Raw genomic sequence first — 135,516 nt, 5'->3', positions numbered from 1 at the left:
GTTTAAGAGGAAATGTAGAATAGGGAGTAAGATTTGAATATACTGCAGACAAAGAGGTAACTGATGGAATAAGGATCATGAGCCCATGAAAGGAAATGAGGTTAATAGCACAGGGACATAGAGATATACACTTTAGGATCAGAGGAAGGATACCCGGTTCTCAGCAAGTAAACAAATAGGAAATAATTGTCATGTAAATAAATACGTATATTGGGAGACATAAGGGAAGGGCATGAAAACGTTAATTTTTCCTTTGAAATAAATGGCTAGGCAGTCATCTAAGAGTGAAAGGTAGTAGTTGGTAAAGGACTTGTTTGGGTTAAGAGTTATATGAATCAGATACAGAAATGATCAAATCATAGTCAAAGGGCAGATGAAAAACACAGATAAAGCCAATGAGATTTGAAACCATGTATTTGTTGTGCTGCTTATCCATGTGATTGTGAGGGTTTCCCTACAACACTCCATACAGAGAAGGTGAAATTACAATGTGGGAAACTTGCATTTGTGAGTTCTAATAAGAAGGTAAAATAGTTGGATCTGTGGGATCCAGCCTGAATGAAAAGGATATGATGCCAGGAAAAGGCCAACAATTTTGGAAGAAACATAGGGTTCAGGGGGCCAATGATTTGAAAACATGGCTACCAATACGTAAGATGCCTTTGTGAGAATTAGAAAAAAGCACCCAGTCCAAGAGGAGAGATTGCGCAACAGTAGGACTTCTGGGTTGAATTAGAAGATGGGTCCCCCTTTGGACAGTAAAATTAGGAATTGAGGGCCCCTTTCCCTGGATGACCAATTTCAGCACAAGGGGAGCCAACTCTGCAACTGGAGCCCAGGTGGGATTTCAACCTCAATTTTTGCGCTCATTGACATGCACCCTGCTGTACAGTCTGGTCTAGAATAACACGAAGAGTAGCTCTAGGCAGAGTCATAATATATGGAAACTAGAGAATGGTTGTTTGTGATCACAGAGCAAGATATTAGAATTAGGAAACCAGAGAGAATTAGTTCCAAGTGATGAACTATTGGAGGCACTCATTCATTCATTTATCCAACACTAGTTATTGATTACCTACTGTGCATCAGACATAATTCTTGCTTCTGGGAACACAGATGTAAACAAGAGTCAAGACCCCATCCTCTTTCCTTACTAGGGAAAGGAAGACAGCAGCACTGTTTGGATCACACTCTGGTCAGCAAATCAAACATACAAAAATTTAAACAGCCACTCCTGCCCACCCTGGAGGCCTCCACAAAAGAAGGAAGAGTCACTGAGGGTGACTCATTATTCCAAAACTTCGTAACTAAAGAGACAAAATCAAGCACACATCCTGCTTTACATTTTTTTTCCACTGAGTTATCACTCACATATCATAAATTCACTTATTTAAAGTATAAACTTCAGTAGTTTTTTAATATATTCACAAAGTTGTGCAAATACTACCACCTACCTAGCATTGTACCATTTTTGTCATTCAAAAGAGGAACCCCAAACCTATTAGCAGTCATTTGAACAACTCCTGAACTACTCACCGTGCCTCTGAATAATAGTAATCTACTTTCTGTCTCTATGGGTTTGCCTCTTTGGGGTATTTCATAAGAATGTCTTTTGTGACTGACTTCTTTCACCTAGTGTAATGTTATCAAGGCTTGTCCATGTTATAGAATGAATCAGTAATTTCTTCTGTTTCACTGTCAAATAAAGCTTCATTTTATGGATATACCATAAGGAGGGAGATGAAGGCAAAAGAGCACGATTTAAGAATTAGAGAAATCAGTGACTCATTAAAAAGGAACAACATCAGAATCATAGGGGTCCCAGAGGAGGAAGAGAGAGAAATGGGGGTAGAAGGGTTATGTGAGCAAATCATAGTGGAAAACTTTCCTAACCTGGGGAAAGACACAGACCTCAAAATCCAAGAAGCACAAAGGACTCCCATTAGATTCAACAAAAACCATCCATCAATAAGGCATATCATAGTCAAATTCACAAAATACTCAAGCAAGGAGAGAATCATGAAAGCAGCAAGGGAAAACAAGTCCCTAACCTACAAGGGAAGACAGATCAGGTTTGCAGCAGACCTATCCACAGAAACTTGACAGGCCAGCAAGGAGCGGCAGGATATATTCAGTGTGCTGAATCAGAAAAATATGCAGCCAAGAATTCTTTATCCAGCAAGGCTGTCATTCAAAATAGAAGGAGAGATAAAAAGTTTCCCAGACAAACAAAAATTAAAGGAGTTTGTGACCGCTAAACCAGCCCTGCAAGAAATTCTAAGGGGGACTCTCTGAGGGGAGAAAAGATGAAAATATATACGTATAAATAAATAAATACTAAAAGCAACAAACGTTAGAAAGGACCAGAGAACACCACCAGAAACTCCAACTCTACAAGCATCATAATGACAATAAATTCACATCTTTCAGTACTCACTCTAAACGTCAATGGACTCAATGCTCCAATCAAAAGACATAGGGTAACAGAATGGATAAGAAAACAAGACCCATCAATATGCTGTTTATAAGAGACCCACTTTAATCCTAAAGACACCTACAGATTGAAAATAAGGGGATGGAGAACCATCTATCATGCTAATGGCCAACAAAAGAAAGCCGGAGTAGCCATACTTATATCAGACAATCTAGACTTTAAAATAAAGACTGTATCAAGAGATGCAGAAGGGCATTATATCATAATCAAGGGGTCTATAGACCAAGAAGACCTAACAATTGTAAACATTTATGCGCCAAATGTGGCAGCACCCAAATATATAAATCGATTAATCACAAACATAAAGAAATTCATCCATAGTAATACCATAATAGTAGGAGACTTCAACACCCCACTCACAGCAATGGACAGATCATCTAATCAAAAAACGAACAAGGAAACAATGACTTTGAATGACACACTGAACCAGATGGACTTAACAGATATATTCAGAACATTTCATCCTAAAACAGCAGAATATACATTCTTCTCCAGTGCCCATGGAACGTTCTCCACAATAGACCACATACTGGGACACAAATCAGCCCTAAGTAAGTACAAAAAGATCAAGATCATACCATGCATATTTTCAGACCACAATGCTATGAAACTCAAAATCAACCACAAGAAATAATTTGGAAAGGTAACAAATACTTGGAGACTGAAGAACATCCTACTAAAGAATGAATGGACTAACCAGGTAGCTAAAGAAGAAATTAAAAAGTATATGGAAGTCAATGAAAATGATAGCACCACAACCCAAAACCCCTGGGACGCAGGGTTGGTGGTCATAAGAGGAAAGTATATAGCAATCCAGACCTTCCTAAAGAAGGGAGAAAGATCTCAGATACACAACCTAACCTTACACTTTAAGGAGCTGGAAAAAGAACAGCAAATAAAATCCAAAGCCAGCAGAAGACAGGAAATAATAAAGATTAGAGCAGAAATTAATGCTATCAAAACCAAAAAAAACAGTAGAACAGATCAATGAAACCAGAAGCCGGTTCTTTGAAAGAATTAGCAAAACTGATAAACCACTAGCCAGTTTGATCAAGAAGAAAAAGGAAAGGACCCAAATAAGTAAAATCAAGAATGAAAGAGGAGAAATCACAACCAACACAACAGAAATAAAAACAATAATAAGAGAATATTATGAGCAATTATATGCCAATAAAATGGGCAATATGGAAGAAATGGACAAATTCCTAGAAACATATACACTACCAAAACTGAAACAGGAAGAAATAGAAAATTTGAACAGACCCACAACCAGTAAGGAAATCGAATTAGCAATCAAAAACAAGAGTCCAGGGCCAGATGGCTTTCCAGGGGAATTCTACTGAACATTTAAGGAAGAGTTAACACCTATTCTCTTGAAACTGTTCCAAAAAATAGAAATGGAAGGAAAACTTCCAAACTCTTTCTATGAAGCCAGCATTACCCTGATTCCAAAACCAGACAGAGACCCCATGAAAAAGGAGACCTATAGACCAATTTCCCTGATGAACATGGATGCAAAAATCCTCAACAAGATATTAGCCAACTGGATCCAACAATACATTAAAAAAATTATTCACCACGACCAAGTGGGATTTATACCTGGGATGCAGGGCTGGTTCAATATCCACAAAGCAATTAACATGGTTCATCACAGCAGTAAAAGAAAGGACAAGAACCATATGATCCTCTCAATAGATGCAGAGAAAGCATTTGACAAAATACAGCATCCTTTCTTGATAAAAACCCTCAAGAAAGTAGGGATAGAAGGATCATACCTGGAGATGATAAAAGCCATATATAAGCGACCCAACACTAATATCATCCTCAATGGGGAAAAACTGAGAGCTTTCCCCCTAAGGTCAGGAATCAGACAGGGATGTTCACTCTCACCTCTGTTATTCAACATAGTATTGGAAGTCTAAACCTCTGCAATCAGACAACACAAAGAAATAAAAGGCATCCAAATCAGCCAGGAGGAGGTCAAACTTTTACTCTTTACAGATGACATGATACTCTATATGGAAAACCAAAGATTCCACCAAAAAACTGCTAGAACTGATTTGTGAATTCAGCAAAGTTGCAGGATATAAAATCAACACACAGAAATAGGTTGCATTCCTATACACCAACAATGAAGCAACAGAAAGAGAAATCAAGGAATCAATCCCACGTACAGTTGCACCAAAAACCATAAAATACATAGGAATAAATATAACCAAAGAGGTGAAAAATCTATACACTGAAAACTATAGAAAGCTTATGAAGGAAATTGAAGAAGACACAAAAAAATGGAAAAAGATTCCATGCTCCTGGATAGGAAGAACAAATATTGTTAAAATGTCAATACTACCCAAAGCAATCTACATATTCAATGCAATACCTATCAAAGTAACACCAGCATTCTTCACAGAGCTAGAACAAATAATCCTAAAATTTGTATGGAATCAGAAAAGACCCCAAATAGCCAAAGCAATCTTGAAAAAGAAAACCAAAGCAGGAGGCATCACAATCCCAGACTTCAAGCTATACTACAAACCTGTAATCATCAAGACAGTATGGTACTGGCACAAGAACAGACACTCAGATCAGTGGAATAGAATAGAGAACCCAGAAATGGACCCACAAACGTATGGGCAACTAATCTTTGACAAAGCAGGAAAGAATATCCGATGGAATAAAGACAGTCTCTTCAGCAAGTGGTGCTGGGAAAACTGGACAGTGACATGCAGAAGAATGAACCTGGAACACTTTCTTAAACCATACACAAAAATAAACTCAAAGTGGATGAAAGACCTCAATGTAAGACAGGAAGCCATCAAAATCCTTGAGGAGAAAGCAGACAAAAACCTCTTTGATCTTGCCTGCAGCAATTTCTTACTCAACATGTCTCCGGAGGCAAGAGAAACAAAAGCAGATGAACTACTGGGACCTCATCAAAATAAAAAGCTTCTGCACAGCGAAGGAAACAATCAGCAAAACTAAAAGGCAACCGACAGAATGGGAGAAGATATTTGCAAATGACATATCAGATAAAGGGTTAGTATCCAAAATCTACAAAGAACTTATCAAACTCAACACCCAAAAAACAAATAATCCTGTGGAGAAATGGGCAAAAGACACGAATAGACACTTCTCCAAAGAAGACATCCAGATGGCCAACTGACACATGAAAAAACGCTCAACATCACTCATCATCAGGGAAATACAAATCAAAACCACAGTGAGATACCACCTCACACCTGTCAGAATGGCTAACATTAACAACTCAAACAACAACAGATGTTGGCGAGGATGTGGAGAAAGAGGATCTCTTTTGCATTGCTGGTGGGAATGCAAACTGGTGCAGCCACTCTGGAAAGCAGTATGGAGGTGGCTCAAAAACTAAAAATAAAACTGCCCTATAACCCAGCAATTGCACTACTAGGCATTTATCCCAGGGATACAGGTGTGCTGTTTTGAAGGGACACAAGCACCCCCATGTTTATAGCAGCACTATCAACAATAGCCAAAGTATGGAAAGAGCCCAAATGTCCATCTATGGATGAATGGATAAAGATGTGGTATATCTATACAATGGAGTATTACTCGGCAATCAAAAAGAATGAAATCTTGCCATTTGCAACTACGTGGTTGGAACTGGAAGGTATTATGCTAAGTGAAATTAGTCAGTCAGAGAAAGAGAAAAATCATATGACTTCACTCATATGAGGACTTTAAGAGACAAAACAGATGAACATAAGGGAAGGGAAACAAAAATAATATGAAAACAGAGAGGGGGACAAAACCAAAGAGACTCATAAATATGGAGAACAAACTGAGGGTTGCTGGAGGGGTTGTGGGAGGGGGGATGGGCTAAATGGGTAGGGGACAATAAGGGATCTACTCCTGAAATCACTGCTTCACTATATACTAACTAATTTGGATGTAAATTTTAAAAAATAAAAAATAAAGTTAAATTATAAAAATAAATAAATAAACAAACAAACATAAAAAATTAAAAAAAATAATACCACTAGTCCTGGAAGAAACCAGTAATACTTCAATTCTTTATTTCTCCACTCCAAGCATGCTTTGACATTCAAACTCATTCACAACTAACTGAAAGTGTGTCAACGTTTGACAGGAGAGAAGGAATAGAAATAAAAACCAAAATCAGGTGAGAAAATGAGAGAAGTTCAGGGAAACTCAGGTCGGAGGTGTGTATGGGCAATTGGAACAGAAGGCGTAAACCCAGGTTCTCACCATTTACCGAACCCCATCCAGGCTTCTGGGGTGTGAGCGATTCATATGAAAATAACCTGATATAAAAGAAAACGTCTCAAAGGAAGACAGAATTGAAAAATGTTTAGCATGTCGCATCAAAAGGATTCTCCAGTCGTTTCAATTTGAAAGTAGCTTGGCCAGAGAAATCAAGTGATGGGTGATGGTGCCCTTTTTTATTTTTTTTAATAGAAATATACTTGACATACAACATTTTGTAAATTTAGATGTACAACATGTTGGCTTAATACATTTATATACTGGAATATGATTGCCATGGGAGCAATGGTTAGTGCCTCTATCCTATCACATAATTAACATTTCTTTTTCGTGGCTGGCATCACAAAGATCTGGTCTCTACGATCATCACTCCAACAGTCAAAGGCAGAAATCATGCTCCTAGCCAAAAATGGAACAAAGAAACAACATATACACAGCAACAATGAATGCCAGCTAATTTTAGCCCGTGGGTTCCAAAGTCTTGACCCTCTGCTGGAGGGTTGGCCTTGGGGATGGAGAGGAACAACCGAGAATGTAATGTAGGAAACAAGGGAGAAGAGACGCACCAAGACAACTTTGAATGTGAAATTATGTTTTGTGTTATCACTTACGGTTATGCCATCATAGCAAATGGCACTGGATAAAATACAACTTGATGTTAACTATAATGAAGTTATATTTCACATGTTTTCTGAATTCTTTCATCACGTAGTAACCAGTAAGCATAGCATCAAATTTGATTAGTTTAAATTTTATTAGTTTCACTAGAAAACTAAACATTCATGTATGTTTATACTAGGCGTTTAGTGTTTATGAAGCGTGGTCATTAGTTTCCAACCTAAAAGGGAAAAAAGGAAAAGAAAAACACCAAGAGCAAATGGGTTGTCGATTCCTGGGGGGAGGGAGTGAGGGAGGGGAGGGTCCTGAATGGTGAGAATATTCCCATTAACATCCCTTCCAAAATGTCCACTCAAAATCCTGTGGTCTGACATAGACGGTCCTCTCTGATCAGTTTTTCAGATATGCCTTGTCTGCCCAGAGAAGAGATGACTCACGAAGAGGTGTCTCTCAGAGTCCAAGAATTAATATTCTTATTCAAGAATAACCTGAGAAAAGCAGAGAATATGCCAAAATGAGTAATGTTTATTTCAACCCGATTGCGTCCTTTCTCTGAGTCCCTGCATGCTGTGTCTCTGAATCAAACTACCGAATCAGAGTAGGTCTTTAATTGGGATGAATTTGGAAAGTCATTTAGTAGAAAAATTCAATGACACTTTTTAAAATGCACTAATTATCAATTTAACACTCTACTTATCTCAGGTTCATGATACAAGAGAGTCCTTTTATTACACATTAAGGAACAGAAGAACCATCGTGGCCTCAGGCCAGAATAAAAAAGTTTAATGGTGAATGAAGGAAGAATATCACCATTTTGTTCAAGCAGCTTTCTAGAAACACATTTTAGTAAAGTTTGTCCCAATGTGTCTTTTTCCCGGTTCTGTAAATGAAAATTAAAATGAACGACTCTGGTTCTATTTTCCGTATGGGGGATATTGAGTGCGAAGTTCTCCCAGTTTGGATCCAGTGGTCTTGAGTTACAGAATTATTTTACTCAAGAAAACCCCAGGGCCACTGTCCAAGGTGTACCTTCCCCCAACAAGGGTCCTTCCCCCAACAAGAGTCCCAAAGCAAGAAGCAGACCTATTTGGAAGAGATGTGTTTAGAAGACACCACCAGATTCTGTCCAAAAGGAGAAAGAGAAAGTAAACATCTTCCAACGATCAAAGCCCCAGGTAAGACCAGAACGGGGGATTTCTCAGCTCCTTAATAAAGCTCTTTAAAAGAAAAACGGGAATGGGGTGCCTGGGTGGCTCAGTCAGTTAAGCATCTGACTTGAGCTCAGGTCATGATCTCACAGTTCAGGGGTTCGAGCCCCATGTCGGGCTCTGTGCTGACAGCTCAGAGCCTGGAGCCTGCCTCGGATTCTGTGTCTCCCTCTCTCTCCCTGCCCCTCCCCTATTTGTGCTCTATCTCTCTCTCTCAAAAATAAATAAACATTAAAAAAAATTTTTTTAAGAAAAATGGGAATGCAACCAAAGAAGATTCCTGTGGTCCTTGTGGCGGGTGGTGACATCACTGATTTCCCATTCCCAGATTGAGGTTTAATGGGTCAGAATACAGGTTATAAAACTGATGAGAAACCTTCAATGGATCCTTCACCCTCCAGACAAGACCTCTTCAGAAATCGACTTGCTCCAAGAGATAACCTTGATCAAGGCACAGCTGTGTAAAACATACGTACAGCTGTATTGTCAAGTGGTAAGATGAGGATAAAAAAACGTGTATATCTGAGGAACACTCATATAAATACATAGGAAACTAAATCGACATAGAAGACATTGAAGAAACGAAGACGGGTCTATAGTCGAGAGCTGGCTTTTTGAATCTCAACACTTGGAAAAACGAAATGGAGACTTTTCACAACATTACAGGAAACACAATAAATTTGGAGGAAAATAAACATTTGGAAGAACAAAAACTTCTAATTGGAGTCATTCCTCCAGTACAGTATTTTTTTTTAAAGTTTATTTATTTATTTTGAGAGAGAGAGAGAGAGAGGAGCTTGAGCAGGGAAGGGGCAGAGAGAGAAAGAGAGAGAGAATCCCAAGCAGAGCTATCAGTGAGCACAGAGCCCAACAGGGGGCTCAAACCCATGAACCATGAGATCATGACCTGAAAGGAAACCAAGAGTCAATGCTTAACCAACTGAGCCACCCAGGAGGCCCTGCCTTTAAGCTTTGGAACTTCTTTTACTGGGGGTGCGTGGGTAGCTCAGGTGGTTAAGCATCTGACTTTGGCTCGGGTCATGATCTCACAGTTTGTGGGTTTGAGGCCCACGTTGGGCTCTGTGCTATCAAATCAGAGCCTGGAGCCTGCTTCGGATATTCTCTCTCTCTCTCTCTCTCTCTCTCTCTCTCTCTCTCTCCACCCCCCGCCCCTCCCCCACTTGTGCTGTGTCTCTCAAAAATAAACATTTGGGAAAAAAGTGTAAAGGCACATTGACCTCCAAATAGGAAGAGAATCTTAAGAGCAGTAATTCTCTTGCTTATAGTTTTGAAAATCAGTACAGGAAACAATGAGTTCTCTCCAAACTGGGAGGCCAAAGAAACATTTCCTTCAGGTGGGCTGTGCTGCCGATGGAAAGAGTCCAGAATCTGTTTTACTGAGTGTTCAGGATTCACAGTCCCACTGGCGGTCCCAGTTGTCGCACCCACCCATGACCAGATGGACTGGGCGGAAAAGCCCTGATGTAGCCGCATCCTCTTGAAGAGACTTTCTCCAGTCTGGAAAGAAGGTGGCAACATCAGTGTTCTCATGGCTCACACACAGTGGTTGCTATGAACACCACATCAGAATGAAAACTTAGGGCTAGCAGCCCTGTACTCTGTTTTCCAGAAATAAGCTGTAAGGGAACACAGTTCTTACAGCTCAGACGGAGGAATTATTGCAATGAGGCTTGTCTGAATATGAACATGGGCTCTAGGGAGGGAGGGAGGGAGGGAGGAAGGAAGGATGGGAGGCAGGAAGGGAATAGGGACGAGATCTCCAAAGGAGGCTTGGTCATAACAAGATGGAGGCAGGGAGGAAGCATAATGTTGATGGGGTAATATTTTAAATTTTTTAAATGTTTATTTATTTTTGAGAGAGAGAAAGAGCGCAAGCAGGGGAGGGGCAGAGAGAAAGAGGGAGACACAGGATCTGAAGCAGGCTCCGGGCTCTGAGCTGTCAGCCCAGAGCCCCATGCAGGGCTGGAACTCCTCAACTGTGAGACCATGACCTGAGCCGAAGTCCTTAACCGACTGAGTCACCCAGGCACCCCTCCTCGTTCATTCATTCTTACTCTGCGCCAGACATAGTGTTACACCCTGGGAATAGCTGGTTGCTATTCCAGTGGCGAGGGAGGAAGGACTGTGGAAGATTCTCGGCGGCAGGGAACTTCCATGACGTCCCTTCTCCAGAGGGATGTCTCTGCAGAGTTATCAGCGGGAGGGTAGAGTCAAGCTGGGCTTCCTCCCCTGGGTGTGCACAGGTCCAAGGACACAGCATGGTACAAACACGACCAGTGAAGGGTGGCATCGCTGTCCGCCCACTACCCCAAGGTCACACCGGGGGAGCTTGCGGGCTCAGGGGAACTGTGGGGTCTCATCACGCAGCAGGGGCCCGCGCTGGGCTCCTCGCGCAGCACGCCCCGCCCCGACGCCGCGCTCTTGACCGCAACCGCAGCGTTAGAACGGCGCGAGGGGGGGGATGAGGGGCACAACCGAGGAAGCAGCGCCCCACCCGGCTCCCCGGGGCTGGGAGGCCCCGAATTGAGGGTTCCACCTGCAGGATCACGCACCTCTGGCCCTGTGCTCAAGGCATGCCATCGGTGTAGGCAGCCTTGGCCGGGTTGCCTCTCGGTCACGCTGAACCGGACGGAGGTCGCCAGGCCCTGGACTGCCTCGTCCTGGGTTCTCGTGTCGCTGGGAATGTTGTACGGGTCACACTACTTGAGCGGAGAAGATCCATGCTCCCCCTACGCCCCCATTCGGACGGCTGGGGGACTTACCACGCTCTGCCTGGGAGAATCTTCGGTCCCTGGAAGTAAGTAATGGCCGGAGGGAAAGTTGACCTTGTGACTCCTGCAGTTCTCAGGCTCCACCCAGTTCGGGTTCCTGTTTGAAACCGTTTGCTTTCTCTTTTTATCCTAATGCTCCACATCTCCGTAATGAGAGATTCTTGAGTCTCGGCTTCAGCTGTTTTGTGTGGTCAGTGTTTTATCACCTTGAGGGGTGTCTGCAGGGTCCCCCAAGGGAATTGTGTATGTTCCCATAGCTTAGATGGAAGGCACTCAGCGGCAGACATGCCGTCCAGATGTGATGAAAGGCTATCTCGAGTTTGAGCTTGCTTTTTGGGGCAGTAATAATAATAATACAATCATGGCTATATTGTATACTTACTACGTGCCAAACGCCTTTCTAATTTCCTTCTCTTTTAAAAAAAATTTTTTTTAACGCTTATTTATTTTTGAGAGGGACAGACAGAGCAGGAGCAGGGGAGGGGCGGAGAGAGACAGGGAGACACAGAACCTGAAGCAGGCTCCAGGCTCTGAACTGTCAGCACAGAGCCCGTCGCGGGACTCAAACTCACGAACCATGAGATCATGACCTGAGCCGAAGTTGGATGCTTAATGGACTGAGCCTCCCAGGCGCCCCTCTTTCTCTTTAATATTGACTTCATGAATGGTATAAACCCATATACCATATACTAAGAATTATCACCTAAAATACCATGAAATGAAAGTCAATTCAGTTATGTTTGCAGAACATGCGGACATTTGTTTGTATGATGCAGTTATTCAACAATCATTGAGCTCCTAAAATGTGCCCTCTACTGTGCTTAATGCACAGGGTTACTGAGTAGTCTATATGTTAATACATGTATAGAACTTAGAAAAGTACCCGGCAGGGTGAGCACTCAGTCATTTTTAACTTCCTTTTTTCTTTATATTTCCTAGGGTAACAGCAGTTTTAACAGATACTGTTTTTATTTTTTAAGATTTAATTTTAAGCAATCCCATCGTCCAACATGGGGCTCAAGCTTACAACCGAGATCAAGAGTCACGTGCTCTACTGACTGAGCCCGCCTGGTGCCCCCAGATAGTTTCTAAACATACTGGGGGTTGCAAATAATCTTACCAGACCCAAAAGAAAAATAAAGTGTCTCAGTCCAAGCAAGGTTACAGTATATGGGTTGTCAGATCCTGGATCGCTGGTGGAGTTATAGGATCTGGTTCAGCATCCCAAAGTTACTTATATTTGAGCACCCGTCATCAAACTGAGTCTCTTCGGAAAGTGAGTCTCTGTTACAGCACAGGACATTTAGTTCCGTGCCTCTCACGTGAATAAGAAAAGCTTTCAGTTTTGTTTAGCCATCACCTCCTACCCCTCCTTTATCCCACCGTTACAGGTCACTGACCTGGCCGACTGTAATAATTGGAAATGTATGAATGCCCTCTTAAACTTTCATTGTAATATGTACAGTCATCTAGGGTTTACACTGAATAAGTGATGGCAGGCTGAGTCTGAGCGTTAATTCTCTTCTGTGGGACATTTGGCTAATGGATCGTCTTGAAATGCAGCGTGGACCTATCCTTGAACTCGCGATTGTTTGGAAATAACATTCGGTGCTAATTTCTGCCCTTTTTTTTACCTGGGAAATGAATGAAACCTGTAGTGACAAACAACTGTTTGATGCCCCTGACACTGAAAATAACCACCAGTGGACCATAGAGCTGACGCGTTATATTCGAGTACATCTTTCATACGTATTCGTGTATGCCTTCATATGTCATCTATGTCTTTATACACTAATGTGTGCTTTAAAAATGGATATCCACTAAAAGGGAAAAAGGAAATACACATATGCACATTTTCACTTTCCTACCACTTCAAATCAGTGAAAATTGAAATGCATCCTAACATGTCCACATCTCGTAGGTGTTCTAATCATCTTTAGTAACACTTTAAGTTTTCTCTTTTGTGTATCATGATGAATTTGTGGCCTTTTGTAGACAGGTCCTTTGAAATGATGATGATTTTTCTTCTTTTTTGGGGGGGGGGGGGCGCGGTATCCAAATGGCCTCAACTTAGCCCGTGAGAGCCCATGAACCTGGTTTCTTTGTCTTTTGGGCACTATTTCTAACATTCTCAACAGCATCCTTGTTTTCTTTCAAGAAGAGGATGTCCGGACGCGTGATGTTTTTCTACAGCAACAACCCTCCTGATTCCTTGTGCAAGAAAGACAACTGGAGAACCAAGCATGAGCACCAGGGTTACACGTGAGAGTACACAGTGACCAAAAGCTCTATTTCTGTTGGACACATTTTGGGAACCACGCTAGAAACGATATTTATTTCGGAAGCGGTCTGGGTTCACACTTACTCTTTTTGTTTGAGACTTTATTGACTATCAAAACTCTCTACTCTATCGATTACATCTGAATTTGTGGAATCCAGCCATATTTCCCGGAAGTGAGTCCCTCTTTTGCTGTCTTTGCCATCCGCCCTTCCCCCTCATACTAACAGTATTCTCTGCAAAACTGTAGCCCCAGTCACGTCTGTCAGCCCAGGGCCACCAGACAGATCTTTCTCCCAAAACTTTATGCCTGCAGCTGCAGCATAGAGCGTTGGCTCGGTCCCAGCCTTGTCTTTTTAAACAGTCATTTCCTCCATGTAATTTCTCTCCAGTTCTCTCTTCCTTTGTTTAACCAACACAAGGGCAAGCCACCACATCTGCTGGAAAACAGACACCAGTAGGTGCGTTAAAGCTAGTCTCACAAGCACACTCATACTCCGAGTGTGATTACTGTATCTTCCCATAGCTTTTACCACCATGTCATTTCCCAAAATTCTGTCTTCTCTCCCCTCCCCCTCCTCTTATATCGCCCAGCGGTATTGGTTGGTGCCAGGGTATCAGATACAGTAGCCACAACATTTCAGGCTTGTAAGGACAAATATTTATTTTTCACTTGTGGGAGTTTTGTCCAATGCTGCAGGCCAGTTATGGGCCTGCCTCTGTATGACTTCCTTCTGGAATCCGCACTCACGTACAGCCAATCCTGGGGAGTGATGTCCTCACAACAGAGGGAAATGATAGAAACTTCCAATACCTCGGTAGGTTTGGGCTCAGGCTTGGCTTGTGTCATGGCCTTCACCTTGGACCGGTCAAAACACGTTCCAAGGTCACATCCAATATCAGCGAGGCAGAGAGATACATTCTTTCCGTGGAGCGGACAGTGGACATTGCAAGGCATAAGGCAACATGTGAAGGTGTATAACTCTGTAACAAAGGGAAAACAACAATTGGAGACAATAATTCAATTGACCATAGCTGCGAACCTTACGCACCAAAAGCCCTTGGGGAAGGCTACTGGACAGAGCCTCTGGCAATTTTGTCAATTTAAGATGCAAAATACCGCCTTTTGTTTTAAGCTTTAATACCTAGCCATTATTCTGGAACACTATGGAAATTCTCACTTGATGTTCATCCTCTTACACTTGTTTTAACTAAAATAAAGAGGAATTTGTCTGAAAGATGCAGGTGTGTTTCATAGATAGGTCTAAGAAAGCTACTAGAATCAGAGAGGTGAGAACCATTAGAGATTTTTAGGGAGTCCTCTCACTCCATCTCTCTACTCTGGGTGTTCTCTACTCTTCTTTCCAAGCCCAGAACGGGACTATATTGCCTTGGTGCTAAACATAACTTCCTGGGAAGGGAACTCTGATTGGCTCAATCAGAATAAGATGCCCGCATCTTTTTTTTTTTTTTTAATGTTTATTTATTTTTGAGACAGAGAGAGACAGAGCATGAACGGGGGAGGGTGAGAGAGAGAGGGAGACACAGAATCTGAAGCAGGCTCCAGGCTCTGAGCTGTCAGCACAGAGCCCGACACAGGGCTCGAACTCACGGACTGCGAGATCATGACCTGAGCCAAAGTTGGATGCTTAACTGACCGAGCCATCCAGGCGCCCCAAGATGCCCACATCTTATCCAAGCAACTACGGCTAGAGTGCGAGACATTCTTGTGAAGACCAAACATGGCAGCCGGAAACCCTAACTTGGGTGACCCAAGGGATTTGTAGGAGCAGGTAATTCCTAGAAAAGGTGAAAATAATGAGAGTGGGGCACTGACACCAAAAGGTAACAACTCAGTCTCATTTAAAGACCAGGAAGGAAGCGTAACACCTGAGAAGTAGCTCTTGGTTTTTGACAGGAAGTTACTAGGTACGTAACAAAGAGTGATATAAGTGGGTTGATTCAAATCTTCTTTCAAGGAACGTAGTGTAAAAGTAGAGTCTGCACTATGAGGTGCCTTTTCTCAAAAATAATTAGTTTACCTTTTCTCTATATTTCTCTACAGAAAAAGAGTCCATTCACTCTCTACAATTTCTATACCATATCTTCATTAAAATGTCAGAAGGATACACCCTAAAATTGGAGACCAGAATACTGGGGGTAAGGACTAAGTGCTACTTAGGTTAATAAATGGTGAGTGTTCCATCTTCCTAACATAAAAGGGAAGAGACATTGGCCACATCCACCATGAACTCCCCAAAGGAAGGAAAGTTGATTAAAGCGTTCTGAGGCTATAGCTAATTGGACACAAATTACGGATCCACAAACCATTTCTGAATAGGTCAACCACGCCACGACCTATTTTAGCAAATATGCTCTGAGATGGGTTATGAATCTCATAAGCAATGAGAAGGTCCATTTTCTGCCTTTGTTTGTAAACAGGTCAAAGCAAACTTATAGATCATAAATGAGGTGGTTGGACTCAGGCAATGGACCCAAAACCAGAAGGGGCTGGAGACACTGGAGCTCTGCGGCCGGCGGCCATTTGATAACATTGGGCTCAAAACACGCTCCCCTTATATTTAGCTCTGACGTCATATTGCGTATGTGTTCTCCCTCTCACCTCTCCTAAAGCTTAGAATGCTATACCCTTTTGTATCACGCGCTAATGTCTGTGGGGGCTCGAAACACATTTCAGTATAAGCCAGCAAAATTAAAGCATGGCCTAGGAAAATTCCCAACATAACAAGTCTATGATTATCTCCAGCTGGCTGGAAGCGATTTGGCCCACTGCCAGAACGCAGGGTACAATTGAATGTAGCAGAGCCTCGTGCATGGGGGGACAGGAAGGAGGGGCTGCCGGTGTTTTCTCTACCTCATCCCCCCCTTGCCATGGTGTCTTACAGCTGGATTGCTTGCTCCTTGTCTCTGTATCTGGCCTGGACGGTAGCCATGGCAATATGTGGGAGGAGGTATAGGCCTGTCACTGGCCATCCATTGACCTACCAGTAAGATCCACCACCTGAAAGGAGATAAAGGGTTTAAGATCTTCTACTGAGTGTCTCCTACTAAACCCTCCTGAGCCTCCCACTGAGCTCAAGAGTAAGTCAGTGGATTCATGGCCCAGAAAGGAGTTGATTCAGAAGAGTGTGGCAATAGTGGGCAAGTCCGTGGGATCCCGTCCCAAACTGCCATCCCCCATGTGCCAGATCCAGGCAGGAGTCACCAGTAAATGCATGGTTTTGTGTTGTCTCAATGTAAACTTCAAGGGAGAGGAGGATCATCACCCAATAGCCACTTCTTGTCTTTCTGTGACAGTTAATTTTATGTGTCAACTTACCTGCGTCACAGGGTGCCCAGGTATTTGGTCACATTATTTTGGGTGTTTTTGTGACTGTGTTTTTATTATTTATTTATTTATTTATTTATTTATTTATTTATTATTTTCAAGTATAGTTGATGTACAGTGTCACATGAGTCTCAGGTGTACCACATGGTGATTGGACAAGTCTATACCTAATGCTCTGTTTGCTGCAAACGTAGCCGGCATCTTTCACCATGCAACATTATAATACCATTGACTATATTCCCTCTGCTGTCCCTTTTATTCCCATGACTTATTCATTCCATAACTGGAAGCCTGTGTCTCCCCCACCCTCTTACCCATTTTGCCCATCCCCACCACCTCCTGCGAAGGTGGCTTTTTTAGAGGAGATTAACATTTAAATCAATGAACTTTGAGTAAGGCAGATTGCCTTCCATACTGTGGGTGGGCCTCATCCAATCGGGGGAAGGCCTGGCTAGAATGAGAGGCTGACCTTCCCTGCCTGCTTCAGGGGTTGCAGGCGCCCTTGTCACTGCTGTGTGTGTACGTGGCCCTGCTCCATCTGGAGAATAAGGCCCGGCTCCACGCATGGCCCCTGAGAATACTTAACAGTTATAGAAAATCAGAGGTCACAGGAGAGGCTTCCTTCATGCTTTTCTGAACAGAGCCAAGGGCCGTGGTCCAGAGCGTAATTACAAAAGTCAGCACAGAGTATGAAAGTGAGCGGAGCAACAGGTAACTGAAGCTTAATTCTGCAACAAGCGAGGATGAAAGAATGAGGGCAAGGTCAAAAAGTACCTTTTTGGGTTGGTGGTGGAGGATGAGAACTCATCTGCGAGCTAGAGTTGATCTCACAGACCCAATGGTAGGAAGGAGAGGGGTGTCGAGGCAGAGCCTGAGAGATCCCCAGGGCCAACAGCCCTCCCTTTGGTCACGTGTCCTCCTGAACCAAACAGACAAATAGACTTCTGCTCTTTATTTAACAGGAACCAACTAGAAAATTAAATATCTCTGAAGATTTCTATGAAACCAAAACAAATACTCTCGGTTTAAATAAATGTGGAGAGCTCCCCCTCCATTCGTGGCTGCCCTTTTCTTCTCTGACACATAATTATTTCATTGCAACTTCAGAAATACCGGGATAAGCTGGATATTGCCATGACCTTTCAGTCATCGTATTGTAATCATCTGTGGTAGATTTGACTCGAGTAATAACAATGGCTCTCTCTTCTCACAGGCCGTGCAAATCATGAATGGCCTGTTTTACTGCGCATTGGGCTTTCTCTGTTTTGCATTATTTGTCGAAGAAGAGAACAGAGAAGCTACTGGTTATATCCCTGTCATTGTTACACTAACTTACGTATTTTGTTCATCAACATTTGTGAGTAAAACGTGGTGTTATTGATTTTAACCTATTTCTTTTTTCTAACGTATCCAGGGAATTACTCAAGAGATCAAGCAATGAGCTAAAGACTCAGTCAATGTCTGACTCTAAGGAGCTCATTTTACTATGGAAACAAAATGGTGGGCAGGAGTGGAGAGTAGATACTCAGGAAAAGTCTTTTTATGTTTGTTGCGCATTTTGAGAAGTTCCTTGTGAGGGTGAGGGTGTGCGGGCAGAAAAGATTTTGAAGGAGTATGCTTGAAGAACAATAGAGAGAGTGGCTATCTGGATAACTATAAGGCTTTTTTGGGGATGGGGGGGAGAGGCAGAGTGAAAATCCAAAGGTCTGAGCTTAATGTTTGGGGCTATAGTGATTTTTAGGGAGGTTACATACGGAAAGAAAAGGGTCATGAGAGAGCCGTCAAGAATTTGAGGAAATGAAAACAGAGATTTCTTTTTCTGTTTTTCATTCATACTTTTATTTATTTATCAGTTAGAAAGGTAGTATACCATAGAATGGGATTCCCCAATATGTGTGCCACAGAACACGAGTACCACAAGATAGTCTGCGCAGAAGGAGCTCTGAGGTCATATAGTCTATCACACCCCTGTTTGCAGATTCATAGTATCCACTTTGATATTAAAGACTTGGAGAGGTATTGCAGGAGAGGAACTTGTCTAAAGGTATTTAAATGGCCATTTACAACACTTGCGATTTGACTCACTATCTATCCCTTTGTTGACTAACATCTACTAATATCCATGAAACTTGTAGTTTGTTGTTGCTGTTGTTTTCATTTTTTTTTAATGTTTTTATTTATTTTTGAGACAGAGAGAGACAGAGCACGAGCAGGGGAGGAGCAGAGAGAGAGGGAGACACAGAATCCGAAGCAGGCTCCAGGCTCTGAGCTGTCAGCACAGAGCCCGACGCGGGGCTCGAACTCACGGACCGTGAGATCGTGACCTGAGCTGAAGTCGGACGCTCAACCGACTGAGCCACTCAGGCGCCCCCAGATCTTGTTTTTCAAAAGCAAAGCCTCCAAGTCAGACAGTTCTGCCACTTAATTTGTGAAGCTTAGTTCTCTCATCTGCTAAAGGAGGCTAATAGTCACCATCTAGATTATTGCTTTGAGGATCCAGTAGGAGAATCTATGTACAGGGCCAACACAGTATCGTTCTATTTCTGTTTCCTCACCCTCCTCATTTTTTTCAGGAATTCAATAAGTACATATTTATTTATTTTTGCATTTTTATTTTTAGTTTTTAATTGACATCCAAGTTAGTTAGCATCTACCGTAATAATGATGTCAGGAGTAGATTCCGCTGATTCATCTCGTCTGTATAACACCCAGTGCTCATCCCAACAGGTGTCTGCCTCAATGCCCCTTGCCCATGTAGCCCGTCCCCCCACCACAACCCCTCCAGTCGCCCCGTTCTCTATATTTAAGAGTCTCTTATGGAAAACAGAGATTTCTAAAGTGGGTCTTTCAGGGGTGCCTCGGTGGCTCAGTCAGTTGAGCATCCGACTTTGGCTCAAGTGAGGAACTCACGGTTTGTGAGTTGGAGCCCCGCCTCGGGCTCCGTGCTGATAGCTCAGAGTCTGGCGCCTGCTTTGGATTCTGGGTCTCCCTCTCTCTCTCTTCCTCCCCTGCTCGCGCTCTCTCTCTCTTTCAAAAATAAATAAAGATTAAAAACTTTTTTAAAGTAAACTTTAAAAAATAAATAAAATAAAATAAAATAAAATAAATACAGTGAGTATTTCGAGTAAGGCTATTGTAATATTTCCATAGGCCATGGTTGCTAAAGTGCCCACCAGAGACATGCCCAAATCTCAGGGAAGCCCAAAGCCATGGCTTCGCACAAGTTATTTTTTTGTTTACAGTTACATCTAATCCAGAAGCAAATGACCAATCGGGGTGATCGGATTCATAAGCAATGTGATCTAATAACACAACCGATATTCCAATTGTATCAAGAGCCCCACTGAGCAGAGCCAGAAAGTTAACCAAAGGCCACATTTCCCCTTAGAGGAGAAAGGGTCTTATTAGTTCCTTATCCACCCTTTTGCACTCCTCAACCAAAAACTGGGCTTCAAGGGAGAGAAGATTTGAATGTAATGACTTTTTGCAAAAAGGCCTCTGACACGTGCAACTATAACAATTTCACCTACGGGGAGGGTCAAGTAGTAAGTGGTCTGGAAGGGAGACATTTCCTTAGAGGCTTTCTTACAGTGCTAGTCCCCAAGTTGAGGGCATTTACCAACACTCAGAGATTTCTGGAAAGAATTGTATGTCATAAAGAGAAATGCTTTAAACTGAGAGAGTACCATGAATCACGTAGAAAGGATCCTAAGCCCAAGCCACAGAAGAGAAGCTGTAACAGCAGAAATTAGCCACAAATAGTAATTATTCAATTTCATACTAGTGTGTATCAGGCACCATCCAAAAGCGCTTCAGGTCTGTTTTATATAATTGCCCCAACGGCTCCGTGATCCCTACTCTTGCTCCCCATTTTACAAATTAGGAAACCAAGACTTAGAAAAAAATGTACATAAACTTCTACAGAGTGACCCAGCAGTAAAGTGTCAGAGACTTTTTAAACATCAGGTCAAGATGCCCGGGCCTCCATGACAGGATCTCATCTTCCGGGACTGCGAGATCTCCAGCCCTGAGTCAAACCTTTGTTAATGCTGTGGGCAGATTGAAGGCGGGTATAAGCTATAATACCGTTGGAGAAGATGATTAAATTCTTGATATACCAGACACAACAAATCTTTCGACGGGCGCCAGCAGGTGACGTTAGCACTCAGGACGTGATGTTTGTGGAAGACAACCTGTCACTCTTCAGATCAAATGTTTTCTGAAGCTGTTTCTGTTGATGACATCTTTCTTCCACAGCGTGATGGGGGGAGAGTTCTTGCAAGTGAGAGGCGCCCCGCTGGCTGCTAGGGATGACTTTCTAATGATGCAGGTCATAAGCTTAATAAATGGCACTCCAAACCAACTTTTACTACTTTTATGAAGTATCAACCTCATAAAGTCATCGTGAGGTGGCTAAGTCCCGTCGCCAACCCAAAATTCCCTTAATGGCCAGGGACGTTAAAATATCTTTTCGTCTCTGTGACACCTGTGACAGAGGAATGGGACGTTCATTTTTCAGAGCGTCCACTGGCGGTCATCCCAGGACTGCAGGAGCGAAAACCGCTTTCTTCTGAGAATTCAGGGATACGTTAGATCTCGAGAATGTCACTGGGATTGGGAAAGTTTGGGGGACCGTCAACAGGAGTGGGGGTTTACAAATGCCTGTTTCTATCCCCAGTTCATCACCTCGGGCTCCATCAGCGTACAAGCACAGAAGCATCCTACAAAATGCAAGGTATGTTGAAATGCTTGGAACAATGCCGAAGATAAAAAGGTCACCTGGCACGACCTGGAGAGGAGCGATTACTTCTGAGCCACGTGTTTTTTTGGTTTTGATTGTTTGTTTGCTTTTTGTTTTTGTTGTTGTTTGTGGTTTTTGCTTTTTTGTTTTTTTGTTTTGTTTTGTTTTGTTTTGCTTTTGCGGGGGATGGGGGGCTTTTCCAAACGTTTGGATAGGAAAAAAAGTCATTTGATTTTTATAAGGACGCCCTCCAGTGTGTATTTTGAGTATGGGTGTTAAGGAGGGTGTAGCGTTGAGGAACCGGTTTTATAAGGCGTCTAGTGTGAGGATTTGGATGGAATAAATCATTTCGAGCTCTCTGAAGGGGTAGATAGAACCAAACAAAACTGACCTGGGAAGGGAGGCAAGGTGGGTCGGGCAAGCTCAGGAGATCAGTGTTTCGTTAGGGAAGGACATAAGACAGAACGACGTGTGAAAAGAGAATTGCCTTCGGCGAACCCAGGTCCAGACACTATCATTGGAGTACAGATCAGGCATCATTAAAATATGCTTAAAGGAGTCACATTCGCCTTGAGAACTTCTTCCCCCCATGGCGGTTAGGATCACAGTTCTGGAGGTCGCCTGCCTGAATTCAGGCTCTGACTACCTTACCACTGACTGTGTGGGCAAGTTACTCTGTGCTCACACTCCTCATCTGAAAAAACATATGGCCACTAATACCACCTGCCTCAGAGGATTGTTTTGAGGGTTAAAAGTGAGTAAATGAGCACCAGTCCTTGGCGTGCAGCCAATGCTTATTAGCTCTGCGAATCAGAACCTAGTGAGGAAACAAGGTGCTTTCAGGGACTGGTGAAAGAAGAAACTGAAAACTCTTGTTTCATCATTCAGGGAAAGGTCTGCCTGCCCTTTTAGCGGGTTTTGCCCCAAAAAGGATAAGGCCAAAGAGACACAGGAGGCTCCTTGGCTCAGCAGCCACTTAGTGGCTATAATATGGGCATTAAGCTTTTATATCTTTTTTTTAACTTCTACCACTATTAACATAGTTTTCTATCGTAGCCCTTTTTCTAAGCTTTGCCGTGGATTTCCAGAGTGTACATGTGACCCAGGTGTTACCTGGCATTGCTTTTCCCCCGGGGATATAAGTACAGTGGACCTCAAAGCCCAGGAAGTCCCGATGAGATTTTGCAGATCCCTGAAACTGACACTCTCATGCTTCGGTTTCTCTGTTTGAGCATACAGTCCCAATTTTTTTTTTAATTTTTTAATGTTTATTTTTGAGACAGAGTTCAAACGGGGGGAGGGGCAAAGAGAGAAGGAGAGACACAGAATCTGAAGCAGGCTCCAGGCTTTGAGCTGTCGGCACAGAGCCCGATGTGGGGCTCGAACTCACGAGCCGCGAGATCATGACCTGAGCTGAAGTCAGATGCTTAACTGACTGAGCCACCCAGGCGCCCTGTATACTGCTCCAATTTTGCTTCACAACATCAAAAAACAAAATAACCCACAGAAAAAACAAACCCAGGCATGAATGAACTTGGCTAAACTTGGCCTCTTGCTCGGTTTTCACAAAAACTCACAAAAAGTTTTTTTTGTTTTGTTTTGTTTGTTTTTGCCTTGAGGGATGGTGGGGGAAGATCATGACTCTAGTTTCCCAAGGTCTAGCCATGATCCAGCTCCCCCTGTAACTCTCCCCCCAACCTCCAGCCTCGCTGTTTTCCACTCTCCCTTTCCCTCTCCTCACTCCACCTCAAGAAGCAAAAATAGACTCTTCTTCGAGACTCACGCAGAGTAACTCTATTTCCTTCTCTGGAAACACTTAACATCACTCCTCACAGAAGTGCAGACACTCTTCTACCTCAGGGACACTTGCCCAGGAGTTTCCCGGACTAATGTGGCTCAACTTCATAAGAAGAAATCAAATAATGATTTATCAGGTCATGAACAAATGCTGTGGAAAAAATTATCCTAATGGCAGCACAATATTCTGTTATACTTAGGTACCATCATGCACCTGTAGTGTGCTCAAATTCCAATATTCAATCAAAAATAGTTACTGAGTTTCAGGCCTGTTCTGTGTATGTAGCATGTATCCATGAGCAAACAAAGATTGCCTCCATGGAGCTGAGACCCTAATAGCAGAATAAAGACAATAAACATGACAAGTAAGGAAACAATACAGTGTGCTAGAAGGTGATAGCTGCCATGGAAAAAAAAGAGACATGATAGGGGTTGTCACTGGGGGCTGTTTAAGTAAGATTATCCAAGTTAAGTCTTTTTTTTTTATTTATTTAAATCCAAGTTAGTTACCATACAGTGGAGTATTGGTTTCAGGAGTAGAATTTAGTGATTCATCACTTCCATTAAACACCCAGTGCTCATCTCAACAAGTGCCCCCCTTAATGCCCATCACCCCTTTAGCCCATCCCTTCCACCCACCTCCCCTCCAGCAACCCTCAGTTTGTTCCCTGTCTTTAAAAATCTCTTACGGTTTGTCTCCCTCTCTGTTTTTATCTCATTTTTCCTTCCCTTCCCCTATGTTCATCTGTTTTGTTTCTTAAATTCCACATATGAAGGAAATCATATGATATTTGTCTTTCTCTAACTAACTTATTTCACTTAGTATAACACACTGTAGTTCCATCCATGCTGTTGCAAGTAGCAAGATTTCATTCTTTTCGATTGCCAAATAATATTCCTGTGTGTGTGCGTGCGTGTGTGTACCACATCTCCAAATTAGTCTTATTAAGTAGGTGGCAATGGGGCAGAGCTTGAAGGAGAAAGTCAGCCACACTGATGGCAGACAGGATAGCATCCCCAGCAAAGGGATCAGCCATTGGAAGAGCCACAGAGTGAAAGCATATCTGGCACCTTCTGGCAAGCAGGCCAGTGTGGCTGCAGCCAAGTAGCTTAGGTTATGGGAGCCAGATCCTGCAGGGCCTCTTTGATGAGCTCTTGCCCTGAGGAAAATAGGGAGAGACTGGAGTATTCTGAGGAGAGACTTGATGAGGGTGTGCCTTAAAAGGATCATTCTGACAGAAATTCGCTTGATGATTACATGCAAGAGGTGCCAGGTTAGAGGCAGGGAGGCCAGTTACAGGGCTACTGTCAGCCAGGGAAAAGATGGCAGTGGTTTGAACAGAATAGATGAAGCGGAGGAAATGATAAGTGTTTGGCTACTGGATATATTTGAAGGAGATGCCAACAGGATTTCCCGATGGGTATAGGGTGTGAGAAACAGAGAGAAACCAGGAACTAAAGCAAAGTTTTTGTCTTGAGCAATTAATTGAAAGGATTGAATTGGGAATCTCAAGATATGAAATAATATTGAAAGCAATGAGACTTGCCAAGACCTCCAATGGAAGGGAAAAGCAAAGAAGAAAAGAGAAGGCTGAGCCCTAGGGCACTCCAAGATGACGACTAGGAAGAAGAGGGGGAAAATAATATTTTTAGTTGAAAAGTTTCTTAATTTACTGTCATTTCCTAAAGAGTACAATGTTACTTATATTTTATTCATGTGTATCCCTTCAAATTAAAGCCGAAAATGAATGTAGGGCATATGTCTTCTGCCCTAAAATTTAAAAAATTATTTTTTAAAAATAAAACCCATTAGGCTGCCCCTTAGTTGGGTATAGATATTTGAGTTCAACAACTATTATTTTCTGAAAGCATACCAACTTATTTTCATGTTAACCTGGAAAAATCTTTAGCTGCCTAGGTAAACATACACCATCTTAATCAATTCTGGGTTTTTTTTAAGTGTACAATTCAATGATTTTTTTTTTTTTTTTTTTAGTGTATTCGCAGATGTGTGTGACTGCCGCCACAGTCAATTTTAGAACATTTTCGATGCCCCAAAAACTAACCTTGTATCATTTAGCTATTTATTGTTCCCCATACCACAACCCCCCATTTTCCCTAGCCCTAGGAAACCACTAATCTGTGTTCTGTCTCTGTAGCTGTGACTAGTCTAAACATTTCATTAAAAAAGCAATCATATGGGAATGCAAGCTGGTGCAGCCACCCTGGAAAACAGTATGGAGGTGCCTTAAAAAACTAAAAATAGAACTACCCTACAACCCAGCAATTGCACCACTAGGCATTTATCCAAGGGATATAGGTGTGCTGTTTCGAAGGGACACATGCACCCCCATGTTTATAGCAACACTATCAACAAGAGCCAAAGTGTGGAAAGAGCCCAAATGCCCATCGATGGATGAATGGATAAAGAAGATGTGGTGTATAGATACAATGGAGTATTACTCGGCAGTCAAAAAGAATGAAATCTTGCCATTTGCAACTACGTAGATGGAACTGGAGGGTATTATGCTAAGTGAAATTAGAGAAAGAAAAATCATATGACTTCACTCATAGGAGGACTTTAAGAGACAAAACAGATGAACATAACAGAAGGGAAACAAAAAGAATATAAAAACAGGGAGGGGGACAAAACAGAAGAGACTCATAAATATGGAGAACAAACTGAGGGTTACTGGAGGGGTTGTGGGAGGGGGGATGGGCTAAATGGGTAAGGGGCATTAAGGAATCTACATCTGAAATCTTTGTTTCACTATATGCTAACTAATTTGGATGTCAATTTTAAAAAATAAAAAATAAAATTAACAAATAAAATATTTCAAAAATTTTAAAAAGTAATCATAAAAAAAGCAATCATATAATATGTAATTTTTCATGAATGGCTTCTTTCACTTAGCATAATGCTTTCAAGGTTCATCCATGTTGTAGCATATATGAATTAGTACTTCATCTTTTCTATGGCTAAATAATATTCCATGGGTGCTGCTACGCTACATTTCATTTATTTTCATTTATCCATTCATCAGTTGCTGAACATCTGGGTTTATTCCACCAGGAGTAGTGCTGTTGTAAACACGTGTGTACAATATTGTATTTGAACATGTTTGTAATTCTTTTTAGTATATACCTACGAATAGAACTGCTGGGTTGTATGGTAACTCTGTTTAACCATTGAAGGAAATGACAGTCTATGGTTTCTAAATGACGACACCATTCTCTACTTCACCAGCAGGATTCGTATTTCTCTATATCCTCACCAACACTTATTATTACCTGACCTCAGACTTTAGCCATCCGAGTGGGTCTGAAGTAGCATTTCACTGTGGTATCGCTATGCATATCCCTGTTGGCTACTGATGTCATGCATCTTTTCATATGCCATTGGCCGCTTCTGTGTCTTCTTTGGAGAAAGGTCTGTTCAAATCTTGTGCCCGTTTAAAATTAGTTATTTTGCAGGGCATCTGGGTGGCTCAGTCCGTTAAGCATCTGACTTCAGCTCAGGTCATGATCTCATGGTCTGTGAGTTCGAGCCCCACATCGGGCTCTGTGCTGACAGCCCAGAGCCTGGAGCCTGCTTCGGGTTCTGTGTCTCCCTCTCTCTCTGCCCCTCCCCTCTCATTCTCTGTCTCTGTCTCAAAAATAAATAAACATTTAAAAAAATAATAACAAAAATAAAAATAAAATAAAATTAGTTATTAGCCTTTTATTATTATTCAGTTATAAGAGTTTTTATGTACTCTAGATACAAACCCTTATCAGATATATGATTTACAAATATTTTCCATTCCGTGGATTATATTTTCACTTTCTGAATAGTATTTTTTGAAGCATGGAAGTTTTAATTTTGTGGAAGCCCTAACTTATCAATTTTTCTTTTGATGTTCTTGTTTTTGGTGTCATGTTTAAGAATCCATTGCCACAACCAAAGACCCAAAGAGTTATGCCTGTTTTCTTCCAGGCATTTTATAGCTTTAGGTCTTATATTTAGGTCTTTGATCCGTTTTGAGTTAATTTTTGTTGATGATGTAACCTTAGGGCCCTATTTCATTTTTTGCATGTGAATGTCCAGTTGTCCCAGGATCATTTGTCGAGAAGACTATTTTTCCTTCATTAAATTGTCTTGGCACCTTTGTGGGTTTGTTTCTGGACTTCACATTCTATTTTATTGATCTACGTGTCTTTTCTTATGCAAGTACCACAAAGTCTTGATTACTGTAGCTTTGTAGTTCATTTTAAAATCAGAAAGTGTGAGTTCTTCCATTTTTCTCTTCTTTTTTCAAGGTTTTTATTTATCATTCCGAGGCTCTCTCAATGCCATACAAGTTTTAGGATCAGCCTACCAATTTCTGTAAGGAAAAACAGCTGGAATTCTGATAGGGATCTCACTGAATCTGCAAGTCAATTTGGGGAGTATTGATCTTAACAGTATTAAATCTTCACATCCGTGTGAACGTGGATATTTTTGCATGACTCCTTCAAAAATGTTTTTTCGTTTTCAGAATTTTGCACTTCTTTTGTTAAGGTTATTCCTAGATACTTTGTTCTTTTTGATGGTATTGTAAATGGAATTTTTTTTAAATTTTATTTTCAGATGGTTCATTTCCAGTGTATAGAAATACCATTGATTTTTATGTTAATCTTGTATCCTGTCCTTTTTGCTAAAGTTGTTTATTAGTTCTAATCATTTTTAGTGTATTCCTTAGGATATTCTGGATAGAACAGGTATCTGTGAATAGATCCTTGACAAATCTGGATGCCTTTTAGTTCTTTTTATTGCCTAACTGCCCTGGCTAGAACCTCTAATACAATGCTGAGTAGAAGCTGTGAAGGCAGACATTCTTGTCTTTTCCTGATCTTAGGAGGAAAGCATCCAGTGAGTGTGCAGGAAGTAAGCAAACCAGTAAGTTCGCTTTTTTTCCTAAATACCCTTACCACATTAAGGAACATGCCAACTACTCTAGTTTCTTAAGTGTTTTAATCACGAAAGGGTCTTGGCTTTTTGTCAAATGCTTTTTCTGCATCTATTGAGATAGTCATATGGCTGTTTTTTATCTTATTGGTCTGATGTATTACATTGATTTTTGGAAATTAAACTGACCTTGCATTCATGGAATAAATCCCATTTGGTCATGGTGTATATAATGCTTTTTATATGTTGCTGGATTAGGGGGGTGTTTTTGCATTCCTGTTCATAAGAAATATTGGTCTATAGTTTTGTTATTGTGATGGCTTGGTCTGGTTATGGTATCAGGGTAATACTGGCCCCCTAGAGCGAGTTAGGAAGTGTCCCCTCCTATTCTATTTATGGAAGAGTTTGTGAAGCAATGGTATTAATGCTTTAAATATTTGGTAGAAGTCACCATTGAAGTCATCTGGAACTGGCTTTTTCTTCATGGAAGGTTTTTATTATTATTTCAGATTTGTTATAGCTTTGTTCAGATTTCCTGTTTCTTCTTGAGTCCGTTTCAATAGTTTGTACGTTGCAAGGAATTTGTCCATTTCATACAGGTTATATAATTTCTTGCCATATAATTGTCCATACTCAATGTCATCAGCAAATCTTGCTTTACTTGCTTAATCATTTACTTTAGTTCTCTGACCGTCTTTATGACTATTTTGAAGTCTTTGGCTAATGAAGACTACATCTGGCCACTCTCACAGACAGTTTCTGTTACCTGCTTTTTTTTTTTTTTTTCTGATGTGTAGGTCAAAGTGCACAAGTGTATATATACTTCTGTTTCTTTGCCTGTCTCATAAATTTCTTGTTGGAAACTGGGCATTTTATTTTTTTATGTTTATTTATTTATTTTGAGAGAAAGCATGCACCAGGGAGGGACAGAGAGAGAGAAAAGGAGAATCCCAAGCAGGCTCCATGCTGTCAGCACAGAACCCGATACCCGGCTCAATCTCACAAACCGTTAAGATCATGACCCGAACCGAAATCAGGAGTCAGACACAACTGACTGAGCCACAGATGCTCCGGAAACTGGGCAAATACATTGTAGCAACTCTGGGCACTCAGAACTCAGAGTTCCCAGCCCAAGGGCTTATGATTGTTATTTGATGTGTTTTGTTTTGTTTGAAGGGCTGGCTGAAATAATTTCCTGCAGTCTATTTCTCCCTCTCTGTGTTAAATTGCTCCCCAGGGGTGAGTGTAGCTTTAGGTATATCCACAGTCGCCCTAGGATGCTGTTCTCTATTCTGTAACCCACTTCTCCCCCAGGCAAAAATCTCTGAGCCAAAGCTCTGCTCCTAGGATTGGGGGGTGGGGGGGGGGGGGGTTGCAGAGGGACAATGGAGTGCTTCTCTCTGAGTGACACCCCCACTGTAAGAGCTGAGGGCTTGCTGGAGGGGGACAGCTTGCCTCTCATGATGTGGAACCCCTACCCCATAAGTGAAGGCAAGAGTGATCAGGACCTGGTACCTCACTGGCACTGCCACCAAGAGAAGGCCCTCATCCCACAAGTAGGGGCTAGGCAAAAGGAGAGAGTCCACCTCTCCTGGCTACACTTGGACTTAGCCTCAGTAGCAAGTAGCTGGGAGCATGATTAGAAATGCTAAGTAGATGATCTGCCCCTGAGGGTGGGCGGGTGGGGGTGGGGGGGAGAGAGCGCTAGCTAGCACTCTGGGATTTGGGGGAAAAGGGACCTGCACCAACCCAGAGTGTTCTTGTGGAACCCGGAAGGGGGTGAGTGGGCGTGGCTCTTGGTTCAGATACCGCAGACTCCGACAGTTTTTTGACTTGTAGTAGGTTTTTTAAAAATTTTTTAAAGTTTATTTATTTATTTGAGAGAGACAGAGACCGTGTGAGTGGAGAAGGGGCAGCAAGAGAGGGAGAGAAAGAGAATCCCAAGCAGACTGCGCACTTCCAGCACAGAGCCTGATGCAGGGCTCGAGCTCATGAAAGCGTGAGATCAGGACCTGAGCTGAAACCAAGAGTCGGATGCTTAACCAACAGAGCCACCCAGGCGCCCCTAGTAGATTGTCTTGGCTGACCGTTTCGTCATTTGCTGTAGGCCCTTAGGACTCCAGAGATTTTAAATGTTGGGGTTCTTAGTAATTTTCACAAATTTGGCTGAGGAGTTGATCCGTGGGGTCCCTCACACTCTCATGCTGGGAGCGGAATGCTTCAAAAATAATAATGTTGTGTATTTAAATCAAATGTTTGATCAGGACTTGGGGGGAACATAAATATTTAATTTTTCAATTAAATTTATTTACTTTCAGAGAGACAGAGACAGCATGAGCAGGGGAGGGGTAGAGAGAGAGGGGGAAAGAGAGAGAATCCCAAGCTGGCATCTGTGCTGTGGGGCTCGAACTCACGAACCATGAGATCGTGACCTGAGCTGAAATCAAGAGTCGGGCGCTTAACCGACGGAGCCACCCAGGCGCCCCTGGAACATAAATATCTCTCTATAGGTGATCCTGGCTCATAAGCCTTTCTGACCTCCTATGTGGACACAGGGTAAGTGTGCAGAAGCATTGTAAGTGTGCATCTTCTGAAGCACACCACAACCTGGCTTCGTACCAAGGAAGGGTCTTTCTAGCTGACACGCCCTGAGTATAGGTCTACATTTCGAAAAGATGAATTGGAATCCTTAGCACAGCCTGCCAGATTCCTCATAATCCAGCCCCGCCCGCGTCACCCACGTTGTATCCAACTTCCCTTCATGCCCCACGTTCCAGCCACACCAAACGATTCATTTTCCCGAAGACCTTCTTTCCCATGCGTCTGAAATTTTGTATACACCTTCTCTCTTCCGTAAGACATTTTCTCAATTTTGTCCACCACTCAATATTGTCCACCACTGTGAACTGAAACCTGGCTATAGCAAGGAAAGACAGACTCTACTGGGAAGAAGCCAGGGTCCTAGCATCTGGGAAGTGAAGAACCAAACTTAGAAAATACACAGGATCTGAGGGGCACCTGAGTGTCTCAGGTGAGTGTCTGACTTCGGCTCAGGTCATGATCTTACGGTTCATGGGTTCAAGCCCCTCATCGGGCTCTCTGCTGTCAGTGCAGAGCCTGGAGCCTGTTTCGGATCCTCTGTCCCCCCTCTCTCTGCCCCTCCCCTGCTTGTTCTCTCTCTCTCAAAAATAAAATAAACACAGAAAGAAAGAAAGAAAGAAAGAAAGAAAGAAAGAAAGAAAGAAAAACAAAAACAAAAACATAGGATCTGAAAAAGTTCCAGAAGCCAGAAACAGAAAACCCAGAAGTGCAAGCTATCTTTTAGCAAGGAGAATCTGGCCAGGTTGTTACCATCACTAGAGATCACAGCTTCTCTCTAGCACCCAAGTGCCCCACCATCCCCACCGTATAACATCTGAGCTGCCCATTCTAGGTATGAATTCCAGTCTTCTGTTCATCTTTAAGTTACTTGCTCAAGATTCACAATCCTTGGGAAGAGGACTGCATTGGCAATGCCCTGGCTCTGCCTCCTACAGATTGAAGTCGTAGCAAAGTTTGATAAACTTCTTTCATAAAGACTTAACAAGTAAGAGCTCCCAGAATGAAAGGACGGCTGCCTGCTGAACAATCAAAATTTAATATGCCCACTTAAGTTCTTTCTTTGGTTGATCAGTATCAAATCACCTCCTTCTTCCCACTATTTAAAAAAAAAAATCCTCTTTAAAATGTTAACGATCCCTTACACATTAAAAAATAAATAAAATCCCTTCCCAAAGGGGCAGAGTTTCTCTTCACAGGTCATGCAAGGCTCACAGTGCCATTCAAAAGAGAGCAGATACTGGGGCGCCTGGTGGCTCAGTCGGTTAAGCAGTGACTTCAGCCCAGGACGTGATCTCATGGTTCGTGAGTTTGAGCCCCACGTTGCACGCTGGGCTGACAGCTCAGAGCCTGGAACCTGCTTCGGATTCTCTCTCTCTCTCTCTCTCTCTCTCTTTCTCTGCTTCTCCCCTGCTCATGCCCTATCTCTCAAAAATAAATGCTTGAATGTTCTAGAAAGGACAACAGACTGACTGACTGCTTCATCAAAACCTGTTTATGCTGCACATGACCAGTTTTCTTTGTATGTCTATTACAGCTTATTGCTAGCATGGTTATGAACATCTTAAGTGCCTGCTTTTCTGTACTTGGTATAATGATATTAAGTATTGCAAGTTTAACGTATTATCCAGACACCAATGAATACCTATGGTCACATGTAAGTACCAAGTTTAATAACAACTGGATTAAAATTTTACATATAAATGGAAAAACTATAGTAAATGATGTGTGTTGCAATGGTAAAGTATGGAAATGACAACCAAATTTGATGTCTATGTTGTAGAAATATAAAAACAAACTGTATCTCCTCCAAATTTTTGCCATGGGAACATTAAAAAATCAATTTCAGTCCAACTAAGGAAACACTAGAAACTTCAGAGAGAGATCAAAATTGTCATTATGTGAAGATAAAGTGATAGGATCCCTAGAAAACCCCAAAGACTCAACTAAAAAAAATGATTTAGTAAAGAAAAATGTAGACAATACATTGTCTTTACACTAGAAATTACCACTTAAATATTGAAGTAGAAAAAATGAATAACCCAATCAAAATAACAACAAAAATATTAAAAACATGAGGGTTGTAATATAAGAACTGAATACTTTGAGAAACTACATTCTTTTTTATTTTAACATGTATTAACTTTTGAGAGAGAGACAGAGCATGAGTGAAGGAGGGGCAGAGAGAGGGAGACATAGAATCCAAAGCAGGCTTCAGGCTCTGAGCTGTCAGCACAGAGCCAGACATGGGGCCGGAACTCACAAACTGTGAGATCATGACCTGAGCCAAAGTCAGATACGTAACCAACTGAGTCACCCAGGTGCCCCGAGAAACTACATTCTTGAATGCAAATTCACAATGTCATAGAATTACAAGATTCCATAAATTAATACATAGATGTGAGGTGATTCCATTTAGAATCCCAAAAATGTTTTGGGGAGAATGAAATAAAATTGCTCCAAAATGTGTATGGATGGAAAAAAAGATTGTGTGAAAAGTGCCAAGAAATTCTAGAAGCCACATAATGATTGGGGAGGGCCAGGCAACTTGTTACATCAAGAGATGATGCAGTATATTAAAAATGGTATAGTATTTACACACAAAAAGAAAAAGTAACCAAAGAACAGAGAGTTGAGAAATCAATCCTAATATAGGCAAAAACATTATTTTATGGGAGATCACTTTACCAGTCAAAATGGAAAAAGTGAAGTTTAATAAAATAATATTCAATCAATAAGCTCTCCATTTCCAAGAAAATAGTAATGGGCTCTACTTGGCAGTGTGTAACAAGAAATCACAGATTCAATGAATGAGCAATGAAAAAGAAATAAAAGAAAGAAATGAATGAACAAACCTAAAAGCCATTGGAAAATGGCATAAAGTATGGAATTAGTACATCTGTTACAAAAGCAAATGAGAAAACCAAGAATGGGGAAAAAGAAACACATTTCATGTCACAAATATTTACGTCTTTGATATGCTACAGGCTGAGACAGCAATAACCCAAGGAGTGGGACTCCCCACTGACCAGTAGGCTCCAGGGGTGGGGCCACCACCATGGTGAGCTAAAGAAGCAGAGCCACCTCCTCAGCAGCCATGTGGACCAAGCATGGAGCCACACAGGATTATTCTCAAGCCTCGACATCTAAAGAATTGCCCTATTGGGTTTTGGGCTTGCTTGGGGCCCATAACCCCATTTTCCTTCTTTTTTTTAATTTTTTTAACATTTATTTATTATTGAGAGACAGAGAGAGACAGAGCATGAGCATGGGAGGGGCAGAGAGAGGAGGAGACACAGAATCCGAAGCAGGTTCCAGACTCCAAGCTGTCAGCACAGAGCCCAATGCGGGGCTTGAACTCAGAAACCGCGAGATCATGACCTGAGCCAAAGTCAGATGCCTAACCCACTGAGCCACCCAGGCACCCCAGCCCTATTTTCCTTCTTATATCTCCCTTTTGGAATGGCAATATCTATCCAATGCCTGTCCCACCGTTCTGTCTTAGATAACTGGTTTTCTGATTGCACAGGTCCACAGATGGAGAGGAATTTTACCCCAATATGGACCATTCTAGGAGTCTCATCCATAACTGATTTAGATAATTTAGATGATAGGATTTGAGGCTTTTTGATCTGATGATATTTAGGTCAGATTTTGGACTTGGAGTTGATGTTAAAATGGGTCAAAACTTTTGGAGATATTGGGATCAGGCAAATAGATTTGGTACGTGGGAGGGACATGAACTTAGAGGCAGAACAGAGACAAACTATTATGGGTTGAAATGTGTCCCCCCAAAAGATGTGTCCTAACCCACAGTACCTCAGAATGTGACGTTATTTGAGAACAAAGTCTTGCGGATGTAATTAGTTGAGATGAGGTCATACACAAATAGAGTGGGCCATTAATCCAATAGAACTCGTGTCCTTATAAGAAGAAAGAAATCTGGACACAGACCTGGAAAGAAGATGGCCATGTATACGTGAAGGCAGAGGTTGTAGTTATACTGATACAAGCCAAGGAACCCTTGGGGCTACCAGAAGCTGAAAGAGGTAAGGAAGAATCCTCTCCTAAAGACTTTGGGATGAGCATTCTGTTGCCAATGCATGCTTTTTGGACTTTGACCCTCCAGAACGGTGAGACAATAAATTTCAGTTGTGTTAAGCCACCCAGCTGTGACGCTTTATTACAGGGCCCCTGGGACACTAGTATAGCAGGCCAGTAAATAGCCATCAACTTTTCTTCTCTCACATTCTGAACCAACTGAGATAAAATACGACAATCAAGCAGATGTAAATAAAAAGTATCAGCTTTATGATGATTATTATAGTTGGAGAACATTTTAAATCTTTGAACTTGAACTTAAAGTGAGAACTTGCTGCAACCTCTCTCCATTAATTAAACTTATCTACCTAGATACAGGTAGACGACAGGTCTCCTTGTGCTGGGACCAGGCAGGTATCAGAGGTTGAGGAGAACTTGGGGTCATAAAGACAAAACGATTTTGAAGAAAAAAAAAGGGAAACAACCCAGAAGGGGCTGGGTTCCTTCTTGTGAAATCATGAGTTAGATAAATCTCTGCTTCTCAAATGGGGAATTGTAAATGAGGAGCGTTAAGAAACACTAGAAGCCACTCCTAGAGCAGAAAGTCCTACTATGGGCCGTGGTAGAAATGTGGAAAGGGAGAGAGAATGGTTCCACCTACTACATGTAATAATGTTTATGGTACAGAGGTTAAAAGAAAATAGAGCATGCAAATTATATGTGCATTAAATGGAAAAGCACGAAACACAAAGCACGCAATGAGTCTCACCGAAAGAGAAAGTATGAAGAGAGAAAAGATGGGCACTCAGTGCCAAACCCTGAAGAATTTCACCCAGCCCACGGTACTAAGGTGATCTCTCTGCTTTCCAGTCTGGTCACATGTAGAAGAGAAATAAAAGTATCCAACTTGTACAGTCATTACTAGAAGTAGGACTTGACATAATGCAAGGTGCATATAAGAGTACTTGATTAATTGAAAACATATTTTGTTCTTAGGAAAAATACACAAAAATCCTCATAGTTGTGTGAGACTGATAGGATGAATGATCTTCATTCCCTGCTTGCGAAGTGTTGTTCTTGTATAATTTTTAAATGGCTAATTAATATGAGGAATGTTTCTTTTCTTTCTAATTCAGAGAGCTGGTAGTATGCTTTTACAATATGTACTCTTCACCACGATCGTGGAAGTGATCTGTGCATACGTGACGGTCAAGCGGATTGAAGCAGCAATGCGTCCTGTAGAATGCAGTGAGATAAGTGAGTAATTTTGTTTCTGGCTGGTCAGTCAGGAGAAAACAGCTTCTGTTAAGGATCTGCAGGGAAACCATCCAAATCCTAGGGGAGAACACAGGCTGTAACCTCTTTGCCATCAGCCAAAGCAACTTCTTACCAGAGGTGCCTCGGGAGGCAAGGGGAATAAAAGCAAAAATGGACTATTGGGACCTCATCAAGATAAAAAGCTTCTGCACGGCAAAGGGAACAATCAACAAAACTAAGAGGCAACCGTCAGAATGGGAGATGTTTGCAAAGGACGTATTTGATTAAGGGTTAGTATCCAAAACATCTAAAGAACTCAGCACCCAAAAAAACAAATGATCCAGTTTTTAAGAAATGGGCAGAAGACATGTGTAGACATTTTTTTTTCCAAAGAAGACATCCAGCTGGCCAACAGACACATGAAAAGATGCTCAACATCACTCATCATCGGGGAAATCAAAATCAAAATTACAGTGAGTTATCACATCACACCAGTCAGAATGGCCGAAATTAATAGCCCAGGAAACTACAGGTGTTGGTGAGGATATGAAGAAAGGGGAGCCCTCTTACGCTGTTGGCGGGAATGCAAACTGGTGCTGCCACTCTGGAAAACAGTATGGAGGTTCTTCAAGAAGCTAAAAATACAACTACCCTATGATCCAGCAATTGGACTACTAGGTATTTACCCAAAGGATACAAAAATCTGATTAGAAGGGATACATGCACCCTGAGGTCTTTTAGACTTGCATCACCTAGAAGATTACTAGAGGAAATAAATAGACTGAAAAGATTTTACATAGACTGAAAAGCAATACGGGGACACTGAATGTTCTAGACTGTGAAATTCAAATTTAGTTATAAACTTTTGTTGGCAAAGTTTGAGATCTTCCTGTCCCTTCAGAAAATTTAGAGGATTTTAGAGGACGCTGAAGAGACTGCTTCTGGAATAGAAGAATGAGGCTCTCTAAAAATCGATTCCTCCATAAAATAAATGAGAACACTGGGAAAAGTTGTCAGAATTAACATTTCTTACCTCTGGGAATTAATCAAAGACTTGTGACAATCCAGGGAACACTTATGCAAGAAACCATGGCTAAACCTTAGTAAGAACAGCGAGTTTTGTGGTTATCATTTGCCCGGTGCCCGTCCCCCTTGTCCCATCTCCACAGTAACCTTTAAATGAAATAACCTTGCGACCACACTACCTGTAAAAAAAACACCAGCCTAACAACCACAAGCAGAGGAAAACTGAGATTGGAGTTGCCCAAAAATAAAAAACAACACAAAACAAAACAAAACACAAAAAAAAACATTCCCAGAGCATTGTTTCTGATTTGTCAGGCAGGTCCCTGGAAATCCCCACTGGCAAGGGTCTTTATTCACCTCTGAGCTCAATCACGGTGAAAAGTTTTCTGGGATGTTTGTCAGAACAATTAGTGGCCTTTAACACTGTGTTTGCCTGGAGCAGGGATAAAAGTTGGGGAAAACAAAAGGCTTACCAAAAAAAAAACATTATAGAAAAAAACTATGGCACAAGATGTCCTCTGGGGACCTTGAAACGGTGGTAATACTTGGAAATTAAGACCTTGTGCATATGTGGAGATGTGTGTGTGCCCAGGGAAGACCTGTCAATATGCTAACCTCCCATCTCTGGCTGACCTGAAGCTGTCTGCAAACAGGAAGTGATAGCTAATATAGAGTTGCAACCTGTCTTCCAAACCTTTAAAGTCTTACCCCAACACACACACACACACACACACGCACACGCACACACACACACACACGCACACACACACACACAGCTTCTCAACAAAGCCTGGGCAATTTCTTGGTTCAAAGCAGTTAAGGAAATCAATGCCCAATCATCTAATGACACTAAGCTAACACAGACATCAGTGCCCATACAGGACATGAATACTCTACACAATTAGTTCAGGAAAGCCACCCCTAGAATAACAAAAACAACAACAAAAACCAGTCCCTGGGAGAATCTGCTTTCCAACATTGCTACATTATATTATTTTAAATATGCAATTTTTAACAAAAGAAATTATAAGATATGCAAAGAAACAGAAAACTATGACCTAAACACTGGGGAAAAGCAATAGAAGTTGTATCAGAGGAAGCCTAGATATTGGACTTACTAGGGGAAAAAAAACTCTTTAAATCAGCTATTGTAAGTATGCTCTAAGAACTGAAAAACCATGTCTAAAAAGTCTAAAGGAAAGTAAGAAAGCAATGTTTCATGATAAAGAATATCGATAAAGACAGAAACTATTGAAAAGAATCGAGTAGAAATTCTAGAGCAGAAAAATATGTAACTAAAATGAAAACATCATTCAAGGGGCTCAACAGAATATTTGATCTGACAGAAGAAATAATCCACCAACTTAAAGATAGATCAATTAAGGGGCACCTGGATGGCTCAGTTGGTTGAGCATCCGACTTTAACTCAGGTCATGATCTCACAGTTTTTGAGTTTGAGTCCTGCAACAGGCTCTGTGCTGAGAGCCCAGAGCCTGGAGCCTGCTTTGGATTCTGTGTCTCCTTCTCTCTCTGCCCCTCCCTCTCTCATACCCTGTCTCTGTCTCTATATCTCAAAAATATATAAACATTTAAAAAAAAATTTAAAAAGGTCAATTAAAATCGTCTACTCTGTGGAACAAAATGATAACAAATGAAGAAAAATGAACAGAGCTTCAGACACCTTTGAAACGCCATCAGTCATACCAAAATGTGCATAATGGAAGTTGGCATAATGGGAGGAGATAGTGAAAGAGAAAGCTACACAAAGAAGTCTTGAAAATATATTGGATGAAAACTTAAAAATTTGATGAAAAACATTACTCTACATATCCAAGGAGCTCAACAAACTCCAAAAAGGAGAAATTACAAAAGATCCAAACCTGGACACGTCACAACCAAGATGCTAATAGACAAAACCAAGAGAAAATCTTGAAATCAGCAGAAGACAAGAATTCATCCTGTAAAGGGGATCTTTAATAAAATTCCTCATCAGAAACTATGGAAGCCAAAAGACAGTGAGTGGTATGACATCTTCAGAACACTGAAAGAAAAATACTGTCAATCAAGAATTAGATGTAATAAATATTACAACATTATTAATACAAAATAATATTGATAACAAACTAAAAATAATTCAAAAATAATAAAAGAAATAAAAATGTAATAAAGTGGTATAGAAGAATAAATAAAATGGTATGAAAGAAAACATTTATTTAACGTAAAAGAGAGCAGTCAGATAGAAGGACAGACAGAAGAACAAAGACATACAATATAGAAAACTGACCATGAAATAGCAGACATAAACCCTATCTTATCTGTAACTACATTAAATGTAAATGTATTGAACACTCTAATCACAAGGCAGAGACTGGCAAAATGGATTTTTAAAATGAACTCCAATTAAATGCTATATACAAGAGACACACCTTAGATTCAAAGACACATATTGGGAAATATGATTGAGAAAGACATTAATTATCCGACCTTGACCTAAAGAGATACTGGCATTGGGCAAGACGCTCAATTTCACTGAACTCTAGTTTCTAAACCTCTATGGTCAGAATAGATGGGAGGATGCCAAGAATTCTACAAAGGAAAAAAGAAAAGACACAAATATGTCCAATATTAGTATGGAAAATATATGCCATATAAACAGAAACCAAAAGAGAGCTAGAGCAGCTATAAAAATAATGTCAGATAAAATAGACATTAAGACAAAAAATTGTTAGTAGACATGAAGAAGGACATATTTATAATTATTTTTTTAAGTTAAATCTGTCAGGAACTCATAGCAATCGTAAGCATATATGCACCAACAACAGAGTCCCGAAAACACATGAAGCAAAAAGTGGCAGATTGGGCAGGAAAAATACAAAGTTTAAAAAACAACAGTTGGAAACTTCAATACCCCATATTCAACAATGTATAGGAAAACTCTGCAGAAGAGAAAAGGCAATAGGAGAATTGAACAGCACTATTAACCAACTGCCTAGACCTAATAGACATCTATACGACACTCCATCCAACAACTCAAAGTACACGTTCTTTTCAGGTGCGTGTAGAATATTCTCTGGGACAGACCATATTTTAGGCTATAAAACAAGTTTCAATAAGTTAGAAGGATGGAATTCATACAAAGTATTTTCTCTGATTATAATGGAATTAAATTAGAAATCAGTAAAAGAAGCGGGTGCCTGGGTGGCTCAGTCAGTTAAGTGTCTGACTCTGGCTCAGGTCATGATCTCACAGTTCATGAGTTCGAGTCCCACGTCAGGCTCTGTGCTGAGAGCTCAGAGCCTGGAACCTGCTTCAGATTCTGTGTCTCGCTCTCTCTCTTCCTCTCCTCTGCTTGCGTGCTTGTGTGCTCACTTGCTCGCTCTCTCTCTCAAAAATAAACAAACATTTAAAAAAAAAGAAACTGGTAAAAGAAGGACATTTGAACCTATCACCAATATGTGCAAATTAAACAATACATTCCTAAATTACCAAAAAGTCAAAGAAGAAATCAAAAAGAATAGAACACATTTTGAGATGAATAAAACAAACCACACACCACGGTTTATTTGATGCAGCTAAAGTAGTGCTTAGAGGGAAATTCATAGCTATAAATACTATATTTTTAAAAAGAGAAAAAAGTCTCAAATCAGAAACCTAACTTTCCACCTTTAGAAACTAGAATGGGAACGGGGGCTGGGAGAAACAGGTGAAGGGGATTAAGAGCACACCTATCATGATGAGCACCGAGTAATGTACTGAATTGTCGAATCACGATATTGCACACCTGAAACTGCTACAACACTGTATGTTCTGTAGGTTAACTCTACTGGAATTAAAGTTAAAAACTTAATAAATATTAAGAACATAAACTAGAAGAGAAAACTAAACCCCAAAGTCAGAAGAAGAATGTAGATAATCAAGACTACAGTGGAAAAAATGAAATAGAGAATAGAAAAACAGACATAAAAGAGTAGGGGACACCTGGGTGGCTCAGTCAGTTAAGCATCTGACTCTTAATCTCAACTCAGGTACTGACCTCAGGGTTTAAGCCTTGCTTTGGGCTCCGTGTGGGTATGAAGCCTACTAAAATAAAAAGAGAGAGAGAGAGAGAGACTAAAAGGGGATACTATGAATAATGATATGCCAACAATTTAGTTCACCTACATAAAATGGACAAATTCTTAGAAATATACAAACTATTGAAACTGTGTCAAGGAGTAATAAAAATCTAAATAGATCCATCATGTTAAGAGACTGAAATAGTAATCGAAAATTTTTTGTAAAGAAACCCCAGTCCCAGGTGGTTACACTGCAAATACTCCTAAACATTTAAAGAATTAACACGAGTCTTTAACAAATTGTTCTAAAAATGAAGAGGAGAAAATACTTCCTGACTCATTCTATGAAGTTAGTATTACCCTGATACCAAAACCAGACAAATATATCAAACAAAAGGAAACTATAGACCATTATCCATTATTAATATAAATTTTTAAACCTCAAAGGAAAAAATGTTTCAAATACAATCCAGCAACATACCAAAAGTATCAAACATCATGACCAATTAAGATTTATCGTGGGAATTCAGAGCTGGTTTAACATTAAAATCAATCAGGGTAATAACCATGCTGATAACATAAAAACAAAAAATACATGACCATCTCAATAGACAGAGGAAAAACAATTTAATAAAATCTAACACCCTTTCATGATTAAAAAAAAAAAAACCATTCAACAAACTAGGAATAGAAAGGAATTTCCTCAACCTGAAAAGCGGCAGTTAGGTGTGGGGAAAAAATCTGCAATTAACATTATACTTGATGGAGAGATACTGAATCCTTTTGCTCTAAGATCTGGAACAAGACAAGGATGTCTGCTTTTGCCACTTATTTTCCACATTGTACTGGAGGTTCTAGCCAGGAAAATTAGACAATAAAAAGAAATAAAAATATTCAGTTTGGTTGGTCAAGGAAGAAGTAACACGAACTCTCTTTGTAGCTGATAAGATCTTGTGGCTATAAAATTCCAAAAAATCCACACACAAAAATCTAGTACAAGTAAGTTCAACAAGTTGGAAGGGTATAAGATCAACATATTTTTCAAAAAATCAGTTGTTATTTCTATACGTGAGAACACAATTACAATAACATCAAAAAATAAAATGTTTATGTAATTTATATTCAGGAAAAAAATTAACAAGATTAGTGTAAGACTTGTCTACCACAAATTAGAAAGCATTATTGAAAGAAATTAAAGAAGATTTAAATAAATGGAAAAACTTCATGTCCGTGGATCAGAAGATTTAATATTAAGATGGTAATAGTCGCCAAATTAATCTATAATTCAACCCAAAGCCTACCAAAATCTCCACTGATTTTTATACAAGCTTATCCTACTATTCATATGAAAATGGAATGGACCCAAAATAGCCAAACCGATCTTTAAAAAAGAAAACAAACCATTACACACATATTACAAAGGCCAAAATCTGAACACTGATTTCACCAAATGCTGGTGAGAATAGAGAGCAACGTTGCATTGGTGGGAAAGCAAAATGGTACAATCACTTGGGAAAGCAGTGGCTTTGAGGATTTCTTACAACACTAAACATACTACCATACAATCTAGCCATCAGTCCCTTGGTGTTTACCCAAAGGAGCTGCAACCTTATGCTCTCACAGAAACCAGCACACGGGCTTTGATAGCAACTTTATTCATAGTTGCCAAAACTTGGAAGCAGCCTAGATGCCTATCAGTGAGTGAATGAACAAATAAACTGTGGTCCACCCATCCAATGAAATATCATTCAGTGCTAAAAATAAATCAGCTATCAAGCCAGGAAAAAGACATGGAGAAACCTCAAATGCGTATTACTAACTGAAAGAAGCCAATCTGAAAAGTACACACACTGTATGATTCCAACTATATGACATCTGGAAAAGGCAAAACTATGGGTACGTTTACTTTTTATGGAGTAAAAAATCAGTGGTTGCCAAGGCGGGGGGGGAGGGGGGGGTGGGCGGCATAAATAGGCAGAGCACAAAAGATTTTTAGCGCAGTGAAAATATTCTGTATGATATTATCTAATGATGGATGTTATACATGGATGTATACATATATAATGATGGATGTCATTATACATTTTCCCAAGCCCTGCAGAATATACAACACCAAGAGTTAACTCTAAGGTAAAAAACTATGGACTTCGGGTGATTATGGTATGTCAGTAGTGGTTAATCCTTGGTAACAAATGTACCATTCTGGGGAGTGATGTCAATGATGAGGAGGCTATGTATGTGTGGGGACAAGGGATATATGGGAACTCTCTGTGCCTGTTTCTCAATTTTGTTGCAAACGTAAAACTGCTCTAAAAAATAAATAAACAAAGGGAGGTGGGGGAGAGGGGAAAATGTGTGATGGGCACGGAGGAGGGCACTTATTGGGATGAACACTGGGTGTTGTATGTAAACAATGAACCACAGGAATCTATCCCAAAAACCAAGAGCACAGTTTACACACTGTATGTTAGCCAACTTGACAATAAATTATATTTTTAAAAATTTAAAAATTATATTTAATAAATATATATTATCTTTAATAATATTTATTTTAATAATAATATTTATTTAATGATAATAAATACATAAAGTCTTTTTAAAAAAAAAGAAAGAAAAACAAAGTTGGAGGGCTCACGCTTCCCAATTTCAAAAGGAAGTACAAAACTATAGTTAACCAAGACATTGTGCTACTGGCATAAGGATAAATCGTAATTTTTACTGCACGTAAAAATTAGTGCAGTAGAATCAAGAGTCCAGAAATAAATCCTGAATAAATCTGAAAAGGAAATCACAAACACAATTCCATTTATAATAGCGTCAAAAATAATAAAATATTTAGGAATTAACCAAGTAGCTGAAAGACTTACACACTGAAAACTACAAAACACTACTGAAAAAAGTTAAAGAAGATGTAAGTAAATGGAAACACATCCCAAGTTCACGATAAGAAGAATCAATGTTGTTAAGATGTCCATACTGCTCGAAGCAGTCTACAGATTCAATGCAATCCCTATCAAAATCTAAATGCCATTTATGCAGAAACAGAAACACCCATCCTGAAATTTATATGGAATCTCAAGGGATCCCAAATAGCAAAAACAACTTTGAAAAAGAAGAACAAAGCTGAAAGACTCACACTTCCTGATTTCAAAACTTACTACAGAGATACAATCATCAAAACCGCGTTAAGCACAGTCTTTTCAACAAACAGTACTGGGGAAACTGGTTACCCACCTGCAAAAGAATGAATTTGGACTTACCTAACACCATGTACAAAAATTAACACAAAATGGATCAAAGACTTAAATGTAAGACCAAAAATAAAACTCTTAGAAGAAAACATGAGTCCAAAGCTTCATGACATTTGATTTGGCAGTGATGTTTTTGGATGTGACACCAAAAGCATAGGCAATGAAAGAAAAAACAGATAAATTGGACTTCATGAAAATTAAAAATGCTGTGCCTCAAAAGACAGAGTAAAAGGGGCGCCTGGGTGGCGCCTGGGTTAAGCACCGACTTCCGCTCGGGTCATGATCTCGCAGTTCATAAGTTTGAGCCCCGCATCAGGCTCTGTGCTGACAGCTCAGGGCCTGGAGCCTGCTTCAGATTCTGTGTCTCCCTCTCTCTCTGTTCCTCTCCTGCTTGATCGTTCGCGTGCACTCTCTCTCTCAAAAATAAATAAACATTTAAAAAAAAGAGAGTAAAAAAGCAACACAATGAATAAGATAAACATTTTCAAATCACATATATAATGAGGGGTTAATATCAAGAATATATAGAGAACACTCAAACTCAACAACAAAAATAAACAATTCAAAAATGGGCAAAGGACTCGAATCGAGATTTCTTCAGATAAAGTCTACAAATGGCCAATAAGCACATGGAAAAATGCTCAACATCACTGACCATTAGGGAAATACAAATCAAAACCACAATGAGGTATTACGGTATACCCATAAAGATGGCTATTATCAAAAAAATAAAAAACAGAAAAAACAGAAAATAGTGTTGGCTAGAATGTGAAAAAAAAAAACAGAACACTTGTGCACTTTTGGTGGGAACATAAAACGGTACAGCTGCTGTGGAAAACAATATGATTGTTCCTTGAAAATTTAAAAATAGGATTATCATAGGATCCAGCAATTCTATTTCTGCATACATACCCCGAAGAATTGAAAGCAGGGTCTCAGAGAGGTATTTATGTGTTCACCCATGTTTAGAGAAGCATTATTCACAATGGCTACAATGTGGCAACCCAAGTTTCCATCAACAGGTGAGTGGATAAGCAAAATGTGGTATACAACTGTAACAATACTATTCAGCCTTCAAAAGAAAGAAAATTCTGATGTGTGCTACATCGTGGATAAGCCTTGAGGACATTATGCGGAGTGAAATAAAGCAGTCACAAAAAGGCAGATGCTGTGTGATTCTACTCCATAGGAGATAGAGTGGTCAAAATTGTAGAGACAGAAAGGAGAATGAGGGTTGCCAAGGGCTGGGAGTGAGGAATTACTGTTTAATGGATGTAGAGTTTCAGTTTTACAGGAAGTAAAGAACTATGAAGACGGATGGTGGTGATGTTTGCAACAACATCATATATGTATTTAATGCCACTGAACTGTGCATTTAAAAATGGTTATGATAATAACTGTTATGTGTATTTTAACATAATTTATTTTAAATTGGAAAGAGTCAATATAATACACGCCATTAATAGAATAAAGGATAGAAACAATCACTAAATTGTGATAGAAGGAAATAGGTTGTAATGGCTGATAATCTTATCTCCTTACCTACAGAGTTTGTCTAAATTCTTTCAAGATAGGTCATTAAATCCCTCCCACCAAAACCTACATATTGGTAAATCAGCCTAAAACTCTGCCTGGAGCCAGCATGGCACATTCGAGGGATTCCTGTAGGCTAGTATTTAGAGGAAAGTGATAGAAAATGAAGCTGGAGAGGCAAATTGAGGCCAGATCCTAATAGAATCCAGCCACCCCTAGAAAAGAATTTGGAATTTAGCCTGTAAGTACCAGGATGCTATTGAAGCCTTTCTAGCAGCAGGGAGGGTTTCTCGATCAAACTTTGCGGTTATATACAGTAGTCCCTCCTTATCGGTGGTTTCACTTTCCAGGGTTTCAATTACCCTCAGTCCACCACTGCCAGAAGTGGGCGATCCTCCTGACAGATGGTCAGAAGCCTAAGGCTACCTCACCAGCCCACATCGCTCATCCCATCACCATCTCGTGGGCTCTCCCCATCAGAATGCCTTCTGCGGTGATCCCACCCCCCCAAATCCTTGAGTCTAAGCCAGACAGCTCCCCCCTCCGTTGGTCGTTTCTCCTTCTGACCTAGAATATGAAGTAGAGCACCCCAGAGGATTCTTAGCACCCACCACAGGCCAGCCGAAGGTTAAAGTCATTTTCTGAAGACTTAATGTTTTAGTTGAATGTGATGGTTGTAATTCAATGAAACCTCTGGTTTCTGACAGGCCACAGGTCTGTTGCATTTTTACCTCTCCCCCCAGACAGAGTGGGTGTTATCTTCTCAGTGTGGTTTCAACTGGTCACATTTTAGGTTTGCATATGTGTTTGTTTGTCATTGCTGGGGTTTTTGTTTTGTTTTGTTTTTGTTTTGTTGTTTTTTGTCTTGTTTTGATTCAGTGGCTCGGGACTAAGCTCGTATCTTCTGGTGTCACAATGATCAATCTGCTATCACCCACTCCCCCAGGTCCATAGCTGTCTCAGTGCAGTGTCTCTACATAACTCACAAAGAACCAGTGTGACTCCCATCAAGAACGAAAGATTAATCGTGAACTGGGGAAGAACTCCGCGATTGTTCTCAAGAGGCCTCATGGAAAATACAGGCTACTGAAGTCCTTCCCAGTGCGCCTTCTCCCTACTTCTTCAATAAAGGATGCAATCCGATCACAAGTCGACTCTACCCTTTTTAAAAACGATCTGAGTGAGCATAGACAGATACAGCCGGTCCAGGGGCTATAGGAAAGTAAAGGTGAATGGCTACTTTACCTTAGGCTGGAGGAGATCGGTCTGAGCGAAGGGACGCCATCATCTGAGAACGGGAACTACTCTGACTTTGAAGGCAGGCATAATGTCAAGGTAGTGATGGCAAGACTTTTGATGTTACTGTGCTTTCATTTCGTCACCTGTAACACAGAAATCATAGCTCCTAGCCCACGGAGTAGATGCAAATATTAAATTATAATACATCATTAAAGGACTTAGAAGAGCTTCCGGTTTATTCTAATCCCTCAGTAAATGATTATTGATTATCATTTATGAGCTCTTCTCATTATAGCTGTAGGACGAGGATATAGGAGGCTAGGTGGAATTGTTATTTTCCAAGAATTAGTGACCAGAGTCCCCCTCTGAAAGCAGATGTGCTCAACATTCTAAGTCCATAAAAACCACTGGAGAGCTTGCTGGGGCTGGGGGGGGGGTGCTGTTGTGGTCAAGTTGTGTCCCCCCAAAAAGATATGTTGGGGTCCCAGTCCCCCAGTACCTCAGAATGTGACCTTTTTGGGAATAGGGTCTTTATAGAGGTAATTACAATAAAGATGAGACCATTAGGATGGGCCCCCATATTAATGACCGGTGTCCTCATGGAAAGGGGAAAGTGGACACAGAGGCACACACACACACACACACACACACACACACACATGAAAGAGTATGTAAAGACTCAGAGAAAACATGAAGACAGAGGATGGGAGGGATACATCCATCTACCACCCAAGAAACACCAGATTGCTGGGAAATCACCAGAAACGAGGGAGAAGCAAGGAAGGATCTTTTCCTAAAGGTTTCAGAGGGGGCATGACCCTGTCAACACCCTGATCTTGGATTTTGGACGTCAGGCCTCCGGAACAGTGAGACAATAAATTTCTATCGTTCTAAACCACCCCGTTTGTGATACTTTGTTGCGGTAGCCTAGAAAACAACCACAGGTGGCTTTTCACTGTAATGAGCACTGCATCCCCCCTCCTTAGAGAGTGTTAGGTTTATAGAGGGGGTGATCCTCACACCCCCACGTCCCACAGCATGGGGGATACGTATTTGATAGAACACGCAACAAGGCACCTCTGCAAAATGCTGCTGCTGATGTCAGCCGGAAGATGGCGCCAGGTTACAAAAGAGGCCACCGCCACCCGAAAAAACTGCTCAGAACTGTCTACTTGATACTGTAGACAGTGGAAGCCTCCACGTACCCACCTAGAATGAAGGTAGAATCTACAGAAAGAGGACCGTATCCTGACATGGGGTTATATGCACAGGGAATAAGGCATGTAGTGAGCGAGGAAGACGGTCACCTCTCCACGAGCAGTCACGGCTCAGGTATCTCCTGGGTGCCCGCATTGCAAGTAAAGGAATCGGGTGGGGGTGGGAGCGGTCCCCAGCCCTCCCACGAACCATCCTACAAGCTACTGGAGCCAAAAGACCGGCCCACCCTTCTTTGTTAGGGGGCGGGGGGCAAAACTTGGACTCAGATGTGAAATGGAAGGCTTAAGATCGTCAACTCTGAGCCTTGAGAGCTTAAACGAGGATGTTTCAATCATCAGGACTGGAAGGACCATCCACTCACCTGCACTCACTAGGAGAAAACAGCGTCAGTTCATTGCAGGAACCTGTGCGCCCCCAGGGCGGACACGCTACCCCGCACGGTCACGACCGTCAGCCCTTTTGTGAGTTCTCTCCCATGAACACGTATTCCTAAAATGTGGAATCCACTGGCACACGTAACTAATACTCTGTGATCTCTAACACAACATCTGCTAGCACATGAATTCCTGCCAGTGGCAGCTGCCAGAGGGGCATCAGCAGTCCCACGGGCGGGCTCATGAACATTTCAGGTGGCCAGAGTTCAAGTGTCGTGTTTACCACAGATCTCAAGTTCTTAAGAGAGTGGGGGGCAGAGCCTCTAGGCGGTTTAGCTCACATGCTGCTCAAACTCTGCCTAGTTAATTTTTTTTAACTCCGTTTGCATGCTTTACCGCCCCCATTGCTCTCAGAGGATGTGCACAAAGGCATTCATGAGTCTGTGGTTTTACAAGCTTCCTTTAGCATCTTCCCATAAAACGTGTGCCCCGCTCTCTGTTCAAACCTAGCCCAAACCTAGGACAGACTTTCAGAAGTACTCCGCGGCCTGTCATGATGTCGGTTCTTGCACGTGGGCGTGCTTCCACTCATCCTGAAAAAGCACACCGCAGCAACTCTCGGGCAAAGGAAGGACCACCCCATCGTGGGATTTCTGGGGAAATTATGAGCACGTTCTTGTTTGTGGCGGTGAGCGAAGCAGGTGACACGCCAATAGAAGCCTTTAGAGAAAGAGAGCCAGGAATGCTAGAACTTTCTGCAATGCTCAGGACAGTCCCAGACGATGATGAATTGTCTCTTGGGACTTTTGAGTGTCCCACCAGCCATTCATGAGGAAGATGAACTTATTTATGATTACCTAAGATCAGAACTTAATAACTTTCGGGAATTATCCTATATCCAAGTTCCCAGGAAGGTAGCCCCCGTGTACTTTGTTTTTCACTTGGGACTTCCCCAAGAGGGATTAACCACATAAAATAATAGGGGAAAAGGTCATGCTACCTGTGGGATGTAAGTTACCCGTACAACACACTGTATCAGCCTGCATTTGTAACTGTCTCATGCAAACATGTAACAGAAGAGATCTAAGACAGCTTTAAGGTAAAATGAATTACCAAATTGGAAAAAAAAAAAAAAAACAAAAAAAACGAGAAATACAGGGAGCTCATTTGATTCTTATTATCTTTTTAATGCTTATTTTTGAGGAGTGGGGAGGGCACAGAAAGAGGCAGGAGGACAGATATCTGAAGCAGGCTCTGTGCTGAGAGCAGAGAGCTCAACGCGAGGCTCGAACTCATAAAACTGTGAGATCATGACCTGAGCCAAAGTCTGACTCTTAACCCACTGAGCCACCCAGGTGGCTGTTCTAAACATGGTGCATATTATTGCCATCTGTGGTGGTTGATTTTGTGTGTCAGCTCGAGGGGCCGGCAGGATGCCAAACGATGTTTACCTGGTTAAGCATCATGGCTGTGTAAGGGTTAAATTGTAGTGTAGGGCTAATGCTCAGCTTGAAAAATAACAGCTTTGTGTTGACACTGAAGGTTAAGAGATAACAGCCTTGCTTTGCTCTGGTAAACTACGCCTCATACCCTTGTAAATTAGGCTTCACCAATTAAGGAAACGAAAGTTCAAAGAAAAGAGCATCAGAGGCAGGGTCAAGGAGATCCATTGGTTGCAACTTAGAGGCAGAAAGTCTAAAGTAAACACCTCATTAGGCAACTGTTTCTAACTCATCTGGAACCTGTTTCTTTGTTCTGTTCCCAGGTGATGATAAAACGATGTGATCGGTTATAAAAACTCTGTCCCCCGGCTGTTCGGGGCCGCACTCTTATCAAGAGTGTTGGTCCCGGTCTCGGCCTTGCCTCTCATTGTAATAAACTTTGTTGTGACTGTCACTGGTGCCCGTAGCATTCTGTTTCAGGAGTCGTGTGGATGCAACAGCTGGGTGTTTCCAGAAGAGAATGGCATTGGAGTTGATGTACTGAGTAAGCGGACCAGTGTGGGTGGGCACCGTCCGATCCACTGAGGGCTTGCATAAAATGAGAAGGCAGAGGAAGATTGAATTTGCTCTCTGCCTGACCGATTGAGCTGGGACATCATACTTCTGCCTTTCTCAGGCCTTCAGACTGGCATCTACACCATCTGCCTCTGACTCTGAGGCTTTCAAACCACACCGCCAGCTTCCCTGGGGCTCCAGCTGGCAGAGGGCAGGTGACAGGACTTCTGGGCCTCCACAGTCATGTGAGCCAATACCTTATAATAAATCTCTTTATATAGATGTCTGAAATATAAAGAAAGATATACATATGTTCTATTTTTCTGGAGAACCCTAATACGTCACTCTACATGCATATTTTAATATTTTATAACACATGGTAAAAACTCTCTCCTCAACATCCCATACCGAAGTTACGCATCTGGGTTTTTCCCCGTTGTTTTTTTTAAACGTTTATTTATTTTTGAGACAGAGAGAGACAGAGCATGAACAGGGGAGGGGCGGAGAGAGAGGGAGACACAGAATCTGAAACAGGCTCCAGGCTCTGAGCTGTCAGCACAGAGCCCGACGCGGGGCTCGAACTCACGGGCCGTGAGATCATGGCCTGAGCCGAAGTCGGACGCTTAACCCACCAAGCCACCCAGGCGCCCCTCCCCATTGTTTTTCAGTCATACTCGGATGCTAGCTTCAGCACTCTGAAATTGGCCTCAGCCCGGTCTGCCCACGTGGGTTAACATTTATTCTTCTTTCTGCTATCTTACTAAGAATTCTGTTCTTTTTTTTTTTTAATTCTGTTCTTTATCGCTTACTGCAATAATTTTGCTCCCACCTCTGCTCCTTTTGTTTTTTTCGTTTTTGGGTTTGTTTGTTTGTTTGTTTGTTTTGCATTTCTTATACAGATGGCTTCTGATTTTCTTACCTCTCTTAAATATAAACTTATGATTATAAAAATGTTCAGGCACCTATTACGTCTTCTAATATATTCAGCCTTGAAATTTTATACAATGAAATAGATATTTTATTATAATTTAAAAAAAATTTTTTTTAACTTTTATTTTTTATTTTTGAGACAGAGAGAGACAGCATGAACGGGGGAGGGCCAGAGAGAGAGGGAGACACAGAATCTGAAACAGGCTCCAGGCTCTGAGCTGTCAGCACAGAGCCCGATGCGGGGCTTGAACTCACGAACCGTGAGATCATGACCTGAGCCGAAGTCGGACGCTTAACCGACTGAGCCACCCAGGCGCCCCCATTATAATTTTTTTGTACCTTATATTACAGTGAAGGTCTTACACTGGGCTGGAAGATAGGACAAGCCTGGTTTTGCCACTAACTGGTTGTGTCCTGGTAAGCAAGTGACTGCCTTTCTCTGCGTGTCAGTTACATCAGGTGTGAAATAAGAAAGCCAGACCAGAGACTTTCTAGGTTTTCTCCCAAATGTATCACTCAAAATTTCATATAAGAGAACATGGTGGATAAAGGACTTTACTTCTAAACCCATGCTATTCTTTTGCTTTTGACCTTTTTAGGAATTATTTTTATAAGTTTTGTCTGCAGTACTTGCTTTTCTATAGCCTTGTCTTTTTTTTTTTTTTTTTTTTTTTGAGAGAGAGAGAGAAACGAGTGGGGGAGGGGTAGAGAGAGAGGGGAACACAGAATACCAAGCAGGCTCCAGGCTCTGGGCTGTCAGCACAGAGCCCGATGTGGGCCTTGAACCCACGAACCACGAGATCATGACCTGAGCCAAAGTCAGATACCCAACTGACTCAGCCACCCAGGCACCTCTTCTGTGGCCTCATCTAAGCCTGTTTGCTAATACAGTGTTCTTAATAGCGTGTTCTTAATACACGGTACTGGTGAGCAGTCCCTGACCTTCAAAGAAGGGTTGTTTGTCATATTGGTTATGCCGTAATTTCCCTCTCCTTAATACAAACACTCTGTTTCCTGGCTGTGGGTGAATCATTCCAGAAATGTTTGCTTATGAAGAATTCAATATAGATTGAGGTATTAGAAGCCACAGGAACACCTGGACTCCCCAGAGACCATGGAGCATCTAATAGTCGACATTCCTTGTACATATATACGAAGAAGGAATTGACCTACGGGAAGGGAAACACTCTAAATTAAGCACATCTTTGGGAATTAACAGGGCAAGAGAAAACCCATCCTTGTGTTCTAGAACATGAAAAATTGACTTAGCTTTATATCTCAATATTTGAGATTGAATTCATGCAATAAACCCATATTTAATAACTAAAAAAAAAAGAATATGCTGCAGTCACCTGTATAAGAATAGTTATATCTAATTAAATTAAGTATAATTAAATATAATTATTTTTATGAGTACAGAGTGTCAGCCTGTTGTCAATTAGGCAGAGAACATGAGGCCTTCATGTACTAGATTGTCTCTTTTTCTCATTAAAAAACAAAATTGGGGGGGGGGGGGCGGTGCCCAGTGGCTCAGTCGGTTAAGCGTCCAACTTCAGCTCAGGTCATGAGCTCTTGGTTCATGAGGTCCAGCTCCACGTCAGGCTCTGTGCTGACAGCTCGGAGCCTGGCACTTGCTTCAGATTCTATGTCTCCCTCTCTCTCTCTCTCTCTGTCCCTCCCCAACTAGCACCCCGTCTCCCTCTCTCAAAAATAAATAAACATTAAAAAAAAATTAATGGGTTATTTTTAGGCAAAGAAAGGTTAATGCTTTAAAAAACTGAATCCTATTTAAACTTTTATTCCATGCGATATTTGTACATTATTTTGTTTTACAGTTTCCAAGTGTAATCTTTACTTTCAAACCACAGCTTTATTATTAGTTTTTCATTTAGGAAGTTTTTTTTTCTAATTAGAAAATCATTATAAGACTCCGCTGTCTGACAACAATATTTAGTGTATTTGTGCAAATTATGGATTGTAATTCACTATTTGGCTCTCTTTGTATACAATGACTACAAAGTATATAATTTAATTTTGTCACAGCCTGGAGAGATTTTCTTAACTATTTTTTTCTTTTACTTCTTAGACTTTTTTAGTATAGGTGCTGCCGAAGCAAGCACTTCTTAGAGTGTTTTTTTAAATCCTTTACCCTCTTTTGCATAGAAGGGCTAACCAATTTCTTGAAACCAATTGAAATGGAGCTCCAGTGTCTTGAGAGACTTTACAACCTGTATCCCATAATGCCCTCCAAGGATGGTCCATCAACCCAATTCAAAGGAAACCTAAAGGAGACGTTTCCTTCATTATCCTTCATAAATCTAACTTAATCTTGAAGAACAGGGAGCTTTTACAACTATATGGCTTCAGCATTTGAAACTCTTACATTTACTGGGGGGGGGGGGGGATTGGGCAGTAGAATCTAAGCCTTTCTTTAAATTTGAGAATTCTAGAAATCTACAAACCAATTCACCTCTGTACACTTTGACTCTCTCCAATGTTCTTTTTTTGGAAAATACATAGGTCCTGCAGATACGATGTCTTTGAACCAAAAAGACTGAAGCCCCCACTGGTATTCTAGCATCTTCCTGGATTTCCCTACTCCCAGCTCTCAATTCATAAGGGCTTTCACTAGAGGGAAAAGAATTTGCTCAAATGACGAGAAAACAATTTTTAATTCTTGGATGAGTGAGAAATCCATATGCATGAATTTTTATCCAAAGAGAACGTTGAAAAAATGTGTCCATTAAATTATTTTAAAAGTCATATTCACATAGTTGCCCTGAGCTTTCCATGACCCAGGCCTTCTCCAAGAGGAGACAAGGGGTAAGATTTGAGGGACATTTAATACAGCGGTTTTCTACAAAATGTGGACTAGGTGTAGAGAAACCACAAGTAACAGAATAATGTCCCAAAGCTGTTAAATTGTAACCCTGGAAGCCTGCATAGGCAAGTGAAAAGATCGGCGCCCCAGACCCAGAAGAAGAGAGTTGCATGGAGAGGGCCACTTGGACAGTTGTGACCCATGGTCAAGGGACCCACCAGCCCTTGGCGAAAGCACAGGGAGGAAACAGGCAATAAACCATTTGCCCTTTTTCCCCCTCCAGTTTCCTAACAGGGTGTCCTGTTGTTGGAGACCAATCAGAAGCCAGAGAGCTAGGGAGCCTGTTGATGAAATCCATAAAAAGACTAGTCTCCAGGGACACAAGAGAAGAGAGAAGGCTGGAGAGGAGATCTGGAGGGGCAGGTGAGACATAGTCAGCAGGACCTCTGCACTGCTCTGTACCCCGGGAAGGTGACCAGTGTGGACTGCGTCATCTGTACTCCCTATTCTTGTCCTTCTGGTGGTGTTCAGCCAATGAAATTGGAAGTCAGGAGGTAGGAGATGTCCAAGTTCACTCTCCCCTTTTCTGCTCAGTTTCGGCAGTAGCTGTGCGGAATAGGCAGCTGAATTGGCTACAACTCTTGTTACTACAGTGACACAGTTATTGCCTCTTGCCCCTTAAGGGCTTAGGAGAAGTAACAGCTTCCCTGTAACAGCTTCCCAGTGTGTGCCAAGGTGGTTCTCATGACCCCGCCCACACTTCTGTAAATAGTTCCTTCATTAATCTACAATGAAACACTTTTTTAAATGTTTATTTGTTTGAGAGAGAGAGACAGAGACAGAATGTGAGCAGAGGAGGGGCAGAGAGAGAGAGGGAAAGAGAGAATCCCAGGAAGGCTCTGCACTGACAATGCAGGGCTTAAACTCACAAACTGTGAGATCGTGATCGGGAGCCGAAATCAAGAGTCGGTCGCTCAACCAGCTGAGCCACCCAGGTGCCCTTACAATGAAACACTTAAGACTGCATTCTTGGGGTGCCTTGGGTGTCTCATTTGATTGAGCGTCCGTCTCTTGATTTTGGCTCAGGTCATGATCTCACGGGTTCATGAGTTCGGGCCCCACATCCAGCTGACAGTGTGGAGACTGCTGGGGATTCTCTCTCTCTCTCTCTCTCTCTCTCTCTCTCTCTCCCTCTCTTTTTCTCTGCCCCTCTTCTGCTCACACTGTCTCTCTCAAATAAAATAAACTTTAAAAAAAGCTGTATTCTGTTTTCTTTTGGGGCCCCATATAATACAACAATGCACAGAAATATGCACAAAGATATGCAAAAGCCATCAGCATACCTGGAATGGATGGGATCAATGTAAAAAGACTAAAACTTATTCTTTTTAATTTTTTATGTTTATTTATTATTTTTGAGAGCGAGAGAGACAGAGCACGAGTGGGGGAGGGGCAGAGAGCAAGGGAGATACAGAATCCCAAGCAGGCTCCAGGCTCTGAGCTGTCAGCCCAGAGCCCGACGCGGGGCTCCAACTCACGGAACGTGAGATCATGACCTGAGCCGAAATGGGCCGCTTAACCCACTTACCCTCTGCCTATTTCACCCATCCCCACCTTCAGGCCACCTCCCTACTGGCAACCATAAGTTTGTTGTCTATATTTAAGAGTCTGTTTGTTTGTTTGTCTCATTTCTTTGTTCATTTGTTTTGTTTCTTAAATTCCACATATAAGTGAAATCATATGGTAGTTGTCTTCCTCTGACTGACTGATTTCACTTAGCATTATACCCTCTAGTTCCATCCATATTGTTACAAATGGCGAGATTCCATTCTTTTCTATGGCTGGATAATATTCCATTGTGTGTGTGTGTGTGTGTGTGTGTGTGTGTGTGTGTGTATCTTCTTTACCCATTCATCTATGGATGGATACTTGGGTCGTTTCCATATTTTGGCTATTATTAATAATGCTACGATATACATAGGGTGCACATATCTTTTTGAATTAACATTTTTATATTCTTTTTTTTTAAAGTTTATTTATTTAAGTAATCTCTACACTCAACCTGAGGCTTGAACTCACGTTCCTGAGACCAGGAATTGTATACTCTTCTAACTGAGCCAGCCAGGCTCCCCAGTGTTTGCATATTCTTTTTTTTTTTTTTTTTTTTTTTTTTTTTTTTTTTTTTTTTTGAGACAGAGACAGAGCACAAGCAGGGGAGAGGCAGAGAGACAGAGACAGAATCTGAAGCACAGGTTGTCAGCACAGAGCCCAACACAGGGCTCGAACTCACCAACCATGAGATCATGACCTGAGCCGAAGTTGGATGCTTAACCAACTGAGCCACCCAGGCGCCCTTCATATTCTTTAGGTAAATACCCAGTAGAGGAATTACGGCATGATATGCTAATCGTATTTTTAATTTTTTGAGGAACTCCCACCCCCCAGTGGCTGCACCAGTTTGCATGTCCACCAACAGTGTACAAGGGGTCCTTTTTGTCCACATCCTCACCCACACTTAATGTTTCTTGTGTTTTTTATTTTAGTCATTTTGACAGGTGTGAGCTGATATCTCATTGTGATTTTGATTTGTCTTTCCCTAATGATTAGTGATGTTGAACACCTTTTCCTATGTCTGGTGGCTATCTGGATGTCATCTTTGGAGAAACGCCTATGTCTTCTGCCCATTTTTTAATTGGATTATTTGTGGTTTGGGTGTTGAGTTGTGCAAGTTCTTTATATATTTTGGATACTAACCCATTATTAGATATGTCATTGCAAATATCTTCTCCCATTCAGTAGGTTGTCTTTTAGTTTTGTTGATGGTTTCCTTTGTTGTGCAGAAGCTTTTTGTTTTGATGTCATCCCAATAGTTTATCTTTGCTTTTATTTCCCTTGCCTTAAGAGATATATATTTAGAAAGATGTCACTACAAACGATGTCAGAGAAGTTACTGTGTTCTCTCCTAGGATTTTTATGGTTTCAGGTCTCACATTTAGGTCTCTAATCCATTGTAAATTTATTTTTGTATATGGTGTTAAGAGATAGTCTAGATTTATTCTTTTGCATGTAGCCGTCCAGTTTTCCCAATACTATTTGTTGAACAAACTGTCCTTTTCCCATTGCATGTTCTTGCCTTCTTTGTCGAAGATTTATTAACTATATAAACTTGGGTTTATTTCTGGGCTGTCTATTCTCTTCCAATGATCTATGTGTCTGTTTTTGTGCCAATACCATACTGAGTTGATTACTACAGCTTTGCAGTATATCTAGAAATCTTGGATTGTGATACCTCCAGTTTTCAGATTATTTGTTCTAGTTCCATGAAAAATACTGTTGATTTTTTGACAGGGATTGAATTAAATCTGCAGATCGCTTTGGGTAGTGTAGACATTTTAACAATATTTGTTTTCCCAATCCATGAACATGGGATATGTTTCCATCTGTTTGGGTTTTCTTCCATTTCTTTCATAAGTATGTCATAGTTTTCAGAGCACAGGTCTTTCACCTCCTTGGTTAAGTTCATTCCTAGATTTGTTATTATTTTTGGTGCAATTGTAAATGGAATTGCTTTCTTAATTTCTATTTCTGTTACATCATTATTAGTATATAGAGATACAACAGATTTTTGTATATTGATTTTGTATCCTGTGAATTTACTGAATTCATCGATCAGTTCTAGGGTTTTCTATATATAGTTTTCTGCAAATAGTGGAAGTTTTACTTCTTCTTTACCAATTTAGATGTCTTTCATTCTTTTTTTTTTTTCTGATTGCTGTGGCTAGGACTTGCAGCACTATGTTGAATAAAAGTGGTGAGAATAGACATCCTTGTCTTGTTCCTGGCCTTAGGGGGAAAGCTCTCAGTTTTTCACCATCGAATGTGATGTTAGCTATGAGTTTTTCCTATATGGCTCTTATTATGCTGAGGTATATTCCCTCTGAACCTACTTCATTGAGGATTTTTATCATGAGTGGACATTGTACTTTGTCAAATGCTTTTTCTGCTCCATTGAAATAATCATACAGACCTTATCCTTTATTTTGATGTGATGTGTCACACTGATTGATTTGCACATGTTGAACTACCTTGCATCCTAGGAATAAATCCCATTTGATGGCGGGAATGACTTTTTTTAATGTATTGTTGGATTCAGTTTGCTAATATTTTGTTAGGGATTTTTGAATCTACATTCATCAGAGATATTGGCCTGCTGTTCTCTTGTTTTGTTTGTTGTTGTTGTTTTGTTTTGTTTTTGTTTATCAGTTTTTTTGTTTGTTTTTTTTTACTTATTTTCTGTAGTATCTTTATCTGGTTTTGGTGTCAGGGTAATGCTGGCCTAAAGGGACAATCTTTTAAGGATATGCTGTTCTCTCTAGGTCAATAGGGGAAGGTAATTCATTCACTACCTTTCCTTACCCACTGCCTTCAGGTGAGCATCATTTGGGGGATGAGGGGGATTAAACTAGACATACAGCCTCCATAATCAATGTTAGTCTCTTTAGAGTCTCATATTCTCTTATTCTTGCAGTTATTTCAAAACTCAAGGCAGGGGGTGTCTTATTTTGGTTTCCCCCAAAGCAGACTCTGACATAAGGATTTGGGTGTTAGCAGTTTATTCAGGAGGTGATCTCAGGACTTACTGTGAGATAACAGAAAAATGATATGGGAAGATAGAGAAGTCAGGGAAGTATGCATTCATAAGTGCGTTACTGGTACAGGGAAGTAGGGGTCAGTCTTTCTGAGGACTCTCTAAAAGACAAATGAAATACATTTCAGGATTTTCCCTCTGGGGGTCAAAAAGCCAGAGTAATTATCCATCAATACCCACCTTTCCTTTGTTAAGAAAAAGTCCTGGATTATTAACTTCCCAGCACCTTCAGCCTTCCCTCTCAAGCATCCTCAGGAAGAGACGCAGGAATTACCTGTTGGTATGGGAACAGTCTGAAGATGACTTCCAGAATGGGCCATATCCAGAATGGGATGTGGATGGGACATCAGTAGCATTTGCTGCCATAGGTTTGAACAACAATCCTCTCTCCTGTATGTCTCCAGTTCCTTCCAGGAAGTTGGTGCTATTTCTACAAACTCAATAAAAACGTGGGCAATTCTGTCTTCTCCAGTGCCTGGTTAAGCCTGGTCCCCAAAAACTGAGGCTTAGTCACTGACATGTTCCTATTCAGATGCCTCTTAGTACTTCGTTCAATATGGATTGGTTCGTGTCATACCTCTTTACAAAAAGCTGTCGAGCTATTTTATGGAAGTACACAAATTAGTACTAAAGTTCACATGAAAAAAAAAGAAAAAACAAACCATAGAAAATAGCCAGAAAAATAATGAGAAAGAAAATACTATGGGGGGAAACTAGCCTGGTCAGATATTAAAACCTACTATGAAGCTTATAATTAAAACAATGCTTGAACTAACACATGTATAGATAAACGGACCAGTGGAATAGAAGAGAAAGGCCAGAATTAGGTCCAAATACACACAGAAATTTAACATGTGACAAGGCTGGCATTTCACATCCCCAGAGTAAAGATATACTGTCTAATAAATGGTATTGGGACAACAAGGTAGCCTTTGGGGAAAATATAAAATCACATCCATACCTCACACTACACAGAAGCAAAACTTTACATGTATTAGGAATGAAAATGTAAAAAGCTAAATCACATACTGCATTATTCATAAAAAAAAAACTAACAGTTTGGGGGAAGGAAGCACTATGGTAGGAAAAAGGCACATTGACACCAAATACTAAACTGTCTGAGGGGAAAATAAAGCCTATTTGGATTATTTATGAATTGTTGTTGTTGTTGTTGTTGTTTTCAATTAAACCATACCAGTTCTAGAAGAAAATACAAGTGGATTCCTATTTAATCTTAGTCTTGGGAAGGCTTTCTTTCTTTTTTTTTTTTTAAGTTTATCCATTTTGAGAGAGAGTGTGTGATTGCAAGCGGGGGAGGGGCAGAGGGAGAGAGAGAGAAAGAGAGAGAATCCCAAGTAGGCTCCTCACTGTTAACACAGAGCCCAACGCGGGGCTCGAACCCAGAAAAAGTGAGATCATGACAAGAACCAAAACCAAGAGTCAGATGCCTAGCCAACTGAGCCACCCAGGAGCCCCAAGAAAGGCTTTCTAACAAAGACTTAAACTCCATAGGTAGTTGTCTTGTTCTGTTTGGGATGCTGTAACAAAAATACCATAGACTGGGTGGCTTAAACAGTAAACATTTATTTCTCATGGTTCTGGAGCCTGGAAAGTCCAAGATTAAGGCATCTGTAGATTTAGTGTTTGGGAGACCCACTTCCTGGTTCACAGATGGTCATCTCACTATGTCTTCACATGGCAGAAAGGGCTAGTGATTTCTCTGAGATTATAAAGGTACTAATCCCATACATGACAAGGACAGGAAGTACTAATCCCATTCATGAGGGCTCCTCCCCAATCATCCTCAAAGGCCCCATCTCCAAACACCATTGCATGAGGAATTATATTTCAACATACGAATTGCAGGGCTGAGTGGGGATACAGTCTATAGCAGTAGCAAAAGATTGATAAATTTTACTACAGAAATTTTTTAAGTTGTTTTTAATGTTTATTTATTTTGAAAGAGGGAGAGAGAGTGTCAGCTGGGGAGGGGCAGAGACTGGGAGACAGAGGACCTGAAGCAGGCTCTGCCCTTTCAACCCACAGCCCGATGCGGGGCCCAAACTCAAGAACCATGAGATCGTGACCTGAGCCAAAGTCGGATGCTTAACCAACTGAGCCACCCAGGTGTGCCACTACAGAATTTTTTTTTATTTAATATGAAATTTATTGTCAAATTGATTTCCATACAACACCCAGTGCTCATCCCAACAGGTGCCCTCCTCAGTACCCATCACCCACACCCCCTCCCTCCCACTCCCCATCAACCCTCAGTTTATTTTCAGTTTTTAAGAGTCTCTTATGGTTTAGCTCCCTCCCTCTCTTAAGTTTTTTTTTTTTTCCTTCCCCTCTCCCATGGTCTTCTGTTAAGTTTCTCAGGATCCACATAAGAGTGAAACCATATGGTCTCTGTCTTTCTCTGTATGACTTATTTCACTTAGCATCACACTCTCCAGTTCCATCCACGTTGCTACAAAGGACCAGATTTCATTCTTTCTCATTGCCGTGTAGTATTCCATTGTGTATATAAACCACAATTTCTTTATCCATTCGTCAGTTGATGGACATTGAGGCTCTTTCCATAATTTGGCTCTTGTTGAAAGTGCTGCTATAATCATTGGGGTACAAGTGCCCCTATGCATCAGTACTCCTGTATCCCTTGGGTAAATTCCTAGCAGTGCTATTGCTGGGTCATAGGGTAGATCTCTTACGTTTTTGAGGAACCTCCACACTGTTTTCCAGCGTGGCTGCACCAGTTTGCATTCCCACCAACAGTGCGAGAGGGTTCCCATTTCTCCACATCTTCGCCAGCATCTATAGTCTCCCGATTTGTTCATTTTAGCCACTCTGACTGGCGTGAGGTGATATTTCAGTGTGGTTTTGATTTGTATTTCCCTGAGGAGGAGTGACATTGAGCATTTTTTCATGTGCCGCTACGGAAATTTTTTAAGTGTACATAATTAAAAGCCACCGTAAAAATCAAAAGATAGTAGTCAAATTTGGAGTAAAGATATCCCAGATGAAGTGCTAATATCCTGAAATATATAAAGGACTCTTTTTTTTAATGTTTTATTTATTTTTGAACAAAGCTCAAGCAGGGGAGGGGCAGTGAGAGGGGGACAGAGGATCCGAAGCAGGCTTTGCAATGACAGCAGCAGGCCCGATATGGGGCTCGAGCTCACGACCCGTGAGATCACGACCCACGCCGAAGTCAGGTGCTCAACCGACTGAGCCACCCAGGTACCCCTTAAACACAGAAGGACAAGGATCCAGAAATCTGATAGAAAAATGGGTAAAGACATGAAGTTTCGCTCTGTCTACCTTTTCATCCGCACGACTTTCAATGTCCTTTCTCCCACAAAATGTTTCTGCCACTCTCAGCCACCCCCAGAATCTGTCCTCCACCCCTCTCTTCCACGCCTTTGCCCTCCATGCTCCCTGTCTGCAATAGCGGCCTTTCTGTTGACCATTTTACAAAGTTCCAGCCATCTCATCGACCTCATTTGTTCATTTGTTCATTCAATAAGCATTTGCTGAGTCCCAATTATACGCCAGTAGGAAGACAAAGGTGAACGTGATGAACTAACTATTCCATCAAGATACTCATTGCCTAGTACAGCAATTCTTGTACATTTACATTTCATGCAAGTCACACGATGTGCATCATGGATATACCCCAGGTGTTTTCTGATTTCCTGTAGGCTCTGGCTTAGATGAAAATAGACTGAAGTTCATTGCCATCCTCATTTCACATGCTGTGACTCCCCTTCTCTCATGCCATTTATCGATTTCAAAATTCCACCTTCTGTTTGGAGTCTTCCCTGTTTTCAAGTCCAGTAAATGAGTTTCTCCTCTGTTCTCCTTTGGGGACTCTTGTTTCTCCAACTGTAATTAACTGTAGCATCTATGTCATTCTGTCTTGTGGTACAGCCATGTACATGATCCCTGAGTGCCCAGCTCGCTCTGTGTTTCCCACAGCACCAAAAACAACCCTTTCTTCTCCGCACAGATACCATGTAAACACTTGGCCAGTTGAATTGCATTTAATTGGCTCCTTGACCGAAACCGGAAGCAAACACCGGGGGCGGGGGGGCTGAGCTCTAAGCAGCTGGTGACCTGGCCAGCGCCTGGGAGAAAATTGAAAGGGACTTTCGATCTTTCTAAACATTATCACCCAACCGAGCCTCGTGTGTTCATTCTCTCGGGAAATCAGGTTGCCTACAGCAAAGAGTTGGGAACAGGAGCAAGAGAGACTTAGCCGACAGCAGAGCAAAGTGAGTATGTGTCGTCCAATGGTTTTTATGGCTAATGGAGGGATGGTGATAAGATCTTTCTGCCAAACAAGACACGATGAATCTGGGTGTGGGGTGGAACATGCAGCAGGGTTTATTGCACAAACATTTGGGGAGGGGGTGTCTGCTCCGAAAAAATTAAAGGAATTTTAAAAACCAGACCAGAATTTGTAAGTGGCCCAGAAAACTGAGCAGCATGGGACATGCAATGAATAGACACTGCACTAACAACAGGGCTTCCTCTGAGGAGGATGCTCTCCATTTAACCAATATTTATGTGACTGGGACCTTGGGGGACTCATGTCCACTCTCCCAGCCTCAGTATCCTTTTCCAGAAATTGAGAGAATTGGACTCAGTGTTCTCCAAGAGACTTTCCACCTCTAAAGTTTTGTAATCAGACGGTATTACTCCATGCTAAGCTTTATAAGAGATTCGAAAACGAGAAAAACACAGCTCTCGCCTTCTGGCAGCATTTAGCTCCTTCGAGCCTTAGTTTTCTCACCTATAAAGCTGGTCTGGTGTTTTAAGGATTAAAGGAAATGTGTTTGGAAAGTGCTGACTGCCTGGCCATTTATATAAGAGCCCCGTAACTGGTACCTGATATTATCTTTAAAGCAGGATTAATACATTCATCAGTGATTAAGATGTTCAAATGAGCTACTGGAGGCAAAAGTCCTTTTTTAATGCAAACATTAGTGCTTATGTGAAAGATGAGTCTAGGGGCGCCAGGGTGGCCCAGTCGGGTAAGCCTCCGACTTCGGCTCAGGTCATGATCTCATGGTTCGGGGGTTTGAGCCCCCACACCCCGCAACAGGCTCTGTGCTGACAGCTCAGAGCCTGGAGCCTGCTTCGGCTTCTGTGTGTCTCCCTCTTTCTCTGCCTCTCCTCCACTTGCACTCTGTCTCTCTCTCTCTCTCTCGCTCAAAAATAAATAAACATCTTTTTTAATTTTTTAAAAAGACGAGTCTATCACATGTATTCTTTTTAAGTTTATTATTTTGAGAGAGAGAGAGCACATGCATGCACAAATGGGGGAGGAGCAGAGGGGGGGGGAGAGAGAGAGAATCCCAACGCAGGGGTAGATGTGGAGCTCAAATTCACAGACCACGAGATCATGACCTGAGCCGAAGTCGGACGCTTAACCGACTGAGCCACCCGGGCGCCCCTATCACATTTATATTTATCACATTTCTTTAGCAGCAGGAACCTGATGGCTTCAGCAGGACCCATGGCCAATTCCATGTTTGTGGTGGCACCCCCCAACGGGTATCCTGAGATCCAAGGAGGCATGTGTCAGGTGCCCCCGTATCCCAGCAACCAGCCCCAAGTCCACCTCATTCCTGTGAACCCCCCTGGTTTGAAGTCATCTGTAACTGAGCAACCTGCCCAGAGAGCCTGGAAAGAGGGCAAAGTCTTAGGGGTAAGTGACATTTCACTCTGCAGGCCGGGGGTCCCTGGCTGGAGTCGGACAAAGTGGGAGGCTTGGAAATACGGAAACTTCAAATCCAGGAGGAGGGGTAGGAGCTGATCCGGCCTTGCCAAACCCAGATCTACTAGAAATCTCAGCTGTGCGACATCACCAGGGTCTCAGTGTGGGGCCTTGTAATTTCTGCTCTAGGCATTTTAAGAAAGAGGAAGCAAAGCATCAAAAAAGTGGTAAACTGGAATGTTGGTCCTGTTGCAAGAGTACATGTCGATCCACGTGGCCTCTGGAAGAAAGTGGGTGTATCAAGCCACTAGGTGTAGCCTAAACCCAGCTTTCTCGAATGGAATCTTTGGCCGTTAGGGGAGGAAAAATCAGGTTAGACAGCCAACAAAACAGCACTTCACAACGATTTTCCCCCTGCAAGGCCATCCTGGGCAGCACCAGCAGGGGCACATTTCATTGCACAGCTGAAAGATGACAACCACGGATTCCGACCCAGGCAGCCTGAGCTCAGGGCCTAATGCGAGGGTCAGTCGATTCAGCCTGTGTGGAGGGCAATTTGTAGCCTCCAAATTTACCAAATACCCGATAATTCCATTTCTGAGACTGTCCTGCAGATGCGCCCGTGCACGCAAGAACTGCGATGTGGATGAGCTTATTAACTGCAGCACGGTTTGTGTGGACAACAGAATGGGAAGAGCCAAAATATCCATCAATATATACCGGTTAAATCGATGTATTATTCAAAGAATGGAACGTACTACAGCTATAAAAAAGAACGAGGAAGGCTTTTGCATAATGAGATGGACCTAGCCCAGGATACATCCTTGAAGGAAAGAAAAAATAGTCTGTGTATAGTCTGTTACCATGTGTACAAATTTGAGGAAATAATATATTTGTGTGTGCCGCCATATTTGTAGTGTATACACAGAGACATATACATACCTAATATATCTATGTATATGTCCAAATACCACTTGTGTAGGAATATATCTATATTAGTTTCCTAGGGCTCCCATAACAGAGTACCACAAACTGGGCAGCTTTGAACAACAGAAGTTGTCTCACGGTTGCGGAAGCCAAAAGTTCACGATCAAGTGGTCCCCAGGGCCATGCTCCCTGTGAAGGCACCAGGGGAAGGTCTCTCCCAGCTTCTCTCCCAGCTCCTGGTAGTTCCTTGGCTTGTGGAAGCACAGTGCCGATCTTGGCACACATGGAATTCTCCTGTGTGCTTGTGTGTCTCTTCGTATCTGTCTTTCGAAAAGGACCCCAGTCACGTAGGATCAGGCGCCCACCCTACTCCAATATACATCGGATTACCTAATTACATCCACAACCACCCTAATTCCAGATGAGGTCACATTCTCGGGTCCTGGGGGTTAGAATTCTAATATATTAATTTGGTGAGGGAGAGACGGACACAATTCAATCCCTAAAAACATCCTAAAGAAATAAGAGATGAACACAAAGACTTATCTACAAGGATGTTCATGATAGTATTATTTATAACAGGGAAAAAGGAGGAACAATCTTACCTGTTCAGTATCTCTGTTCCAACTACTCCCCAAAACATCCCAAGATGGAATCAGGCAGCCTTTTAAAAAATAGTTTGAAGAACGCTTACTGCCATGGGGATGTGTCCACGATAAGATGTTAAATGTACAGAGCCATTTTGTGTTCTCGGAATATATATTTGAAACGAATCACGGGAGGCTAGATACCAAAACGTAAGTGGGGTGTTTCCCCTGAGCGGAGGGTAATTGTGGGAAGTTTTCATTTCATTTTTATATTGTTTATATTACTTGTTAGACCAGGAAAACAAACGATTTATGAAAATAAAAAGGAGGCACAAAGGGAAGGCAGGATCCAGCCTCAGAAACGAGGGCTCCAGCTTGTGGCTCTCCTGACAGGCCATCCAGATCCTGCTTGGCCTGATCCACGTGGGCCTTGGCTCCATCATGGCCACCGTCCTCTCAGGGCACTACACAGCGATCTCGTTCTACGGAGGCTTTCCCTTCTGGGGAGGCGCCTGGGTAAGTAACATGAGGTCACCCTGCAAATGAGCTCCCGGAAAGTGCCAGCACACCCGGGGCCACCTTGTCAAGCTGTGTGGCTTACACTGTGCAGCAGCTTCCCAGCCAAGGGAGCCAGCAGGGTGCAAATCTGGCTCAGGCCTCGCCGACCAAGCATGTCGGTTGGTCGGGTTGCTGTGACCAATGGGCACAGACCAGGTGGCTTCCACAACAGAAATGCGTTACCTCACAGTTCTGGAGGCTGGAAGGCCAAGATTGAGACGTCTGCAGGGTTGTTCTGAGGCCTCTCTCCTTGGCGTGCAGATGGCCGCCTTCTCCCCGTGTCTTCACGCGGCCTCAGTGTGTCTGTGCCCTAATCCCCTCCTCACATAAGAACACCAGTCACATTGGATTAGGGCCACCCTAGTGATCTCACTGAAACTTAGTCACCTCTTTAAAGGTCCCCTCTCCAAAGATAGTCACATTCTGCGGTACTGGGGGGGTTAGGACTTCAATAGGTGAATTTTGAGGGGACACGATTCAGCCATAACACCAAGTGACAGCCCTACAGGACGCCGTTCACCTGAAGTGGGCACCTTTTCTAATTGGCTCATGCCATGGGTCAGCGAATTTTCTTCTTATTCATCAACCCAGGGCTGGCACCTTTTTCCAACTCACACAACAATGCCCATGTGTAAAAAATGTATTGGTAATAGCCCTCGAGTGTTGCTCAACTTAGGCCCCCAGCCCTGAGCTCCAGGAGAAAAGACATTTCCACCCATGTTTGAGAGTGGCTACCCAGCCACAGAACGGTCATTAAGCAATGGGGACGCAACCTAGGTGCACGGATGGGCTTCAGAGTCCCCGTTGTGGCAAAATATTTGATATGCGAGTGTGTACTTTTTTTTTCCTGGAAAGGTCTATAGCTTTCATCAGATTCTCAGGGTGATCTATGACTCCATAAAAGTTAAGAACTACAAGCCCTTTATCTTCTCCACTTTACTGCCTTTTTGATTCTTTTGCATTCTCTCTAGTGTCCTCTTAGCTACACACACACACACACACACATACACACACACACACACACACCTCCCTTCTCCCCGTCCTCCCTCCCACCTCCTTTTTCTCTCTGCTGTTACACAGCCTGCCGTCTCTGGACTCACACACCTATCTATGATTCAGACGCAACTTTTCTCATAAACAGCAGAATTCCCAAGTAACCTTAGATAATTAACCAAAGTCCTTCTTATCCCATGAGATTTAAATCAAATAGCCTAGTGTTATCATCCACCATAATCCCCCTACAACGCCTGAAACATGGTAGGGCTTATGTTCTCGGGAGCATCTTTCTGTGAGCACCTGCTCTCTTTTGTTTCCATCTGGGTCTCATTTCTTGAGGCTGAAGTCCTCTCTCTGCTTTGCATGGGCCCAGACTTGGAACTCAGCCCCTGTTCCTCCCCACCAAGCCCTGTGTCTGTACAACCAATTTTAATGGAGTTTGGGGCAATGGAGAGGCTGACATCACAGCCAAAGAATGGCTTGCTCTTAAGCATTGGATGTTATTGAATAATCTTTTTTTTTATATATGAAATTTATTGTCAAACTGGTTTCCATACAACACCCAGTGTTCATCCCAACAGGTGCCCTCCTCAATGCCCATCACCCACCCGCCCCTCCCTCCCACCCCCCATCAACCCCCAGTTTATTCTCAGTTTTTAAGAGTCTCTTATGGTTTGGCTCTCTCCCTCTCTAACTTTAGCCAAGGGATACAGGAGTGCTGATGCATAGGGGCACTTGTACCCCAATGTTTATAGCAGCACTTTCAACAGTAGCCAAATTGTGGAAAGAGCCTCAATGTCCATCAACTGATGAATGGATAAAGAAATTGTGGTTTATATACACAATGGAATACTACTTGGCAATGAGAAAGAATGAAATCTGGCCCTTTGTAGCAATGTGGATGGAACTGGAGTGTTATGCTAAGTGAAGTCATACAGAGAAAGACAGATACCATATGTTTTCACTCTCATGTGGATCTTGAGAAACTTAACAGAAGACCATGGGGGAGGGGAGGAGAAAAAAAAAAAGCTATTGAATAATCTTAAGTGCCTGGCAATTGCCCTGGCATCTCCCCTTCTGCCAGGTTGCTAAACTCTCTTGACTGCCCCCCTCCTTTTATCTGCAAAACAGTTTTGTTCTTGGTTACCTTGTCCAGGACTATGTATTTCCTAAAGATCACTAATGTCCTCTCCCATAACAAAGGCCCATTTCCTCTGGCACCTTAAAAGGACCAGCAAGGCCCGCAGAAGGCCAGCCTCTTGTTCTCTTCCCTTCCCATCAAGTCTCCATAACAGAAGGTTGTAAGACTGAGATTTATTTTTCCACGTATAGGAAAAATCACACTCCGTTTAAAAGGCGTAGGAAGCTAGAGTAACTTTTCATTGTAAAACCATTTCCACCCCAAGGTACACGCATCTACCCTGAGTGGTGGGAGGGTCTGTGTGGTAAAGGCGAAGGACATGGGGTCTGGATTCAACTATTTGGACCAGCCATCTGCTGGATGGTCTCGGGTCAGTTATTTAAACTCCACAAGCCTCAGCCTGCCCATCTGTAACAGGAGAATAATAATAGTTCTGGATGGGCCACCTTGCAGTTAAATAAGGCAAGGTTTGAAGAGCACCCCACGCAGTGAGTGCTCGGCGAAGCTATTGTTCAACCACAGCCGATGCCCTCTCAGACCACCGTTGCCACCACACTGGGCTCATGACAGTGAGTAAGCCCACCGTCTACCGTGCCTGCAGAATACCAGTGTCAAAATAAAGGCACACAACCCACCTCCCTGTCTTCATATTTGAGGTGGAGCATCTTGGAGGTGCGACGCTACCTTTCGAGTCCTCACCCAGGTGACGTTGGGCTTCTAGCTCAAAGCAGTGAAGATGCTGGTGACCTTCCTCCTTCCCTCCAAAGCCCCCGTGCCTAATGAATCCCAAGGGAAGGATGGCAAACCAACAAGATGTGCCTGTGGGCAAATAAAAGACAAGGAAAGGAATGATACTTGCTGCACATCTCCTATGTGCAAGCTCCACTGCGTGGAAGATAATGAACGCCAGATGACCCACGCAAGGCATGGATCAGCTCCTGGCGGTCACCCTTAGGGGGACGGGTAGTTTTTCCCGCTGTTCGTGTGAGGAAACAAAGACCTCAAGAAATTAATCACTTACCCACATCACATGAGTTTCAAGCCAGAACTGAAAAACCAGGGCAGCTCAGTCCTAGAATCTGTATTTATCTCACTTTGCTGCCTTGTCATATGGTACAAGAGAGCTTGCTCTTCCTTCCTTTTACCCTCCCTGTCTCTCTCCCTCCCTCCCCTCTTTCTCTTCTTTCCTTTCCCTTCCCTTCCCTTCCCTTCCCTTCCCTTCCCTTCCTTTCCTTTCCTTTTCTGTTTCCTTTTCTTTCTTTCTTTCTCTTTCTTTCTTTCTTTCTTTCTTTCTTTCTTCCTCTTCCTCCCTCCCTCCCTCTTTCTTCCCTACCTTCCTCCCTCCCTCCCTCCCTCCCTCTTTCTTCCCTTCCTTCTACTTCCTTTCTTTCCTTCCCTCCTTCTTCCCTTCCTTCCTTCCTTCCGCCCTTCCTTCACATCCTTCCTTCCTTCCCCCATGTTGAGTTGGAGGTCCCAGCAGAGGAACCTAGTGTGCATGAGAGAATACGTGTGACCAGAATCATGGAAACCTGGAGATGGGGCCCTAACCTCTGACCTCTTTCTAAACCCCCACTCTTCTGTGCCAGTTCATCATTTCAGGATCCCTCTCAGTGTCAGCCGAAAATCAGCCAAAATCCTCTTATCTGGTAAGTCACCTCCTGACCCGGGCTCTCCCAGCGGGACCTATGGGAGACACACACGGTGGGGAAAGGTTAGCGCACAATCCCCCCTCATCCTTGCACTTACTTCCTTTTATAAGGCTTTTTATTTTTAAGTTTATTTACATAGTTTGAGAGAGAGAGTGTGGGGGGGGGAGGAGGGGCAGAGAGAGAGGGAGAGAGAGAGAGGCCCAAGCAGGCTCCACACTGCCAGCACAGAGCCCGATGTGAGGCTCCATCTGTGAGGTCATGACCTGAGCCGAAACCAAACGTCAGACACTCAACCGCCTGAGCCACCCAGACACCCCTCCTTGTGCTTACTTCTAACCAGACACAGACGCTGTCACATGTGCTCACTCATACTCACAGGCAGGACCACGTGAACCTGGCCAGAGTCATGGCAGGAAGGAGTCCAGAGGGTTCAAGGGAAGGAAGGACAACACAGCCCTGAGTGAAGGCATCAGGGTGTGGAGGCAGAGACAGAACAGCATCCGTCCCTCAGAGGCTCGTGCCGGAGGGGGCACAAAAGTCCCGGGGGCCCATGCTCCCCTGCAACAGAGCGGGCACTGCCAGTGGCCGTGGCACACAGAGCGGGCCTCTGGCCATTTCTGCAGGGAAGCCAGGGGAGGCCGAACCACCTGCTTCCCTCAGGAATCCCGCCAAGCGGTCTCTGCCAATCCCATGAACAAGACTCTGAGGTCCCCTAACAATGGGCCGAGAAAGCGCCTTCGTTCCCCTCGCGGCAGGTTGTCTAGGGTGAGGGGCCTCAGGATGGCCAGGTCCCTGTGCCTCATGAGATCTGGGCATGTCTTTCTGCACATGGCCCAGAATCATGGGACATCAGAGCCTGTCGCATCCCAAGACACCGGGTGGAGCTTCCTTCCTATCCCCAGTGGGAAAAGCAAGTCGAAGATGGGTAGGTAAACTCGGGGAAACCGCGATTGAGTAGTCCCCTCCCCGCAAGATCCGTGATCCTCGTTAAAGGCTCTGAGAAGTCCTACAGCAAAGGCCTGTTTCACTTTGTTCAGCCCAGCTTTTCTCAAATCTAACTTACGCACACACTTTTTTGCACAGAACATCACTTTACTTGCTACAGAACTGAGGTTCCAGGGATTCACATTAAGAAGCTCGAGTCTCTGTTCATCCCAGCTACAATGATTTTCCTCTCCCACCCTGACCCTCTGTGTCTTCTTCAGCTGAATGGCAGTTTGGCCTTGAACATTGTCAGCGCAATCTGTTCTGTGGTTGGAATCACACTCTTCATCATGGATATGAGTCTCTCTCCCATCTATGCCCGCCCTGACTCTTATCCCTACTATGACACCTGGGGTGTGGTGAGTACCTTTCTGAGCCAACATCCCCCCACAGGCTCAGAATCGGCTACATTTAGAAAATTGTTAGAAGGCCCGAACACCAAGCTTCTTCACACAGCACTACAGCAGAAGGAAGTACCATCAAGAATCAGAAGAATGTTTAAAGTCCCCGACATGTCGCTTTACTGTTGTGTTACTTTAAGCACGTGACTTTTCTCAGTCTTAGTTTCTGCCTTTACAACAGAGTAATCTACCTTATGACATTGTGAGGAGAATTAAATGTGACAAGAACACACATGTGCCTCTACCTGAATCCTTGCTCACGTTCTCACCTTGCTGCCCATGACTATGGACAAGGGGTCAGCAAAGGTTTTCTGTGAAGGGCCAGAGAATAAATACTTAAGGCTTTGCAAGCCATCTGGTTTCTTTTTTTTTTTTTTCTTTTTTTTTTTTTTTTTAATGTTTGTTTGCTTGTTGAGAGAGGGAGACCCAAGCAGGCTCCAGCTGTCAGCACAGGGCCCAACGTGGGGCTCGATCTCACGACCATGAGATCATGACCTGAGCCAAAATCGAGAGTCAGATGCTTAAAACCGACTGAGCCACCCAGGCGTCCCAGCCATTTGGTTTCCATGGCAGGTACTCAGCCCTGCCCTGCAGTGGGAAAGCAGCCACAGAAAATCCATAAGCAATGAGCATGGCTGTGTTCCGATAAAACTTTACTTACAAAAGTAGGCAGCTTCCAGGAGTTGGCCCATGGATCGTAATTTGGCCCATGGACCAACCTGTGCTATGGAACAGGGCTGCCCAGTAGAAATATAATGTGAGCTGTGTGTGTGATTTTAAATTTTCTAGCTGCCGCCTTAAGAAAAAAGAAGGTGGCGCCTGGGTGGCTTGGTCGGTTAAGCATCCGACTTTGGCTCAGGTCATGATCTCACGGTCCGTGAGTTCGAGCCCCACGTCGGGCTCTGTGCTGACAGCGCAGAGCCTGGAGCCTGTTACAGATTCTGTGTCTCCCTCTCTCTCTGCTCCTCCCCTGTTCATGCTCTGTCTCTGTCTGTCTCAAAAATAAATAAACGTTAAAAAAATTTAAAAAAAAAACAAAAAAGAAAAAAGAAGAAGAAAACGAAAGAAATGAAAATATCTTAATAATATGTTTTATTTAACCCAATATATCCCAAATGTCATTTCAACATGTAATCCGTGCAAAATGAATATATATATATATATATATATATATATATATATATATATTAATTTGCTATTTTACATTTGGGCTACTCGGTCTTTGAAATCCTGGGTGTATTCTGCACTTAGAGCACCTGTCACTTTGGGACCAGCCACATCCCAAGTGCTCAGCAGCCACACGGGACTCGTGGCTACAGGGCTCGTGGCTGCCGGATTGGTGAGTGAGTGCAGTTACAGAGGGGCCCGCGTAGACACTGTCTCTGCGTCTGCGCAGCGGCCCCTCCTCTCCCTCCCCGCTCACGTGATCCAGGTTTTTTCCTGAAGGCTGACCACCCTTCCCTCTAGAGGAGCCCTGGCAGTGAGTGTCAAAGGACCAGGTCTCGTCCACACACCCTTGACCCTCACACGAGCCTGGTGAGACGTTGTCCCCACAAGGCTGAGACGAGGTTAGGGGCCTTCCTCCAAGCCACAGGGACAGTCCACGGCAGAGCCACATTTGGAACGCCCCGGCCAGCACTCCTGACCTCCACCCACTCTGGTTCCAGACCCCCGGAGTGGCGATTTCGGGCGTGCTGCTCATTTTCTGTCTCCTCGAGTTCGGCGTTGCCTGCGCATCTTCCCACCTGGGCTGCCAACTGGTCTGCTGTCAGCACAACGTGAGTCCCGAGGTTCCTGGGTGGGAGGGAAGACGCCCGGAAGGGGGCGGAGACCACAGGGTCGCCATGGTTCCCCTTCCGGCCCAGGAGCAGAGAAGTCTCCCGGGGCCTCAAGGCCTCCGCGCCTGCCTGGTCCCTCTTGCACCCCTCCCAGTGCCCCTCCTGTGCGCCTGTGTTTTCCAGGTGGGCGTGGTCCTCCCGAATGTCTATATGGCAAACCCAGTGGTCGTCCCAGAACCGGTGAACTTGCCACCGACTTATTCCAACGAGGCCCGGGGCTCCAGATAAGCAAAGCCACAGCTTCTAGAAGCATCTTGCGCTGAGACCAAAAGAAGACCTCCCCGTTCTGGGCTTCTGAAACCCAGGATCCTCCTTCCCTGACAATGTTAGGGAAATGTCTCTCTAATGGGCGCGCATCGTGACTTCGTTCCATTCGGCCTGGTAAATCGTGCACTCTATTAAAAAGGAGACAGAAATTGAAAGTGGATTTTAATAAAGAGATCCTTCCCGGGGGCGTCTACACCTGGCGCCTTGTGTGCTTACCTGTGTGAGCTCATGGTTGGAAAAGCAAATGTCTAGACAACCCAATCTTCATTCTTTCAATCATTCATTTGCTGATTAAATATGTCCTGAGCATTTGGTATGTTCAAGGAAGGTTAACATTGGTGAACACAGCAAAGTCCGTGACCTCAGGGAACTTCTGGCCTCACGGAGAGGACAACGTGCAAGCAATTTTCCCTAACACGGGACAGAACGTGGGGACACACAGAGATACAACAGAGGGATATGATTTATTTTATTTTATTTTATTTTATTTTATTATTTTAGAGAGAGCACACATGAACAGGGGGAGAGGGGCAGAGGGAGAAGGAGAGAGTGTCTTTTTTTTAAGTTTATTTATTTATTTTGAGAGCGAGACAGAGAGACGGGGGGGGGGGGGGGGGGGGGGGGGGCAGAGAGAGACAGGGGGAGAGAGAGAATCCCAGGCAGGCTCCACACTGATAGTGGGGCTCGAACTCACATACTGTGAGATCATGACCTGAGCTGAAACCAAGAGTCAGACACTAGACCGACTGAGTTACCCAGGCGCCCTGAGAGGGATATGATTTATTCTGGCAGTGATGGGGAAAGCAAAGAACAAGCCTGGTCGAGGAAGCAAATTTGAGGGGGGCATTAAAGGAGAGAGCAGGGGTTTTCAGCCACACCATTGGGAAGGCCTTGGAAGAAAGTGAGCCATGGGAAAAAAAGCTCACAAAAGCTTGGAAAGAAAGCTCACAAAATGATCACTCCTTTTATATGCTGTTACCCCAGATGCAACAGTACTCACGAATAAACATTGTCTTCAGGCAATGTTAAGGTATCTTCCAAAGTTATGAGGCTCACACACCTTTATTTATAAAGGGAAAGAGAATAATCCAAAGAGAAATGGCTACATCTAGAACTTCTAGGTTTACACACGTTAATTTAAATATTTATTTAACTATACATGATGGCAGTTGGCTTCGAAAAGGTAAGAACATGATTTTACTCTTGTAAATATATTTAGCCTCTGGCTTTATCTAAAAAGTTTCTTCTCAGTGGCTTGTTCAGAATTCTTCTGCATCTTCTCTGACAGGGATCCTTGGGATGCCCATCGGCTAGTCAGGTTCCAAGGCCGGGGTGGGTTGTCATTTGCTAGAACTGACCAGGTCTCAGGAAATCATGGACAATCAAAATGTAATACGGGGCATGTAATATCCTGCTTCTAGACCAGCCCTTCACTCATCTGTTCTGTAAGCTGAGATGTTAGTACATTGGGCTCCCCAAAAGGGACTGGCCCAGTGAGACTACTCTTCGAGGTCTGGGTGAGCAGAGCAAGTCTGGCCTTCTTTCTGCCCTCTTCCTTACTGCTGCCTCTCACTGCCCTATCTCATCCCACACCTGCTCCCTCCACAGACCTCAAACCCTCAACCTTGATCTCCCACTCGGTCCTCAGAGTCTCTTTCCTGACTTGTCCGACCTGTGAGTTAACTTAGTCACTCCTGACAAGCCTCACCTCCTACAGTGTGGGTCATCTTGGAGATCGAATCTTCTCGAGCACCTGGTGCATCTCAGGATACGTAGCACCTGCCACCTGCCACGTGCTGAAATCATTATGGAGCTTGATGGAGCAGAGCCTTTTTCCCATCCCACCACCTGCCCTGATAATGTGCTGGGAGCTAGACCCCTCATCGCAGACGGCCTTCCACCTGAAGTGACAGCTCACAGCTTCCTGTGGGCAACAAATGTTTATCCTTGCTCTGCACCATGTCACAAGCGGTCCGTCTGCACAATGCCATTCACTCCCAGCCTCCCTAGAACAACGGAGCATAGAAAATGGAAGAGACCTTGGCCATCTAGCATCATCAGAGCAGCCAGGAGCCCAGACAGGACTGGAACCCAGACTCCAGATGGCCGGTCCAGGGCTCCCTGCAGAAACAGGGACACATCATAGGAAAACAAGGTGATGACAGTCAGAGACACCGTCTCTGCCTCCTCAGCTGGCACCTCCCCCCACTGGCTTTCTCCCCCAACTCCCCATCCAGTGACAATTTTGCTATCACCAAAGTCACCAATGCCCTCCAGTGGCTTTGTTCCTGTCCTTATCTTACTTGACCTCTGTAGGATTTGACCCAGCAAACCGCCCTCTCCTTAAAACACTAGGCTAGTTCCACTCCAGCTTCTCCAAATGCCCTCCTCATTCTCCTGCGTGAGCTCCTCTCTCTCCTCTTGGGCCTCCGGCATTGCTCTCCAATAAGGCACTGCCCTTGGCCCCTTTTCCCAGCCCAGGTACTCAAGCCTGTCTCCTGGGAACTTGAGATCCAGCTCTCGAGTGAGACCAGGATTCAAATGTGCTCATCACTGCACAAAAGCTCTATAAAGTGTTTACACTGCTTTCTAGCCAGGTCTTGAATTGAGGGCTCATCATCCCCCAAAGTGGGATTTCTTAGGGAAGAGATCATTCTGTTTCCTAGTTGATATGCCTGCCCCCATCTCCTCCACTGGTAAGTTCAAGTGCTACTTCCCCAGGGAAGCTGTCTTAGGTTCCTAAAGCCTGAAGCCTCCAAAGGAGAAGCAGGCATCTAGAGTGGGAGCAGCGGAGAGGTGTGCGATGTGACCTGTCAGTGATGACGTCCAGGGCTTAACTTTGAGGGCTGTTGGTTTGGTTTGTTTTGTTTTGTTTTTTATCTTAACTGGGAAAAAAAAAGCCTGATTTTTGTGTTGCAATTGAAAAAATATGACTGTGGCTATGTGTCACAGTAGCTAATTCACACTTGCGACATTTATAGCCCCTCTCGACCTCCCTAAGAACTTTGCGACCTTCCATTGGGAAAGCGGGCTCGCTCTTTGGAAGATGCATTACAGTGTCAGTATCTGTGTGGGTGTCTAGGAAAGGCACCTGTTTCCCAGGACCCCAGCCCCTGTGTCGTGAGACAGCCCATACTTCCCTGACGTTTCCTTCCCAGGACTTGTACTGCCCACAGTTTATAGCATTCACGTGGATGTCTTCCTGGGTGCAGACCCAACATCTTCGACAGCTCCCTGCTGTCTTGCCAGGCTCAGGATAAGACATGGGACACAGCAGCTATCACCAGACACTCCCTAGAATGAAGAGTATCCTCTTGCTTCCAGGAAAGAATCCCTTACGTACCCACTCCCTCAGTCATTCAGTGACACGAAGTACCTATTGTATGCCAAGTGCTGGAGGGAGCAGAGATAGTTCCCGCCCTCCTGGAGAGCACACCCCCCGCCCCCAGCGCTGGACTGGCAAGTCACATGATCAATTGAGTGCCGACAGTCATGGGGAAACAGAGTGCTTGTATAGGCATTACTGGAAATGGAGAAGAGGGCAGAATTTCTGCATGGAAGGCCCCTCCAAAGAGGAGATGTGAAGGCTAAGAATAACTAGCCACACAGAGAAGGCAGTAAAGACCATTCCAGGCAGGAAGAGGAAGCTGTGTGAAGCCGCTCCTGCGGAAAAGAGCTTGGAGTATCCAGGGAACTGGAAAGAAAGCCAGTGCAGCTGGAACCTAGTGAAGAAGATGGAGAATGTCTCGAGAAGGGGCTGGAAATGCTGGCAGGGGCCACAGAGGGCTTTGGATTTTATTCTAGGGCTAAAAGCCATGGGGTGGCTTTATGCAAGAGAGTGATGTAATTTGGTTTACAGTTTGAAAGACCACCCTGCCTGATTTGTAGGGAAAGGATAGGAGGAGGGTGAAGGAAGGAGGCAGGTGGACCTGAGAGGAGATTTAGTGATAGTCCAGTACAGGGGCTGGCAAAGTAAGGCCTGTGGGAAGGCCAGATCTGGCCCACCAAATGTTTTTGTAAATAAAGTTTTATTGGGACACCAGCCAGGCCCATTGGTTGACTGGCTGCTTCCGTGCTACAACAGAGACCATACAACCTGCAAAGCCTAAAATATTTACTATTGGACCCTTTGCAGAAACATGTGCCCACCCTGGAGATAGATAATGACGATGAGGAGGAGGAGGAGGAGGAGGATCATCCTTTGTGTGCCAGAATCATTATGTTCCAAGCTATTCTCATGGTGAGAAAGGATTAGCTGTGACCCACTCACCTTCTGTTGCCCTTGGTAATCAGACTGTTCTGGTGAAATCAATTCAGACAGAAGCTGTAGGCACGCAACCACAGTTCCGGGAAGTGCCTGGGGACACAGGTGCCCATTAACAATCTGCTGAATGCCTGAGCTAGGTAGTGACAGTGGAGACAAAGAGGTAGATTTGGGACATGGCTTGGAGGGGAGATCTCTAGGGTTCGTGGACTGGGGGGTGAGTGGAATCAGAGGGGGAAATTGGGAGCAATGCCAAGGTTTCTGTCTTAGGTAACTGCGTGAAGAGCCATTTACTGAAATGGGGAAGGCTGGAAAAAGTTTCAGGAAAAAACCCAAATTTCAGTAATATTCCCCTCAAAAGCTCATAGGCACATAGCATTCCAGAGGTGACCAAGAACTTAAAGATAATCTCCATTTGATGCTTGAATATCCTCTGTCATTGTCCCCATATGTATAATATCAGCATCACCTGGGAGCCTGTTGGCCCTACCCCAGACATGCTTACTTAGGAATTCTGAGGGTGGGGCCCGGCAGTCTGTGCTTCAGCAAACCTGCCAGATGATTCCAACGCTCACTCAGGTTTGAGACCCTTTGCCCAATAGCATCTTCTCAAATGACTGCTCCTTCTGATTTTGAGCCCCTTATATGGTGGCATATATCATGCTGGTGCCTCCAAAGGCAGCCCATACCATGCTTAGACAACTCCACTGAGAAGCATTGCCAAAGAATAAACTATGTCTAAAATCAAGTAAGACACTCCCCGAGTTATCACCTGGAAGATAGAAGGATAACTCTCCCCTTTGGAGTTGAGCAACCGGAGTGCTGGATAAGACTGAGTCCCAGCCCATCTATTTCCCACCAAAGTTTCCAGAACACCCAAGTCCCTCACCTTCCCTCTGGCCTCCTCTTCTCCCCACTTCCTGCCCAGGTGAGGCCACTGCCAAGTACCCTTTTTTATGTCTCATAAAGCTAAATCAGCGACCAGGGGTCAATAGGGAGAGCCTAGACAGATGGAAGGGCAACGAAGGCAGGAACAACAAGTTTAGACTTTGCCCAGGTAAGACACCAATAAAACTCCATAAAGGACTCCCCGTGGGGCCAGTCCAAAGGCTGCCGGAAGTCTTTTACCATCAAAGAGTATCCTCACCCACTACTACTGAACACGGCACAGGGATGTAGGTACCCAACAATATCTACGGATAGACTCAGTCTTCTGAAAAAGAAGGAACTGATGTCGAGTCCTTACTATCTACTAAACTGTTCTGCTCCATGCCCTTTCACCTGCATTATCTCATTTCACAAACGATACAGAGGGGCACTATGTTTTAAGAACAAGAAATCTGAAAATCTGGACCTCAGGAAGGGTCGTTTGCCCACGCCCACACCACTAGTAACTGGGGGAGGTGGATTTGAATCTATGTCCCCTGCCTACAAAGACGTTGCTCTTTGGCCACCTCATCCTGCCATGTCCGCAGTGCTGGCCCCGGAACAGAAGAGAAGCATGTGGTGATGGTGATGACAACAGTCACTGTCCTTTGTGTACTAGAATCATGATGTCCCCAGCTACCCGCTCACGGTGGGAATGAATTAGTTCTGAGGGCACCCATCCTCTTGTGCCCTTGATAATCAGAGCCCCCCCCCCCCCCCCGCCCAGGGATGGGAGGCAATAAAAAGAGTGGAGTAAATAAATGTCAGCAGGGTGCATCCGCCAATCTCTAATGGGACTCTGTGATTGGTTTCAGCAAATATTAGTCAGCAAAATACGTCCAGGCAGGAAATAAGCCAGATGGCCATAAAGAGGATTTCCTCCACCAACCATCAGCCCCACACAAATGAGGGCAAACCCAATAAGGCAGAGGAGGAGAAGAGAAATATGTCTGCAAGACTCGCCTCTCTGCAACCTCCCTTTCCACTGAGTACAAGGAAACTATGGGGTGTCCGGGAGTCCCAGTCCATTACGCATCCTACTCTTGATCTCAGCTCGGGTCTTGAGCTGGGGGTCATGAGTTCAAGCCCCACGTTGGGCTTCGCACTGGGTGCGAAGCCTACTCAGAAAAGAAATGGAAACTAGTCCTCCTTCCCCTTGATAATGGCTTCTTCCACCCTGCCTCAGTCACTCACTCTCAGGGTCACACCTGAACCCGGTCACTGCCCACCTCCACCTCCTAGCTTTCCAGCTCACCGCCAAGCCCTGTAGTTCCTGCTCCCATGGGGCCTGCAGCCCATCAGGCTCCCACCCTCTCACCATCTCCACTCCGTGCTCCCTGTGGCTCAGCTCAGACTCCCCCCATGGCTCAACCATTACAACAGCTCCCAAGTCCCTTGCCCCTCCCACCCCAGTTTGCTCTGCAAAACCCCAACCCTGGTTCAGCCCAACCGGCTGCCTCCCTGGTGCCTGAAAACCCGTCTAGCAATTCTGTTTCCTTCCCTGGTCTGTACTCTCCCCACCTCTAGACGACAACCTTGTATCTTACCTTCTCTCTGCAAACCCCAAGACCTCCTCCCCACTTCTCTCCTAAAGAGCTTGTTTCCCGTTTCCACCAAGTAACTGAATGCCTTCGGAAGAGAATTACAAGCCCTGACCAAAGCCCTCGCTGAAACCACGGCCTGCCTTCCCTCCATTTATTACAGAGAAAATGTCCCAGCCCCCCCCCCCACCCTGGCACCTGCTTCCACCTTCCCTTTCACTCTTATCCACATCATCACTTTTCACAAGCTACTCAATTACCCCCCCCCCAACAACCCCCAGACATGTCATTTCTCCCCTCTGCAAGATGAAACCCTCTCCTGATGCCAGAGCCAGCTAAAGACGCTGCCCTGTTTCTCCATTTCCCCTTACGGGGAAGATTTCAGAACAATTTCTGCAACTCTGTTGTCTGCAGAACAACATGTCTGCATGCCCTTCCCGTCCCTCACGAACTGACTCTAGTCGGGGTTTTCCGTCTCTTCACCAAAAGCCTCTCTTGTCAAAATCCCCGTGATGCCCACATGGCTAAATCTGAAGCAGGTTCTCAGCCCTCAGCCTCCCTGACTTATTAGCAGCATTTCATTCCCTCGGCCATGCCCTCCTTTCTCGAGCCTCTCTTCCCTTGGCGTTCAGGACACCACACTCGCCAAGTCTTCTGGGTTTTTCCCACATGGCCATATGCTCTTTATTAGAATCCTTTTCTTTTCCTGTTTCTAATTGTTTTAATGTTTATTTTTGAGAGAGAGAGAGAGAGCATGAGCAGGGGAGGGGCAGAGACAGAGGGAGACACAGAACCCAAAGCAGGCTCCAGGCTCGGAGCTGTCAGCACGGAGCCCGACGCGGGACTCAAACTCATGAACCGCGAGATCATGACCTGAGCCAAAGTCAGACACTTAACTGAGTAAGCCACCCGGGCGCCCCTAGACACGCCTCTCTTTAAAATCTACCCACATCAGGACACCTGGGTGGCTCAGTCAGTTTCGCACCCGACTGTGGCTCAGGTCGTGATCTCACAGCTTGTGGGTTCGAGCCCCGCGTCCGGCTCTGTGGTGACAGCTCGGAGCCTGAAGCCTGCTTGGGATTCTGTGTCTCCCTCTCTCTCTGCCCCTCCCCTGCCTGCTCTCTGTCTCTCAAAAAGAAATACATGTAAAAAAAAAAATTCTCTTTTAAAGATCTACCCACATCTGTTTGGGGACTTGGTTTTGTCAGTCCGTGCACCCAAGATTCTTAGAAGCTTCTGAGTCTAGCTGAAGGGGCCCACTGCCACTGTGCAAGTCTTCCAAAGACCCTAACGACAGCTGTATGGACCCCTCCTTGATGTGATCTTTGTTCTCAGGCCTAGTTTTACTTAGCGTATCATTTCTACATTGGGGACCCAGGAAACAAGAGATGATGTGATTTCCTGACCCACCAAATTCCAGGCCCTCTATATCCCTGTAACTGCCACTTGCAAACCGAATAATTCTCCGTCTGATCCCTTTCTTGCAGTACTTGATCATACGCCTCCGGGAGCAACCGGCTGACGTTCCCAATGTTCTGCCTGATGGTCTCCTCAGCCAAATCCAAACGCTGTCACGTGCATTTCCTGTCTTCCAAAACGGGACAGTGTTCCACCGCTGCCTACCGTGGGTAACCGTGGATCCAGCCTTCCACGGCAGGGCTCTCACTGCTTCTCCAGACCCCTCTTGCCACCTAGTCCCGAAGACAATGCGTGCATTCAATTTTTGTTACCCCACTTCCAGCTACCGACTTCTCTGTCAGTTGGCCCTTGCTACCTGCCAAACAACCCCAAAACTTATGTGGCTCATGATTCTCTGGGTCTGTTGGGCCGATCTCTGGCCTGGGCCAGCCCAGCTGATCCCTACTGTGAGCTCCATGACTAGCCGGTGGCTAGAGGATCTCAGATGGTCTTACTTGCAGGTCTGGCGGTTGGAAAGCTTGTCTGTCAACAGGGACAACTGGTCCGCTTGTCTCTCCTTGTCCAGCAGGCGAGCCCGGGGTTTCTTTACAAGGCAGCCTCAGTAGTCCAAGGAGCAACAAGACAGAATGAGCCCCAACACGCAAACGCTTTCCAGGTCTCTGCTTGCATCACACTTTCACCACTGTTCCGTTGGCCAAAGAAGGTTACGTGTCCAAGCCCAGCATCCAGGAGGGAAGGTCCACCCAAAGACACGGAAACAGGGAAGGGAAGAATTTGTGGCCATTTTTACAATTTACACCAGAGGAAGGTGATGGCCTCAGATCCTTGCCTTTCAGACAATTCCAACCATAGTCAGTGCCAACCCAGCCAACAACCCTACCACTGGCCTGGCCAACATTACAGGCCCTGCCAGCCCTTCCTTCCCCAATGACGCTCCAGTAGTAAAACACCCCGAAGGTGTAGCTCATTTTGTCCAGCAATAGATGACACAGGATGCCCATTTCAGCACCAAGGAGGAGCCATTGCGGCAGAAATCTCCCCTTCTCCCTGAAACCTCCGTGCCCATGGCCTTAACACCATTGCTGGGCCCAGACGAACAACCATTTTCTCCCTTCTTTATTCCTCAGCTTCATTTCTGTTTGTTATTGATGTCTTCCTGGTGCCACGCAAGAGGGCAGCAGGGTTCCTTACAGACTCCAGGATGATTTGCAACTGACGCATCGAGGAGAGGACCCACAACCTTTCTCTTGCTAACGTGGTATCTTCTCCTCAAAGAACTTCAATCAATAATGATGCTCAGGCATTTCTTTTCTACCAGGAGTGAAGAAGAGTGGGCAGCGCAATGCATGGAGAGCTAAACCCCATCCTATCACACCTGAGAGCCTGGAGCCCCCCAGGCCAGGACTTCTGGGTGACACACTGTTGTCACCAATCACCAGAGGACCCTGTGACCGCCATGGACCCCTTCGAGTGTGTTTCCAGACACCATTCTAATCCAAGAGCTAGAGGGCTAGGAGGGCAAGGGGGATGGGCACCTAATATGTGTGCGGCACCTACGTTTCACAGAGCTTGGGTATTTAGTCCCCGACAATAATCCAGGTAGGTATTCTCAACCCATTTCACAGGTGAGGAAACAGAGACTCAGGGAAAAATCCTTCTCTGAGCCTCAGCCACAGAGCAGTGGACACAAAACAGGCCCACACCCCAGAGCTCTTTTGAGCACCCCTGTTTTCCAGTTCCTTCTGCTTCCTTTCTTCTCTAAAGGGTTTCAGTTCCCATGTATACCCCACAGGTAGGGAAGCAGCACTGCTGGCCTGAGAGCAGTGCCCGGACATGGTGCTAGGGAGGGTGGGGGGAGGAACCCCTGGGGGAATCTATTCTCACTCCACCAGGGAGGAAAACTTGGAGGCGGGGATCCAAAATGCCAGCTCAAGGCTACACCTTCTTCGTCATCCTTACTCAAGACCTGCACCCCAAGCAGCCCCTGGGCTGCATCCCTGATTCAGACCACTGCCAGGACAGTGAAAGAGGAGGAGAGGGACACACGACCATGTGCTGGGCACCACGTAGATACTGTCATCTTGTATAGATAGGGGTTCAGTACTTGCTATATGCCAAGGGTACACCCAGGTGAAAATCCAAATATTTAACAACTGATACATCAATGGCACCAACAAATTTGGATAAGCAAAGGCCTCAGTGCTGGAACAGGGTTCTGGAGGTGCACGGCTCTGGCCAGGCATTAGTCCTTTAGTTGTTGGATCAAGAGGAAGTGAGAGGGCCTAACCACTGGACAGATGAGTCTGGAGGTCTCAGGGGCCCAGGGTGACAAGAATGAAAGCATTTCCTTATTACAGTAACCAGTATGCTGTGCATCAGTCTCCCCTGGTGCGGCATCATCCCGGGTACAAAATGGAACAGAACCAACATGGCCCCCATCCTCTTAGAGCTCACCATCCAGCAGGAAATCTTACAATAAAGGAACTCTCTACCCCTGCTGTCTTGTGGAATCCCCAAAACGTAACTTACAGATGAGGAAACGGAGGCGCAGAGAATAACTCACCCAGAGTCCCACCATGACAAAGTCAGTGGAACGAAGTACAAAGAGCTCCTGATGCTGTGTAGTTTCCTATCAATATAGCAATGTTTCAGAATATATAAAGGATTCTCCACACTCAATGGTAAGAAAACAAATACTCAATGGTAAAGAAAACAAATGGCAAGAAAACAAACCATCCACTTACAAAATGGACAAAACATTTGAACAGGCACTTAAAGAATATAGAATTGCAAATAAGCAGTTGAAGAGATGTTCAACACAGTCACCACGCCATGATGAGACACCACCACAAGCCTACTAGAATGGACGGAATAAAATATACTGATAATGCCCAGTGCTGATGAGAGTGAGGAGCAACTGGAAATCGCATGCGTTGCTGGTGGGAATATAAGTGGCATTGCCACTCTGGAAAACAGTTTGTTGGACTATTACGAAGTTCTGTATCATGCTTCCTCTGTGACTCAGCAGTCTCTGTCCTGGGTATTTATCCTAGAGAACGTGAGATTTATTTTCACACAAAATCCTGGACACACGTGCTCATAGAAGCTCTATTCAAATAACCAAAAACTGCGAGTGATGCAAATGTGCTTCACTGGATGAATGCTGGAGCTACCTTACCCGTCCAGTGGAATACCTCTCAGCAACGAAAAGGAGCAAGCTGTGGATACACGCAGCTTGGATCTCAAAGGCATATCATGAGTTTTGAAAAAGCCCATCCCAAAGGATTGCAACTTGTATGAGCCCATGTATACGACACTCTCAAAGTGGTGAAATTACAGATGGAGAACAGATTAGTGGTTGCAGGGGTTATGGTTAGAAGGAGGCTGAGTGGGGTGCCTGGGTGGCTCAGTCAGTTAAGCGTCCGACTTCAGCTCAGGTCATGATCTCATGGTTTGTGGGTTCAAGGCCTGTGTCAGGCTCTGTGCTGACAGCTCAGGGCCTGGAGCCTGCTTCCATTCTGTCTCCCTCTCTCTCTGCTCCTCCCCCACACTCATACGCACGTTCTCTCTCTCTCTCTCTCTCTCTCTCTCTCTCAAAAATAAATAAAATTAAAACATTAAAAAAATTTTAGAAGGAGGCTGTAATAATGGCCCAAAAGAGGGAGCATCTTGGTGGCAATGGGACAGTTCTGCATCCTGATTGTGGTGACAGGGACATGAATCCACACCTGTGACCAAATTACATAGAACTATACACCCAAAAAGTGAAGTTAAACACTGGGAAAACCTAAATATTCAAAAGTCAGGCACTTTCCTTCTAATATTAAACAAATTTTGAATTATAAATACAAAAGTAGGGACACCTGGGTGGCTCAGTTGGTTAACCGTCTGACTTCAGCTCAGGTCATGATCTCACTGCTCGTGGGTTTGAGCCCCACATCGGGCTCGGAGCCTGGAGCCTGCTTCAGATTATGTGTCTCCCTCTCTTTCTGCCCTCCCCCACTTCAGTCTGTCTCTCTCTCTCTCTCAAAAATAAACATTTAAAAGAATTTTTAAAAGAAAGCAATACAAAAGCATATTTTATTTCTCACCATGAAAAAATAGCTCTCCTCACTGAAAGCCCACTAGAAACAATAACAACTCAACTTGATAAATACCCTGATGTTCAGATTGTAGCCTCTAAATATCATTTCCTGCCAAAAAGCAGGGCTGGGGTTCCTGGGTGGCTCAGTCGGTTAAGCATCTGACTCTCGATTTCACCTCAGGTCTTGATCTCATGGTTCATGAGATCAAGCCTCACATTGGGCTCTGTGCTGACAGCGAGACACCTGCTTGGGATTCTCTCTCCCTCTCTGACCTCTCCCTCTCTCTCTGCCCCTTCCCCACTCATGCGTGTATGTGCTCTCTTTCTCTCTCTCTCTCTCAAAGTAAATAAACTTTTTAAAAATAATAAAATTAATAAGATAAAATAAAAAGAAGCAGGTCTCCTTGAAGAATGGACTAAAGTATAGGAATACGTTGAACCAGAAAGAGGAAACAGCCAGTGGCCACAGCGATCATCTCAGAAGGATGCCAGAGCCAGTTAGAAGGGGCTCCCACTGGCCAAAAAAGGAATAATCTGAAAATCAAGAATAATGACAACAGCAATAAGAATCACAAAACAATGCCTGTGATGAGCTGAAATACATGGCCTCCTAGTCGTGGTATTTTTAAAACTGGTCACCTTTATTCCTAGATATTTTTACAGGGTTTGGTGCAATTGTAAATGGGATCGATTCCTTGATTTCTCTTTCTGCTGTCTCATTAGTGGTGTATAGAAATGCAACTGATTTCTGCACATTAATTTTATATCCTGTGACTTTGCCGAGTTCATGGATCAGTTCTAGCAGGTTTTTGAGAGGAGGCTTTGGGTTTTCCACATAGAATACCATGTCATCTGCGAAGAGTGAAAGTTTGACTTCCTCCTTGCTGATTTGGATGCCTTTTATTTCTTTGTGTTGTCTGATTGCTGAGGCTAGCACATCCAACATTATGTTGGGTATCTGTGGGGAGAGTGGACATCCCTGTCATGTTTCTGACCTTAGGGGAAAAGATCTCAGTTTTTTCCTTATCGAGGATGATATTGGCAGTGGGTCTTTCGTATATGGCTTTTAGGATCATGAGTATGATCCTTCTATCCCTACTTTCTTGGGGATGCTGTATTTTCTCAAGAAAATACAAGAAAGGATGCTGTATTTTCTCAAATGCTTTCTCTGCATCTATTGAGAGGATCATGTGGTTCTTATCATTTCTTTTATTAATGTGATGTATCATGTTGATTGATTTGTGGATATTGAACCATCCCTGTAGCCCAGGAATATATCCCACTTGATCGTGATGAATAATTCTTTTAAATATTTTTGGATCCAGTTTGCTAGTATCTTGTTGAGAACTTTTGCATCCATGTTCATCAAGGAAATTGGTCTATAGTTCTCTTTTTTAGTGGGGTCTGTCTGGTTTTAGAATCAAGGTAATGCTGGCCTCGTAGAATGAGTTTGGAAGTTTTCCTTCCATTTCTATTTTTTGGAACAGATTCAAAAGAATAGGTGTTAACTCTTCTTTAAATGTGTGGTACAGCAGCACTATCGACAATAGCCAAATTATGGAAAGAGCCCAAATGTCCATGAACCAATGAATGGGTAAAGAAGATGTGATATATATATACATATATATATATATATATGTATATATATATACACATATATGTATATATATACACATATATATGTATATACATATACATATATATATATACACACATACATACATATACACACACACACACAATGGAATACTACTCAGCAGTCAAAGAGAATGAAAGCTCACCATTTGCAACAATGGGAATGGAACTAGAGTTATTATGCTAAGTGAAATAAGCCAGAGAAAAACAAATATATGATTTCACTCATATGTGGAATTTAAGATACAAAACAAATGAACATAAGGAAGGAAAGGAAAAATAACATAAAAACAGAGAGGGAGACAAACCATAAGAGACTCTTAGAGAATAAATTGAGGGTTGCTGGTGGGGTGTTGGGAGGGTGGATGGGCTAAAGGAGTGATGGACGTTAAGGAGGACACTTGTTGGGATGAGCACTGGGTGTTATATGTAAGTGATGAATCACTTAATTCTATTCCTGAAATCATTATTACACCACATGCTAACTAACTTGGGTTTAAATTTTTTTTAAAAAAGGGCACCTTTAGAGGTTTCCAAAGGCCATACCCTCTATTCTAAAAACTGGCAAATAACAGGAGAGAATGGAGCATTTCTAAAAGGAAAAGCAAGGGCAGGAATCACTCTGCTAGAGAGCAGGGCTGTCCACAGGTCATCAGCGGGGACAACAGCTCCAAGTGGTGGGTGAGGATGGGGTCGGGCTTCACACTGGGCTCAGTCTGGAGCTTCCATTTCTCTTGCTATTTCTAGTTCTTAGAGGGCCAATATAGCTTGTCTGATCCCTGGCCTATGGTCACTGATGTGGGAGATGAAAGGGCCACCATAAAGACAGGAATGGCTTCAGTTAGCTATCACCACAACAGGGCTGTGTAACAAACAACTATGAAACCTCATGGGCATACCACAAGCAGCATTTATTTTTGCTCACGGGTCTAGAGGTCAGCGCATCAGTTCTCCTGATCTGATCCGGGCTTGGCAGGATTCCCAAGTGCGTTTGCATTCACCTGAGGGTCAGCTACATGGCCCTGCTGACCTTGGCAGCACTCTCTCACACGCATGGGGCCTCGGTGTGGACAACTGGGCAGACTGGCTTTGCAGCCCGGGTCTCATCCTCCAGCAGGCCAGCCTGGACATGTTCTGTAGCAAATGTAAATTTCCAGGACAGAACAGAAGGAGCCAAGGCCTCCTGAGGCCTCAGGTCAGAACCGGCACATGGCCGTGTCTGCCTCTTTCCATTGGCAAAGGATGCCTCAAGGCAGCCCAGGTTCAAGGTTCTGGGAGAACGGACTCCAGTTCTAGCTGCAAGAGGTGTGGATACATGAAGCAGTAGAGAACTGGGGCCATTTTTTCAGTCAACTTGTCACTTCTGTCCCTGGTTTGAGTGAGAGCTGGCCCAGGCTATGCCCTTCGACCATCTCCCATGCCATCTTGATGCCATAGGTCCCGTGTGGTCCTCCTGACTTTGCAGAGGCCTCTAGGGTGATAGTGACATGAACCTGAATCCAGAAACCGATGCACAAATTCTCCGTGCCTGTGCTACTTGAAGACCACCCTGTCCGCACACACACACACACACACACACACACATGCAAACACGCTCACACAACCTCACACACATCCTTATACACTCATAACATGTTCACACACCCATACATTCCCACACTCACGTGTACCCACGTTCAAATGCACAGTCACTTATGCCGATTCATTTACACACATCACATGTGCTCACACTCACATACACTCATGCATACTATACATGCTCACAGGTACACATTCACACACACAGGTTGCAAACATACTCACACATCCATCCCCATGCCCCCACCAGCTCACATACTCGCCCCTCCACTCACACACGCTGCCCCCTGCCGCTGGAAAGCTGTGCACCTGGCCTCTCTGATCTAACGGGGGGGGGGGCAAGTTCAGGGGAAGGAAGTCCGGCAGCCTCCTGGTGAGTCTCAGAGCGTCCCTCCTCGCTGCAGGAGGGTGAAGGCCAGTGTGGATCCCGCTCACGGCTCTGGTGCTAACAGTGGGACCCCAGCAGGCCACTTGCTTCTCTGGGCCTCGGTTTCCCCTTCTGTACACGGAAGGAAGGAACTAAGCGCTCTTCTGGGCGATTCCTCAGCTTCCTCAGCCCCTGCCAGGTGGGTGGAGGGCTCAGAGCCAGGAGGGGCTTGAGAACCTCCCAGAGGCAGCAACTCCCCCAGCGGAGCGGGTTTCCAAGCCCCACGCGAATAGGAAGCCTTTCACAGGAATATGTGTGAACTCAGAAGAGGCGAGCAGAGGCAGCAGGGAGCGAGCGGCGCGGGCAGAGCGGAGGAGGCAGCTCGGTGAGTACCCGAGGCACAGCGGCCAGCTGCCTGGTCCCGGGGGGAGGGGACGTATACTGGGAAGTGGCGCAGGGGCATCGGATCCCGCAGGGATTGAGGAAGAGACCACTGGGCCAAGAATGCTGTGACCGGGGTTCTTACCCCACCTGGCAGTAAGAGGGGGCAGGACAGCTGCCTCCCGGGCCCCATCTGAACTACTGGCCTCCTGCTGACCGGCACCTGCCGGCTCAGGACCCCCAGTGGCGGGTGAAGGAGGGACATCTGTCTGCTCTCAAAGCCAGTCTGAGATGACTCAGGTATCCCCTGGAGACCCTAGGACCTTAATCATCCTTCTGGGGATATGGAGTCTTCCTCTCCACCCCAAGTGGGGCAGAAAGATGATTCTGACGCAGACATAGGCACCCTGCCCTTTTGCTTCTCCAAGGGAAAGAGAAGGACGTGCAGGGAAACTGAGCTGGAAAGGGGTTTAGAGCAAATATTGTCCGGACCCCCATTCATAGATGGGGGAAGGGAGGCCTACCCAAGGGAAGGGGCTGTCCCCGCCCACAGGTCTTCAGGGAGCGTGAGCAGCAGAGCAGAGCGGGACCCTGCTGAGGGGCCAAGGGGTGGGCGTGGGCCGGTCTTGGAGGGTGGAGGGTGTGGGGAGCGGCGAGGCCCGCCCTCCTCCATCACGTGTTACGCATCTGCTGGCATCCTTTGCAGGCCAGTGGGGCAGATCCCGGAGGGCTGGGATTGGAAGAGCCTGGTCAGGGCCCCCCCCTTCCCCCCACCCCCACCCCCCCAGCCCCACCCCGACCCCGGCAGCCCGATGCCACAGGGTCAGACTTAGAAGGCACACATTCCTGCCTGGTCGACAGTGGCGGGGTCTGGAAGCAGGGATCTAGACAGGGGAAGCGGACGGGACATCCTTGGAAGCCTAGAGCACCTCCCGTTGCCACCAACATCGTAGCCACGCATTTGACGGATGGGGAATCTGAAACCCAGGGAGGTTAAGCAACCAGGTCATGCAGCTGACTGAGCTCGTAGACTGGTCGGGTGGATTCTTCCCGGCTTAACCCTGGGCACTACGACCTTCACCACTAGGCAGAGAGGCCTCCTCCTAGTTGTGCAGCGTCCCCCCCCCCCCACCAGATGTGCTCCTGCACATTTTTACCCAAGTCTTCTTCCTCTCGAGCCTCTCTCCTCCAGCTGGTAACACCGCTCCATGCTGTTCCAACTGTGAATGAGCAAAGCTGCTTCTGGCTCCTCGTGAATAAAGATGATGTCCTGAGATGCTCACGAGACAAGTCCTGGCTGCAGGGGGGCGGGGAGGGTCAGTCTATGCCTCTGGTTGCAGCCAAAGGCAGTGAGGTCCATGAGTTAGTGCGGTCGAAGACCAAGGACATTGGATCAATGCAGGGAAGCTGGTGCAGTCAGTGCCCTGGGGCTCGCTGAGGCCTTCTGGGGCAACCCCTTGCCCCAACGGTATGACCCCTAGATCGAGGTGGGGGCTGCAGGGAGTTGGAGAAGAGCAGAGGGTAGAGTCAGAGGGCCTAGGTCTGTGCCCCCACTCGGTTCCCCTTCCAGACCAGATGACCCCGGGCAAGCCACCTGCTCATCTTCAAAGAGACAGGTAATGAGCCCCGCCTCCTGGGTGGAATGTGCTGGGCCGCTGGGCCCCTGCCTGTCCCGGAGGGTCCTGGAGAACAGTCCCCAGCCAGGGCACCGTTCACCTCACCCCAAGCTCCAGAGCCACAGAATCCGAGTGCTGGCAGGGGATTTAGGGACCCACCATCCCCTGGCCCCATTTTACAGATGGGAAAGCTGAGACTCATGAAGAAAAAGTGACTTGCCCCCGATCAGACACCTCACTTGATGTCTCTGAGCTCAGTTTCCTTACCAGCAAGATGGGAAGGAGGATAGTATCTAACTCAATAGGTCGTTAACAGCAGGAGAAGCTGGACCGGCCCTGTGCTGGGCGCCAGGTGGGGCACCCTGTCTTATAAAAACAGTGACTGTGTCGGGCGGAATCAGGGCAGCCCCGTGGCTTTTCTGGATGCTCTCAGAAGAGACGATCAGCCCCAATTTGCCCACCTGGGGGCGCCGGTCTTGTGTCACGTCATGGCTAGATTTAGGGCGCGTGGTCCTCAGCCCGGCACACCGCATGTAACAAGGGGACTTGGTGCATCTTGCTTTTCCACCGGCTTCCCCTCCTTCCCCCTCCCCCCAGCTGGGGGACGGCAGGGTCTGGGTAATGGGAAGGAGAGGAGGGGGCAGGGAGACGGGTACCTGACCGCTGCTCTAGTCAGCTGGCTTCACCCTCCCTGAGACCGATTCTCTGCAGAGGGGTCTTATGGGATCTACGGAGACACCCCCGTCTCCTGGGAACCCCCCCAGCTCCTCCCTCCGGTTCAAATTGCAAGGGATGCCTATCCGTTTCTCCAAGCCTCCCTAAAACAGGCAGTCATTCTTGTCTCCAGGTGAACACACAGTGCCCAGATCACTCTAAATGTTCCCTCCCAAATCCTCTCCCAGTCTCCACTCCCCACCCTGCAGATGCAGGTATGACATCATCTAGCAGGTCCTCGGCCCCCTGCTTTTCAAGTCCCCCACCCCGGGCCATCCGTGGCATAGCTCACCCCTAGCATGGTCCCAGCGGAGACCTCTGTTTTAACGTCCCTGGCAAATATGCCCAAGGGCGAGGTCCACAGCCTGTCCCTCTCGACCACACCACTATTTCTGACCCTCCGTGTACCGGTCTGCAAAATGGGCTGAGTAACAATTACCTCACAGGGCTATTGTAAAGGTCCATGGCTCCCATACAGATGACAGTTCTTTACAAACTGTAAAGGACAGTGCCTACGAGGGGCCAGCACTACCCCTGCTCATTCAGCCACTCATAACTTGCCTATTGGTGATGTCTAGGTGTCTTCTGCATCTGTCACAGGCAGTCATGTCCCCTGGTGGGCACCCTGTAAACTCCTGGAGGCAGGGGACCATGACTCTCCCTCTTTTCCACCTGCCTGACCTTGGCACACATGCACAGTGTTTAGGCGAGCTGGCTGATCGGTTGGCAAAGAAAGAAGAATTCTCTTTCTGGGTGTCACAGAGCTGGCAGCACGGCCCAGGTGCAGCAGAGGGGTGGCCCCCAGCCTGAGGGTGCCGAGGTGCTGGTCGAGGCTGCAAGGGTAGGTAGAGAGGAGAGATTGCAAGTCTCAGGAGCTATGTGACACATCCTGAGGGTGCCGAGGTGCTGGCCAAGGCTGCAGGGGTGGGTAGAGAGGGGAGATTGCAAGTCTCGGGAGCTATGTGATGTGTCCGTGCTCGGGCAGCCCCACCCCGCCCGCCTTAGCACCCGAGACCCTATTTCTGTAGGTGTTTTCTCTTCTCCGGAGGAGGGCGAGGTCTCACCTCCCACCCCGGGGACGTGTTGTTAATTCTGACTCGCTCCCTTCCGGGGGCTGCTCAGCACCCAGGAGGAGCCCCAGGGAAGGCTCCTACACGAGCCACAACCTGCCCTGGGTGTCCGGACGGGTGTTCACCGTCCCCGTCCCCCGTGAAGCGACAGTTCCACAGACAAAGCGGTGAGGTTTGTTCCATTGAAACCTTGTGTCCTTCTACCCTAAGATCCTGTCCTTCTCTGCTCTTGGGTGTTCCGATCCTTTCTAGATGCTGGCGAGAACACGGGTGGTTTCCAGTGAACTGCCTTGGGGAGGCAGAAGGTTGGAGGCTCGCTCGCTCGGTTGTTTTGCACGCGCTTGCTGCTCTGCAGACTCTAAACATTTTAGAAGCGTCACTCCAGGGAGTGGGGCTCCAGCGCTGGCCCCCTCCCTCTGACAAAGGCAGGGGCCAAACCCAGGAGTGAGCGAGTTCCTCAAAGTCAGAGCTCCTCCTCCAGGGAGGCAGGAGTCCAGGGCCCAGACCAGTTCTTCCACTGAGGTGCTGTGTGACCTTGGGAGACACCCTCACCCTCTCTGAACCTCCGTTTCCTCATCTCTAAAACAGCTAATAGCCCAGGACTGTCTCTCCCTTAGAGGAAGAAGAGGGTTCACTGTTCCTTGTTCACACACCACACGGCAAGGACCTGTGGGGCCGGCGGTCCCTCTCGCCCCAGACTCCCATCCTTCCGGGGCCAGATCCCTTCGACCTCCCTCCACCAACCTCTCCCGGCACTGGCCCTGCTCCCCACTGCGAGGTGCTGTGAGGGCAGGACGTCAGTCTTGACTCACCTCTGTATTCTCAGCCCCTATATTTGGTGCCCATGATAAATGCTCATTAGCCATCTGTGGGACTGAATGGCAAACTTCTCTTGCTTCTCCTCTTAGACGCTAGGCTCCTTGGAGGACGTGGGCTCTGCGTCTGACCCCCAGTTACATTCATTTCTCGAGAGTGTAACAGTCAGGAGAAGCTAGGTGATGCTGCTGTAACAAACAGCTCCATAAAGGTTTATCTCTGCCTCGTGTTCCTGTCCCCTGGGACTCTTCTCTCCGTCGTCCTCACTCAGGGACCCAGGCAGACAGAGAGCAGCCTCTGTCTGGGATATTGTTAGTCACTGTGACAAAGAGAAAAAGAGCCCTGTGGTGTCTTTCCCTGATACCTAAATGCCTCCACCCAGAAGCTGTGTGTGTGTGAATGTCCTTCCAACCACATTTATTTAGCAAAAACAAGTCATGTGGCCACACCAAATATATGGTGCCCAGATCGGAAAAGCTAGAACAACGAGCAAACGGTAACCATGGCTGCCACTGGGGCAGCAACAGGGGGACACGGGCAGGCTTTGGAGACGGGCTAACTTGGACTTGAACGCTGGCTTTGCCATTTAGCAACCTTGTCACCTGGGGCAATCCCTCTACTGCTCAGAGCCCCTGTTGTCTCATCTGTAGAATAAGCCTCCAACAATTATCAAAGCATCCTTCTGAGGATAAGAAATACCACTTATGAAGTGCCTAGAAAAGAGTAAGCCCTCAAAAAAAAAAAAAAAATCTAAGGGCACCTGAGTGGTTCAGTTGCTTAAGCATCCGACTTGTGATTTCTGCTCAGATTATGATCTCACAGTTCATGAGATTGAGTCCCACACTGGGCTCTGTGCTGACAGCATGGAGCCTGCTTGGGATTCTCTCCCTCCCTCTCTCTCTGCCTCTCCCTGCTCATTCTCTCTCTCTCTCTCTCTCTCTCTCTCTCTCTCTCAAAATAAACATAAAAAAACTTTATTAAAAAATATATCTATTATAAGCTCTTGTTAACCTTGTAGCCAGCAGCGTGAAGCAGGATAGAGCTCCATCACTGTGAATTGGTTTAGAAAGTTCCAGAGACATTCACAATGAGATGGGATCGTACCAACATTGCTTTGAAACGGGAACCCGGAAGGGGCGCCTGACACCCCCACAGCACTTTGCCAATTTCCAAGACTCTCTTATCCATCCGTGTTCACATTTCAGCCTCACCATGAAACTCTGAGGCAGGTGCACACCCATCATTATGCCTGTTTCGTAGGCTCGTAGACTGGCTCGGAGCAGTTCAACATCTTGCGCCGACGCACAGCAAATGATCAATATCAACAAGAGTTGAAGCAGTAGCCAAAATTTACTGAGCATTTCTTATGCCCGGCACCATGCCAGGCAGTGTTCTGAGAAAGGGTTGGCAACCTGGAGCCCACAGACGAGATCCGGCCCCGTTTGTCTTGGTAAATGCAGTCCGGGCATGTGTGGCCTGTGTCCGCTTGAAGCTACTGTGGAAGCCTCGAGATTGCAACAGAGGCCCTGGGGCCCCACGGAGCCCAAGATATTTACGGTCTGACTCCTTACAGACATTTGCCAGCCCCGTTCTAAGCAGTTTTCGTATCTAGTAATGATCATTTCAGCGTGAGTTTCTAGGGACGAGAGCCCCAGGAGAGTGGGCGCTTTATGGGGAAGTCACAGCATAACCGGTGTGCAGCTCGGTCCTTGCCACCGCACATTGTCACTCCTCCCAGGGTGCGGGGAGCCAAGTTCGGAAGCCCTTTCGAAATGACAGATGACTTCCGTCACCCCCTAAACACCGGCAGACGTTTGCCCTGTGTTCCCGCATCTGAGTCCTTGGCGGGGGGCCTCCAGCCGTGGAAAACTTTGCGTAACAGCCTGTGGGTGCTCGTCACTCCGTTTTCTGTGCAGCAGGCCCTACGCCGTCCACCGATGTAGGTCGGACGCATCGCAAATAAGTGGCTCAGAGGCTCCCCAGGAGACACACACGTGTTTCGAGCACGGTCACCCCAGGACAGGGAGGCTTGAGCCCTCGTCAGCTGAGCCTTTGCAGAACCACAGAGAATTTGCTGCTTGGTCTATGTGCTGGCTCTCCCCCAGAGAAAAGGGTGTGACAGCACTCAGAGCACAGGAAAATAAGGCACTACAAGTAACTTTTCAGGGCGTCTGGGTGGCTCAGTCAATTAAGCATCCAACTCTTGATATCGGCTCAGGTCATGATCTCACGCTTCGTGGGATCGAGCCCTGCATCGGGCTCTATGTTGACAGCATGCATCCTGCTTGGGATTCTCTCTCTCTCCCTCTCTCTCTGCCCCTCCCCTACTCGCTCTCTCTCTCTCTCTCTCAAAAATAAATGAATAAACATTTTTAAAACATTTTTTAAGAGGTAAAAAAAATTAACTGCTCATCGTGACCTGTTTACATCTATTTTTTTAAATGTTTTTTTTTTTGAGAGGTTGGAGGGGCAAGAAACAGAGAGAGAGGGAGACAGAGGATCCCAAGCAGGCTCTGAGCTGTCAACACAGAGCCTGACATGGGGCTCGAACCCCTGAACTGTGAGATCATGACCTGACCCAAGGTCAGATGCTTAACTAATGAAGCCACCCAGATGCCCCCATACATAATATTAAAAAAACAACATTTTATGCAAACAGCATTATAACACATCAGTCTAAAAGACGGCTTTAATCAAGTTGGTGTGCATTATCTCATCTAATTCATGCCAAATCCTATGAGATTGGTCATAGTGGTATTATCCCCACTTTATAGATAAGGAAACGAGGCAAGGGGAGGTGGCCGTCTTGTCCCAGTTCTCAAGTAACAAGAGCAGCCAGGATTCAAACGCTGACTTCTGTCTCCTCAGCCTGCACTGAACCAACTGATCCAATGAGAAGGCTGACTTTTTAATGTCACTGTGTGATCTGGCAGATTCGCTGGTCGCTCTTCTGTGCCCGAGTAAGATCATCTTCTGACAGCTGGGTGCTTCTCCCCAAAGCGTTCACTCGGGTCAACCACACACAGCGCTTCCATAAGGCATGCATTTCTCAGCTACATAAATAGCAGTTGTTTGGGTGGCCAGAGAGAAAGCGTCCATGGCCAGAAATGACCCAGGGGCATTATTTACACAAGCTCATGAGCCGAGCTGAGGGACGGGAAATGGCAGGTGGGTAGATCAGCTCTGCCTCATACTAGCTGTGTGTCCTTGGGCAAGTCACTTGCCCTCTCTGGAGAAGAGAGGCGGTTTAAGTACACGGTCCTCCTAAAGGTCCTTTCCCTGTAACACAGCACAGAGACTGAGAGCGGGGCCTCTGGGGTCAGAGACAGGAATTCAAGTCGTGGCCCTGCCTCTCCTAGAGGCCTTGATCTAGGACATCCCTTCACTTCTTGGGGGGCGAAGCTTCGCCAAGGACAGTCGGTGACTCGGGTGCCATCGTCAGGGACCGCGGTGAGCAGGCACGTTGTTTACACATGAAAAGGCTCTCCGCAAACGTGTAACCAGCAGCACCGTCATTCTCTCCCGAGCCCTCGTCGCCCAGGCCGTCCAGCACCATGTCCGCAGCTCCCACCAGCAACGGCGTGTTCGTCGTCATCCCGCCCAGCGACGCCGGCGGCCTCCGCCCGCCTCCAGCCATCCTGCCCACCCCCTTGTGCCAGCCTCCCGGGGTGATGCAGTTTGAGGAGCCACCGCTGGGGGCACAGACCCCAAGGGCCACCCAGCCGTCCGACCTGCGGCCCACGGAGACGGAGACGTTCCTGACGGGAGAGCCCAAAGCTTTAGGGGTAAGGAGACACCCCCCGCCCCCCACCCCCCTCCCAGGCCACCTGAGGCCTGTGCACACAGGTGCCAGGAGGGAGCGTCCCAGCACCGGAGCACTCACGGACACCTCGGAAAGGGGCAGGCGGTCCATCTATACTTAGTGAGGACTTGAAGATTCCCCTGTGCACCAGACAGACAGACCCATCCCCCCTGGAGCTCACAGAGACCACACCAGCCAAGAAATGGCGAACATGACTCCAAATAGGGTACTTCGGTAAAAAACGACGGATGTGGGAGGGACGACGCTAGTGATGGGGGACAGCCAGGTCTCCGTGGGGAGATGGCAGGGAGGCTACAACCTGGATGCCGAAGCCACGGGAACACGGGGAGCAAGGGGAAGGGCTCATCAGGTGGAGGGGGCAGCAGGTGCAAAGGCCCTGAGGTGGGAACGCGTGCGGCTCGTTCAAGATGAAATAGAAGGTTAACATGCTGGAATGAGAAGGGGGAGAGGAAGAAGGGAGAGGAGATGGAAGCTGGAGAGGTGGGCAGGGGGCAGCTCCTGCGGGTCCATGAGAGATGTCCCATGAGGTCTTTGCCAATCTCAGATGGCCTTGAGTTGTTGGTCTCCAGGCGGGAAGAAAATATCAAATAGGTAGATAGACGGACAGGCAGAGAGGCAGACATATCCATCCTCATACATACATATATAGTGTCTTCAGTTTGTCCCTTGGCCTCAGTTTCCCCAAATGGAAGATGTAAACCTAGCTGAGGCAATGGCGGTGGTGATGACGGCGGTGATGACAGCTGTCGTCTCCCGGGCACGCACTGAGCATGGAATTTGCAGGCCCTGGCTCCTTAGATTCCCATCACCACCTTGTGAGACGGTGACCATGGCTCCCGTCGGACAGATTAGGAAACAGAGGCTTATCAAGGCTAAGTCACTGGCCCGAGGCCACCCAGCTGCTAAGTGGCATCCTGTACCCCAGGATGGCCTGACCGTACAGTTCTGTTTTCAACCCCACCGCTCTGTAGCACACAGGAGCTCTGGCTTGAACAAGCTGGAATTCGAGATTCTACGCTAAAGGCTGCACCACGTCCACTGGTGTGCAAAGGGACCAGACACCGTGCACGGAGACGGGGTCATCAGCCCCTGGAATCCCGAAGCCTCAGAGAGACCTGGGAACCCATGACCTCCAAAGGAATCCAACAAGACAAATCCACATTGCCGGAGAACCCAGAGAGTGGAAACTACGCGTGGGTGTTTGGGAGTGTCACCAGTAGACGAATACCAGCTTTCGAGGTGGCTGGCCAGCCACTTCAGCGCTGGGAGACCCCAGGCAAGTCGCTGGACATCTCTGAGCCTCAGTGTCCTCATCTCCAAATTAGGATAATAACACCGACCTCACCGTGTTGGGATTCGAGGAGGCCACGTCTATAAAACACGCAGCACGTTGCTTAGTGAGGACGGGCACGGGGCCGGAGGTAGCTGGTGTTCCGTGAGCAGTAATGGCAAGGGTGGGAGTGTCCAGGAGCAGGAGAAGAGCCCACAGAGGACAGCCGGGTTGGCGGCGGGGACCCCGTGCCACATAAGGAAACTTCAAAGACAAAAGATGTGCAGCTGAAGAGAGAACAGGAGAGAATATCCAAGGGGGGGGGGGGGGGGTGTGCCTATAAATATCCAAATCCTTGACACATGGAAAGACATGCCTATTCCACGTGATCCCAAGAAAACGTTCCCCAGTCATCTGCTCCCAGTCAGAACTGCCCGTAAACGGACCACAGTGGTTTGCGTGGTGGTGGGCACCTCCCCACTGAGGGCTGGGGGGTGCTATTAAGAAGCCAGGAGCTGGAAAGTTAGGCAGAGGTTGAATGGGGGGGGGGGGGTGGCCTTCAACGTCCCTGCTCCGTTCTAGAACTCAATCGTTACTGAAAACGTATGGGGAAAAAAAAACGTGGCAGAACTTACCAGAAGCCCACATGTCCCGTTCCTTGGGAAACCCGTCCTACTTCTGGGAATGGATCAGCTTCGAAAAACCCAAATCCGAGTCCAGATGTCAGCTCCCGGCACACAGCTGGAATGGATCGGTGACAGGCACTGAAATGAGAGAGATGCTCAAGGAGATATTCTCTGCAGGCTGCAGGGCGACGAGGAGGGAAAGGGTGAGGCATCCGGTGCAGGGAATGTTGTGCCATTGAAACGAGAGCTCAGAAAACCGGGTAGCAACCCAACGGTTGCTGGGCAATCCGGTTGCTGTCCGGATGCCGGACATCCACGGGTCAGAGCACAAAGCAGATGCAGATCCGTAGAAACGCGGCAACGGGGGGGGGGGGGGGGGGGGGGGGGGCCTCAGATGTGGGAGCTGGCTTTCCTCCTTAAGACAGTCCTTGATGGTTGCTATAAGGATGTCTCCTCAAAAGAGCAGAATCGGAGTTTAGTTCCAAGCATCACGGTGGGGCGGGGGGGGGGGGGGGGGGGGGGGGGGAGCGCAGGTTCTCCCCGCGGCCGGCAGGGGGCGGTGTGGAGCCCGCCCGGCTGAGCCGCGCCTGCTCCCGCAGACCGTCCAGATCCTCATCGGCCTCATCCACCTGGGCTTCGGCAGCGTGCTGCTCATGGTCCGCCGCGGCCACGTGGGGATGCTCTTCATCGAAGGCGGCGTCCCCTTCTGGGGAGGAGCCTGCGTGAGTGCCGGGGGGGCCATCTGGGGCTCGCCTTTCACCTCCGCAGCCGCCCCCTCCCACATTCCCTGGGGCACAGCCGCCCCGGGAGGAAGGGGCCTGAATCTAAATCCAGCTCCTAACTGCAAACCCTACTCCAGGCGCCGCTCCTGCCTAGGAAAAGCTCCCAGCCAAGAGCCAAGAGGATGGGACGCAGGGCTAAAGGGCACTAACCACCTGGGTATTACCTGAATGCCAAGCCTCACCCCCAGAAACCCTTCTACTCCCCCTCATGGGTCCCAGCCCTGCAAGAGCTCCATCCCCTGGGAGTCTGACCAGCTCCGAACCCCACCCCCCACCCCAGCCCATTCCTGTGCTCACAGCCCGCCAGGCCCGCCTGGCCATCCACTCCTGCAGCAGAATCGGGGAGCACATGGCCAGTGGGCAATCTCCAACGTCAAGAGAGCACTTCAGGGTTTACATAGCCCCATCTGAGATGGGAGTCTCCCAGCTGCCCCGGGGAGGGGGGGGGGGGTGGGCATGCAGACTTGGGAGTGAGGCCAGTGGGGTCTGAATCCTAGCACCACTGTGGGTCATCATGGAGTCAGTCACTCAGTCTCCAGGCCTGGCGTCCTCGTCTGAAAAGCATAGTCCTGGCCCTGCCTGTCCTCTAGTTTGAGGAAATCAAAAACTAACGCGAGTAGGAGCTAATTACCAGCAAATGGTGACCATCACTTTGCAACAATTCCCCCTTTAGAGAGAGACAGATTTGCATGAGATGTGAATGATGTCCCTCGAAAACATTCACCTTGCCAGCTACCGCCCTATTTCCCGGGACAGGCCCCTAGTAACCAGGGAACACCCTTACAGAGAGATCCCAAGGTTGTTGGCCGGGAGGCAGGGAAGGTGACAGCCAAGGGGCCGCTGCCCTCGCCCTGGTGCCCACGGCCTTGACAGAGCCCAGGCATGGTGTGACCTGCCCCGTGTCCCGGCCGAAGCCTCACCGGGGTCCCCTCGTCTCCACACAGTTCGTCATCTCAGGGTCCCTCTCCGTGGCAGCCGAGAAGAACCACACCAGCTGCCTCGTAAGTCTGAATGGGGGACCCGGGGCCACGGCTGAGGCCTCTCCACTCTGCCCCTCCCGTCCATTCACTCACTCAACAAACATTCCCTGGGGGCCTGCTGAGTGCCCGGTGCCCGAGGACAGCCAGACAGCACAGACACAGGACAGGAGGAACCAAGCAAGATACACTTTCGACATACAATACAGGGGCAGCAAGTGAGGGTCCACAGACGGAGTGCTCATGGCCCTTCAGAGAAAAGGTCTCTTGGAAGAGGAGGAGGCTAAGCGAGGCCTTGGTGGGCTGGGAGGACTTAGAAATCCGGCGGCGGGAAAAGCATGAGAAGACGAGGAGAAGGCCTGGGCAGGGTTGCTATGGAAACCATGTGTGGCTCCACGAGACGGGGGCAGAGGTCTGGGGAGACAAGTGGAAAGAAATCAGACAGAGAGACACGTGGAAAGAAATCAGACGGAGAGACGCGCTTGGTCGTCATGGGTAGTGGCTGGGACCCCTCTGCGGGCAATGGGAGGCGATGTGGGCTTTGCAGGGGAGCGCATCCAGCCAGCAGGCTCCAGGCTCAGCATAGCAGGGAAGGCCAAGGCCCTGCCCTCCTGGGACTTACACTCCAGTGTCTGGTAACAGTTACAGACAGTCTGGTAACAGTTACAGATCTGTAAGTAGTTACAGATCGTGAAAAGTGCCACAAAGAAGCGGGGCAGGGGGGCGGGGGGAGAAGGGGGAGGAATAACGGGTGTCATTCCGCTCAGCCCGGACAGTCTAGGGTCCTGGGGCAGGTGCCACTGAGCTCGCTGTTCAGAGGGAGACAGCCACAGAAGAGCCCGGGGACCTCTTCCCATGGGGAAGAGGCTGGCTGTGGGGACAGAAGCCAGGGCAGATTATAAGAGATGAAGGAGGCAGAGAGGGAGGACACAACAGAGAGGGCGAGGGGAGGGAGACGAATCAGGGCCTAAAGGAGACTGTGGGATTTATTTTAAGGGCCTTTATTTAAGGGAGGCCACTGCGAGCAGAAGCAGGGACCCATTGTCCTATTTGGACTCTCGGGAGCCGTCCGGTGCTGGGCCAGGTGGAGAATAGGTCACGACCGGGCAGGACTGGACTCGGGGACCCTCGGGCTGTGAAGTCCAGGAGCTCAGGGACCTGACTTGTCTCCGCGCTCACAGTGCCTCTGACAGCATCTGGCTGCAACACATACTCAACAGCACTTGGTTGGATTAATTGACCAATTCGTTGATTTCCCGTGAGGCCACTCAGGGCCCCATGACCTCCTCGATGGCATAAAAAAAGAAAAGAAAAGCAAAAGAAGAGTCAGGGATCTTTGAACCTGAGTGGGTCCCACAGTTCCAATCCCCCGATGTAAGGCCAGGGCAATGCAGCCAGAAGGTTCCAGCTGCTGGGTCAAAAGAGCATCAGGTTTTGGCTGCCGAGGGAGGGTGAGCCCTGAGTGACCGTCTGGACCACCCAGACATCCCCTTGACCCGAAGCCCGGGGCCTCCCCGTGAGCGGTTGGCCTACCCTCACCTCAGCACCTGCCCCTAGACTCTCCCCTGCCCCCTGCGCCCTGGGGTCTGCAGTGTGGAATCTCACGGAAGCGACCCCATCACCCTCCCAGCTGGGCCTCGGTGTCCACAGCAGAGGAGGGCCTCCCTGACTCTTGCTCCTGGGGCAGCTGCGCCCGCAGGGCACAGGCCTGGGGGGCGGGCACCGCGCGGGTAGGCAGGGACCCTGCTGGAGACCCCGCCCACAGTGAAAGCGCCAGGGCGACCTTGAGGCGTGGGAGGAGCACCGGAGAAGGGAGAGGGGTCAGAAACGCATGCGTGGCAGGGTGGCCACTGAGCCCTGGCCCAGGGAGGCGGGGGCGGGAGGGCTGTTGCCCCTTCCTCTGTCCCTTCTCCTCCTGGCCTCTTCCCTCTGCTCCTTTCCCTCCTGCAGGTGAGAAGCAGCCTGGGGACAAACATTCTCAGCGCCGTGGCGGCCTTTGCGGGGACAGCCATTCTGCTCATGGATTTCGGTGTCACTAACTGGGTGTGTTGTCAGACGCCCCCCCCCCCACCCCCCGGAGTGGAGAGCATGGGAGAGCCACATCCAGGAGGTGGGGGGGAGGCGAGAGTGAGCCCTGGGCCTGGGCGGAGTTTGTCAGTCCCCACAGACCCCATGGGGGCATAGACCCCGTGACCCCATTCCCAGGCCTGGGGACACGGAGGGGCAGCCCCGCGGAGGGAAGGGGAGGGCACAGGACGCACGGCAGGAGGCCTGGCTCCAGCTCCAGCTCCAGCTCCAGCTCTGCCAGCCTGGCTGTGGGACCTCGGGCAAGTTACCGTCCCCCTGGGGCCCTTCCTCCCATAGAGCCCCGGGCTTGCCTTGACTGTGGGTGTGGTCCCCAGGATGTGGGCAGGGGCTATCTGGCCGTGCTTACCATCTTCACCATCCTGGAGTTCTTCATTGCGGTCATTGCCACCCACTTCGGGTGTCAAGCCACCCGCGCTCAAGCCAACACGGTGAGTACCCCACCCCCAGCCGCCCACCCCACCCGGGGCCTCTGAGGAGGGCTGCTGGCTGGGAAGGCTCTGCTTCCAGCCTCTTCCTTCTTCCTTCGGGAAAGCAATTGGGAGCGGCAACGAGTCCCTTTTCCTCCCCTCTGCGTCTCCCCGCCACCCCACTCTTGCACATCTGGGGACCCAGCGAAGTCTTTGGGCAGGATGGAACTATTCTCCTCGCGACCGCAAGGGGGCGCCAGGACCAAGGGACCAGCGGCTCCGGGAGCCTGGTTGCAGAGCCCGGGGAAGTCCTGGAGGGCAGTACTGTGCACAGAGGCGTTCGCAGGCCGTGAGGCACAGACAGGGGCATCACAGAGGGCAGCGCGCTTCAGGGGGAAATTAGCTTAGCTTCCCCAAATCTGGAGGACAGTGAAGACAGGAAGGGGGGGGGGGGGGCGGGTAGGGCGTTGGTGGAGTAAAGGCAGCCTCAGGCGGGAAAGGCAGGCCGTAGGGTCGGGGGTGCTGCTTGGGAGGTGGCTTTGTGCAAACTGGGAGGTGAGGCCACTGAAAGGCTTTGCGCGGAGGAGTGCGCGCTCACAGGGAGGGAAACTAATCCGGAGGGTCGGCCTTGAACCTTGAACACCCAAGGGAGGGAACCGGGGCAGGGGCCGCCCAGGGAGAAAGAACGCCAGAACTTTAGCTCCTAGAGAAAGGCGACTCTTGTCTCTTTTGTTCACTGCTGCACTCCCAACGCCTAATCGGCCCCCGTAAGTATTTTTGAAATATTAGTGGAGCCGGTGAGTCAGCCTATTATTCCCTTACGGAATTCATTACTAGGGCGCTGTTCTCAGAATGACCACAGGGGGGCACTGCTGCAACACCGCCCGGAGGCACCAGAGCCCTCCAGGACCGTCGGGGGTTCTTTCTTTGCAGCCTGTGATTTTCCTGCCCAACGCCTTCAGCGCTGACTTCAACATCCCCAGCCCCGCAGCCTCTCCGCCCCCCGCCTACGACAATGTGGCATATGTGCCCAAGGAGTCATCCGAGTAGAGGTCACTCCGCCGGTTGGAGTCCAGCCTGTCCCCCGTGGGCCCAGCCTTTCCCCCACCCCCACCGCGTTAATCTGGGGGCAGCCCATCCCCCCACCCCATCCTCACACATCGCGGCACCCAGGTGAAGTGTTCCCCGGGGACATCTGTCCCACACATCTCCCTCAGTGGCTTCTTTCCTTAAAGAGCTAGTTGATGTCAAGGGTGAGTGTCCCTCACTCAGCTCCCTGGGCCCTGTCACCCTTCTGGAACTGTCCCCATGTGCTGCTCTGCATTTCTCTCGGTTTCCTCGGGGGAATCCCTGGCCTCACTGGCAGACAGGTTCAAGGCTGCCCTCTGGTCTTGGGAAGACCGTTAAGCTCAGGAGCCCAGAATCCTCCAGAAAAGAGTCCAAGTGCTGAGGCCACACAGCTGACCGTGGCCTGACCTCAGGCCTCCAGGCCCCAGGACCAGCTCTCTGCTTTGCAATCATGGCAATGTCATGAGCCTCAGTTTTCCCACCTGGAAACTAACGCATTAACTACATGGCATTCAAGGCCCTTCCCAGGGCTCCCCGAAGTCCTGGTCTAAGTCAGGCGATGTCCCCCCACGCCCCCTGGAGAAGCTCATTTTCCTTATGTATTAAATGGAGTCAGGTTTGGGGAGGGTGCAGGGGAGGGCTGAGGCCAGCCCACTGCACCCCAGTCAGCATCCACAGGTGCACAGCCATGGCAGCCCCTCCCCCCCGGGGACCAGAGCTTCCCCTGAAGGTCACTGTGAGCTGAGCTGGGGTCTGAGGCAAAGGACACACCCCTACCAGATGTCAGAGGTCCTGGTGGGTGGCTCGTCTCATCCATACCACAGAGGGAAATAAACAGTGTGGCTTACACTTTGAACTGGTCTCACTGCAATGACTTTTTCTTTTTAACCACAGGGGCTTCGAAGGCTTGTCCCATATTTATCAGAAGATCAGGGTCCCCTTGGCACAGAAAGGGGGCATCTGTGGGAGCTGGAGTCTGGGTGGTATGATCCCGGCGCTTGGTCTGGCCCCACCTGAGCCCAGACGAGCAGGCATCCATATCCCCATTCTACAACTGAGCTTGAAGAGATCGAATCAAGTGCCCAAGGCCACTGGGCTAGCGAGAGGCAATGCTGGGATTTGAACCTAGCTCCCGCTAACGTCGGAGTCTGTGTGTCACCACCCGGCTCTCCAGGTCCAAAACCAAGTGCTTTCCACCAACCCCTTCCCCTCCTGCCTCCTACTTTTTCATCCCAAAGACGGGTTGGCTGCGTTTTTCGGCACCCACACTTCTTCATCTAACAAGCTCCTGCTCCTGCCTCAAGACCCTATTTGACTGTTGCCCCTTCCGTGAGGTCTTCCCAAAGGCAGGCAGTTGGCTGGTGCCGTTCAGCCCTTTCAGGAAGCCCTGGTCCCCAGGTCCTGCGAGTGCAGAGTTGGGGTGGGGTTACAACCAGCTCTGGCTTTCAGAATCCCTAGACCAGGTCGGAGGACTCACAGCGGGGAGTTTTGTGCGGTTTAATTTTCCCAGTGTGAAAATTGCAGCGTGTCCCTTCTCTTCCAGCTTGAAAGCCACCCACCCCAAAAGCCTTCAACTACGGGCTTCCTTTCTCTCTTTTTGATGGAGTCTGCTTCCTCCCTTCCCACTCGCTCTGCTGAAATTGTTCTCTCCAAGGCTGCTGCCATGCTTGGTGACCTCCTTGTCACCAAGATCAATGGGCTTTTAAAAAGCCTTGTTTTAATAACGACCGCTCCATCCATCCCTTAAAATTCACCTCCCCTGGACTCCTCTGGGCACTGCACGCTCTTCAGCAAGAGCTTCTTGAGCACCTGCTGTGTGTCCGGGCTCTGGGGACACCGGGAGTTGGCCGATGTCTCTGCCCTCGTGGCGCTTACGTTGGCTTCCAAATCTGCCTCCCACCCAGACCTCTCCTGTGAGCCAGCTCCAGCATTGGCTTTCCTCCCACTGACAAGGAATTTGCAGCCTCTGTTCCAGCTCAAACCATTTTCCCTCCTGGGTCTCCTGTGTCAGTCAGTGACCAAGGCAGAATCTGAGAGCCATCTTGGTCCCCGCACACTCATCCCCACGTATGATCACCCACGCGATTCTCCTGGCTCTTTCCAACTCGGTCCCCTCCCTCCAGCCTCCTCCCAGCACCTTTGGACCACTGTCATCTCTCACCCACATTGTGACATCCGTCAGCTGACCTTATAGCCTGTGTCCCCTGCTCTCAGCTGGCTCTGCCCATTTCTAGGCTAGATAACAGCCAGAGGGAATTTTCTAAGGCACAAAAGCCATGGGGTTACTGCCCTGCCACTTGGGGCTCTCCTTTGCCCTGAAGCTAAAGTCCAGGAGTCCCAGGGAGGTTTACAAAGCCCTGGAGACAGAGCCTGCTCCCCTCTCTTGTCTCTCCCCATCCTCCTCCGGCGCGTGACCCGCAGCCATACTGAACCTGGGAGACCCTTCTGCCTGGAGAGCAGTTCCTGCTGGCCCGCATTCTCCCATCTGTCCCACTGAGCTCCCACCCTCCTTCAGACCTCCGTGTAGATGCCACTTCCTCCAGGAAGCCTTCCCTATCCCCATCCTTCTCTCCCCCGTCTAGGTGAGGTAGCCTCTGCTGGGCTGTTCACACAGTCACACATCCAGGGTCACATCTCGTCCCCGCCAGGCAGCTGCCTGCCTCCCTGACCCTCTTCCCCGCTGGGCTGTATCGGTTTCCTGCAGCTGCTGTAACTAATTTCTACAAACTCAGTGTTTTCAACAACACATTCATCCTCTGGAGGTGAGGAGTCCTGAGGTCAAGGTTAATTGGCAAGGCCAAGTGCCTTCTGAAGCTCTAGGGAAGAATCCGTTTTCCTTCCTTTTTCCAGCTTTCAGGGCCCTGCGGCAACCCTCGGCGGGTGACCCTGGCCTCCACCTTCAAAGCCAGCAGCCCTTCCGGTCGCTCTCACCGACTCAGCTCCTCCTGCCTCCCTCATGGAGGGCCCCTGTGATTATATGGGGTCCACCCGCTAGGCCAGGATGATGCCCCCTTCTCAGGACCCTTAACTCAATGGCATCTGCAAAGTCTTTCTACTGCAGGGGGTAACCAAGTCATAGGTTCCAGGATTAGGATGTGTACATTGCCAGGCGGGGCGGGGGGGGGGGGGGGGGTCCCTATCCTGCCTGTCACGGCCCCCAAGCTCCTCAAGGGCAGGGCAGACTCCCCGCCCCTGCGGGACCTCCAGCCCAGAGCAGCGTGGCCGGCCCATCCTAAGCGCTCCTTAACGCTTCTGAGAGTGAGTCGGTTAACGCACGAGGGTGCGGGAAGGGGGGGGACGGGTGTCCCTGTGTGCGTGTGCGTCGCGTGTTGTTTGTGACTATGTGGCGAAGCAGAAACCTCTAACCCGGTGAAAAACCACAGCTTCCAGAAAAACATTCATCCCACAATCAAGGAACTAAAGGTGTGGGTGACGAATCGGTGCAAAGCGGGGACGCACAACACAGGAGGTCACGGGGCACCAACCAGCCTGCAGACGGTGGTGGGTGGGTGTCCCGACAGGAGAAATGGACCTTCCCGAGCCGCTGATGGCCCGGCCTCACCTCTCGCAGAAAGGCTGTCCAGTCCGGCAGGTCTGACAGGCGAGTGACCTTGCAGCGGGCGTGACGGCTGGGTGTGAGGGACCCCTGGGAGCGCACGGTGACTCTAATACTCATACACAGCCCCTGACACGGGGCAGGCACCGCTGGAAGCATTTTAATATTCTAACTCGTTGAACCCTCCAGCAACGCCTTCCAGAGGTATTGTGATCCCCACTTTGCAGAGGGAAAAACTGAGGCCCAGAGAGGTCAGATAATTCACCCGAGCTCTCACGGCTACAAAGTGGTAGAATCAGAGGTAACAAGACGCTCCTGACACGATCGGAGAAACCGGAACACTGACCAGATGTTTGACGCTCAGTAGGTAGCAAGGGCTGGGCCAGAGGAGCTCTCTCTGTGCCGCACGGGAGTCGTCGCAAAACCGTACGGCCCAGGGCTCCGCAGGGTCACCGCGCTGAGCTTCAGTGCAGCCCGCTGGGCACTAAAACCTCACATGCCTTGATTGTTTAGTTGTGACACTGGATCGTCGTCTTTTTAAATATTTTTTAGTGTTGCGGATTCTGTGTCTCCCTCTCTCTCTGCTCCTGCCCTGCTTGCATTCTGTCTCTGTCTCTCAAAAAGTGAATAAATGTTAAAAATATATATATATATTTTAAAAAAAAAACGGGGGGGGGGGGGCGCCTGGGTGGCTCAGTCAGTTGGGCGTCCGACTTCGGCTCAGGTCATGATCTCACGGTTCGTGAGTTTGAGCCCCACGTCGGGCTCTGTGCAGACAGCTCGGAGCCTGGCACCCCGGGATCATAATCTTTTTAAAGAGTCCTTATCTTTCAGAGATAAATCCTGCCATGTCTACACGTGCAGCTGTGGGACCCCAGAGCACTGCTTCCCCGTGGGGAGGAGTGGAGGCAGATGGACAAGGTCAGCGACAAGCCCATGACCACTGCAACCCAGGCAATGGTATGTGGGCGTTCACTGGACCATTTTCTCTACTTTTGGAAATGTCTGAAATTTTCCAAAGCTGGAAAGTTGTTTTTTTTTTAACTTTGTTTATTTATTTATTGGGGGGGGGGGGCAGAGAGAGAGGGAGAGAAAAGAATCCCAAGCAGGTTCTGCACGGTCAGCGCACAGCCGAATGAGGGACTCAAATGCACCAGCCGTGAGATCATGACCTGAGCCGAAATCAAGAGTCAGGCACCTAACCGACTGAGCCACCCAGGCCCCCAGAAAGATATTTTAAAAGGCTCAACCGTGACTCTATGAAGATTTACAATCTTCTTCACCCCATCTGTCCCGCATTGTAAACAGGTTGATTTGCCGAAGGAAATTTGCAGCTGTAAAGAGGGTGCAAGGATTTCTACCTGCCTGGGTTTGGGGGGTGGGGAAGATGCTGACAGCTCACAGGCTGCTGGGCATGAAGCAGAAGGCGGGGCCAGGAGGGAAAGATCCAAAGTCTAATGTCATAAAAATGTTCTGATCTTCTGGCATCATCTCTGTGGGGCTGAGTCGGATCCAGAGGGCAGAGCATGGCCGGAAGCTCCCAGTGGAGGTCCCAGGGCCAGGTGAGTGGTCCCCTACAGCAGGAATAAGAAGGGGAGTGTCTTCAGTCAGATTCTATAGAGGCAGAGCCTGAGACAAGGATTTTGTGCGACTGGTTCATGAGGGAGTGCTCTGGGGAGAAGAGCAAAAAGCAGGACGGGCAGGTGAAACAATCCAGGGACAGATGCGGTTTCAGCTGATCACTGGCTTCAGCCTGATCCCACGCCAGGGGTGCTTGGGAGCACAGGCTTGGTCCTGCCCTGAGGCAAAGGGACTGTCCTCTTACACCCCGTGCCAGCCAGTCATTGACTGCAGATTGGGGGAGGGGTGTAGCTAAACTCCCAGAAGGGAGCAGTTAGGAGCACTTAGCACCAGCGATTAGAGCCGCTGGCAATGGGTGCCCCACCCCCCGGTAAATGGGGAGCGGGGGGCACCAACAGCATCTGCCCCAAGGAGGAACCCACTGCCTAGAACCCATCTGCCATCAGTCATTGACCATTAGAGGTGGGAAGGGCTGTAGCTGTTTCCATTCCAATCCCAGAAACTCTCTCTCTCTCTCTCTCTCTCACACACACACACACACACAAATTATGAGAAAACAGAGCCCCAAAGAGGGGAATGGATTTACCCAAGACCACACAGGGCCAGTACTAGAATCCAGGCCTCCTGACTCCACCCTGGAGTGGAGGCCTCCATTTTCTGCTGGCCCCTGGGCTCCTTGCTGGGGACTGTCCCCTTATACCAGCATGCTGTCCTGAAACACTAGGGGAAGCTGGCTTCCAGGAGCTGAAGGAACAAAGGGTACCTGGGCCCTGGCTGGCTTTCCTGGAACCGCCAGGTTGGCTGGGCCTTCGGGGCCTCAGCTGGCTGCGGGACAGGGAAGGGACCAAGGCCATCGCCCCCCTGGGTCTCTGGCTGCCCCCCACCCCCACCCCAATCAGCCCATCTCCACCCAAGCAGCTCTGTACCAGATTCTGGAGGAATGGGACATGGGGCGGGGGGCGGGGGGCGGGGGCGCGGAGAGCGGGGGCAATAGTGTGTAAGCCCTCTAAGGGCTCGTAGCCCACGCCCTCCTCAGAAAGTGGGAACCTCACAGCAGACAGACTGTCCCTCTGGTTCCCCCAAGTCCCGCCCTCAGCACCCCTCCCTCCCGGTAGCAGGACATCCCCGCAGCAGACCCCTGTCCCGAGAGAGAGTTGTGTGAAATTGGAAGTGGCACCTAGGGATCGCAGTCCAATCCCCACCCCGACCACACACGATATGCGCAGGAGAAAACCAAAGCGGGGGCAAAGAAGGCCAAAATCCCCTAGAACCAAATGTTTGCCAGTTTAAGGCCTCTCGTCCCAAAAGCGTTCCACACAGAACAACTGTAGGGTCCATGGACTACGAGAAAAAAGGTTCCACGGCCAATTCAGTGTGGGAAATGTCCTTAGTGTTAAAATCGGGTGCTCCCCTACAAGAATTCTCAGGCCCTCCTCTCTGCTAAAGAGGGCGAAGTCGATAACCAGGATTTCCCAGAATTTCCCTTCTGCTCCTTTTCTGTCCTTGTCTGTGTTCCATGGAATACATCTTGAGAAGGGTTACTCTGCTTCCCTGAACACAACCCCCAAGTGGATATTTGAACCCTTCCCACTGCCACATTCTGGAAAGTGAAAGCCCGGGTACGAGGCGCACCTCCGGGGACCGAGGTCTCACGATCTCCCCGGACAACCCAGTCCGGCCGGGGCATCTTCCTTCTTTCTTGCTCCCCAGTGGCATCCAGGCTCAGCTCTAAGTCCCGCCTTCCCCTGGTACACCAGAGAAGTCTAATCGCAGTGGGTGGCTGACTGGATAGGCCTCTGCCACCTGCTGCGCCCCCCACCCTGCGCCCCCACCGGTCCAGCTGGCTCTGTCGGAGGGGCTCTGCCTGAAATGCCGGGAATCGAGAGAACAAATCCCCAGGCGTAGCTGGGTCAGGTCACTGAAGAGTCACATCATGATGTCGTGCATCATGGTGAATCTGGGCTCAGCTGCTGGGACCCCCAGCCTCTCCACTGAATCGGGAACCAGACCAACGGAGACATTTGTCAGAGGGCCCAGCAGCTTGGGCAGAGCAGTGGCATCCAACCACACAGAGACCCAAACCTCAGGCGCTTTCTTGCTGTGTGACTTCGGCCAAGGCCTCGGACCTCCCCGAGGCTTCGTGTCTTCGTTTACAGAATGGAGCCAACTTCCCGGGGACTGAGGCACGTCACGTAGCATGGAGCCCGTGCCCCTTGTCTGGCCCTTTGGCCCTTGGACACGGTCCCTTCCTTTCCTCCCCGTCTGGAATTTAGCTATCCGAGCCCCTTGTCCATCCCAGCCTCCCCAAAGCTCTTACCCCCTCCTGCTTTCTGCACCCCCACGGCAGGAAACCTGCAAAAATGGGGGTGCTCAAGCAGCACCTCCTGAACTCATTCAGTTGGGATTAAAACTGAGAATTAAAATCAAGGGGAAGGCGCCCCCCCCCTTTCTTTTTACCAAAAAAGAGTAAGAACGGTCCACTTCCGTTACTTGTGAGTCCCCTCCCCATGGACAACCATCTCCTACCTCAATTTCCATAAACTGGCTCCCCTCCCCTCTGCACCCCACCTCACTTCCGTTCTCCTGGGAAAGACCAGCTTTTCTCACTAAGTCCCCAGGCAGCCCCCAAGCCCCACGTGCCCCAGCATCCATCAGTATACAACATCGTGACCGGGATCCTCAGCAAGTGGTGATTTCAGTCCCCCGCAAGGTTTTCCCTCAACCTCTCTCTCACGCCTCTTAAAACATCCAGAACGTTTCCTTTCATTCACTGAGGCAACAGTGTGTAAAGCATTTAAGCGCACGCACTCGGGAGCCAGTCTGCCAGGCTTTGAGTCCCAGTCCAGTCATTTCCTGACTGTGTGACCTTGGGCAAGTGGCTTAACCTCTCTGGGCCTCATCTGCAACATGGAAACAAGCCACAGGACTTCCCCAGAGGTTTGGGACAAGGATAACATCGGATAATGCATGTAAAGTGCTTATCCCACTGCCAAGAATGGAGAAAATGTTTGTAAATGTTGACTCACTGTTAAATATTGACTTCCTGGCTCAGCAGAAGTTTCCTTCCATCCTCTTTCCCATCGAGAGGAACCACCATCGCCAGTTTGGATGTGTTCTGTCTTGCAATGGCTGGGAAGTTTGACCCTTTCTTCTGCCCCAGAAGGAGCGGTGTCCCTGCAGTGCCACAGAGGCTATAAGCGGCCGGTCCTCCCCATTCCCAGAAGCCAGGTTATTCCAGGTCAAACCAAGTTCAGGGGTTACTGAGCAGGGCAGACTGTTCTGGAAGGCCCTGACCCGGAGAACAGAGGTGACACTGAGTCTGACCAGACATAAGCCCCAGAAATGAGATGCGTTCTGCCCCAGCCTCTCTCCCTCCTCCGCAGCTAAGGTCCTTGGCCCAAGTCCTGGCAGCAGAAGGCTACAGAGTTGCCACAATTATTCCCAGAATGGAAGTGAGGGGGCTCCCGCCACAGCAGGCCCCCAGCCCAACCTGGCCCGGCCAGAGATACCTGCCCCCGGAGCTGAGCCCACCGGGCTTCCTGCCTCCAGCCTGGCACCAGCAGAAGCCCAGGAAGAGGAGCAGCCTTCTCAAGGAGCTGGGCGTGAGTGCCCACTTCCTGGGGCCCTGGAAGTCGGGGAGGGGGACACCCGGGGAGCCCCGAGGAGGGAGGGAGAGAGGAGAGCCTCCAGCTGGCCTCCTTCACACTCCTGCTCGGATTGAAAACTGAAAACGCCACCGAGGGGTGGGAGAGACTGTCTACACCTGCACCAGCACTGGCTCCGTGTCACTCACAGCAAGTCCTCAACAGAAGTCTCTCCCCTTCCCTTCTCTTCCGTCCCCGCCTCTCCAAGGGGCCAGTCCTTCCCCGTAGACCCACCAGGATCCCTTAGAAGGTGGGCAGTGGGCTGGGATCAGCCAGCTGGCACAGGGCACCAGCGGGTCCCCCCAGCAGTGGCTGCCTGTTCCCTCCCGCCCCCAGGCCTTCCATGTTGTCATCGCTCTGCTGCACTTGTTCTTTGGGGCTTACCTGGTCTCTACTGTCACGGATCTTCACCTGGTGGTGCTGAAGTCTTGGTATCCGTTCTGGGGGGCTGCCTCTGTGAGTAGGTACCAAAACACGGGCCGGATGTGGGGGTCCGTGGGCAGGCCTGGGGGACCCCGGCATTGGGGGCTGGACGTAGGTGGGTCAGAATGAGCTACTGGGGGGGGGAGCGTGTGCCCACCCCTTTCTCCAGCCTCCCTGCCTCTGCTTCTGTCCTCTTGGCCCCTCCCAGGAGGCCCCTTCAGGCCTGCATCCCAGGGGAGCACTCCCGGGCTGTCTGCACACTCCCCTAACCCGACACGCGCATCGGCAGGAGGGAGAGCATGAGCTGGGGACTTGGGAGGGGTCGGGAGGCGCTGGGCACAGCTGCATCCCCGGTGTGGGGGCTCGGGTGCACAGGGGAGACCAGCATGGCCAGGGCAGGTCCAGGATGGGCCACGTGGTGGGCAGGGGGAGCTCCTTGCCACCAGAGCTCGGCTTTCTCAGAGAGTAGCCAGAAGAGAGCGAATTTGTGGGTTTCAGGGGACCCCGACCTCCCTCATGACTGTTGCCAATCTGGCCTGCAGTTTCTCATTTCAGGGATCTTGGTGATAACGACGGACATGGTCTTGAAGACTTATCTGGTGAGTGGAAACAGTGAGGTCACTCCCTCCCGTCCCAGTCCCCAGTCCTCCCCGGGTCAGCTCTGTGAAGGGCGTCCGTGTGGAGTGCAGATTCGGGAAACCGTTCTCTGGGATTCGCTGGGAGCAGGCACGGGTCTTCCCGACAGCAGAAGGGGCCCCGGGGCCCCGAGGTCTGCCCCTCCCCCACTGCCCTTCCTGGGCCCCAGTTCTGTCCTCACGTCCGGCCCGTCTGGCCTCATGTCTGCACACCGCGGCCCGACCCGTTGTTCCGCGGTGCAAGTCTGACCCCACCCCTCCGTGGCCGTCCACCTCCTTGGTGCCCAGGAGCCCCTGCTTGCCCCCAATAGCAGCAACTCCACGAGGCCTGCGGGCCCTGGCCCGCTTTCTATCTGCTTCTCATCTCTCAGAGACACCACCGCCAGACAGGACTCTGTCCTCCTCTGTGCCGCCCTGTCCGAGGCCTGAGAACTTTGCCCGCTCCGGGTGGCACATTCTCGCCCCGCTTTGGCTCACTCCTGATCATTCTTCAAAACTCAGCCTCCGTGCCCCGTCCTCCTGGTAGTCCTTCCCCACCTGCTATGGCTGGCTTCTGTATCCCCACAGCTTGTTGGACTTACCTGTCTTCTCATCTCTCTGCGGTACACTAAGCCGTGGGGTGTCTGAGCACCTTTCTAGCACAGGTGGGCTGGAGCAGCCCGGGGTGGCCCGAGTGGGCCCAGAGTAAACACCGACACAAGACTGGCCAGATGGATGGACATCGGTGACAGAAGGACCCTTCCTACCCCCTCCTACTTCATGGCCACAGCCCACCTTCTGCCCCACAAGCCCTGGCCTGGCCCACATTTGTGCCCTTCCGGCTGGGCTGGGCTGGGGCCATCCCCCTGCCTTCTCAAGAGGCATAGATAACAGGGCAGTGTGGTGCCATTTACCCACAGAGGCAGGGGATGCATGGCAAAAACCTGCCATTCCTCCTGGGCTGGGCCCCTTTCGGAACCAGAAGGCTCCCCCTTCCTACACCTGGGCAGAGGGAGGCTTTACTGCAGGGACGTCCGTCCTGGTACAGGTTGGAGTTTCCATATGTTCACACTCTGTCCATTACAAGGGTCTGCTCTTGATAAGAGGCTCTTGGAATCGTGTTCAACCCAAGACGGTGAGGCATGGGGACATTTCAGGGACTGTGCCGGGTGGGGAAGGAGGCAGACCCAGAGTGTGTGAGTGTGGGGCACCGTTGGGGCTCCTCCTGCTCTAGCCTATGGAGCGGGGAGGATGGGTAAGGGGCCATTTGGACGTCCAGTGCCCTGACCAGGCGACATATTTGATGCCGGGATGGTCAAAACCAGCTTTGAGAGGGAGACAGTGGTGGGAACATCCCTCTTCGGTACAAAGTCTGTGGGTCGGGAAGCAGCCCTTGGGTTCCCCCAATCCTGTCCCATAGAAGGTGAAAGCCACCTGGGGCCTCCCCGGTGGTCAGCTATCTCAGAAAGTCACATTTAAATGAGGAACCTCGGGTCCAGAGACAGGCAGAGTCTTTCCTGAGGCCACAGAGCAAGCACCTGGCAGGCCTAGACACGGGGCCGAGATCTGGGTCTCTAACTTTCGGGCGACGGTTGTGACTTTTGCTTGTAGAGGATACTTTGCCTGACAGCACACGGCGTCAGCTTCTTCTGCGTGCTAGCGGGCCTCTTTGTCATTGCCAAAGATCTCTTTCTGGAGAGGACGTTTGATTTCCCGATCTGGACCCCGTACCCCAACAGCACAGTGAGTGCCCCGCCCCCGAGGGTCCCCTGACTCCCAGGAAGGTGCGGCCTTGGGCTTGTCCAGGAGGATGCTTCTGGCTCTCAGGAAGCCTTCCAGAGCCCAGGCACCGGAGCTGAAGCCCTCAGCCAATCTGTTCCCACCCCGTCCCTCCTGAGGCACGGGGCAAAGGGGGATGCTGGCTCCTCACTGGTCAGCGTCAGGGAGCTGCGGGAGGCCTCGGGTCACTGAGTCCGAGCCCACTGTGGCAGGTAGGGGACCTGAGGCCCAGAAGGGAGAGGGGCCCATGTGAGGCTGAGCAGCAAATTCAGGACCCCCTTCTAGAACGGCCAATTCCCTGGTCAAGGCTCTGTAAACGACATAGCCCCCCAGTGACCCCACTATGGGTGAGCCTCTCAGCAGCCCTGCAGAGCAGGCTGAGTCTACTTCATTACCCCCGTTTTAAGGGAGTGAACACTGAGGTCCAGAGAGGTTAAATTCGTAGACCGAGGCCACACAGCAAGTGTCAGGGGTGCAGCGAGGCCTCAAACCTGGGCCTACAACTCGGAGCCCAGGGCCCTTTCAGCACAGCGTGGGGCCCCTGGAGCAGAAGGTGGGCCCGACACTGCACGTGGTGGCTGCTGGCCTCTGGGCCAGGTCCCTGACCACGGTGGTGGGGGGCTGTTCCTTATCGAGCTCCCCCATGCACACGCATGTGCAGGCACACAGGCAGGCCTACTCACACACACACACACACACACACACACACACACACACACTCCCCATCCACACGCTCGTGCCCTGTGAGATGTCCCAGCTGCTTGGTGGTCCTAAGCCCAGCTCCCCCCCAACAATAAAAGGCGCTCCTTCTCTCTGAGCCTCAGTGTCCCCATCTAAGTGGGGCTGGATGAGATGGCACTTAAGGCCACCTGCGGTGCCACCAGAGGCCCACAAGATTCTCCAGCCCTCCAACATCAGACAAATAAATGCTCGCTGAGGACCCACGGGTGCCGGGAGGTGGGCGTAGAGCAGCGCCTAAGAAGGACCCTGTCCCGGCCCCGCGGAGCCCCCCCCCCCCGCCCTCCCCCAGGCACACCTGGCGGCGGAAGCCCTTGCTGCCCCCTGTTGGCTGGGTCTGACCCCGCCTGCGCCAGCCTGAGGGGTGCAGATACCCAGGAGGCCTCTCTCCGGCTCCCTCTCCCCGTCTCCCCTCCAGGTCCACATCCAGAGGCTGGAGCTGGCTCTGCTCTGCTTCTCCTTCCTGGAGTTCTTCCTGCTGAGCTACACGGCCGTCACAGTCTGCAGGGCTGGCCGCCGGCCTGCAAAGGTGAGGCCCTCCAGAGACGGGTGGGGACGCGAGGTTCGGGAAGGGGAGGGGGCAGGCAGGGGTGTTGCTGAGCATTTACTCAGTGGGGGCCACAGACAGAGGCGGGACCACAGTCCAGCCGGGGAGACAAGTCAGGGGGGAGCAAAGGCTGACTGAAGGTGAAAATTGCAGAGTCACTGAAGAGAAAACATCTGTGGGCCAGGGAGCTGTCACAGGGAGATGGCTGGAGGCGGAGCGGGATCCCGACTTGCAGGCAGGGTGGGAGCAGGGGCCTCCAGCAGAGAGAATGCCATGGACACTGGCTTGGGGCCAGGAAGGGGAAGGCCAGGAGAGCTATAGCATGTTGTGGGGTTTGGCTGTGGAGGGAGTAACTGAGGTGGGATGGGGGGGGGGGGTGGTCCTAGGAGACTGAGCATTTCAAGCTACAGGCAATCCCGTTATGAGCACTTTAGAAAAACATGACTTGAAGATTAAACACACACACACACACACACACACACACACACACACACACAACCCAAAACCCATGCCGTGATTTAGCTTAATCTTCTCAACAGCCCTTGGAGGTAGGTAGTTACTTCCCCATTCTTAAGATCAATAAACTGAGGCTTAGAGAGTTTCCTTCACTTCCTAAGGTCAGTCAGCCCGTAAGGAAATCCAGGAATCAGTCTGAGGTGTGTCCACCCCATGGCCAAGTGCTGGTCTGCCTGGGGTTGGGGGGGTGGGCGGGGACGGCAGAACGGCAGGCTGGGGCCAGGTACATTCTGGAATAGATTAGCTTCGCCCCACGCCGGTGACCCTGACCCTGACCAGAGGTGATTTTCCTAGGCCCATTTCTTTAAAGGAAAAAAGTTCCCATTATAATCTGAACTTTCCGAACACTAAAAACATGTGATCCCGGCGATCCTTCGAGTTCGACACTCAGAGCGTTTTCGCATTAGTGCCATCCGTTTTTGGGGTTTTCACCTGGCACAGATAGGATCGTGTGGCCCTGAGCTTTACCAAACCCCCTCCGGTTGTCCCAGTTACTGCCTGGCTGGCTGGCAGGAAGTCTTCTCGTTAAGACATCAGAGAGCTGGAAGGGGCCTTGAGTCACTGAGGCCAACCCCGCCCTACAGGATGGGGACACTGAGGCCCCCTCCCCAGCTGGGGGAATTCACAGTCACCGCTCCCGGATATCAGCATCTGCCATGTGCTGGGCACTGTGCTAAACACTGCAGGCGACTCTCTTGGTTGCCCATTGCCATGGCCACAAATTATCACTAATTCTGCTTACGCATATGGAAGAGGAAGCAGGAGGCTCAGCAGGGTTAAGTGACTCCCCACTGTCACACGCGGTGAGTGGCCAAGCTGGCCCTCCCCCACACGCCTCCGTGCCCTCCTCTGTCTGAGAGAATGGCTCCGGGCACAGGCTTTGCAGCACCCTCGTCACAAACGAGTGGTGAGGACAGGACAGCAGTCACCGGGGACATTGCCAGCATGGCCCCTGGAACGTGTTCTGGCGAGGAGGGACCCTGGCAAATCAGCTGGTTCAGTCCCATCAGGGAAGCTGACAGGGCAAGTGATTTGCCTAAGGTCACCTGCACACGAGTAACAGGCTCAGAACCAGGGGCGAGTCCCCCTCTCCCTGCTCCCTCCTCGACCACAGGAAGGCGGAGAGAGGCACACACTGGCCTTCTGGAAGTCCCTCCGTCGTCTCTCAAGCCTCGGTTTCCCCATCTTTGGGGGAACCTTGAGCACGTAAGCCCGTGGATAAGTGCTTTGTGAATGGCCACTCACTCCCCAACTGTAGCAGCAGGGACGGTGGCTTCTCTTTTGCAGGAAGGTGACTTATCCTTTGCTCCGGACACATCATCGTGGGGGCTCAGGGGGCCACCGATGAGTCCTCCACCAACCTATGAGGATGTGACTTGGCGTGACATGTAAGACGAGCCAGAGCAGAGGTGAGGAGGCCCTGGGCTCCCCAAACTGTCAGAATTCACCGGGTCCCTTCTCCCTGCACAGTTCCGAAGAGGCGGTTGCCAGAAAGGGGCAAACGGTGCTATTGCTAGAAATGTCTGCCCCGTGCTGGTGGCCGAGGTAGAGGCGGCCCCCATGCCCGCAGGCCCAGAAGGGACCCCCGGGGCCCCACCCCCTGTAACATGTCAGTTCCTCAGCTGGACCAGAGCACGGCCAGGTCCTACCCACCCAGGAACAGACCCCAGCCCCCACTCCACCCCTCTACCCTCCCTGTCCGCTGCCCTCCAGTCACTGGCGGACACATGGGGAGCTCGTCCATGGGGGGGCCGTGGGGCGAGTCACAAGGGAGCCTCAGAGCCCAGGGAGGCCTGGCCTCCAGACTCAACCCTCCGTGAGGTCTCTGGGGGAGCGTGGGTCTGAATCCCTGGATCGGGGGTGGGCGCAGCCGGGGCCTCGAGTCGGATGGAAACGGGGCCCAGTTCTCCCCCACAAACGGTTAACGCATCTCCCTGCCTCCCTGGGCCTCAGTGTCTCCACCTGTACTCCGAGGGAGAGGTAGATGATGGGACCTGGGCCTCGAAGCTGGAAAGCTCAGAGATAGGAGTCGGGTTCGGGATTCCAGCTGTGATACCCAAGGCTGTGAGTGAGGCTTCAGGTCCCGGGTCCACACCGGCTGGCGCCGCGGAGTAAGCCAAGCGAGGGAGAACCGCCTTCTCCGTTCCTGAATGTAGCCTTCCCGGGACAGTCTGTGATTCCTGCGATTTCCGGACTGTATTCTATTCCCCTCATGTTTCCATAAAGTGATTTTTCTTCTCGCCGCGCATTATCGTCGAGGGGAACTTTGTGTCAGCAACACACAGGAGGCCGATACCTTTCCACAAAAAGAAGCAAAGCACAAAAATGATGGAAACGCTGCAAACATACGACGAAACTCGCTTGCCACCCCACGCGGTGATCTCAGCACCTGCTTCTCTGCCTCTTGCCACCCCGGCGTCCCTGAGGCTCCACAGACACTGAGCCACCCCCTTGCCCTTCCTCTGCCTGGACTCTCTTCCCTGGAGAATCAGGCCCTCGCTCTGCCCAGTAGAGACGGGGCTTCTGACTCTGGGCCACAGCCCGTGTCATTTGCCGCTCCCATCAATCTGTGATGTAGGTTCTGTCACTATCCCCGTGACACGCAGGCTCGGAGATGTTAAACAGGCTTCCCGAAGGCACCCAGCTGGTAAGCAGTAGAGCCCAGATTCGGACCCGAGCACCCTGACTCCACGCTGACGGCGCCCAGATGTGGCGACAGGATGGCCCCTGCTCTCCAGGAGCGCTACTCTCACTGGTCAGATGAGATGTGCCCGTATGACAGCCACCACAGTCCACACGGCAAAGTCAGCCCTCAAAGTTCACAGGAACCCCGTCTTCCCAGATGGGTCGTTTGCCGTGTGGTAGCCCAGGTTTGCAGCTGTCCGGGATCGCAGTCCTACAAAACCCCAGGGTGCAGCGATGCCCTCGGGGTCCCCGAGGCTCGCACTGAATATTCCCGGGGTTCAAGGTTGTCTGAATTCTGTCGTCACTGCACTGAATATTCCCAGGGTTCAAGGTTGTCTGAATTCTGTCGTCACTTCCCTTGTTGCCACTCCTGGCTGTCACCTCTGGTCTCAGTTAGTGACTTGCCGGTAACCTTTGGTCTCTGCTTGTGTTCTGCTGCTTCTGCGGGTCACAGCTGGCTTTGGAGCAGAATGTCAAGCGTAAGTCCCTGGCCTTGGACGGAGCATCAGAGGGCCCAAAGCCATGCCGATGTGTGGGACAAACGGTTAGGACAAAGAATCCGAAGAAAAGAACCTCAAAGCCTGGCTGTCTGGAGATCCCGGGTGCAAATTTCCGCTCGGGCGGTGGCTTCCTCTGTGACCTTGACCCGGCCCCATCCCCTTACAGGGCCTCAGTTTCCTCACCTGTAAAATGGGATGTTGTACTGGACCAGTGGTTTCATTTCAACCAATCTATGAAAAGGAGAGTAGAGCGACTCAACTGGGGTGTCAGGTTAGCACGCCTGCTTCCTCTTTCTCCATGTGTATCCGTCTCGGGCATGCACGTCCACACCCAGGCACCCTTGCATCTCCGTGTAAGCTTTTGTGTGGAACCATCCGGAAGTGGCAGACACCACGACCCTCCGTCCCCAGATTCTTCTGCCTGCATTTCTTCCTGAGAATGTGAGCATTCTGCATAATCACAATAGTATTATCACAGTAAGAACATTAAAGATGATTCCAGGGTGGGGCGCCTGGCTGGCTCAGTCAGTTAAGCATCCGACTCTTGACCTTGGCCCACGTCGCGGCCTCGCAGCTCGTGACTTTAGACACCACGTCGGGCTCTGCACTGGTGGCCAGGAGCCTGCTTGGAAATCTGTCTCTCCTTCTCTCTGTCCTTCCCCCTCTTGTTTTCTCTCTCTCTCTCCCTCCCTCTCTCTCTCTCTCTCTCTCTCTCTCTCCCTTTCTCAAAATGAATAAATAAACATAATTTTTTTTTTCTTTTAATTCCAGGGCGCCTACGTGGCTCAGTCAGTTGAGCGTCTGACTTCGGGCCAGGTCGTGATCTCACGGTTTGTGGGTTCAAACCCCGCATCAGGCTCTCTGCTGTCAGCTCAGAGCCTGCTTCAGATCCTCTGTGCCCCCCCTCCCCTACCCCTCCCCCCTCTCAAAAATAAATAAACATTAAAAAAAATTGGGGGGGTGCCTGGGAGGCTCAGTCGGTTAAGCGTCTGACTTCGGCTCAGGTCATGATCTCGCGGTTCATGGGTTCAAGCCCCGCATAGGGCTCTGTGCTGACAGCTCGGAGCCTGGAGCCTATTTCGGATTCTGTGGCTCCCTCTCTCTCTGCCCCTCCCCTGCTCGTGTTCTGTCGTTCTCTGTCTCTCAATAATAAATAAATGTTAAAAAAAATTTTTTTTTAATTTTTTTTTACAGAGACCCTGTCCATATTTGAATTCCCCCCATGGTGCCAAAAATGTCCTTTACTGTACTTCAGGTTAAACCTGGACCCAGTCAAGTTTCATGCATTATATTTGTCACATCACTTTTTTTTTTTTCATCTAGAACAATCCTCCCACGTTTTTCTCATGACAGGGGCTTTTTGAAAAGAACAGCTGTCTGTGGAGCGTCTGTTTTTTTCCTCACGGTGTCCTTCCCTTGCCCCCCATCCTCCCTTTTCTTGTCACCTGGCAGTGACCCGGAGGCCTGGGTCGATGCAGGGTGAACGTTGAACGTTGGGGAGAACTCCCCAGGGGTGGTGCGGGGCCTTCTCGCTGCGTCATGTCCCGAACCCGGGAACCTGCTTGTCCCTCGGTTAGTAATCCCGGGCATGGGGGTCACTGTCATAGCTCGCCACTGCCACTGTCATTTTTTTAACATTTTTTTTAACGTTTATTCACTTTTTGAGAGACAGAGAGAGAGTATGAGCAGGGCAGGAGCAGAGAGAGAGAGGGAGACACAGAATCCGAAGCAGGCTTCAGGCTCCGAGCTGCCAGCCCAGAGCCTGAGGCGGGGCTCGAACCCATGAACCGTGAGATCATGACCTGAGCCGAAGTCGGACGCTTAACTGACGGAGCCACCCAGGCACCCCAACCACTGTCATTTTCTATACCTGCTTTTCCTACAGAGTTGTTGTTGTTGTTTTTAAGAAAGCAAAACAGCTCGCATCCCTTATCAGAGAGGAAAATGTCGAAGTTGGTCTTTCTGTAAGAGCTGAATGTCTAATATACAAAACTCTCAAATGTCGTAAACACTAACTCAACAGTCTTATATCGAGTACAGTGATGTAAACTCATTCTTTCTTCTTAAAATTTTTTCATTATCATATATACCATGTGTAAATGAAGAGAAATTGGAAATGCTCCCAGGGCTCATACGATTACCAAACCCTGAAAGGGATTCATGAGCCTAGCGGCCAGGGGGGAGGGGGGGGCAGTGGCCTCGATGACCCTCAGGGCCTCAGCGAGCTCTAGAACTTTAGATTTCCGCGACAGTGAGCCAGCAGAAAAGGTGTCACGGCCCACAGCTGGCCTCAAGATGCCGCTGCTTAGAGATGTCAGTTCAGTGGTCTTGGGGCAAATAAACCAGAGTGCTCTGTCCCCTGGGTCCCCATGGGGAGTGAGGCCTTCCCCTCCCCAGTGAGGACACCGCCGACACCCCTGTGCCTGGGGAGGGACCAGCTTTGTGAGCGGTGGGTTCCTGAGAAATGAGCACACACAGAGTCGCGCATGTCCTGGTCAGGGCAGGGGAGATCACGGCGCTCAGGGGGGATAGAAAGTCACTGCAGTAAGAACTTCCTGTACCACTGACTCCTCATGGAACTGAGCCTCCATTTTCTCATCTGTAGAATGGGAATGGCGCTTCCTCCCCCCACCGAGTGGTAGTGAGGGTCAGAGAAGACTGTGGATGTGAAAGTACCAACTCAGTGTTCCCCGAAGCGTGAGACACGGTGGGGAACGGTGTGGGAGACAAGACCATGGTGATAAAGGACATCAGTGCGCGTGTGGAGGGAGGAGTCCCCTTTTCAATCTCCTTCAATCTCTTGGATTTCTTTTGGGAGAAAGTCTCCGTTTGGGACTGCTGCGTCATTAACTAACACCAGCTAATGTCCCTTCACGGGGAGACAGCAGACCTCGGGCAGCGAGCATCATCGCATTGGAAAAAAAATTATAAAAAGGAAGTCCACCCGAAGAGGCCCGTTAAATCATGGTACAAGGCACAGAGAGATCCATAAAAATCGCGAAGGTAGAGCTTGAATGACCGACGTCTGAGAAGCAAGGAAAGCGGACCTGCCCTCCCCACCCCGTTCACAAGAAGGAAGCTGGTTTGCACCCTGCGGCGGAGCTGAGAAGCTTACTCGGACCCTCGAACCTGATTCGACCTCCCGGTCTCGTGGAACTTTTGCACTGGATGAATCTTCATGGGTGATCTCACTAACCCCTCGCGTGGAGAAACTGAGGCCCGGGTGTCTACCCATGACGTGCCCCCCACCCCCACCCCCAGCCCCACCTTCCCTGGGAGTCTGGGGAATGAGTCCAGCAACGACAGCCCCCGGCCTCTCTGGGGTGGAGACAGGCACGAACGATCACACAAAGAAATGTGCAGCTGCTGTAAGGGAAACAGGTGTGGTGAGGACTGTGCTAGGGACCCGATCCGGAACACCTCCGGGGTGAGGCAGAGAAGGCATGAGCGGACCTGCCTTTCTTCCAGGCCACAGCCTGGAGCTTGCCCGCTGGGCTCCACCCCCCGCCCCGCGCCCAGGGCTGCGACCAGACCACCTCCCCCCCTGCCTCCCCACTGCTTCCAGCCCTCCTGCTGCCTTGCATGCATTCGGTAGCAAACGGCCTACTGTGCGCCAGGCCCCTGCCCACCCGGGCCTGTCAGCCCTCTGCCAGAGTCAGAACCAGGGGGAGTCACACACTGAGATTTGCTGCAAGGCATCGGCTGCCGTGGTTGTGGGGGCCGGGCAGGCAGGTGTACCCTGGGCGCAGCAGACACGGGGGTGGGGGGCAGTGCTGGATCTCGGGGGGCCCCGCCCGAAGCCGCCCTCCACCACGAGAGTTTCTCCTTCGTAAGGGAAGCTCCACTTCTATTCTCTGAGCCTTCCACTGATTGAATCAGGCCCACCCAGGTTATCTAGGAAACTCTCCCTCACATAAAGCCGGTTGATTGATTATGGATCCAATCACATCTACAAAATACTTTCACAGAAACCCCTAGACTGGTGTTTGAATACGTGGGAACTTAAAAGAGAGGCAAAAAGGCCCCTCTGCCGGGTGGCTCCCGGGAACGGAAGTAAACACAGGACCAGCAGGACAGGGTGTCAGGGGAACGTGGGGACGGGGCGCTCAGGGAATCCCTGCAGGAGGGTTGGGTGCCTGAGCTGGGCCTCCAAGGCAGGAACAGTGCCCTAATATGGGGAACAGCATGGGCAAAGGCACGGGATGAGGGAAGCAGGAAACAGTTATAAAATTACAAATGGAGGGGGGTTGGGGTGCCTAGGTGGCTCAGTCGGTTGAGCATCCAACTTCGGTTCAGGTCATGATCTCACGGTCCGTGAGTTCGAGCCCCGAGTCGGGCTCTGTGCTGACAGCTCAAAGCCCAGATCCTGCTTCGGATTCCGTGTCTCCCTCTCTCTCTGACCCTCCCCCATTCATGCTCTATCTCTCTCTGTCTCAAAAATAAATAAACATTAAAAAAAATTTTTTACAAATGGAGGGGGCGCCTGGGTGGCTCAGCCAGCCAAGCGTCCGACTCTCGGTTTCCACTCAGGTCACGATCTCTAGGTTTCGTGAGTTCGAGCCCTGAGTCAGGCTCTGCGCTGGCAACACGGAGCCTGCCTGGGGTTCTCTCTCTCTTTCCCTCTCTCTCTGTTCTCCCCTACTCGTGCTGCCTCTGTCTCTCTCAAAATAAATAAATAAACTTGAAAAAAAGAAAAAGAAATTACAAATGGAATTTCCAAATACAGAAAAGAACCTCTCCACACGGGAGTTAAGCATCCACAGACAGCAGGTAAGATAAAAAGCGTTGCAGTGGGCTGAAGGTCTGCGCCCCCCCCCCGCCCCCGCCCCAGACTCCTATGTGGAAACCCCAGTCTCCCGTGTGGCGGTGTTAGGAGGTGGGGCCTTCGGGAGGAAGTTAGGTCACGAGGGTGGGGTCCTCGTGACTGGGATTAGTGCCCTCGGAAGAGGCAGGGGAGAGCTCGCTCCCGTCTCTGCTCTCTGCCACGAGAAGATTCGGTGAGAAGCGGCCACCGGCAGGCCAGGAAGAGGGCCCTCCCCAGAACCACCTGGATCAGAACCACCTGGGAGCCTTTAAATTGTGCAGATCTCTCCCCCCCACCCCGCCACGCCCTACCTCCAGCGACCCATGCTTAACTGGGCCAGAGCAGTGGTTCTCATGGGCAATGTCTGGAGACATTTTTGGTTGTGGAGGATGCTACCAGCTCTAGTGAGCGGAGGCGGGGGTAATGCCCGGGGACGGCCCCACCTCCCCCAGCAAGGACCAGCCCCCCAGGCCCATATTGCCAAAGCTGGGAAACCGTGTTCGAATGAGGCCAGCACTTCGAGAGTGTGCTGTCGGCCACAGGGAGCCATCGATTTATGTTCTGGAGAGATCTCTCTGAGACCGTGGTGTGCAAAGTCGGGAGAATTTCTCACCTCATTGGGGGCCAGCACTTACATCTCTGGCTCATCGGCTCAGGGGCAAGCCCCTGTGCCCGAGGCACTCGAGGCTTGGTAATCAGGAGTTTCTTGCCTGTTTAATCCTGCAGAAGGGTAAGTAAAGACCCTCTTCACAGTCAGTCTCCCGCCGTGCTCTGGCCGGTACCTCAAGCCCTCAGAGAGGTTAAGTGACTTGTCCGAGGTGACACAGCAGGTGTGAGGCAGGGTGGGGTCGGGGCTACGTGTGGCCCTGAAGAGGGTGAGACCTCAGACACAGCACAGGGCCCCTCTCTGCCCCGGAGCTCCACTGGCCAGCAAAGCTGGGCCAGCCCACCTCAGCAGGTGGGAGCCTGGGGCTTCGTGAGGACACAGGAAGGTGACGGACATGGTGAAGGGAGGGCTGAGGAAAGAACAGCAACGCAGGGGGGTGGGGGGCGGGGCGTACGAAGTGCACAGAGCGGGAAGGTGCACCCGAGGGAAGCAAAAGCAGCCATGGGGCAAAGATTCCAACATCAGGAAGGTGAAAGTGGCCCAAGAATGTGTGTGTGTGTGTGTGTGTGTGTGTGTGTGTGTGCACACGCATGCGCACACGGGTGCGGGTGTGGGCGTCTGGCCTCACTACCTCCCCTCCGTATCCCAGTGATGTGGGTGCAGCGCCCGATCAGACACAGTGACTTTCTCGGAGAAGGATTTCAGGGAAACGTGGACAAGCGCTGGGGGACCATGATCAAAAAAGACATGACCGCCAATTGCCCTGCGAGCTAGACCCGGGCACTCACCGCCCCCCCCCCCCCATCCTTGGAATGTGGCTTCCCTCTGACTTTCCCACTCCCAGAGGCTGCTCCAGGGACACAGCCTCCAGATGTGACGTGATGTTGAAAGCACTGGAGCACCTGGTGGCTCAGTGGGTGAAGCGTCTGACTTCGGCTCAGGTCATGATCTCGCGGTTCTCGTGTTCGAGCCCCGCGTCCGGCTCTGTGCCAACAGCTCGGAGCCCGGAGCCTGCTTCGGATTCTGTGTTTCCCTCTTTCTCTGCCCCTCCCCTGCTCACACTGTCTTGCTCTCTCTCAAAATAAATAAATTAATTCCTAATAAATAAATATATAAATTAACGCAAACAAAGATGCTCTTACTGTCCCCTGTTCTCTCTGGACCTCAGACAGGCCTCAGAAGACGTGTCTACCCTTCCCAGGAGGCAGAAGAAATGAGGCTCCAGACTGGAGGAGAGGAGGGGAAAGGCACGGTTCATTTCTCCAGCAGGTCCTTCTGCCCCCCGCCACCCAGCATGAGAAGCAGTCCCCTTGCTGGCCGGGGGGAGGTCCAGGCTCCAGCTCCTGGCCTTTAACCAGCAGAGGTGCAGGGTCAGGGTGGACAGACAGCCCTGCAGGGTCAGGGCGGACAGCCCTGCATTTAGCCATTGTTCCCCTGCTACAGAGCAGAAACCGAGGCCCACGAGTGTGAGGGGCCTGCACCAGGTCCCCGTCTGGCGGGCGTAGGGCAGAGCGACACCATCCGGCCCCAACCCCACACTCCTCCCCCTTGCTGTCCCTGCTCTGTGTCCTGTGGCCACCGCTGCTCCCTTTCTGTCCCGGCCTCCCGCTTCCACTCCAAATCCTGGAGAAGACTCTTTCTGAGGAGTTCCCAGGGCCGGACCCTTTGTCTCATCTGGCAGAACGTGGCTGAGGGGGCTCTGAGGAGAGGGAAGGGAGGAGGGTGGGAGCAGAGGGCTCCCCAACAGCCACCCTTATCTGGGACCCTCTCACCTGTGATTCCAGAGGACAGGTGAACAGCCCCAGGGACTGCTTTCTGGAGGGGAAAAGCCTGGAGGAGTATGTCTCACCCACCCTACCCTCACTGGTTGTCTTTGTGGCCGTGGCCGTGGCCTTTAGAGAATCCCTCCAGCCTCCTCTCCTTTCCAGAACCGTCTTTCTGCAGAACCGTCTTTCTCCAGCCCCATCAGGTTGCGTCTCCACTCCCCCATCTGGCTCTTTTGCCTGGAAAGTTCCCGGGCTCACCTACTCCTCCATGGAGCCAACCCCCCCTCCTCCCCACCAACACACTCCTCACCCACCACCGCACGCTGGCTCTCACAGTGGGCCCTTCATGTTTAAGGGTCTCAAAGTCCCAGCCCTCCAGGAGCCAAGTAAGCCGCATAAACGAATAAAGAAAGTGAGTGTTAAGTCAAGAGGAACTGGCCGCCAGCAAGAAGGCTTCCCTCCTAAAGCCACTTATTTCCAAGCACTTCATACCCTGTCGGTGACACAAGGCCCAGGAATCAGGGAGTTCCGTCCAGGGCCCCAAATACTTGCCCTTGGTCCGTGCACGTCTTCCCCGCCCGCCCACGAGCTCCTGCCTCGCACGGTGTCTTTCATCGTCTGTATAACAACGCAGATGATGAGAACAACAGTGGGCAACCCACAGTGGGTCTCCACCGTGCTCTGGGTACAAATTAGAAGCCCTGGAGGGTGACAGAGCATGGTCGGCAGAGTTACTGAATTTCCAAACTGGCGTCTCAGCTCTCCCGGGAGTCTCTGCTCCGCGGCCTTCCTGGGCACCAGGGTCCCGTGCCCTGCAGCGACCTGACCGGGCTCCCTGCTCCCTGGGTGTCCCCAGCCGCATCTCAAACCGCACGGGCAGGAGGACTTTATTCTCCTCTGTGTCCATGGCAACAGGAGCCAGAGAGGTGCTTGCTTCCCCCCCCCCCCCCGCCCGCCACCCCTGCAAGAAACATGCATGGGGTTGACAGCCTCACTCAGAACTCTGACGATACTAATCACTCCAGCTCATCCCCATTATCTTACAAATGGGGAAACTGAGTCCCGGGGAAGGGATTAACTGACCCGTCGTCACCCCACAGAACATTAGTGGCACAGCTGACTTGAACTTTGTGATTAGACTTGAACCCATTATTGTTCCTCCAACAAGCTCTTGGGGCCCAGACACTGGGGCTTATGTGTCCGTGTTTCTTCCTAAGATGACCCAGGAAGGAATTCCCAACAAATTCGTATTCTTTGTGAGCCTTTGTCCCCCTCCCTCAGGTTCCAAACACTCTGTCTTTGTCCATTTCCTCATGGGGGATGCGTGGCCCTCACACATGGCTTCTCCTGCCCTGAGACCCTCCCACATCCTCTACCCCATTTATGAACTACCTTCGGGGGCTAATCCTTTCCTAAGATGTCCGTGCTTGGCCAATCTCTCCCTTTTAAACTGAATCTGGTCAGCTGCTCTTCCGTAGGTGTTAGCCCGGCCAGACGGGGGAGGCTGCTGGGATTTTTCCGGCTTTGTATCCCCGGGCGTGTGCTGACTTTGTCCTCCTCTCCGGATGTGTCTGGGGAAGCCTGAAGGAGGGCAGAGCTACGTGGCTGGGGTTCGGCTCAGACCCCTCCCCAGCTTGGACGGGCAGAGGGGAGACAGAAGGAATTGATTTGGCACCCACGGGGCCCTGGGCATGAGGATACACCCCCCCCCCCACCGCCCCGTACATAGATGAGGAGGCCGAGCATCAGAGGGGTGACATTCCCGGTCACAAAGCAGCATATTTAATGGAACCCCAGTGCAGCCCTTACAACAATCACTGCTTAACTCAGGCGAGCCCCGGAGCCTGGCTAAAAGCTTCCGTCTTAATTCAGCTGCTGCGTCAAAAACACTGTAGACTGGGTGGCTTAAACTACAGACATTTCTCACAGTTCTGGAGGCTGGAAGTCCAAGATCAAGGCGCTGGCAAATTTGGTGTCCTGTGAGAGCCCCCTCCCAGGTTCACAGACTGTCTTCTCACTGTGTCCTCCCATGGCAGAAGGAATAAGGGAGTTTTCTGGGGCCTCTTTCGTAAGGACACTAAACCCATTCGTGAGGGCAGACCACCTCTCAAAGACCCCACTCCCAAATACCATCACATTGGGGGTCAGGGTTCAACATACGAATTTTGGGATACAGTCGATGGAAGGTAAATTCTGCGGAAATACAGGCAGAGTCCAGGCAGGACCCCACAAATGGCAGGCATGGAAGTCACACCCACCTGGACGATGGATGCATTTTTTTCCCTGCGCCACTAACAATTATGCTAGGAATGTCTACTTGATCTCAACCTGAGACTAAGAATGTCAGTTAGAGTTGGAAGTGGCCTTGGGGCTCGTGAGCTGGTCCAACATCTCCATTTTACAGATGAGAAAACTGAGGCCCATGAGGGGAAGGGTCTTGCCAAAGTCACACAGCAAGTCAGTACCTTTACAGGAAGAAGCTACGTTTCCCCCCCCCCCACCCGCCCTCCAAACTGTTCCTTCTACCGTCACCAGCCAACTCCCACTGAACTCAGGAGACATTCCCTTCCGCCAGCTCCAACGCCTGCCTTCCACCCCACGCTGGCACCGCCCACAGCTCCTCCACGGTCATGGCCCCCAGAAGTGGCGAAGGAAGCCTAGGAAAATAATCCTTGCGAAAATAAGAGAGTGAAGGTGGCCATGAGCTTGGAGGAAGGAGAACCCAGGCCTGACCTTTGAGGGGCAACAGCGGCGCCCACAGTAAGCTTGGGGAGGCAGTGAACGTGGGGCTCTGGGTGCTTCCAGCAGAAGGAGGGATGGGGATGCCGGCCTGACCAGCACCTGCCTAGGTGCAGACATGGCCCTGAGCTGATGTGAGACTGGGGAGCGATCGGCAGGCACCCATTTATAAAAGGAGGCCCCCTGAGGCAGGTCTACTGGACCCAAGTGGGGACCACACTTTCAAGCCTCAGGAAGGCCCCCCTGGTCCATGCTTCCTGCACATGGTTTGCGTCTAGCAGAAAAAAAGCAGCTAACACGTATGCAGCCAGACCTCATTGGTGCCGCAGAGACACGGCAGGGGCCGAGGGCCTGAGGGGTGGATGCGTGGATGCGACCCGCAAGCTGGCCTGAGTGGATCACCCGAGGGGGTGCTCAAAGCCGGGATTCCCAGGGGCCTCACCTGGAGATGCTGAGGCCCAAGTGTTGGTTATTTTTAGCAGGCACCCAGCCGAGGGTGGCTATCAAGCAAGACTGGGCCACAGGGGATGGGAGAAGGGAGAAGGTGGCAGGTTGTGGATGCGGTTGGAGCAGGGGCCGGGCAGCAGGACTGAGCGGGGCCCTTTTTGGAGCAGGGAGAGGCCGCAGGCTCGGTAAGAGAAGGAGCCATGCGGCGGGAGGGGAGGAGGCCCCCAGGCTGCCGACGGAGGCCCCCACGGTCAGAGGAAGGCTCAAAGTCGCAGGCCTCCGCCTCTGGGGGCCTCCCAGCTCTCCGTTCCTGAGCTCACTCGTAATTTGAGGTGTTTGGGGTTTCTGTTGTTTATTTTTAAGGTCCCCCATTTTTGCAAAGGGAGGCAGCATGAGCCAGTGGACTGAACACACGATGTGGGGGTCAGAAGGCATGGGTGCTAGCGTGGGCCCACCCATTTCTGTCCGTCTGACCTGTGATACTCCCAGCCCTTCACAACTTTGGGGGGGGGGGGATGGGTAGTAATTAAGCAGGGGCACCCACCTGAGGGAACTAGAGACGTGGTTAAGGAGCCGCAGAGACAGGTGTGGGTTATTAACTAGCCTGGCAGAGCAGGAGGGGGAGGGGGAGAAGAAGGGGGAGGGGTGGGGGTGGGAGGGAAGCCCCAAAGCAGGAACAACTCGGGTTCCGTGGCCAGCTGTCCTGCCTCGGAGGCCAGCTCTGGTCTCTATGAACGGTGTGACCCAGGCAAGCTAGTACTGTTTCCCGTGAGTGCGACGGAAATGGGGGTTATGGAATTGTAAATGCTTGTAAGCCTGAGCCTAAGGCAGGTGGTCCCAACCCGGCCCCCACCTGCTTCAACTGGTCCCTGTACCCGCCCTCCCGGCTCTCATCCTTCAGCCCCAGGCAGCGCCCTCGGTATGTTTTGGCACGCGCGCGCGTGTGTTTGTTCGGGGAATCGTCCGCTGTGCAAGGATTTAATTTACACAAACGGCATTGTGACGTCTCGCTCCGTTTCTGGCTTTAATTTCCTACTCAGCCCTGTTTAAGATGCATACGTATCGCTCTCTGCAGACAGCCAGACCTCCGCTTTTAACGGCTGCAAGTTGCACACGCGTAAACACCCACGTCTTACCAATGTCCTCTCCTGGCAATGCAGATGGGGAAACTGGGACCCGGGACATGGGGATCCGCTTGGGAATGTTTTACCGCATCCTTGGATGACATAGGGGTGTGCCCAGGAGCTCCACGGAGAGGATGTCTGAGGCGGCAGGCTCCGAGACCCCAGCTCTAGCTCCCTCCCACGAGCTTGAGGCAGCCCGGCCCCCCGGCCCAGCTACCCTTGGAAGTCAGCGCATCAGGGGTGACAAGCCAGGAGCAATAGCCAGTGATGCCCCCTCCTCCCGAAACCCCAAGGGTGTCAAGGCAGAGCCCGGAGGAGCCTCCCCTGCAGCCTCAGACCCAGGAGACCCCCCCCCCCACCCACCGCCCCGGCAGGAAGGACCTCTTCTTCCGGGGACGGCCAGCCACCTCGGGGGTAAGTGGACCACTCAGTCCCCACAGACCCTGCTCCCTCCAAGGTAGACACGAAACAGCCACTGCCGGTCCCAGCAGCTACGGAGCGGGCAGGAGTTGCAGGGCCAAGGGCATGTTCAGCAGGAAAGTTAGAGCAGCCGGAGAACAAGCCAAAGCTGCAAGGCTTTCCCTGCATGGCCTCCAGCTTGGGAAAATAACAGGAAGCCTGGGGCTGCCACCGCATCCCGGAGGGTGGCTGCTTGAACCCAGAGCCAGCGGGGTGACCTGCTCCTGGGGCCACTCTGGGGTAAGCAGTCAGCTTCCCTCTGGTTCCCCTTGACTGTCCTTTGCTGATGTCCCACACCTGCAGGCCGTTCTCCCCACCAGGCCTGAGTGGGTCTTGGCCCGTGGTCAGCAAGTGAGGGCTGAGGATGTTTGTCCGGCACTGAGGTCACAGTAGCAGTTGAACCGCACGTTTGAATCCTACATCATCCGGTCACCAGCCGGGAGCTCTGAGCCTCTTTCCAGAATGGAGGCTCCCTCACCTTGTCCGTGGGCAGAGAAGGATAGAAAGAGCGGAGAGAGCCTAGGAGAAGCTACGTCTCTTGGGTGACACTCAGGGATGCAGCATGTCAAGGGCAAGGTCACGGTGCTGCTCCCGGGGTCAAAGAAGCCGAGAACAAGGTCACAGCTTGGAACAAACGACCACAAATTTGGGGCAATCAGCCGAGGCAACCCAGCATTCTGGAAGGCGAGGTCGAAACCATCAGGATGCTTACACGGAATGCGGGACACAGCGCGCAAGGAACACGGGCTTTGTGCTTGGGCACAGACAAGGGTGACTGTCTCCCCGGGTTCTGACAGCTCAGTGAGTTGACGCACACAAAGTGCTTAGCACGCTCGGAGCCTGGTCCCTTGGAGGCAACCCACTTACTAACTGCTAATCCCCCGTGAAGGAGGACCGGGCTGAATGCCCAAAATGGACCTACCCCAAGGCTTCCAAGAGTTCTACAGACCAGTGGTGCCTGGCTGGGGGCGGGGGGCCCTGGGTCTGCCTCTAACTGGCTGTGTGACCCTTG

The 135,516-nt window shown here is 48.1% G+C and overlaps 4 protein-coding genes across 11 annotated transcripts; all 4 read left to right on the top strand.

The window, feature by feature from the left end:
* Positions 1-11,054: 11,054 nt before the first annotated feature.
* LOC132661833 (membrane-spanning 4-domains subfamily A member 6B-like) lies at positions 11,055-47,374 on the top strand. Its single transcript, XM_060606818.2, has 7 exons — positions 11,055-11,398; positions 15,716-15,810; positions 18,213-18,356; positions 21,678-21,734; positions 32,600-32,719; positions 36,240-36,360; positions 47,172-47,374. The coding sequence occupies exons 1-7, from the start codon at positions 11,284-11,286 to the stop codon at positions 47,177-47,179; spliced, it is 660 nt and encodes a 219-aa protein (XP_060462801.2). The 5' UTR covers positions 11,055-11,283; the 3' UTR covers positions 47,180-47,374.
* Positions 47,375-63,551: 16,177 nt separating this feature from the next.
* LOC132662568 (membrane-spanning 4-domains subfamily A member 8-like) lies at positions 63,552-74,911 on the top strand. Of its 2 annotated transcripts, XM_060608027.3 has the most exons (7): positions 63,552-63,726; positions 64,943-65,165; positions 67,082-67,204; positions 70,970-71,029; positions 72,238-72,375; positions 74,085-74,195; positions 74,379-74,911. In XM_060608027.3, the coding sequence occupies exons 2-7, from the start codon at positions 64,956-64,958 to the stop codon at positions 74,481-74,483; spliced, it is 747 nt and encodes a 248-aa protein (XP_060464010.1). In that variant the 5' UTR covers positions 63,552-63,726; positions 64,943-64,955; the 3' UTR covers positions 74,484-74,911. The 2 variants fall into 2 exon arrangements, with proteins under 2 accessions (XP_060464010.1, XP_060464011.2); XM_060608028.3 differs by lacking the exons at positions 74,085-74,195; positions 74,379-74,911 and having other exon boundaries at positions 64,946-65,165; positions 72,238-72,619.
* Positions 74,912-98,185: 23,274 nt separating this feature from the next.
* LOC132662569 (membrane-spanning 4-domains subfamily A member 15) lies at positions 98,186-106,805 on the top strand. 2 transcript variants are annotated; one of them, XM_078434078.2, is made up of 6 exons: positions 98,186-98,719; positions 101,253-101,375; positions 102,380-102,436; positions 104,363-104,455; positions 104,815-104,928; positions 105,841-106,805. In XM_078434078.2, exons 1-6 carry the CDS (start codon positions 98,489-98,491, stop codon positions 105,955-105,957), a joined length of 735 nt encoding a protein of 244 aa, XP_078290204.2. In that variant the 5' UTR covers positions 98,186-98,488; the 3' UTR covers positions 105,958-106,805. The 2 variants fall into 2 exon arrangements, with proteins under 2 accessions (XP_078290204.2, XP_078290205.2); XM_078434079.2 differs by lacking the exon at positions 101,253-101,375.
* Positions 106,806-110,983: 4,178 nt separating this feature from the next.
* Positions 110,984-123,460, top strand: MS4A10 (membrane spanning 4-domains A10). Of its 6 annotated transcripts, none has more exons than XR_013550245.2 (10): positions 110,984-111,093; positions 114,496-114,714; positions 115,093-115,216; positions 115,735-115,778; positions 117,405-117,536; positions 118,729-118,839; positions 120,661-120,782; positions 121,600-122,341; positions 122,390-122,999; positions 123,330-123,457. XR_013550245.2 is itself a non-coding variant. In XM_078433531.2 (8 exons), exons 1-7 carry the CDS (start codon positions 111,058-111,060, stop codon positions 120,763-120,765), a joined length of 780 nt encoding a protein of 259 aa, XP_078289657.2. In that variant the 5' UTR covers positions 110,984-111,057; the 3' UTR covers positions 120,766-120,782; positions 123,330-123,454. The 6 variants fall into 6 exon arrangements, 1 of the variants encoding a protein (XP_078289657.2); XR_013550242.2 differs by having other exon boundaries at positions 115,093-115,212; positions 115,722-115,778; positions 121,633-122,341; positions 123,330-123,454; XR_013550243.2 differs by having other exon boundaries at positions 115,093-115,212; positions 115,722-115,778; positions 122,390-122,829; positions 123,330-123,454.
* The last annotated feature ends 12,056 nt before the right edge of the window (positions 123,461-135,516 follow it).

The sequence above is a fragment of the Panthera onca genome, chromosome D1, assembly GCF_046562875.1.
Source record: "Panthera onca isolate mPanOnc1 chromosome D1, mPanOnc1 haplotype 2, whole genome shotgun sequence".
Lineage (NCBI taxonomy): Eukaryota > Metazoa > Chordata > Mammalia > Carnivora > Felidae > Panthera > Panthera onca.
The sequence above is the reverse complement of the archived record's forward strand: the minus strand, read 5'-3'. Positions and strand labels throughout refer to the sequence as shown.

What these genes read in the sequence shown, in the direction of transcription:
- LOC132662569 (XM_078434078.2), top strand. Translation starts at nt 98,489, where the DNA reads ATGTCCGCAGCTCCCACCAGCAACGGCGTGTTCGTCGTCATCCCGCCC. An exon ending in AGAACCACACCAGCTGCCTC is followed by an intron (nt 102,437 to 104,362) that starts GTAAGTCTGAAT and finishes TCCCTCCTGCAG; the next exon opens with GTGAGAAGCAGCCTGGGGAC. An exon ending in ATTTCGGTGTCACTAACTGG is followed by an intron (nt 104,456 to 104,814) that starts GTGTGTTGTCAG and finishes TGTGGTCCCCAG; the next exon opens with GATGTGGGCAGGGGCTATCT.
- LOC132662568 (XM_060608027.3), top strand. Translation starts at nt 64,956, where the DNA reads ATGGCTTCAGCAGGACCCATGGCCAATTCCATGTTTGTGGTGGCACCC. An exon ending in CCTTCTGGGGAGGCGCCTGG is followed by an intron (nt 67,205 to 70,969) that starts GTAAGTAACATG and finishes CTTCTGTGCCAG; the next exon opens with TTCATCATTTCAGGATCCCT. An exon ending in AGCCAAAATCCTCTTATCTG is followed by an intron (nt 71,030 to 72,237) that starts GTAAGTCACCTC and finishes TGTCTTCTTCAG; the next exon opens with CTGAATGGCAGTTTGGCCTT.
- MS4A10 (XM_078433531.2), top strand. Translation starts at nt 111,058, where the DNA reads ATGGCCGGAAGCTCCCAGTGGAGGTCCCAGGGCCAG. An exon ending in TGGTCTTGAAGACTTATCTG is followed by an intron (nt 115,779 to 117,404) that starts GTGAGTGGAAAC and finishes TTTTGCTTGTAG; the next exon opens with AGGATACTTTGCCTGACAGC. An exon ending in CTGGCCGCCGGCCTGCAAAG is followed by an intron (nt 118,840 to 120,660) that starts GTGAGGCCCTCC and finishes TCTCTTTTGCAG; the next exon opens with GAAGGTGACTTATCCTTTGC.
- LOC132661833 (XM_060606818.2), top strand. Translation starts at nt 11,284, where the DNA reads ATGTTGTACGGGTCACACTACTTGAGCGGAGAAGATCCATGCTCCCCC. An exon ending in TGGAGACCAGAATACTGGGG is followed by an intron (nt 15,811 to 18,212) that starts GTAAGGACTAAG and finishes CTCTTCTCACAG; the next exon opens with GCCGTGCAAATCATGAATGG. An exon ending in AGCATCCTACAAAATGCAAG is followed by an intron (nt 21,735 to 32,599) that starts GTATGTTGAAAT and finishes TGTCTATTACAG; the next exon opens with CTTATTGCTAGCATGGTTAT.